The sequence below is a fragment of the Cygnus atratus genome, chromosome 8, assembly GCF_013377495.2.
Source record: "Cygnus atratus isolate AKBS03 ecotype Queensland, Australia chromosome 8, CAtr_DNAZoo_HiC_assembly, whole genome shotgun sequence".
NCBI lineage: Eukaryota > Metazoa > Chordata > Aves > Anseriformes > Anatidae > Cygnus > Cygnus atratus.
Window position 1 is genome coordinate 15826006 of NC_066369.1, and position 110478 is coordinate 15936483.

Sequence of the window (110478 nt, forward strand, 5' to 3'; positions counted from 1 at the left end):
TACTAAGAACTTGTGTATTCAGTTATAAAAAAGTATAACCTACTCAGAATATGTTTACAGGTTTTTGTTTGCATTTCTTGTGAACTGGGAACCCAGACAGTGTAGGGCCTTTACAGATACAGAAAAGCACATACCTTCTCTTGAGTGTACACAGTTAGCAGGCTGCTACTCTCCTAATTTTGGAGAAGCAATTCTTAAGCAGCATGCTTATGTTCTGCTTACCTAGTGTCTTTAAGGCCCAGGTATTTAAGTCCTCAGGAATTTCAGGTATCAAAAAGCAGAAAGGTCCTAGCCATCATTTACAATGTAGCATTCATGACCCTATTTTACTCTTCAATGACTAAGAAGAATGAGTTTTTTTCACCCAAGTGTTCTACCTTTCCTCTAAAAGTACATATTTCTGAGGAATAAGATGTGTGCTGTTTGGATACTAAGGCTGGAAATTTTAGATTTGTAGCAATGCAAACGTCTAGTTGAGCCTCACTAGGTGAGCTAGGTGTATATATTTAGTAATAGTGAGAGGAGAACCACTGAACTCTGACATGTCACCATTAATGCATTATAAAAACATTTCATTGCTGAAAAAAAGATTTAAAATCTCATGGATTGTGAATCAGATTCAATTGTGTGGACTAAACTGACATATATGACATTTATAATTTGGTATTTTATGAGCACTGGTAGTCAGTGAGTATTCAAATGAATGTTCTTTACATGTTGAATGGCAAGAAAACAGAACTGGGAAGAAAATAAGAGGTAAGGAAGCAAGGTAACAAAGCCTACTCCTGCATTATGTTATGCACTCATTGGCCTGATCACATTTCATCCTGCATTGCTTTTTACACTACGTTCTTTCACAGAACTACCGAAAGACAGACATACCCTTAAAAATAATATAATTTCACTACCGAGATAACTTCTGCGTTTGAAATATACCTTTGCCTTGCTTTTCTTCCTTGATGAGTCATTCATACTGCCATCCATACCTTCTGAAGTAACAAAAATAGGGGGGTTTGTCTGTTTTCTTTCCTTGAATAATGACCGTACACACCATTTTTCTCTCTTCCCTAGAATCATAGAATATCCTACTTCTCGTCCTTTTGGCTAAGATCATATGTAATATCTGTTCTTATCAGTTTACATCCTCAATGATTCTATGATACTGTTTAAAAGCTTTCAAGAAACTTTGCGTGTTAAGATAAGAGAATGACTGAAAAACAACAACCATACAGCATGAACCTTGTATGAACGTAGTCTTCTTTTATAATACAGCTACTCAGACAACATAAATATAATGTACACGTTAACACACCCTTCCAGAGCTTTTATTCCTATGAAACAAATAGAAATAGAATATAGTAGCACTTCATATGCTGTCTCCACGTCACACCTTTCCCTTAAGAGTCAATCAAAATCTGTTCTTCTTCTGTCTGTGGGCTTTCAGCGTTTCTTGCCAGTCTCTCAGAATTAGAGTAATAGCTAAAGCACGTCCAACTCTTACCTTTTTAAAGGTTATTTTATCAAAATACTATTTTTTGGATCCCCAACCAACTGTAATTCTGTTAGAGTATCTTCCCCAGCTAGATTTTAAAATCTTCTAGCCCATTGAAAATAGCTTATAAGAGTAACATTTTTCTGTTACTTATATGGAAGGGATTCAGAATATATTTCACCCAACAGTCTGACCTGAGAAAAGGGCTCCTTTTATTTTTTGATGTGTCTTCCTAGTATTTATTATATGCAGCCTGGTTTAGACTTGCAGACAGTAATGATTAACAATTTCCTCTAGCAATACATAATTATTGCATATCCTTGATGATTTTATTATTGCTGCTGTCTTTGTCAAGAGCACATTGTTATCTTGCTTACAGAAGTCAGCATTCTTAAATGGCTACTTTCTCTTGGAGAAATCTTACAAGGTAGTTTTGGATAATTACTTCTCTCTCCCAAAGGAAGTCATATGCATTTCACTTAAATGGTTCTGATAAGGTACTGTGCTTTTGAGGCAACCAAAAAGTTGTGGGAGAGTACACACAGGATGAACCCTGCAGCTCCCTCTTAAGCAAAGGCTGCAGTCAAGTGCTATTTTGCACCATGTCAAAGCAACTGGTTCCTTGCACGCCTTACAATTAGAAAAGAGTTGGTACGCAGGGGAAGTAACCAGAAATGTGGCACAGATTTTATCGGTTTCTCTGATGAGCCATCTGCAGTTAAACAGCCTTGTGGTCATGGTAAGGACTGCGTGACTAAAAACCACTCAAAGTATGGTGTAACTACCCGTGTTGCGATGGATCTTGTTGTCATGTTTATGTCTTAGTCACATCAGGGTTACATTACAGGTCCCTCTACAGGGAGATAATAAAGAAGTGAGAGAATGAGCACAGAGACAACGTCCTTCTGCTTCCTCTCTCAAAATAAAGCTGGAGGCTGATACAAAATAAGGCAACCTAGTAACTATGCAGTGCACTTTTTTGAGTATGAGTGCTCCCAGTATGTTCACTGGCTGCCTCATGGGTCCAGACCACGTAGTGAAGCTTGGACTCTGGTAATACAAGAAACCGCCTCTCTCCTGATGTCATGCTGCCACAAGTGAAGTCACAACAGCCACCAGAGAGGGATCTTCACTCCTTTGTTTGGGAGGAGATGCCAGCAGGGTATTCTTCACCTGGTTCCCTCGTTCACTTTCTCTGTAAAATGGAAGAGCTCTACCACGTTGCCCTTTAGGATATAATACAAAACAGCTATTTAGAGAAGTAACTATATAGGAGATAAGTGAAGCTGATTTTTTCCCCCTCAAAGATCAGGATTTCACAGGGAAAAAAAAAATCAGGGAAAATGCTTGCTTTGTTTTTGCTGGTGGTATTTTTGTTTTGGTATTGTCACTTTATCATTGACAGTTGCTGTATGGTTGTGCCACATCAGATTAAAATCTAACAGGGCCAACTTCTCATCTTAGAGAAAGATGGGTTTGTTATTAAACAGTAGAGAAGTAGGATCTGTTATCTGGATATCTGTTCCAGACCTTGCTCACATTTCTCATGGTATTTTTTAAGATGTTTAAGGTACAAACTTTGATATTAAAGCACAGCATTTCCTTATCTTAAAAGGAAAATTATGGTCTTTAATTAGCTAGCATTTGTGAAATGCTTGGGGATCAGGTACTACCAAAGTGTAAAATGTAATTAAAAAAAACTGTTCAGTTTTAATTTTGTTTTTACCTTCATTGTAATTAGACAGGGAGGTTTCCCATTCTGTACGCATGCTGACATTTGTTCTTGAGTATTAAGCTTTTGGGATTTGGCGTATTTTCATCTGCTGAATGGCGAGACAGAACAATCCACTTTAAGGCTCATGAATTTTCCATAGGTTCCCTCTCCACTCATGGAGATGGCTTGCATCTTTCATGTGACTGTACATTATGAAAGGCTTCTCAAATACATTTGATAAAAGATATGCCACACCCACTGGAGGCCAAATTCTCCTCTGAGTTAAAGCCTTTAAAACGTGCAACAGCACACAGCATGTTTCCTCTGTCATCTACTCACACAGCTCAAAGATGCACAATGAGCAAACCACAGCAGCCCCCTTTCTGCTTCAAGCAGAGCGTAACAATGAAATACATTGATGAAAGACTCCGGTTTACATCACACCTCTAGAAGCGCGGTTCTTTTAGTAGTAGGCTCAATTCTCAGCTGAGATATTTATAGACTCGGGAAACACTGTTTTAGTGATGCTCTGGATGAAGCCGGTCTCCTTGGGGGAGTTAAGCAATCGCTCCGTCACACTGCCGTACAATTCGCATGTGCCTAGAGGGAACATCGAATAGTGAGAACTTACACTGAAGTTGCTTTCCACCAGCTTTAAGGAAGCCGCTGTTTAGCAGAACACTGAACTTGATGTCACATAAAGGCTTCCACACTGTCTTCAGTATTTTAAATCCGACTGAGTTCAGTGTTTGTTTAAAAACTGTAAGCTTTGATCTGAAAGTTTTTAATCATCCTGTGATCAACCAACTGGTAAATTTTTGAATGTACTTAATGCACAATCAGCTTAAGCAAAACTTATGTTAAAAAAATTTTGCAGGAGATGACAGATGTGGGCAAGTAGAATTAAAAGTATTTAAGTGTAAAATACAGAACTTCCAGTCACTACAAATCTGAGAAAGTCACATATGGTAAAAAGCCGCACTGAAATTATTGTTCAGGGGCAAGGAAATCCAGCTAGCCGATCTGCAGTGCCTTACACTGTGCACCACAGCTGCCTGTCTTTTGGAGACCTCCAGGGATGGCGACTCAACCGCTTCCCTGGGCAGCCTGTGCCAATGCCTCACCACCCTCTCAGCGAAGAAATTTTTCCTAGCATCCCACCCGAACCTGCCCTGGCACAACTTGAGGCCACTTCCTCTTGTCTTAGCACTTAGCGCTTTCGAGAAGAGACCGATCCCCTCCACGCTACAGCCTCCTTTGGGGTAGTTGCGGTGAGCGACGAGGCCTCCCCTGAGCCTCCTCTTCTCCTGAGTAACTGCTACATAACGGCTCCTCACAGGACTTGCTCCCCAGGCCCTCCACCAGCTCCGTCGCCTGCTCAGACCCCGCTCCAGCACCCCCCCAAACCCACCGCCCCGCTCGAGGCTCGCCCGCCCCCCGGTGCTGCCGGCCCCCCCGCGGGCAGGCAGCGCTCCCAGGCGGCCCCGAGGGGGGCTGGGGGCGGCTCCGGCCGCCGGGGCCCGGCCTCCCGCTGCCGGCGGCGGGCGGAGGCGGCGCCTGCGGGCGCGGCGCGGGGCGGGCGGCGGCGGAGCTCCGAGGCCGCGCTGCCCGGCAGCCCCCAGCCGCTCAGCGCTCCGCCGCCAGCATGGGCGGCTCTGCCTCCAGCCCGCTGGACGACAGCAAGTGCGCCTACATCCGAGGTAGGGCCCCGGAGGCTTTAAACCCCCGGCGGCCGGCCCCCGACGGCAGCGCGGGGCCGGGGGAGCGGTGCCCGGAGCTCCCCGCGGGGCCGCGGCCGGGGCCGGGGCTGGGGCTGAGGTTTGGCCGGGGTCGGGGTGAGGTCTGGCCGGGGTCGGTGGGACTGGTCCTTTTCTTTTGCAAAGCCCACTGAAGGCGGTGGAAGAACGGCGAGGGTGGCATTTGGGTGGGCAACTGAGACTGTCAGAACAGTGTTTTGTCCCACCGAGGGTTTCGGAGAGACGAAGTGAAAACCAGGCTTGCTTTAACTGTGTGCGTGTTGCTGTTAAACTTGGAAAGGAAAGAGCACAGCGCTCCGTTTGGGGGTGTGCGCGCGTTACTTGAGCACCAGCAACTGAAAGACGAAATAAAATGCATTTTGCTCCCACCTGGCTACCTACGCTCCTCACCACCGCAGCAGCAGGTAGGACACTGAAAAAAAAAAAAGCATTTTAAGGCTGGAGAGTTGCAAGCAAAGTAAAAACTTTGCACGCGCTGGGGCAGCCCTGTTCCAGTGCGGTACGTGCGGTGTGGGGATCCCAGCCGTGGCCACTTCTCTTGATATCACAGCAGATCTTTCAAGAGATTCCCAGAGCAGGGAGGACTTCCAAACGTTAGATGGCTCTGACCCAAAAAACAATTGGCAAAGCTGCGGGCCTCACATGCAGAGGTTTTGCTGCGGTGTCCACTCAGTACTGTCATTTTTTCCTGCCCCGTTGAGGGTTGTCTCGGGTTCATCTGAGCCGAGCCACGAGGGAGTAATCTCCGTGGACTCCGTTTTTGTTGGCACTCACTCCCATGTTGCAGCCAAAACAGCACTTAGACGCTGGAGTCTTTCAAGTTTTCTGCTCTGTGTCTGAATGAAGGCAGTTGGGAGTGCCTGAAAAGCCTGAAGTGGAATTACTGAAAAAAAAAAAAAAAAGAAAGAAAAAAGGAAAAAAAAAAGATTCAGGGAGCTTATTAGCTTTTCACAGTTGTACAAGAGGAAATCATGCTGATCCTTGGCCTGGGCATCGCCACACTTAGAATGGAGAACTCGTGTCAGAGGCTGGGGAGCTCTTGTCTAAAAGTTGGGTGTGAGGCTGGGCTGGATGTGAATATCTCATGGCAAGGGTGCCACTGCTGTGCCGAGAGCACGTCGCACACAGCTGCAGCTTGCCTAGCACATCTCTGCAGAGCCAAATGATAAAGCAAAATCATCATGAAAACCACACTTAAAGTGTTGGCTCAAGCCTGCCGTCCTTGCTGGAAGTGAGAATGCCCCGCTCACAGCTCTTGCTTTGAAAAATAATGAGGCGCTTTGTGCAGAGGCAGCCCATAAATTATTACTTCCAGAAGGAAAAGCAATCAGGAAGAGCATCTTAAATCGAAACGTGTCTCGAGAGCGCAGCTCGCCAAGCCTACCGCTCATGTCAGGGCTGGTGTCGGTGTGATGCAGACCCCGCTTATCATCCCGCCGTGTTCTGGGCTGATGGATGGCAGGAGCTGGCGCCGCAGTGAGCTGTCCTCCATCAGGGAGGAAGCTCACCAAGTTGCTGGTGCTGTAGGTTGAGAAGAAAAAACAACACATTTTTAGCTTTTTAAAGGTTAGGTGGGTTTCACCGGGGGGCTGGGAGTTTGGGGTTTTGTTTTATTTTTCCACTCCAAATATGATGCTGGGGGGTCTTTAATAAAAAGGGAAGGAAGATGCCTGCTCTTTGTCAGTAAAACGGCTGGTCCGTGGCAAGGACAGCTCTGGTGAGGGAGGCTGTGAGACGTCAGGCTCAGGGAAACACCAGCCTCATCAGACCAGTTGGAGACGTGAGTCCGGAGAACATGATGGGAGCATCCGACGCTGAGTTGTGCTTACTGCCTGCAGAGGCTGCGACTTCCCCTTAAGCCTGCTCCAGCTTCTCTCTTCCTAAGGAAGAAGTGGTGGCATTGAACCAGCCTGACTGCGAGTCACAGAGCGCTGCCCGTGTTTGAACAGGGGGCTTACGGGGTTTGCTGCTGGGTATGAGGTAGAGGGGATTTGGGGGAGAGTGGGGTGCTCTGTAGTGCCAGCAAGGGGGCAGGCAGGCAGGCCACACACGCTGCAGGGTAACCCGTGCCGAAACCTCAGCTGCTTCAAAGATGTCCTCTGTTCTGTGCAGCCTGCTTTTCTAACCATACCTATGGTATTTTTTTCCACTTATTTAGGATCCTGAAGATATTTTAATGTACGCATGTTATAAGCAGTAAGATGTCTGATTTTTGTCTCTCTGAAATTAAAATAGATTCTTTGTAGGATTTTGGTGGGACTACATTAGAATTATTCAGGGTGGAAAGATGCAAGTGAAATAGAGATTAAAAAATGACAGTAATAATTCACAGACTGGCAGTTGGTCATGTGAAAGGATTTTATTAAAAAAATTCATTCTCCCAGTTTGATGAGGCATGGGCTAAACCTGTGATGGGAGGTGTTTGTTGCGTGATTTGTCTAATGATGTTTAATGAGTGTTACGCCCAACAGGGAGCAGTACGGGCTGGTAGCGGGGAGTTATGGACTCAGGGTGCAATTATGCAACTGGGGAAAAAGATGAAAGTGCCAGGAGAAACAGCTCTCAGTATGCCCTGAGAGACCGTGCTGGAGATTTCAAAGGGAGCTGGTAGAAATGTTTTGGTTTGGGTCTCTGCTGTTAGACGAGGCACAGCCGAGGGGGACAGTCACACAGCGGGGAGGAGGAGGGACAGCGCTGGGGGCTTCGTGGTTTTCCATCTCTGTAATCTCAGTGGGGCAGTGGTAGGCCCAGCTCTGCTCTGTCACATGTGGTCTGTTGTGACCAAACTTTTTAAATTTGGAGAGGCAGAGAGATTTCACGGACTCAGTGTCAGCAGGTACATCCTCAAAAAAGCGTAGCATACGAAAATTGAGCTTCTCCAAAGGTTGTTTTTTTATGCTTGACCATATCTGATCTATCCATTGCTGTAAAAGTAAAGCTGTCTGGAGGACAAGGCTTTGTAGTCAGCCACTTTTGATTTGTTTGTGTGTTTAAAAGCAGTTTTTCTTCCTTCCTTTCCTTCTTTTCCGTCGTTTCTTTTCTCGTCCAGGCAGATGGGGCAGCTCTGGCCAAGGGGCTCAGTGATGGTGCTGCGACTCCTGAGGGTTTCCTCATTGTTCAGGACTTTTTTCCTTGCAGACCTTCCAGCCATTCATCTTTTCATCCGACAGTGAGAGCTATTAGTTAATGTCTGCAACAGATTTCTTTCTGGTCATTTGCTTTGCCTATGAGTTTCAGCGTGGTACTAATTAAGATGGGAATTTTTTTGCCCAAGGATAAAACACTTTTGGTGTGTTCCTGCAAGATGCAGCGTAGCTAGAAAATGTGGACGGACTCCTCCTGTTCTGTCGAGTTTTAGAGGCTGAAGAGGAGCCTGGTGTACCCTTCACTTAGAAAGCAAGATAAGGAAATTGGCTGCTTTAGAGGAAGCCATGTGCACAAATACCATCAGCGTTACGGAGAAAAGTCCTGCCGACTCGGAGAGAGATAACCTAAGGGCCTGACACAGCTCTGGAAGCAAATCCTTGCCAGCAGCCAGCCGGTGTGCACATAGTCATAGGCAGGGGTGCTGGAGGATGGGAGAATAACTTGGAATTAATTGTGGAAAAGTTGGCCTTTTTTGGACAGGCACTCAGCCTGTATATTTGATTTTCTGCTTTAAACTGTCGCGTAGTCCTTCTGGTTTTAATTTGGTGGACGGCTGCAAGTACAACAGAATTTTGAGAAAATCTAGCTGTATTTACTGCCTTTTTTCTCAGCCTGTTACAAGTTATGTTTCGCTGTTTTTTGGAAATCCTCTCTCTCGTTTTCTGCAGGTTAGCATAACTGTAAGAGCATGCACAGTAGGTGTAAATAGTCACGCGGAATGAGGAAAAGGAAGGGAAATGGGTAGGAAATTCAAATTGCAATATGAGTATGAGTTTCTATTCTTCATTATGTTCACCTTGCTAAGCCTACCAACTTCTTGCAGATCTTAAGAAATGAGATTTTGAAGAAAAATCCTTTTGCCTTTACTTGACTTCTGAGAAGTTTTAGTCCTCAGAGAGGGTATTGCCGCTGGAGCCAGTGGCAGATTGTCATCCCATAGTTTTAAAAACTGGAGCCTGCCTGTATTGGAAAGGAGAGCTGGCTTCTCTTTGGTCCTTACACCCTTTAATTCTTGGGGATGGACACTTTATCTTAGCTTTTGACTGAATGCAAGCAAAGGCAGTCAAGGGGCATGAATGATGGGAGAGGTATTTGCCACCCAACTTGAAAAGAATTTACTGAACTGGGTAACTTCCTGATTTCAGCTTTGGGAGAATAAGGCAGGAGACACCTTTTCTATTCAGTTTCCATTGCTCGCATAGTCCCATTTACTAACTTCTTTGAAAAGTACTGCTAGCAGTTTTGGAAGTCTGCAGTCAGGTTGTTTTGCAACCAGCATGGTACAAATGAGAATTTCCCTCATCAAAGCAGGAGCTAAAATTTTGTTCTTCAATTTGTCAATAAAAAGGTTGTCTGTGCTCACACCCCGTTCCCCTTCTGCAGGTGGCCAGAGGTTTTCACAAAGCCAGAAATGTCAGGTATCCATTTTCATGGCGTGGATCCCGCTTCTGCCATGGCAGGTGGAGAGACGGCTTTGGTGCCAGCCCTGGCTGGCCTGCTTGGCCCAAGTTCTCTTCCACCAAAGCAATCCGTGTTGCTCACAGAAGAATGAACCCTGTGCTATGTAACACTTGCTGCGGAAGCTGGCTTCACAAACTGGAGGGTGGCTTCTTGCTGGGAAATAAAGTCTCGTTGTGGTACTGTAGGTGAAGGTAAAGCTCAGTGTGGAGAGGAAGGCACATACATTTCTGCTCTCTGTGTAGAAGCTGTGTGTGATGTTGAATTAAGCACTGGGCACTAATGGAAAGAGCTTCTTAATAGGGAAGGTGAGAAAAGTGCTCACATTGGCCCTAAAACTGTAACTGAAAGTCGCACTATAACCGTGGTGTCTGCTGCTCTTTTGTGCTTGATGTTCTCCAAAATCTTGAAGATTTGAGGATCTTTAATTAGCGCAGCTTGGCCAGAAATTATAAGACAGTCTTTGCATTTGATAGAAATTTTACAGATATTGAGAGGAGAAAAAGAAAACTACAAGATAGTCTTTCAGATGATTAAAGCAGCTTTGTTGTTGATGCCTTTAGGCAGTAACAGCTGAAAAACCAGTGTCTGGATTGAGAACGATGATATTCATAAGCAATGTGGTCATGGCTGCTTGTAAAGTACAGCAGCATTTCTTTTTCCAGCTTTTTCCCTTGCATATAATAAACATGCTGTTCTCTCCTCACTTAATGAACAATAAAAAGTAGCTTCAAGCTTTTGAACATGCATGCAAGCATTTTAGTTGCTTTTGCACTTGAAGGACAGTGATGAAACACGAGACTGACTCTTACATAAAAGCAAGATTAAAGCTTGTTGAAATGGCTGAGACTTGTGTGAAGAAAGGATTAGCATATTTGGGTTTTCTAAAGATTTATTGTGTACTTTTTGATTAGTTTTACACAGTAGAAAACCATGGTGATGATTCTATGCTAGTGCTTAACTTGATATGCCTAACCTAAGATATTGATGAATTAATTTCTCCAGGTATTTAACTTAATTTTAATTTTTGAAATCCTGAGCATTAGTTGAAACAATGCTCCTGAGATATTAGTTACAACATTAGGCACTATCAGTTGCTCTCTATTTCAGATAGCAGTAAGCCTTAAGCTTACAGAGTAGGCCAGTGTAGTGCTACCAATCCTACTATTCCGTTATTGCACCATTTTTTTTAACTAGGTAAATGTCTGATATCAGGAATTAGAAAGCAAATGCAAGGCTGCCTCTAGTTTTTTTTTCTCATTAGTTGGTTAAAAAGTTAAAACACATTTAAGTTTTAAAAATCCATAGGTTACTTTTGTATGGTTCAGTTCTTCCAAGACACAAGAGAAATAAGAAACAAGCTAGTCCAACTTATTTTCAGAATACATTTACCAATCCAAAACCAATTGTTAGAAACAACTCTCTGAACCTTCCGATGTTTGCGGTTGTCTTAATCCTAATCCTGTTCTTCTGTCTTGCCCTGAGCATCGTGTTTCCCAGGGAGGACGCAGGTGCCATGGAGGCTGTCGTGGATGCTGTTGGGTGTTAATGTGGTCCCTGCTCACCTCCAGAGCAGCCCCGCGGTGTCCGTCAGGTAGCTGGACACTGAACAGGGGAGGCATTGCCTTGTGTGTCAGAGCCTGGCCACGGTGGCCGGTAGATGTTGGCTGCTGGCTGTTGCAAGCGCCCAGGCATGCTCCGGGGTCTGTGGGGGTGCCCATGTGCCAGCCCGTGGGGCTGCAGCAGCTTTGCTGCCAGCCCGTGCCACACGACGCACCGGGATGGCCGCAGCAGCGGGGTGCAGCATCGCTGTGATGCCTGGGTGAGCAGCAGCAGCAGAGGTTTCTGGCTCGCTACCCAATTTACGCATCTTCCCAGGTGCGAACTGCGTGCTGTCCTTCGGGGTAAACTCTGCTTTTGAAATTAATGTGGTCGATATGTTTAGCTGAGCTTCAGGCTATGCGGTTTTACTCTATGCTCTCTGCTGACACCACCAGTGGCAGTGATACCTTTCCAAATGATAGCAGACTCGTAAGGATACCATTGGCAATGGTGTAAGGCAATCAATTCCTATTCTCCCTGAAAATGCCTGTTTTTGGAGGTTCATTCTGTGTCATGATTCTGAGGTCATCACTCAGGTTGAATGCAGATCCCGTGCATTAGAATCACAGAACCATTAAGGCTGACAAAGACCTTCAACATCATCTGGTCCAACCACCACCCTACCACCAATATCACCCACTAAACCATGTCCCTGAGCACCACGTCCAACCTTTCCTTAAACACCTCTAGGGACGGTGACTGCACCACCTCCCTGGGCAACCCGTTCCAATGCCTGACCACTCCTTCTGAGAAGAAATGTCTCCTAATTTCCAACCTGAACCTCCCCTGGCACAACTTGAGGCCATTCCCTCTAGTCCTATCACTAGTTACCTGTGAGAAGAAGCCGACCCCCAGCTCCCCACACCTTCCTTTCAGGGAGTTGCATAGAGCAATGAGGTCTCCCCCGAGCCTCCTCTTCCCCAGACTAAGCAACCCCAGTGCCCTCAGCCACTCCTCACAGGACTTGTGTTCCAGGCCCTTCTCTAGACACACTCCAGGGCCTCGATGTCCTTCTTATAGTGAGGGGCCCAAAGCTGAACACAGTACTCGAGGTGCGGCCTCACCAGAGCTGAGTACAGGGGAACGATCACCTCCCTGGTCCTGCTGGCTGCACTATTCCTGATACAAGCCAGGATGCTGTTGGCCTTCTTGGCCACCTGGGCAGGCGAGCATCAACCAGCACCCCCAGATCCTTTTTGCTCTGCACAGCTTTCCAGCCACTCTCCCCCAAGCCTGTCGCATTGCTGCATGGGGTTGTTGTGGCCAAAGTGCAGGACCCAGCCCTTGGCCATGTTGAACCTCATCCCATTGGCCTCTGCCCATCGACCCATCCTGTCCAGGTCCCTCTGCAGGGCCTTCCTACCCTCCAGCAGATCCGTGCCCAAATTTCATGTTCGCTGTTGTATGTGGGGTGCCTTGATCCTCACAAAGAGCATTCATGGTACAAACCATGTAAGACGATCCTTGTTCCTGGTTGCTTATTGCTTACACAGGCAAAATATGCAAGGCAGAAATGAAGGCGTGAGAGCAGGGAGTGCCAGAACAAGGAGGAACCTGGTGCAGGGTCAGGCCCCTGCAGGGTTACGTCTGCAACATGAGGCAGGGATCAGCTGGACTGTCAGGCACTAGTGATCACTAAGTACTTCCACAGCCAGCCATAGGAAGAACTGGCAGTGACTTCTTTTTGTTATAAAAACATCTGGGGTTTCCCACTGAGGTTTGTTTTCCCCACGTCAATGAAGTGGCAGGTTTTGCGGAGCTCTGTCTGCGCCTGCTGTTTCTGAACACCCCCTGCTCACTGTTGGGGCCGGCTCCTTTGCAGGACCCGTGCCTGCCTGGAGCTGCTGCTGGTTTGAGTTTTGTGCACTTGAGATCCCAGCTGAAAAAGTTGGCCTCCTGTGATGAATCTGGAAACCTGCTGTTGCCAGAGAGCTTTTCCCTACTCTTCAGAGACATTTGGGCATCATTTCTTCGAGTTTACAAAAGGTGCCACCATCAGCCTGGCACTCAGCATGCAGCTACTGAGTAGCACTCATCTTTAGCCCCTTTCATTTGTTATCCAATGCGGTAATCTTTAAAGCTTTATGGGATACTTGCCTTCCTTTGCATGAAACCACAGCTGCTGTTTGTGCTTTGATTCTCCTCTGCAGAGGTTTTTGGTGGTGCCGATGACCCACGACCAGATTCTTGAAGGAGCACTGGGGACATGAAATATATTAGATGAACATTGTCTAAAGACAGACCTGCGTTTGCTGGATGTGATGTAGTGGATCCTTGAGTATTTTCAAGTATTTTCTAGTGGTCACAGTAGAGGGAAAGCAAGCTATTATCATCCCTGGGCAAAAATTTAATGGCGGGGTCTGTGCAAATGAAAAAAACAAAAGGCTTTTTTGCTCTTAGGAGTATTCTATAAAGTAATATGACTGTCCAGCATTTAGTCTGCCAGACACTTTCCACTGTTTTCAATTGCAAATGAGGCTTTGCCAGTCTTCAGCTGTTCAGACTGAAGTTTCCATGCTGAGTGTCTGCCTCCAGTTGCAATTTTGAGAGAACCTCAGCTAAAATGGACGAGCTTTTTTTTTTTTTTCCTTTTAGGATTAAACTAAAGAAAACGTATTTTTCCTCAACTCAGATGCTCTATTGAGCATCTCAGGCGTATCCTGGGCTAGGAGGGAAGGTGTTGGGGCTGCTGACGTGGAAAAGGGACAGCACAGGAAGTATTTCTGAGCGCTGCCAATGTTTACCTGCCCACCTAAACACCATTGTTTCTAAGTTTGCCCTCTGTGCAGTCTAGCAAATAGCTGCAAAACCCACAGCTAACAGCTTGTTCACCCTTGTAGACAAAAGCGAAGCCACAAAGCAAACACAGCTTTCTGCTGTTTAGTGTATTAGGAGAAAAGGTCCACGGATCTGAAGTCCTCACCTCACCACGTATGCCTGAGGGAGACCAGGATTTGAAGGCAGCTGTTTGGTGTTTTTTTTCTATTGGCATTATTCAGTAGAAGGCCCCAGATTTGGTAGTTTTCTTTGATTTTTTTGTTTTTTTCCTTCCGAGGTTCCCTGCAGCACACCTGATGCACCGCAAAGCATGCTGCAGGCACCGGTCCACTGCTCATCCCACTGAGATGCTCTGTTGGCTGGTGGCGTTACGTTTCACGTGGCAGGAGCTGTGGCTGTTCATTTTGGGCAGGCAGCTTGACAAGCCTAGTCCTTCACTTTTCAGGGAATTGTCCATTTTAAAACTCTCCCTGGATTTCCGCAGTGCTCAGCTGTGGCACTTTGGTAAATCAGAACAAGGAGGCAGCAGGGGCCACCTGGGAGCGTCTGCCCTAAGTGACACCCATCTTGTCCAGCTTCACGTCTTGCAGCAGAGGTAGGATCTAGTCCTCAAGGGTGGTATTGCCTTAAATACAAACCAAGTCCCTGCGATTTCCAGCTCTCCACAAACTTAAAGAGCTCCATGATGATAGGGGCAACCGTATTGGGATGATTATATGATGTGATTTTAGATGCAATTGTGAAGAAAAGCAGCTTCAGCCACTGCTGCTTGTGCTCTGTTAGTTACGCCCAGGAAGCAGCATCAAAATGAGTGACATGAGGAGTGTCTGAGGTTGTGGAGATTCATGAGCACACCTGGAAGGACATACCCAGATGTGAGGGTTGCGTTTGATGTGTCCCCAGGGATCAACCCCCAAATCATCCAGGTTGTCAGCTGATCCAAGCTTATGGTGGGTTTCACGGGTGCTTTAGGTGAGGAAAAGATGCCCGGTTGCAGTCAGTATTTTATGGTACGGCTGACCTGATTTTTGCTCACAAACCTGATTTATTCCCAAAGCACCTTTCATCCTTTGCACTTAGGGAGGCAGCACTATAATTAAAAAAAAAAAAAAAAAGAGAGAGAGAGAGAAAGAGAGAAATATTTAACGATGCATTTGAAAATGTTTCAAATGCACATAGAAAAGGGGACTGACTGAATTAAGGGCACAGAGGAGACACAAGTTCTTGATTTTCATGTGTCCTTTAAAATACAGTCATGAGCCAGAAGTGGAGATCATTTATTATAGTCAACAGGTTGAAGATATTTCTCTGTGGCACCGTGGCCCACAGAGGTGTGGAGACCCTCATTTGCAGAAGACAAAACAACCAAGTTATGAAGTAGTGCCAAGTGCAGGTCTGTTACGCTGCCCCACTTTTAACAGAGCGGGGAAGGCTTAGACAGAGACTATACCATCTATACCATCTCCTACAGAGTGATGTTGAAAAAGTCATTCCAAAACCAAAACTGAAAGCAGCAAATGTCAGCCAGCCTGGGGAAGGCGCATCCACCTCCTGTGCTGGTTGGGGTTAGCAGACCAGTTGTGTGTGGAGAAAGGGATGATGTGCTGTTGAAAACAAAGCTGTAAATCCCTGGAAAAGCCTACATGCAAAAGTAACACAGCTGCTGGATTGCTCACGAGGATTTGTGTTTTATACAACCCGCAAAAGAAAGCTATCTTTGGCATTTCATGGAGCAGACCTTCAAGACATTGTGCTGAAGCATACCAAAATGAGCGGCAGGTGGGTGCACACCTGGTGTATCTTCCTATGCCCTCTACGGGAGCCTTGCGAGAATGGAGCCAGGGGTTGTTCAAGCATGTTTTGGTTTAAAAAAAAGTAAACGGTCAGAGATTCCATGAAGTGACCTTATACGTGCTGCACAGAGGATTAGGTCCAGGAGAATTGATCAGATTAAGCCAAGTGTGCATTCTGTGAAGGATGGACATGTCTGTTTGAATATCAGATGTAAGGAATGTTCTGTTTATCTCAAATACAAAAAAATACTCTATCTAAGCAGGCTGGCAAGCTAGGATAGCCTCCTTGTCCATTCACTCAGCTTGTGGTATAAATCAAACATCACAATTTGGAGAGGGCACTGGAGTCTACTGGTGGAAGGCCACAGGATAGGCATCGCTCCCGGTATCCATGAGTTTTCTTGCATTTGACCTATATGTGGAAGGTATTTGATGTTTGTATCTCAGCCATCACAGTGTATTTAATAGAAGAAATTGATCTCTAAAAAGTTCAAAAACATTTTGAGCCATAGAAGCAAATCATGTGCTAAGTAGAAAGTGGTGTTAATGGCTGCTTCTGTCAGCCTGTTGGTCAAAAACAGGCCGAAGGAATGTGGAAGGACATGGGGGTCAGTGTGGACTGGCATGGGATTTGATGCAGTTTGGCATCCAAAATCAAGGCATCATGAAAACTTGAATTCTAATTTCACTTTACTTCAAGATATATAATGCTTTTTAGAAATTGAGGTCATTAGGATACCTCAGGTCAAAATCCCCATCAGTCCCAACTATTAAAATTGTTGGAACTTAATAAATTATTTCAGTTTAAAAAGGCATTTATTTTAGGGAATTACATCCTTTTTGATATAATAGTAATGGATACAAGAAATGATTTAAGTTGTAAGTGCCTACAAATAGAGTAGGGAAGGAAATACAGAGCCATTTCAGATGTCTCAGTTCCTGTTGTGCATTCAGCATAAACACTCCCAGCGCTTTGCAGTCTGTTACATTGGTCACACTGCATTTTTTTGGCCACTGTTAGGATTTGGCTCTCGTTTCTATCATTCCTTTTGAGATAAGTATTTTAATTATGTGGTGTATGTTTTCCTTATGGAATGGCTGCAGCATGCATGCGTGGTTTCATGGTAACGTAGCTGCTGAGCAGCCTGAGCAATGACCATGGTATTTCGTTAGGACAGCAGTTGCTTTTGCAAATTCACTTGTCCTTATTACCGGCTTTCTTAGAAGCTGTAGAAGAAATCCGTCCTTGCTGTCAGGTGTAGTTCATCATTCTCTACCACTGTCCCGGTTCCTTCCTGCTGGCGTTGGGGTGGGGCTGCTGAGAGCCTGGTGTCCAGCTGGGTACTGCCACGTCCCACCGAACCCAGGGGGAGCGCCCCAAACCCGCAGCTGAGGCTGCATTGCAGTGAAACACACCCAAGATCTGCGACGAAAGAAGAAGGAAGGCCCCGATGTGAGTTTGTCACTGGCTTCCTGTGCGCGTGGAAAACATGAAAGTTGCCTAGCACGTCTTGTACCAGAGTGGGGACATCTAAAGCTGACGATGCTCAGAGATGCAGGGGAGTTACCAACGTAAGCAAGCATACAAAGTGAGTGCGCTGGTAAGGGTGTAAGATACTGTGTGGTAATGAGCAAGAGCTTGTGGTTTGTTAGTTATTAATCTTGCTACATGGCTTTTCCTTAGGGTGCCTTAAATATTTAGGCAGCAGGAAGTGTGGTCAACTGAAAAGCTGCTGAGCTGCTGTGCTTGTTCCCTAGCGCTTGGCATTAGCAGGTGCTGGTTTCATGAACACAAACCGAAATCAGACTTGCCTGGGAGGCTGCTCTTGCATATCGGGTGGTATAGCTGAACACTGTCGGGGGTTTCATGGTTGCTAGCTGCAAAGAGCATTTTTAAAATAAAATCTAGCCCGTCTGATCGCTGATGTGTTTGGAGTTCTGCTGTTGGAAGAGACACACAATTTTCTGAGAGACCAAACCAAATGTAAATCAAATGCTGAATTTGAAGATGCTATACAAAATGTCAGGGTGACTTTCTGTGATCATTGCATGCAATAGCATAGACTGAATTGATGCCAGAGATGTTAGCGTGCACAGTCTTGGAAGGATGTGAAATCCATATTTCAGATGGGGCCCATCTCTCTATTCATAGTTTAAACTTCTTTTGGATGATGAGAATGGAGACATCTGTAAAAAGTAATGTCCCCTTTCCTTCCAGAGTAAGACTATGAGTTTTCCAGCTGTTGGCTAAGACAGGTTTTCCTGTTGAAATAGCTTTTGTCTGATGTAAGGCTAAAACAATATGGTTATGGTAACTGAAAATATTTCTTTGTCGGTTCTGTCCCATCTTAGTTTTAGTTGTAAATCCAAGTATTTTTGTTCATTGTTGCTTCTCATAGCAACTGTTTGATTTTTAAAATCTTATATAGTCTTCCAGTAAAGTGCATGCTGCTGATAAAATGGGAGTATTGCTTATATTCTCTTGTATAGTATTTTCTTTGCCATATAGTGTGGCTAATTTTCTTTTATCTTTAGAGTGGATTCTCATGATCTCAGAACATGCTCTTACTTTCCTTCAGAAATCCTGTCATTGTGAATAATGCAAAAACCAGGCCATAACATTGATTCATGTGGTTGCTGGTTGCAACCACAGTAATATGGACTGTGCCATATATTTGTCAGCTGACGCTATTCTATATTCACATAACATGCCTAGAGATCTTTTTTTAGATGTGTAGAGTTTAAAGATTAGCTTATTAGGCATCTCTCAGATGTGTAATTATTCTGGGCTGAATAATACGTTAACCAGAAGATATGTAATTTATATGCAGTAGACAAGCAAAGTAGAGTGTATGTTTAAAAAATGAGCTTTCCAGAGCAGTTTTGCAAAAATGATAGTTCTAATGCATTTAAAAGACTTTTATTTTTATTTAAATAACTTAAGAAAAAAAAAACACAGTGAAGTGCAGGCTAGTGAAACAGTTTTACTTTTTTGTATCTTATGTGTTTCTTTACGTCCTATAATTCTATGTTTTTCTTTGTTTGTTTGATTGATTTCAAGATACAGCATTCTACAAATAAGAGGAACCCTAGGAAATGAAGAATGGAAAAGGCATGTTAGCTATTTGTTCAATCTTAATGCCAGGGCTGGATTATCTCCTCCAACTTTCTTCCCATTGCTCTGTACTGGTTGTTCTTGAATGAGACAAGATTTGATTTATGCACTTTTTCTCACAGAAGGTTCTTCTGAAATACACTAAGCAGATATTTTTAATAGATCCGTGCAAAATTAAAAATTTTAGAACTTCCTTTGGCATTTAAACACTTGGTGTGGTTCTGGAGGTGCTGAGCACATGCCTCTCCGGAGGTCGCTGGTATCCAGCAGTTCTGAAAACATGAGGAGTTGCTTCACACCAGTGGCACCAAAAGTAATTTTCCAGAAATACCTTTGAATCTTCAATCACATATAGTAGTATCCTGTTAGTGACAGAGGTAATTCTAAAAATGAAATAATTATAAGGACCTGAACTTGTTACTGATTCAAAGGAACTTGTAAGAAGACTTGCATCTCCTAGACTGTAGTTAGTGGTTGTTAGCTGGCGCACACGTTTTGTGAGGGACATCCTGCGTGCAAAAGCGGAAACGCTTATGTTAAATCTGAGGCTTGTGTTGTCCTGACTTCTGAATTTCTGAAACAGGAAAGAAAAAGTCGTTGACCCACTGTAAAAGCAAATTTCTGAAGCCAGAAGATTCAGCCTGACTTTGCTTATCAAGCTCCATTTAAAGCAGAGACCATAACATGCACTTTTTCAACACTGTCTTTTCCTAACGGCCATGTTTTCGCATTGGAAATTATGAAGAATTCATGAGTCATATTGGTGTTTTTTTTTTTTTTGTGAAAAAGCTTTCCAAAATTCTTGGCCTGTTATTCTTATTCAGTATTCCTTTTCACTGTTCTGCTTTTTAGTTAACCGAGAGCTGGCTCATTTGCATGAAGCTGCTGGCTTTATGTAAAACCTGTGGTGAAACTGTTGGTGGAATAATCACTCAGCAGGGCTTGAAAGGGTAAAGAGTGAAGAAGTAATGTCCCGGTGTACAAAGATTTGCTACTACATGACTGATCAGAAGAGAGGATTGCACTGTCTAGTAGAGAAATGAAGAGATCTTTAGGAGTAATGGTAAGGAGTAGGAGAGTCTCCAAGAGGTGTTGAACATTCAAAAACTCTTGGGGGTGTTTTGAAGTTGCACTGGATGCTGTTAGACACTGCAGAAATTCCTTGCTCATCCTGTGATGAGCAGCGTCATCAGGCTGGTGAATGCCATCAGCCCAAATGAAGACAGAAAATGGATTTATGCAGCTTTCCCTGCATTTGTTTCTTGGGAGAATGCAGCCTGACTTTAAGCCACTTTGCAAAGAATGCAAACCTGGCTTGAAATCTGGTTGTAGTTGGTAAATGCAGGCAGCCATTGGAGGAATTCAGGTTTGGATGAGAATCAAAATTAGTTTTACTCTGTTGGAAGCTGTTTGTGGATATTGGGCACTGCTGTGGGCTCATGGCCAGTTTTTGCAGAGTAGCCCTGCAGCATCAGGGAAAAGCTAGACCTTCCCATAGTCTCTCCTTTGTGTTCTGCGGTCACTTCACCGAAGAGTTTGGGGAAAGGGACAGCAAAAAATGTATAATTTTGAAATTTCAAAGCAAATCCACATAACCATAGTTGTTTATTATTACTCTGAATCCACTCCTTGTTTTGAAGATGTGCATTAACATAAACATTTTGTGACCCCTTGTGCCTTCAGCATCTTTCTGTCCTGCTATGTGTCTGTAAATGACACTGCTGCCTGACTGCCTCCCTGGTGAAATGAGCTGTGTTAGTGTGCTTAAAATGCAATTCAGCAGATAGGAGCTAAAGCTGTTTCATGTAGCATTACTAATGATTACTTCTGCATTCAGATAATTAAAATCTAATCTGATGTACTTAAATTTGCCAGATAAAACTCTTATCACACAAAAAGATATTTTCTTTATCCTTAGCAACTCTTGCACGTCGCATTTTTTGGGCTGTTTTTTTTTTCCTTAGTCCCCTAAGTAAAACACTTTACAAAGTACAGAAAGATTGATGTGGACAAACAAAACAGAGGACCATGTTCCTCTCCAAGAGAAGTATCCCTGTTGATAGTAGCTCAGATAGGGTCGATGGGGGAGAACTTTACAGAGACATGTTGGGAGAACTGCGACTTACAAAGCCAGAGCTGTAAAATTGATCATACAAAGGCAAGAACACCAAAGGTAGACTGCTAGTGCACTAATTGAGGTATCACCACCAAAGACACACCTGTAGGTATAAAAGCAGGCCATTTTAACATGTTCTAGTTTTGCTGCCTGGCCTGAAAATGTTGAACATTTAGATATATGTGTTGCTCCAGGCTGTGGCACGTAGGCAAGTACTTTGGTATGTCTGTGCACAGAGGTCCCGCTGAAGATCTCAAGGGGTGCAGGGTTACTATGAACCTGCAGGAGAGCTCTCACCTGCCAAACCATTTCCAAATATATCCTTGGGAGTGAATTTCCTCTTCCTAATAATAATCTGACCAGCTGTTTTTCTAAGCCTAGAAGCTCACGTGGTCCTACTGTACAAACACAGTGCTGGAAGAAGGTGGTTTTGGTTTGTTTTTTTCCTTTCAAGTTGTGTTGAGTTGTCACAAGCACTTCTGAATGTAAAAGATAAATGGAGAGGAAATGAGGGACCTTTTTTTTTTTAAAAAAAAAAAAAAAAAAAGGAAGGAGCATTGAAACTTTGAGGTGAAAGAACTGAGCAGCCAAGGAGACTTAAACACATGTTAAGTGAGATACAATAGCTGACTGTCGCTTCTTCCCAGGAAGTCTTCTTAGAAATGGAATAAGAAACCAAACAAACACCAGCACTAACCCCATTGTCTTCCCAGTGATCCTTTCATGAACACACTTGAGAAACTGAAGCGTGTCCAGGCGGAAGAAAATAATGTATACCACTTGGCAGAATGTCAAGTGGCTGGGCTGTAACCCCTCCAAGCTTGCTTCCACGTATGCAAGTGGGGATTTTGTGAAATCAGCTGCACGGAGGAGAAGAGATGACTCGGGGACTCTACCTGTGGATCTGCATGCCACCGCCATCCCTTCACAGCCAGAAACAGCAGAGCGATGTCCTCCTGCGAGTCGCAGTCACACGCTCTGTGGGGTTCTGGTGTTTCTCTGAATCACAGCTAAAAAAAGAAGTCTGAGAAAGAAAATACTCTTCAACAGTTTGCCGGGGCAAGGAGTAATTAGACCTTAAAGCCCAGCATTTGCACAAGAGTGACTCTAAGATAAAGGTGTGGCTTTGTATTTTTCCTCTGTTATTTTTCCATCAAAATCTTTCTGAACACAGTCCTTCTCCTTTTTTGTTACATTCCTTAATGTATGGCCTTGTAACCTGGGAGCATTTCTTCTACCCATGATGGTCTAGATTGCTGGCAGTGGCTGGTTATAGAAAGAAGAGATCTGGTGAACATGAAGGCAATCTTTTATCTTTGATACTTCTGCAACTATGGAAAGTTATGGGTTGCTTTCGTTTTTACTTGAATCCTTCTTCTGGAATTAATTCTGAATTTGACAGCAGAAGGTGTATGTTTATTAATCGGATCCCAAATTTAATCCAGAAGAATCAGAGGCATAAACTCTGCCAATTAAGGAACAACAAATTAAATTTAATGAGTCCTTTTAGCTTTGGGGAAAAAAAAAAAAAGAAAACAAAACCCACCAAATATTTCGATCATTTTGATTCCTTCTCTTACAGTGCTTTGGAAATACTGGGATCTTGCTCAACTTTGTGTGGGAGAAAAAAGGCAAAAGGAGGCCACTGGCAGGTCTCCCATGTTCAGAAGCCCCAGACAGCCAGAGGGCCATCTCCTGTCTTCTCTTTGCTTGTACTCTGTTATTTTCTTTTCAAATCCTTTTGTCTTATTTTGTCTGCTTCTGCCAATGGATTGTCCCTGGACTTTATTTAGCAGGGGCTTTTAGAGCAGCTGTATTGGTTTTGTAGGGGAAGGGAAAACTTGCTTGGCTCCATTGCAGCCAATTCTGTTGCTTTTGCACCCATTTCACAGATGGACCTAACCCAAACTGAGACCGGAGCAGGGCTAGCAGTGAGCAGCTGCTGCAGCTGAGCACAGCCTGTTGAGTAAAACGTGGGCAAAAGAGAAAAACAGAAATACTCATTCACACAGAGGTTGTTTTGAAGTGTAAGAGGAGACTTGTTCATGGTATCCATTTTTAGCTGAGCATCAGCACAAGCTCACATCTAACCAGACATTTCCTTAGCTCTGAAGAACCCTGAATCTGGGCGGTTAATGCTCTGGTACCACAGTAATAAATAGTATTCGTGGTGTTTCTAAACTAGCTTGAACTGTAAAGCTTGTTTGGAAGCCTTTTTGCATTGCAGAGCTGTAATTTCCCTCTCGTGTCTGTAATATGCAGAGAAAAAGAGGCTGTTGTACATGGGGTTTGGTGAGCAGGTTTGTGTAATAATTGCACATCTTTTTCCTAGACTCTTAACCTGAACTGATGCTATCTTACAGGAGTGGGAAGGAGCCTCCTTCCCTCTGAGCACCAGATGAGGCTCCAACACTTCCTCCTGTCTCTTTTGCAGAAATAAAAATGCAGTGAATCTTGCGGTTGACCTGACTGGACAATATTATCTTCTGCAGAGAAGTAGAGAAGGGTTTGTTTGTAAAAGCGGAGGCTTTTAGTCACATGAAAGGTGCTTGCTATAATACTTGAAAGTTTTTCTTTCAGAGTGAATGCGATATTTTTCATGGCATCACTTTTTTATCCATTTATTTCTCAGGATTTAGCAAATGTGTTTAAGGACATTGTTTTTCTAAACATGACAACAGACTATCAGCAAGGAGAATTTGTTTAGTTTGGGTTAGATGAGGCACAGAAAGATTAATCAGATATTGGGAAAAAGCACTTAAAAATGCCAGAACTAAGAAACATTTCTCTGCTGATTCATTTCTCCAGCTGAAAACCACTAGTCCACACTGGTCACTATTCTGCAGTGCTGAGTGTGCATATGTATGTATGATATGATGAAAATACCTTTCTCAATACATTTAATGCAGATACAAAACAGGTTACTCAAAGTCAGAGTAAGTAATTCCGGCAAGCACACAGAATATCTTCTGGGATCATGTAACTGCACCTTACAGCATAGTGCTGTGAATCATTTGGTTTTTTGTAGGTTGTGCCAGCCATGGACAATTCTTGCTGTAGCATCTTTATTGCCAGCACAATCAGTGTGGTGTCATGATTGATTTTATATATATATATCTATATATATATATATATTAGTTTGTCCATTTTAAGAAAGGGAGCAGAGCACTAAGTTGATTCTTGCTTTTCACAGGAGGTTGCCTTTTTGTCCATATAACAGCCTATGTTGTCAGCTAGTAGGGATGAATACTTCTATCTCCCTTGCTGTTTGAAATACACATCTGTTATTTTTCCCCTCTCTGGTTAATAAAGTCTGCAGCACAACTATCACTGTGGTTTCAACTTAGAAGAACTTCCTGGAGAGCTCTAGCAGAGATCCAATTTTAAAAATACGTGTTTACTGAGAAAGCGATGTGTTGAAAGACCACAAGAGGAGGATGCTTGAGAGGTTGCAACAGGAGGATTTCTGCAAGCCTCTACGCTGGAAGTGGGAAAGAGGCAGTCTGTGGCACCCACTCTGCACCACAAAGGTGCTTTTTCCAGTTGCACATCCTCATGTTTTGCTGACCATCCTGTGCGTTGCGGGGCTGCCGGCTGTGGGGGACATCCTCTGGGCAGGTTTCAGTAATGGGGCATCCTTCTGGTTCACGCCTGAAGCTTGAGCCATCGCCATTTCACATCCCATCTTCTCTCTGAGCAGAAAGGCCCACTGGCAAGCTGTTGGCAGAAGCTAAGGACACCACACAAAGCTGGAAACGGGTCCCAGCTGGCGCACCACTGACCTAAAATGTATGTGGCTTGGACTGTAGGTCAGCAGCTTCAGGAATCTGTGTGTTGAACCCGTTGGTCTTTTGGGGTTCGGAATGGCAAGGAGCTGCTCTACGGCTGCGGTTATTTCCTGTGGTAAAATTAAGAGGCTAGGCTGTGATATTTCAAAAGCCGTCAAAAAATAAATGCCTGTACTTTGAGGCCTACGTGTAATTTAGTTCAGAGGTGAATCCTGAAATATTTTTACTTTTTTTTTTTTTGCACATAGGCCATCTGAGATATTGTTCTTTGCAATCCATGACATTTATTCATTTTCAGTGTACATGGAAGCAAAAGAGAACAAAAGGCCTTGCAATTCAGTGAGAAAAACTGCAAGGAGAGGGGAACCGCTGGTACCATGATTCTCCTCTCGAAATCCACATGTAATGGAATAAAATATTAATTTGGGATAATGGCCTTTCACTACAGCACTTAAAAAGCAATGCATGAATGGAAGACCCAGTATCCTGAGAAGGCCGTTTGGGTTGACTCAGACTGGACTAGTGGTGAGCAGAGCTACAGTGAATAGAGGGAATAAAGGGAACTTTAAGAGTCACATAAGGTAATCTCAGCATAAACAAGAAGCTGCATGGTAAGACTTGTTTGTGCACTCAGAATGTCCTATAGGCCTTTGAATAATTTTGAATAGAGCTGGCTGCTATGGCACAATTTTGGCAAAATCATTAAGACATGAGCGCTAGCATGTCCTTGATCTGTATGAGCATGTTGCATTGCACAGGATTAACCTTGTGCAGGCCTGTGTGTCTACGTCAATGTCCATATATTTGGAAAACTCTTCAATTAGTATTTTGTGAAGATGGTTACTTCTGTTATCTGTGTCTCTGACATGAGCAAGTTTTTCATTATTTTATCTTGTGGATGGCTGGGCAGTGAAGTAAGTGGCTGCAACGCCTGTCACCCGCAGGGGAGGGAAGAGGGAATACAGCGTCCTGCTTTAAAGGGTGATGTGGCACTGGCTTATGTTTTCGGAAAGCTGTTTAAACGTTCCCAAAAAACATTCTTGTTCAACTGCTGTAACATGTAATGTGATGCTGAGATCCAGGCTGAAGAAAGCCATTCAAGATGCCTTTGGTGTCCATTTAGTGGTTCAGCCTGTGGCTCATGGACATTAAAAACACACACACAAACAAACAAACAAACAAAACAAAGCTTTAAAACCATTGACCTTCACCACATTAGCTTAATACACGGCATATTTTAGCTTCTTGTGGCTCCCAGGAACTAGATTAGGTTCATTTGTTTTGTTAAATCCCTAGTTTTTCTGGTGCTGTGAAATAAGGCTCTAAATAAAGGATTGTCAGACCTTACTCCTGTTGAATTTGACCATGCGTAACTGTTTCTAGACATAGCTTTGCTGCTTCTAACCCCATTACCAATAAAGGATAAATTTCAGCAACTTTAATGATAAGCTCCTCTGACACGGTGTTAATCAAACTTTGGTTCACGTTGAGCTCATTTCTGCCTGATTAACCACAAGCCTTGGCCTTTATGTAATTTATGCCTATTGTGTTTTTTTCCTCAATCTGACAAATGCAAGGGCAGCTCATGAACTGTCGTTTATCCCCTAAATGATGATTTGATGGTAGGGGTGATGCAGAGCTCCCAGACCACCCCACCACTTGCTGTTCAGCAGTTCTGGAGAAGCTGATGTCCATGTCTTGTACGCCTCACGGAAACAGCCTGTTGCTCTGCCATTGCAGATTGATGCTAAAATCTATTTCTCTGGGCTTTTCCATCTTACAGCAGCTGGCCTCAAAGAAAATACACTTGCAGCATGTGAAGGAGGGACTTGCGTGCTTCTTGAGAAAGGCATAATGTGGAAACAATGTGATTGCAATGGAAATACCTTCAAGAGAATTTCAGGTTTTAGCAGACGCTTGTGAAGGCGTGGAAGACGGGCTGTTAATGATGGGTAGCAGCAGATCAAAGGTGTGATAGTCCTGTCTGTGAATTTCCCGAGAAGAATTTTCTTGATCCGGGTCTGGGAGGGAAACGTGTCTGTAGGAATCAACCTTTCAGTGTGACTTGGTAGATGAAACACCTTTAAGCAGGATTAGTGCTCTGTATTTTTTTCTGTATTTTTAACAATGAGCAGACAGTATTCAGAAATAGGAGAATCCATAATTAAATCACAAGCTGCTCCTGCTATTGGGAAAATGAGCCTTTTTGTAGCGTCTGTGGGGTCTGACTCACTCAGCTCTGTCTCTCTGGAATACAAGATGCTCATGCAGTTGCATAAGAAGAACATTACAGGTATATAAACCTATTGAAATCTGTCATCATTATGCAACTCAGTATAAAATCCAGCCTTGCTTTACAGAGCGCTCAGTAAAGAGCTATGTACTCGAGCTGTAGAAAGGGAGATCAGCGAGGCTGGAACAGAGCCTGTTATGTTTGGCTCCTCCTTTGCCGTGGATCATGAACTTACAAATGTGTTTGTTTAGCTTGCCCAGAGAGAGGAGCTTAACTTTTGGTGGAGCACAAATTCCACACCCACAGCCTAAACAGGCAGAGCTGCAAAGAAATCTGTTTTTCTTTTTTTTTTTCAAAAGACCACATCGGCTTTCACACCTTTGCATAGAGAACATGGGTTAAGCACCCAAAGAGTGCTTATATGCTGAGATTTAGGAAGAGGATGATCTGAGGTATTATTCCATCCTATGGCTTTAGTTTTGGGTGACTAGGTGGAATTTTACCATTGCAATTCAGCATCTGCATTCCAGATGGATAGTTCGGGGATCTTTGTGCACACTGGTGTGGTTGCAGCATTATACATTTTTTATGAGAGTAGTCTCCATAAATACAAAACAAGGCTGACCATAAATAATGGGTTTCAATATTTTATCAGGTGCAAACGGCACTTTACAGTGTGTCTGCATCGGGGAGGGGGTGGCTCCACTAGGGAGCTTCTTGGTTTGGCTGCACGGGCACAAACAAACCTGCAGAGATGTGATTCACCCGAAGCAGAACATGGTATTTGTGTCTGTCATCTCTTTTTTCATAACAGGTATTAAATGACTCACGACTAATCGGAATACTATTTCTATAAATAAAGATCAAACTGAGGAATGCTTTCAGCAACAAAGAGAATATCTTGCGTTGCCTCCCTTTACATGTAGGACGAAGCCTAGGAGCATTTGGAGTTAGTCAGATGTAACTTCTAGGTGGTGCCATAAGTACTGCATGAGAAAGACCATAGAAAAGAGGGAACCCATGGTAATTTCCACTGCACTATTACAAGTCCCAGAGCACTGGAAGCTGGTAGGCGCTGTTAAAGAAGATATCCTGATCACTTTCATGGGTTTTCTGGTTCCCAGATATATTTAACAGGTGATGGTAAGTATGGTATTGCAGGGGCAGGAGAAGCCGAGGCTGTTTCTCCCGCTTCACAGCGAGCATCTGACATGTTTCAGAGCTGCCAATACTGAAATCCAGCTTTGCCAAGTCACAGAGCTCAAGTAAAGCATCACAAATTTTAGACATTATCTCAGTCAAAGGTTGTGTTTATCTTGGATGTAGGATGGAATTGTCCCTTGAGGTGAAATCAGAAATTATTTTCTAAACTCATTTCACGGCTACCGTGATGGGCTAGGAAAAGATTTTCTATTTTCTTATGTAGGTTTGTATATGTATGTATAGCAGTAATTTTTAAGCTCACTACTGAACTCACTGAGTATCATTAAGGTACGTGGTAGGAAGAGCCAGCACATCCCTGGCTGTGGTTTGCAGTCCTGGATGGTGAATGTGGGTATGGTCAACTCATCCTTTCAGGTTTCCTTCTGGCAGCTCTGCTTGCAAGCTTGTGGAAGAAGCACAAGGAGAGCGTCGGTCATTCCCAATCTGTCTCAGCACCTCACAGTAGTTTGAAGTGCTGGGCACTCGCCAAGTACAGTAGTTATTCTTTTATGTTTTATTTTGTCTAGGGTTTGCTTTTATACAGCAAATAAGCTAAGGATTTTTACAGTCCCCGTCCCGTGGGGCACAAAGTATATTTTCCAGAGGACTTAAATGGTTTAAGAAGATAAATCTCCCCACCCTCCAGAGGGACTCGTATCACTGATAGTGGTATTTTTTGAAAGCCCCGCTCAGAAGCAGTCATGCTGCAAAGAAGGGTTCTGGCAGCACCCTGGTGCCGGACGCCAGCGCTGAGGGGCAGTGGCAGCCCTGGCGGCCAGCCCTTGTCTCTGCCCCTTCCTGGCTCCCAAATGGCCACAGCCCTGTGGCTGGGAGCGACTCCTCTGAGCCGGCATGGAGGATACCGCTTCCAGGGGGGCAACCAGCAGTGCTTCTTGCTTCCGAGTGCAACAACATCTGTTTCTGTGCTTCGAAGACGCAACGGAATTTGGGCTAAATTGCTGGGATTGAGTGCAGGCACGGTGCTGTAAAGCAGGAGGTGCAGCGTGAAGCGATAGGAGGGTTTGTTCTGTAGCAAGATCTAAACCCTCAGCAGAGGGTGAGCATCTGCGAGTACAGCCCTTTGACAGAAATCCTTCATTCCCCATCGCTGTTGTCTTCTCCTGCTCGTAGTTCTGGTTGCATGCAGGCTTCTACTGGAGGTGGTCTAATTTCGTGTTCTCTGAGGATAAATGCCCATTTTGCTGCTGGATACAGAACGCGTTTACACGGGCTGGAGCTGTGCCGTTGCCAGCCCAGCCAACTGGGAAAGTTGGCCTTGCTTCATATAAACAGCTCAGACTAAGAAAGCCACACTAAATTTGGAAAAGAATTAGGGGAACTCATTTTTCAGCTGTCCTGGAGTATTTTATCTTGAGTTGCCCCATGTTATCATCTCATGGGAAGAGATTCTATTACTCATTGCTGTTTCCATCATGTTTATTTTCAGATAGCATATTTTTATCTTCTGTAAACCAAAACATTTAAAGATCCACTGGCAAACAATGGATCAAGGGTCTGCTGCTCTTCCCGCCTGCAGCTTGTGTTGCAGCTCCTGTGGATCCGAACACTGTAGGGTCAGGTCCTGAACAATTCAAGTGACATTCACAATCTCATCGAAAAAACTTTCCTTGTAGTCTCAAGAGCATTTTTAATACTGCGATCCTTTGCAAATAGTGGTGCCAGGACTAGAAGAAACAGCATCAAACATTTGCTCCTTGAGTCATTATTTTGATTGATAATATTCTGCACAGAAAAATTGCATTAATGTCATACTTCTTAGTATATATATTGTGAATTGCTTAGTTCCTTTCTTTTGGGCCATGATACTTTAAGCTAATCTAAGACATATTTATGCTGAGGAATCACCCTTCTGCATCGATTTAGCCATAATTGAAAGACTTTGCCAAAATTACAGGTATTTCCTGTGATTGTTGGGTGTTATTCTAACACCAGAATTTTGTCCTTGTCTCATTTCCTCTAAAAATTTTTACTGCAGGATGCAGGCAGTAGGCACTTACAGAGTCAAGTGATGTCCAGCGTCCCAGAGCCCCCTGTAACAGATTAAGAGGCCACTAAAAGCTGGAGGAGAAAAAGCCAGGGTGGAAAACAGGGGCAAACCCTGCCAGTGGCCTGAGCAGGAAACTCCACTGGGGCTGGGGCCAACAACATCCTACAACATCCTACTGCTGGCAGGGACCGGCCACTTTGTGAATCAAAAAAAATGCTGTAAAGAAGGTTTTGGGAAGCCTTGTCCTTATTTGGAGAATAAGTTTATGCCTCTGCCCAAAGCAGGCTGGTTTTAAAAGGCTGTCAGATGGGCAGGGATTTTGTGCTTCAGCAGCACTGATATCCTGCTATTATACGTGAGCACATCCTATAATTACTGATCTCAACAAATCTGGTCGCTTAAAGCTGGAGGGTTGGAGTCTAGATTCTGATTTAGGTCTGTCCCACAGCTGAATTTGTGAGAAACTCACATACTTGACAATTTAGCACATCCCCGCAGAGGCCTCCTCACGTCCCCCCTGCTTTGTGTAAGGATCCTGCAAAGGCTGCAGGCAAGAGGGCTGTGGGGCTCGGAGATAACCTGGAGATTTTACAACACGGATGCAATTGCAACTGTCTGGAAGTTACAGAATGGGCAGACTTTATAAGAGATTCACTTACTGGATTATACTTCCGTAATTCTTTTGTTATTGCCTGTCTCTGTGAACTCCTTAGCAAACTAGCTATTTTTCCTTGGCAGTCTCAGCCACACAGGTTTGATTTGTAAATGGAAGTAATGAAGCCAGAATTGTTAGATCTTGGACCATAACATCCCGTGCACCGGAACATTCCATGCACTTATGGTCATCCACAGCTTTCCTCTTTCTTTAACTGTATTTGTTTTGATCTTTAAAATTATTTGAGATGACAAAATGCATGGACATCCTGGGAACTGTGACGGTATATAAACTCCCTTTATGTGTATGTGTTTGTGTGTGTGGGAAATGGCAATAGAATCCATGGTAATACTGGAAATTTTTCATGATTACTTTAGAAGAACTGTGGTTATATGCTTGAAACAGCGAATATGACAAGACCTTTCTATGAGTTCATCATAGCTGCTCCATACTTACAGCCTGTTGTATAAAATACAGGAACATCGTGAACCCCCCAGCAAGGAATTCTTTTAGGTGGCCGCCTGGTGGGTGGCTGGGAGCGTTTGTCTGTCTGGGTACATCACCGTAGGGGGCAGGTGGTCCAGACCCTGAGCACTGCATTGCTTCTTGCTGGTTCCCGTTTCACCCTTCAGGAGTGCTGAATGTCGGTCCTGGTTTGGAAACCCATGCATATGAAAGGCTTCGAAAAAATCACAGTTTGGGAACTACCTATTTTTGTCTTACATATTTTTTTTTTCCCCCAAGTGGGATAAAATGTAATTTTGAAAGCGTCAAAATCGTTTGAGGTGTGAAATTATATTTCTGTGTCCTGTGCTCAGAAGAAACCTTTGTCACAGGGCTCCTTAAAACAAAGAAAAATGGGCTGTCTCCAGTACCCAGCATGCTCTTCCAGAAGTCTAGATCGTAGTCCAGGTTTGGGATTTTGCATTGCTTCAGAGTCACATAAGTATACTTGACTTTAACTTTTAGCTTCACTTCCCTGTAAAGCATTATTATTTCTTTGGTAGGGTTAATGAGTTAATCACTTGTAAATTGCTGTAAGATTTCCAGGAATTAGACCCTCAATGTGTTTACTGCTGCTACTGCTGCTGCTGAGATCTCGATCTTAGCAAGACAATACAAGATTAATGTTTCATGCGATGTGACTGAGTATCTGTTTACATTATAACAAAGAAGGGGCTGTAGTGCCCAAGCCTAGAAACCATACTTTGTCAGAGCTGTGAGTTGGCTTTAAAACCTGATTATGTGATAAACTTGGGTAACATGTCTAAACACTATCCAGTACCAATTGTGTGTGTTTCTTTGGAAACCTTATCAGCTATCAAACATATGACTCAACTCCATGGCAGTATGTTCCTGGGAGAGACAGAGAGCATCTTTACTTAAAGTAATGGATTTGGGGTATGTTTTGCCCACTTCTGTCAGTCCTAGAATGAAAAAGAATATCAAAAAAATCTGTGCTTGTGTTATCACAACAGCTGAATGCATCCATCAGGGTTTCCTGACCTGCTGTGCAGCAAGTGGCCATTGGTGCAGTTGGGCAATATTTTAGGTTGGTGGTGATAACTGCTTTGGTTCTGCATTACAGTTCCTGAGCTAATGTATATTAAATGTAATTAATCTTTATTTCTGCTTCAGGAAAAACAGAAGCTGTCATAAAAAACTTCAGCCCACACTACAAACGCCAGTACACCGTGGCTTTCTGCAAGCACGTGCAGGATGAGCTGGAGCAGCACCGTGACTCCCAGTCGCAGTTCCTGAAAACCAAGGTAGGAGGACATGTGGGCCTGGCCCCATCCTGAAGCTGCCATACAGCTCTGCTCTCTTGCATGAAATAATTAATGCATTAACTATTTAAATAACCCATTTAGTAGTTGTAATGTATGGAAAACATGATCTGGAAGTATATTAGCTGCCAACTGAGCTCGGTTTTCTTGTTTTCCCAGTGTTTAATGCCCTCAAGTAATGTTAATAGGCGGTACAGATACTCAGAGCTTCTAAAAATCAAGTCCAAAATTCTTGCAAAGTTATTTAGATGTTTCTATATGTAAAAACACAGACTTTAAATACCTAATAAATGGGTATCTAGGACATTTTATATGTGTACTTTCTTATATATCACCCAAGTTTACGCAATAAATTTGCAAGTGTGGATGCTGGATTTGGTTTGGTTCAGTTTTAGGTGGAAAAGATGTATTTGGGTGTGGGTTTAAAGTTTACTTCTGAAAATTTTTCTTAGTTTTGGCTGTTTTACAGTCTACATCTTCTGGGAGGGCATCATAGGAGAAGAACCTTAACGTGTTTCTGGTACAAAGTATGCATTTCATCAATGTAGAGTTGTACAATTGGGCAAAACCAGTTGTTTCCTAATGATTGCAAGGTTTTGCAAAGATGTTGGGAGAGAGATTTTATGTTTAGGGCAGAAATTTAGGTAGGAAACTCAATTAATCCCTTCAGCCATGGTTAAAGGATTCCTTAAAGAAGATGATAATAATCCCCTCTCTGAAATAAGCTACAGAGAGGTGATTTTTTGTTAGAGCACAAGAGAAAAAGAGAGACAAAATTCTCCTTATTAGAGGAAAATGTGGAGAACCAACCTTTAATATAAAGAAGGTATAAATCTAATTTTTTTGGCTGTGTTCAAAATCATGGATTTCTGATGCTCTAGAAATGAGTAGGGAAAAGATGTGATGTAGAGGGTGTGGTGATAGAAAAGCAGCATCTTTCAAAAATGTGTGTGCCAATTAGAAGAACACAGGTGCAAAAGTATTACAAAGAAATGTGAAATAATTGACTATTTTGTAATAAAACTTTGCTGCATCAAAGAAATATTTCAGTGCATATTGGAAAGTAGGCAATAGTGACCTATGTCATCTTACATTCAGCATATCAACTGAAAGGTACATAAGAACATCTCTGCCTCAGAAATCTGAAAGTGGTGTTGCAAGGCAGAGCTTCTCTGCTGCCTCATCACCACAAACTACAATAATTTGATTGTGTGTGTAGGATCTGCCTGGTTCAAACTGATGTGCATTACTCCAGATTTCATCTGAAGGTTGAAAAGCCCTCGTAGCAGTCTTACAGAAATAAAAGCTTCAAAATGGCCAGTAGTACAGAGTCATTTCAAATCTAGAAAATTGTCTTTGCAGCCAAAGGCAGAAGCTGGGACAGTCTTATATGAAACAGAGTTGCTGCATTTTGTTGAGGACCTGAAGAAGTGGAAGGACAGATATGTCGTTATCAAAAATGACTATACTGTGGATTGCTTTGAGACCAAAGAGGTAAACGCTTCTTCCTGTTACGTTCTTCTACGCTTCCAAAGAGACCAAGATCTGATGAATTTGTTGCTGCTACTGTCTTTGTTTTAAGCAGTAATAGATGAGATGCTGTCTCCAGAAAGGCTGCTCCAGCCTTGTGGAGTTGGCTGGAACTTGATAGGGATGCCTGAGGGTGCAACGAAGTACCTTTCATTGGCCACAGACATTTGCATAAATTCGCAAATTGCTTACACAGCACTTTGAACCTTCCTTCGAATATCACAGAACACTTTTTTGTATGTCATTATAACATGTCACCACGTTGGGTTTTAAGTAGAAATTTTTGGGTTGCTTCAAGCCTGAGTATAGTGAGACTTTTTGTTTTGTGTCTGCTGTAGTCAAACTAGCCATGGCTGACAAATCAAACAAATATGGCTTAGCAGAAAATCCCATCCTTTTCCCCTCCTTTCAGTCCCTGACTCTTCACCATGGCTGATAAGCATTGAGAGAATATTTTTAAATATGTTTTTTACTTAAAGATGTTTTAGATTTGACATGTGCAATGAATATATCTGAAATTCAGTCTGACAAAACCTTTTTCATTTGGGGAATGCATGCATTAGCTTTGTAAATGGTATGATTATTTTATGTTTTCCCTCTCCTTAAATCTCAGTTTTGACGCCCTCTGTCTTGATTTTCCAGGCCTACCTGAAGGGACTCAGCCCTAAATATCATATTGTTCCTGCAGGGGGCAAAGTGCTGACTTCAGAAGAAGATTACAATTTACTGTCTGATAAACATTTTCCAGATCCTGTTGGTAAGCCCTGGTAAAAGTTTAACTGCCAAACCTCAGGCTCTTTTTCTTACACAAGCCACTTCTGGGCAGACATTGAGGCTAGACTTTAAAGTAGATTAACAAAAGATGCACAGAGTCAAATCCTAATTTCAAAGTGGACATGCACAGAAGATGCCACAAACTAAAGTTCAAAGAAATGCTGGCTGTGTTTTTTTTCCAGTATCCCTACACAAACCCTTTGGAAGCTGTGCAGAAGCGGAGCAGGAACCACACTACCATTGTTCCCAGGCTTTGTTCATATTCCTGGTTTATTTGTTTCCATTTTTAGATGCCAGCTGCCTGTGTTGATTCACAGTTGATAATATGTCCCACAGAGACGGCAGGAAGGTTGCTGTTGCTGAATTTGTTGTTTCTGCGACAGGAACTGCTGGGATTCTGCCTGCCCCCACTCCAGCCCTTGAAGATGAAGAAAGTTCAGTGTTTGAGGGACCAAGTCTCTCCATGTTGTAGAGTCAAATTTGGAAAGGGATAGGGGCAACAAGTAGATAAGTTGTTGGGGTTTTTTTTGATGTCCTGTCGCATACTACTTGACTTATGAGTTCTGGGAGGTGTCCCCAGTACACCCTTTCCCAAGATGGTACCACTGGCATAGGATGGTCAGAGGCTGACATGGGGCAGCAGAGCCTGGAGGTGTCCTCAGTGTGTCACCACAGCTCCAGAGGAGTCAGGGATGAGCAACGTGGAGCAGCCCAAAGCCACACCACTTTGGCCTTCCCATGACTCTCCCTCTGCAAAATGTGGCTCAGTTACTCTTTTACAGCCTCTCTGCCCTTTTGTGCGATGCTGAGATGAACGTCTTTTGGCTCTCGATGCACAGCACTGAGACAAGATTAGTTATATTTGTTCATCTCTAAATGGTGTTGTACAGTATCCCCTGCACGCAATGACTCAGGTCAGGCTGCAACTGCAGGTACTTTATGCTTTCTTTGCTTCACCACCAAGGGCTTGAAGTGACAGTCCGTCAGGCCATGTTGCAGCTCTGAAAATCTTGGACACAGGGAAACTGCTGATGTTCCTTCACAATTTAATGCAGTTTGTTTCTACATGGAAGACTGTATGCTCCTTTACGGTCTCTGTGTGGAAGACACCAGAGTTGCCCAGTATCTTACTTGTTTGCCTTGAAAACCTTTTCCCTAACAGTTACAGTCCAATGACATAGTTTCCTTGAAATTTTACCAAAAATATGTAGTTTATGTCTACCTTGAATATAAAACAAGAGGGCATCAAGCTGCTACAGTATAACAGGGAGGTATGTGGCTGGTGCCAGCTGAGTTTGCTGGTCCTAGCTGTGTCCCACTGAAAACCCCCAAACCACTTGGATCACGACAGGACCTCTAATTCTAAATTTTGATTTTGACATGTCACATTCATTGCTCAATTCTAGCAAAGGTCTCTTGTTTTAACAGTTCTGTCTGTGCTGTCATAGAAGAGAAAAAGAGCCAACCCCCAAGACACCAGAAAATTCTAAGTTGAGATGTGTTTTGTGTAGGGTCAAGCGAGAAGGAGGTTGCTCAAGCCTTCGTTCAGCTGCCTAGAGAGTTCCCAGTGTACCTGTGGCAGCCATTCGCCCGACACAGCTACTATTGCTTCCAGGAGCCAGAGGCTCAGAGACAGTTCAGTGCTGTGCTGAATGACTGCGTGAGACATTCAAATCATGGTGAGTGCAAAAAGGATTTCTGCCTGTACATCATTTACACCGGTGAAAATTTAAGTAGCTTATAATAGTAAAAAAAAGAAAAAAAGGTATGAAAATGAAAGTCACTTATGAAAGCTGTTCATTTTTCAGTGCTTGAGAGAATGCATTAACATACCCCTTTTTCTTGCTTTGCTGAGAGCTGTTAAATTGGATTTGAGCTGCAATGTAGTAAGCATGGAATAGAAGACATGGGAATGACTTTGAAAGTGGCACTCTCCTTTCTGTCAGTTCATGTGAAGCCAGTATCTTGATACAAAATCATATGAGTTATTTACTGGACAATGCATGTCAAACTCTCACCTGTGTTTGCAAGCTTAGCAAATGCAGCATAAATCTAGTAGACCATGTGTGTACAGTGTTGAGGGAATGCAGTCCTCCAGTACGCATTTGAAGTCTTGTACATACATCTCCAATGGTCAAACATTTTCTCTTTTTGTTGGGTGTTGAGATGGCAGCTCAAGTCCTCAGCCAGGGTAGAGCCTTGTGGGTGGAACTTGAAACATGTGTCAGACAGGGTATTGATTGTTCGCACAAGGGCGCATTTTATATGTCACTTTCTGACTACATTAGACTATCAAATTTGCAAAAACACACAAACTTGTGACTTGCTAGGAATATAAAAATAACCTTGCACCCATGAAAGTAGAAGAGCATTTATGAGTTGGATCCTTCAGAAAAAGAAGTGCTTTTCACTTTTTCAGATGAGTGAGTTGATGTGATTTTTCTCTTTTTTCATCAAGCTGACCTGATTCCCCCATTGATGTCCAGGCTCTTCCATGCCTTTAGTGTTGCTTTCAGGTCCCATTTACTCCTGCCGCCCTCCATGGGAGGTGGAAACAGAGAAACTTCTCCAACAATTTCATCTACTTGGGCCTGAAGCCCATGCTTGTAGATAGATGAATTGAGAGCGCAATGTGTAGATGGTCTGTTTTGCTTACAGCAGTTGCTGCCAATGTTTTTTTAGCTGTTGCTTTTGTCTGCTGGTCGTCAGTTTCACCCTATTACCCTCAGACAGTTGTCTCACGCTGTCCTCCCCAGATTCTTCTCAATTGCTACCTCTTCTCTCTTGTCTCCACTGCCAAAGTTATTCCTGGTCCCCTTTAAGACTCCATTCCCTGATGACAACACACATAATTCTATTTCTAGGCAGTCCCCTAAGATGCACAGTTATGTGCCTAGGGCTGGGTGGTGGCTGGTGGCAGGCACCTTCTTTGCAGGACATGCAGGACTCCCAGTCCCGATGCTAACCAGGTCATGTACACTCCCCCAGCATGCTGGGGTCCCCCTTGCCAGCTCGTTTCCAAGCTCGTGCTGAAGGTGGAGAGACACAGCATGCCGTTCTAGCACTACCAGTGTCCTACAAACCAGACAAAGCATCTCTGATACAAATCTGTGTAGGCGTGGGGAGGCTGAGGGCTAAAACACTGTGGTAAGCAAATACCCAGTCATGGGGACCATAAAGACTGTTTCATTACTAGATTAGCATATGCTAGAGGCAACAGTCTAGTGGGAACACACCTTCACTTGGCACTTCCAAATAGTTCAAGTCTATAGTCTCAATAAATATTCCTTTTACAGCTGGCAGAGGAACCCACATTCCCATAGTGTGCCTGAAGGCAAAGCCTGCCTCTGTGATTTACGGTTCTGATTAGCCTGCTTTTAGCTGTGGTCATCCAGTATGAAAATGCTCCAGACTTTGGAAAGCTACCCCTTTTTTCCTCACCAGGGTTTGGTAAGGAGATGGGGATACAATCAAGTTTTCCTGGCACTGTGAGTCCTCCATGACTTGAAGCCTGTTCATTAGGTTTGGGTTTTTTGTTTCCCTATTCTGGAGCAAGTGTAATAGGCTTGAAAAGATTTTGGCAGCCTTTTTTTTTTTTTTTTTTCCCTTAAAGTTCAGCACATCACTCTAGGGCACAATTCTGAATTGGCAAAAGCTGGGACTAGATGACCTAACAGGTCTTTTCCATCTTCAGTGCCTGCAAGTCTGTGTTTTATTATATTTCATATGGCTCAGCTGTTGCTCATTTATGTATCTGTTCCAGGATTTATTCCTCTCAGCTTTTTCTGTGGTCAAGTTATTATCCAACAGAAGATTTTTAGTGACACCAGAGTACCTTTATCAAGGCTCATCCTTTCTGTCACATTATTTCTGCTTGACAGACCGGGAGATAAAGACAGTCTGGATTAAGACCTACTGTTACAATGGTAAACACGAACAGGTTTTTATAGCTAAGTAAATGGGACCCAGTATTTTCTTGATTTCTTGCAGTTTTACCATCTCCTAGAAACCAAAGTGTCATCAGTGGAAAAATTATCACTGACCTGCACCTCAGTAACCTTAGCTCTGCCCTTGGAGTGAACTTCTTCAGTGTTCTTTTTTTAAAGGACTTCATATCATATTGATTTATATTAGTTCCTGTGTGACTGAAAGATTACTTTATTAATAGTTTTTTTAAGCTTTTTTTGCAACCAGTTCCATCCACAAAAAACAGGCATCTGAACAACTTGACAATGTTACATATACATGCAGCAATGCTACAGATTAATAAAGCTCATGATACAAAAATAAGCTGTGTTCTTATATTAAAGAAAAAGTGAAAAGTGAGAAGAAATGTGAAAAATCCTTTAAGTTTGATTAGGGAATAGAATTTAGTGGGATGAGGAGCACTGGCCAAGGCAGCACTCTCCCCATCTCTTCATTGCCAGGGCAGATTTGGCAAGGGCAGGAGAAAAACAGATGTAATGTCTGATCAGAGGCTGCCTTTCTGTCTTTTCTATAAAATAACACTAGGAGTTCTGGAAAGGAATGTATCCTACTGAGTTTCAGCCAAAAATTCAGAGGAGTTTTTAGTTAAAATCAGTTTTCTCCCAGGAAGCAGAATTAAATACTGTCTCTCACTGAACACAAACCTTGAGTGAATCAGCGTGTGGTTTTGACATGGGAGCTACTCTGGGATTCAGCTATTTACTCTCTTTAGAGTCTCTCATCTTAAATAACTGGTCCGTCCTGTGTTTCTGGGTTTTCATGTCAGAACTTATGGTCAGAAGAATAATTACAAACACGTTTGGATTTAGGGATTACTGCTTGCAGGTATGATTCAGGTGTATGGACTGTGGGGTTTTCCTTCCCCCTCAAATTTTCTATTGTGTTCAACTTTCCTTTATAGTAATTGATGAGGGTTTGTAGTTCAAAGGAGCAATATTTTACACCCTTCTTGAGTACAATTCAGATAAAACATATTAAAAACCTTTAAAATGTGCCTAAACCAACCAGGACCAGATTGGCCATGGTACCATAAATATTCTAGCTGAACAGGATGTGTACACCGAGATTCTGTGAATTAGCCTGATTTTGAAAGTTGAGTGATGGATTAATCTAAGTACAGAAATCATCCAAGTTCAGTGATTCATCTGGGCAGCTCCCCTTCTGCTTTTTGCAAGTTGGCTTTTGTGATGCCTCAGGATTTGGAGAGGAGATCCAAATACTTTGGGGGTTTGCAGCTGTGAGGATGTGTGATTAAGGGCTCATTGCTGAAAACACAAATACCCAGGGAGCAGCAGAGGAACCCTGACAGAGAATAACAGAGGAAAAAGGAGATAAAAGGGGCCAATTAGGTGTAAACAGGAGGGTGGTGAGTCCAGTCAAGCCCCACACTGTTATTTGCTGGTGAGTGAAGCCTATGTACGTGTATACCAGGTGGAATTAAGGATTTCAGTGGGCTGCATTAACGAACATTGCATGCAGCTCTGAAGTGCCATGATTTGTGGGATGTTACCTGGTGTGCACGTACATAGGCTTCACTCGCCAGCAAAAATCAACCCAGAGTATTTGGCAAGTAGGAGAGGAGATCTGGGGGGCAGCGACCGGACAGACCACAGGACTGGGAGCGGGGCTGGAGGGACCATAGGTCTAAGCCAGCTAGTGAAGTGAAGTAGGGGCCTGAGAGTTACTGCCGTGGGACCAAAGCATGGACCGGCTATCTGTGGGGCAGGTAGGGAAGGATGTCACGAGAGCTGCAGCTACTGGGCTGCCAGATTTGGCAACCCTAACATAAGCTATGTTTGCGTTTGATACTCTTTCTGGCAGAGTTCAAGTCAAATAAATTTCAAAACTTGTTTTCACCATTCAGTGTGTGGCCCTTCTCCTGTTAAAATTAATAGTTATGAAACTTTGCTTCTAGGGAAAAAAAAAAGCTAACTGTAAATTTGCACACTCAGTAAGAGGTGCTGCTATCTAATCTTGGCTGTTATCTCAAAACTGCTTTACAAAAGCTCCATCAAAAAGCTTCCTTCCCTCCACATTGTCCAGTTCTTTACCAACACCTTTGTAATTAAGGATTTCAGTGGCTGCTTTAAAGAACATTGCATGCAGCTCTGCAATGCCATGATTCATTTCTCTTTGAATTTATCCTAAGGCATAGGATATAAAACATTATAATGGGCATATTTTCTGCTTTCAAAACTTTTTGTCTATTATGAATGAAAGGGTGAGCTAAATTAGTTAAATGACTTGAATGTGCATATAGAAAGATAATTTTCAGGGGAGGTCTCTAAATAGAGAACATGGGTGAGCCAAAAAAAATGTTCATGGCAGAAGAGGCTTTTTCTAAGCCAGCAAATACAGAGGAGTCAATCATAAAATGTGGTGAAGAGTAATAGGATTTAGTGATGACTCTTCCTAGAGATAATTCCACATGCAAAGAAGAAAGCACAGTTCTCTGGGCACAGTGCTACACAATTAAGCTTTCAACATTTGTTTGTCTGTCCTTGTGCTGTACAAGACTTGCAGTATTTTCCCAGGGTGATCATAAAGCCTTCAGTGTTTCAGCAAAACTGAAAAATAAATGTTTAAAATGGCAAATGTGTCAAGACAAAAGAGAGCTGTCAGAAGAAGATGCAGGTTCAAGGGCTACTGGAAAACATGATGTGATCTTAGTTGGGACACATTCACAATGTAGCAAGTGTGGGGTTATTGATTTTAGTAAATAATTAGCATTGTTGACCACAGTAGAATTTTTTATATTTAAAGATCCTTTACTGCATCATTGTGTCAAATATTTTGCTGTATTTGTTTCAGTTTTCATGATTCATAGGTAATTCAGGAGAATAACAGCATGTGACTAAAATATATATATCCTAATACTGTTTTCATATCAACTTCCCAATAGAAGGGACAGCACGAAGGGGAGTTTTCTGCCCATAATACTGTTTTTTAACTTTCTCTCGCCAAGTTTTTCTTGACTTATTTTTAGGTTGACAGGGAGGAGCTGCTGACCTTTCACTGTTACTTCCAGAATGCCTGTTTTCAGGTTTCTGTGGAGTTCAGACCTTCAACAGTGTAAGATTTCATATAATACTTACGTAAAAGTAAGTATTAAAATACTTCTTAGTATTTTTTAAAAAGTAGTTTTAAAAACTTGTTAAAAACTTTAAAAAGAAGCTATGCTTGAGTCGAAGTGGATTGTGGAAGGAAGTGGCTTCAGCTTTTCTTCTCTTCTCCTGACCTGCTATTCCCCAGTTGAGATGTGGGCTACAGCACGTGATTCATTTCTTTTCCTTTATCTCTTTCCACTTTCACCTGCAGTTTGAACTAACTCTGGTTCCGTCCCCATCCCTATTTCCTTTGTGGAAAATAGAGAAGTGGTGAGAACTGCACACCTCACATTTTGGGGGCAGTTTGCTGCTGAAATGGCCACCTAACCCCCAGTGGTGAAGCACAGTAATGAGGGAAATAATCAAAATATTCACAGTGCTCTAATATTTAGCATCCTCCATTTTTTAATCCTTTACATTTGCATGCCCTTTAAATCAGACAGAATTTTCGTTTGAACATTTCTTCCTTCCTTTCTTTTCCTTCCTTCCTTCCTTCCTTCCTTCCGTCCATCCATCCATCCATCCATCCATCCATCATTTTAGGCAGGCTTCTCCTTTCCTATACAAGATTACCAGCTATTGTGTTTCACTTGGTATTTGCTGTTAAAAGGGAAGGCCAACCAGTTGGTGCTGGGATGTAGGGAAGTCTGCGTAATGGGAAGGAAAATATAACTAGCTAATTCTGGGAGATGCAGAGTTTCACTTCTTGTTTTTATATTCTTTCATCTGGTTTGATTTCACATCTGTATCTTGATAAACACCCTCATGACACAGGAAGCTAGGGGACTTTCAAAACCATATCCTGCCATCTCCAATTTCACCATAACTAAAAAAGTAGAGAAAAAATATATTAAAGAAGTACAACATGGAAATGTGTTAGGCAAGGGAGAAATACAAGATGTCATTTTAACCTTATGCAGGACATTCTGGCACAGCTTGGCTGCGATAGGAGAACTGAGACAGCATCAGATTTACTATCTCGGTATGTAATGTTTTGGATTGCCACTAGCTCTGTCCATATTTCCTATTTCAACTCTAAGCTTAGCTGGCAGTTGTTTTTCTCATAATTATTTGTAGCTTTCCTACATGTACATGTGTATAGTACATACAGGACTTACCAACTCTTGGACTATAATTCAAAATAATTATTGAAGTTTTGGTAAAGGTTGGGAAAAGGACATTTCATATTCAAGCTGAAGGAAGGGTTGGCTGTATCAGGAGAAATACTGTCTTTGATAGACACTTCCTTCTCCTTGTCATCCTCTTTACTAGCTACGTGCAACTCCCTGCCTCTGAACCTGGTTCTGTACTGCTTGTCTTTATCCCTGTACAGAGCAAGGCACATGTCATGAGTCCAAACAAGACTTTGGAAAGATTTTTGAGTCTTCATTTTACGGACAGGTTGGCTTTTCTTCTCTGGAGAGGGCAGCTGAAGGAACGAATTTTCTTGTTCAGATATCTTATTCAGGATTATCTTTTTCAGAAACTGTGCGGAATGACCAATTAAAGTAGAAAGGAGTAGTAGCTTTGATACCCTACAGTATTTTTTTTTTATGTTAAAGGAAGATAGCTTTTCTCTGGGATGAAAGCAAGACCTTTCTGAAGGTTTGCATGATATTTTGGGTCTCGGCAAAGGTATAACATAAGCAGTATTCAGCCTTCCACCTGTATGACCCAAACCTGGACTTGCATCTTGACTTCTCTCACTGCAGCTGCTGCACTTTAATTAATTAAATCACTTTATGATTAACAAGATCAGATCTCCTGTACTCCACATGAGTGGCTGAGGTGATGGCTGGTCTGCGCTATGTCTCTCACCTTATCTGCAAGTCTAAATATGCATTCAAAAGAGGTGTGTAAACTGCCATAGAAGTATTAACACTGTCTTAACATTCAAAACCATTTTCCTGTAAATATGTTTGACATGGCCTGTGGGGTGCTACAAAACCCATGAAATGTTTTAGGACGCAATATAGAATTTTATGTATAATTTGCTTAAAGTGAGACTATTTTTCCTACTTGTGGGATGCTTTTACTCTGCAACATTATTTCCTTTGTTGAGTGATTGACTTTTCCAGTAAGCCCCTCTAGCTTGTACTGTAGTTGGGATTTTCAGTCTGTGGGAGGTGTATTCATTCTGAAATGACAAGATGATTAATGTGTGTAAAATCCTAATTGCGATTGTGTTCTTCCTACCTCTGTCACCTCCACACCCTGGTTTATCTTTCTTCTCTTGTATGTTACAAAGCAGGGGGTGGTGCAGAGGAGACGCTGCCTTGCGCCTACCACCTGAGCTTGTTTTAGTAGCTGTGAAGATACCCATTTGTGCAGGTGTAAGGCTGTATTTGGGCTGCAGCTTCAAAGGTCAGTGGCAAAAGAATTCTCATCTTTACCAGGAATACAGGAGATGGTTTGTAAAGCACTCGGAGATTATCAGAGATGAATGAATCTGTGGTTTAGACTATAAAACACCAGCCTGATGTTCCCGGCAGAGGGAGGTGCCATGTAATCTGTCTTGTGCTGCTTTGAACAGCTTTAATACAGGCATTGCATGCTGCAAAGCAATCATCTGAAATGCTGGTTTAATGTTTAGGAGGGAACTTGCACTGCAAAACTTTATTTGCTATAAATACAGTGTATTATTGCAGGGTTGTATCCTGCTTGGAAATGACCTCATTTAGCTTCTGTTAGTGGTTAGCAGTTTTATACCACATGGTCTATGAATCATACGGTACTACATTGCTCTCAGGAAAACATCAGAGCTGTGAGTTTGATGCTTCTTAGACCCAGGACATTATACTTCACTTCGATCTCAATTTGGGGTAATAATATGACAGGACTCCATTTTGTAAAGTTAAACGATATGTCCTTTTATTCATATGATTATTTCTGGAGGGGCTGTAGCTGCATTACAAGCCCTGGGCAAGCTGTTTTTTCCTGACGTCCAGTGCCTTAGCTCTTCTCATCTCCCCTTGTTCAGACAGATGGATTCACTTTGATTTTCTCTTTGGGTTGGGACCATATGTTTGTTTCTTGGGAGACAGAGTTTTTCATAACTTCAGCCTTTTGGAGATGATGGCCACTACCTTTCTTACCAATTTTTTGTAATATCTTACAAGCAACAACTTTTGAAATGTGCTAAGAACTTGGATGGTTGCTTTTTGCCATCTGATAACAGGATGATAGGTTGGTCTTGCTTACTTGTGCATAACAGACTCTGGGTCTGGGCTCTCTCTTTGGCAGTTCTCTGTGTCTTGTCCGTCATTGTCTGTGTGATGGTATCGCTCACACACCTCCTAGTAGAAAACTGCTCATCATTAACAGAAACTGTATGAGCAACAGACATTAACCACTGCAATCCCTACCCACAGCAAATAAACCCCAGGCAGGTATTACCAGAAATACTTGAAAAAATGCTATTATAGGAAACCTGGGCTAAATAGATCGCTCTTAGAAAGGGAAACTGTTCTTTGTCATGTTCATTTACTTTCTTTTGATGGGCATCCCCTAATTGTGGTGGTGGGAAGTTGGCAGAATGATTCTTTAACTGCAGGAACATCTCATTCCCTAATGTTCTCCAGATGCCTTCACCCAAATCTGTTGGTGTTTGGCACTGTGCAATAGCTTTTCTTCAAGTACCAGTACAAGAGATAGAAATGTCCTGTGTAGTGAGATGGCTAAGAGATGTTTTTTTTTCAGCAGCTTCCCTCTGGTTTTGGGCTGTGTGTTTTCTTTTTTACCAGCCTTTGTTTAAAAAGAGCTGAATTTTAAAAGAAATTCAATTAGATTTTTTATTTTTTTTAATTAAAGAGCATGTTTAATGCAAAGCAGAGGAAACACAGCAATCTAAATATATTTGAAAGAAACAGATGCCAGGGGAGGGGGGGATGACTCGGAAGGGTAAGAGAACTGAGAAAAGTTTAGTATGCATTTCTTAGCATAAAATCTGTCCTGTTGAGGGTAATGTCCAGTGGAAATAGTAAGTGGTGGAAGCACCATCTTTTGAGACTGCTAAAACCAAAGGTAGAACACTGAAAATCCCAAATATTTTTGAGCTTTATCCACCTCCTACTATTCTGTTCATAGCATCACAAGAAGCACAGCCCTTCGCCATTACTGTACAACCAGAGATATTTCTTGTCCCAGGAAAATGCTGCATAAGGGGATCAGCAAGAAACGCCTACAAAATAGATGTTTTGGCACTACCTTCATCTAAGCCAGACTTTGACCAAATAGATGAGGAAGCAAGAATATGTTTCTGTAAGGTCATATAAAATTAAACACAATTTCTACTAATTTCTCATATCCCCAAAATGATAGTAAGTGCCAAATACTCTCCCAGTCAGTGAAAATCCACCAAACTCGACTCCTCTGCCATCTTTACAACCTTCCAGTGAGCACCCTCCTGCCTTGACTTCCCCACTCCTTAGCTGAGGTCAGTCTGTCACTTTGAAGATTTGAGGTATTCATGGGTCCTGTAGTGTTATGGGAGGGAAATAAGAAGTATAACAGGTTGTTAGCACTTCCCATATGTGAGGAAGAGACATCTGACCAAAGCTGCAGTTACTGAGGATGGTAGGGAGGAGCCAGGCAAGGCAACCTTCCTACCTGTGGGCCTATATGTGATCATCGCGTATAAATACTGCCATTGCTGGATGCCAGATTGCTCCTATTATCAGAGTTACCTGCAGGCAGAATTCAGGAACCATATGGAAAGAAATGCTCTCTGAATGCAGAATCTCACACCAAACTGTACACAGTTCTCCAGCTCAGGAATATACACATCGATGTCAGTGCTGCAGGAAGCAGAGGAAGCCAGGGTGAATTTCTTCTGAGTTTTGGTAGTCAGATGATAGGCATTATGTCAGAATCAGCTTTTCTTTAATTAAAACCTGTGCTCTGTGAGCTGAGGCTTCTGGATTCTGTTTTAGCATTGGCTCATCTATGTCTTCTTTGGGCCTCAGCTTTTTGCAAAATGTCAGCTGTAAAGCTTAGATTACTCTCAGTGGTTCAGCTAGATTTGGTGAAGCACTTTGTCCACAGTCAATATCCCCCTTCATTATTATTAACAATAAAAGTAATAAATTTACTGTAAGAGAAACCCATAAGGGAGAAGGGCATTTGCAGGATTGCTATATGGGCACTGCATTTGTTTTGAAGAATGACATACTCAGTTTTTACACATCGTAAAATATCCTGACTGCAGCTCCTTGGCTCTCTGAACAGCTTCATGCTGTAATGCTGCTGCTGTGTCCAAAAATGAGCGAGTCCCAGTTTGCAGTATTAGTCAGGATGCAGAAGGGAACTGTGAACTCTTGGTGTCCCAGCAGAGCAAACCACCCCATAAATTGTGGGAGGTGGAAAATTCTTGCTGTCTGGTTATCACATCTGACTGCAGTCCCACCAGGATCTGCAGAAACATTGCCTGAGCTTCCCAAACATGGCCTTTTCCATGCGGTTGTATGAGAGGTACAGAAATGAGCTGTGCTGCTGCTTATCGGAAGACTTTATTTGTTGACTTCATGTTTGTTAAGTGAGTAGATGATATGCCAAGTGTCTACAGACACTTATTCCCATTCTGGTTGTTGCATGACCATTTTAGTCTCCTTTTTCATGCTGCAGTAATGAGTTTGAATAGTTTTACTAGTAAGTATTACTTTTCAGATAAAAATGGGTATTGAAGCACTTTTTAACAGCTAGCATGGCAGGTTAGGATATGTAATGTTAAAGAGGCACCTCCCCTCAAGCATAACTAAGAAAATGAGCATCTGAGTGATTAATCATCAGCGAGAGACCTGATGCAGCAGCCTGTAATACATACAGGTAACAAATTTGAACAGGAATGGTCAAACACAGATTTCCTATTGTCCAGATCTGCTGAAAATCCACAATTTTATCTAGAGTCAGGGAGGTCTAAGGTACTCATCTCTGATAACAAAGTCTATTTCTAGAAATTTTTGCACACAGTCAGTGTTTTGACCGGTGGTACAAGACTGATCGATCTATGGCTGTCGGCGAGACTGTGTCCACCAGGGCAATTAATTCTCACTGCTGCCTTTAGACACACGAGAAGTGTTTGTAAGCCAGAAAAATTGTTCCAGTAGCCCATCCTCTGTCCCAAAGGGCTTGTAAATGATGTGCCAGCAAGACGTCTATCCTCAAACAGAGGCGCAGGTGGCCTGTCATGGGATGGGACAGCACGTAGGAACTTGAGACTGAAGATTTCCTCTGTTACTTGCCCATACAATCAGACATCTGCCAAATGATGAGCAGGACCTGAAGTGTATAGCCCGGAGATCCTCACTAAGAGACAGCAAATCTGACAGTGGCAGAAACATCAGATGTAGCTGAAATTGGGCACGGGGCCTTCTAAGTTAAGGGTTCGGCACCAAGAATTCATCAGTGCCCACTGCACTCTTTAGTGGGTGTTGAGGAGTCTGGTCTTTTGTGTATTGTTTTGATGAATTAAAGTTTGAGATTTTTTTTGGTGGGGGGGAAGGTTTTAATCTACTTATACACTGCAGGGAAGCTCATGTCTACAGGACACCTTAGACACCTTTATGCAGTACTGAACAAACTCAGCTGTGTCTTCATGAGACATGCAAATGTGGGGAGATTTATGAAGCCAGTGTGTTTCCAGTTGTCCTTCCATCTTTTAAATAGGAGCTTTACAGCAGTTACTCTATGAATGAACTGCTTTTATTCTATGTTTATAAAAGGAATGTATTGTTAGTGGTATCTTATCTGTGTTTGTTATTTAAATTAGACTCCACACTTGGGTATTAAAACACAGTCTCTATGTGTCTTTTCTTGTTTTAAAATCAAATAGACCAAAGAGAATTTTGTTTTGCTCTCCACAAATATGCAGATGTTATATCCATTAGCAGCTGGAGAAGCTGTTTGGGTAACTTTCCAAGTGCAGACGAGCCTGGATTAAGCACGTAGCATGAGTCTGGTACCCGTAAAGCCTCTCCAGCCTTGTGCTGGCGGACATTCAGTAAACTTTATGGCTTGCAGTGTTGTTGTGGAAGATTTGCTTGCTAACTGCTTCTTGTCCAATGACAATTAAATGTTTCTGTCCCTGGCTTTTCCTTTCATAATGAGATGTAACAGGAAGGTGGAGCAAGAAGGCTATACATGTGCACTTCAGAAATGAGACTAAGCGTATTCAGTCTTGCCCAGGCTACCCAAAAGAAAAGTACATTTTTCCATTTTGAGGGAGGCAGCAGCTGGCCTGAGCAGAGGAGAATAAGGTACATCATGCATGCAGAGCAGATGTTTCCAGCTTTTACTGGTTTTGAAAGCTGTATAGATGGCACAAGGAAGAAAGTGGATTGTGATAGTCCAGTACTGCTCCATGGAAAGAATAGTGATGTGTGTTAACGTATGCCTTTACCTGTGAAATACATAACGCGGTGCTGTATCTCAGATTAGCTTCTAAGGAGCCTGGAACTGGTGGAAATAAAACACTACGCCACCAGATGACTCCCATGCATTTTGTGGGAGTCGGACAGGGATGACCCACAACCGCCTTTGCACCCAGCTCCCCTGGCACACTCCAGTTTCTGCAAGCAGCAGGGGCAGACCCATCACTGGCAATAGATGCCAGCCAGATCACTTGAACGGGAAGCCTCACAGTGAAGCACACGTTCTCCTTTCTGCTGATGAACAATCGTTCCTGATACCACAAGGGTTTACCACCTGCCCTGTTCGCAGCTGCAGTTTCTGGTTCCGTCTCCCAAGCACCGTCCTCTCTCTTGCACGTAAGCAAGGCTACCCCAACAGCTTCTTCATTGTTTTCCTTACTTTGCCGTTGTATAATGGAGCTGGCTGCCAATCTGTCTTCAGTCCTCTAGCCTTGTCATAAACTGCTAGATCTGATTTACAGAAGCCCTGGTTCTTCCCTGCTGAAATCCCCGAGGATGTGCTCTGCGGCTCCTTTCAGCTTGGGTACAATTCCCCTTTCTCAAGCCATATCCCATGAATGCGCCTCTGTCTTGTCTCCATCGCCAACAGCTTCTGCATGGGCCAACGCTGGATGGATCTAGTCGTTCAGTGTCTTATCTCTGATGCAATCCTTTCCTCCTATGGAAAGTGAGAAAAAAATGCTTAAAACAATTACAGTAGGCCTTGAAGGATAAAGCCGCCTTTCTACTTTGAGCTGTTTTTGCAGTAAGACTACCATAATTGTGTTGTTCTCCTGTGTTTACTGGTATAGGAAAGAATGTATGATTTGGGATTCTATGCAATTTACAGCTTGATATTGTTCCCAAGAACTATTCAAATGAATTGCTCTTGTTCTTTTAGCATCTTCCTCCCACTTTTCTATGGGTCAGGGACAGTCATAATAGAGAAAATACTCCCTTGAGTACAGAGTTCGAAACTTGATGATCTTAGAGGGGAGACTTGTCAGCCTTGGCAAATCGGCACCTCAGCAGGTCCAAGATCCAGCCCTTTGGATGGTCTGTTGTCCCTTTTGGTTAGGAGGGAGCACAGCTGCGAAGAAGGAAAACATGTGAGTCACAATGGGAGGGCTGCAGGAGCTGCAATCTCGCTTTCTCCAGCCAAGCCTGGCTCTCTTCTGGTCAAAATATTCAGAGTTTGGTTTTGGGAGGACAAAAGTTTTTAGATGCAACACGTTTTTTTCAGGTGGAGTGCTGTTCTTTCATCAAAGCTGCTGTCAGAGGACATTCTTCTCTTGGCAGTGAACAGGCTGATTCTACAACTCCTAAACTGGTATTTTAACATCCTGGTTTGTGACTTGCTATTAAAAATGCTACAAATCATGGAGGTAGCAGTGAATAAATGGTTGGGATTTTACGTGCCTGCTGTTCTTGATTGATCAACGTGTGGGGGTGAAGAAATTGATCTCATACAAATATCTGCTAAACAGGAATGGTATCTACAAAGTGGCAGCGTGAGAATGTTCACTGTGCCTTAGTATGTATAGCATACTTTTCTGTAGCAGTTACTGCTTTCAGGGGAAACTCTGAAAGAGCAAATTCTGACAGAGATCTTAAACCTCATTGCCCACCATGCAGATGTAACTGATACAAAGCTGTTTTCAAGTAATGAAGCATTGGTAAAATAGCTGTACGTTTCTCCTGCTTTCCTTTCTGTGTAGAATGCATGGAGGAGGCATTTTGGGAATTCCTGTAGTATTAATCTTCTGTATTCCCCATAATTTGTGTAATCCCTGTATTGCCCTTGGTGTGCATACAAGCCTTCTATAAAGCTTTTGTCATTAGAAGGTTTCACAAACAAGTCAAAGATATGTCTTGCTTGACAGGTAAGGCTTGAGAATTTACTCTCTGACTTCACATAACAATTGCTTATACATATCAGTATCTTGAAAAGCAGTATACTTACCTTTGATAGAATTAACATTCCCCTTCCCTGCTAACATGCACACAATAGGACTTCAGCTGATCAAGGCTGCAAGTAGTTAACCTTGAAGAGGTGACAATAAAGTCCCATCAGTTTGTTTTTCCCTTAAGATAATAATCCTCACAGTAGTCCCGAAACTCTGACTCAGCAAAGGCAGCACTTAAATTCCTGAAGTATTTCAGCTGTGGTTTCTCAGCCTGAAATTCTTACTCAGGTTAGCCAAATTGCCTCATGACTCTAAGGAGCTTTTCCACATTTTGAGACAGAGGGACGATTTCTCCCCAGATTATGACAAACTAGTTCTAATGTGTGACTGCTATTGCAGCCTTCATTAGATGTGGTTTTGTGTGCTTTAATGTGAAGGAGACTGTTGACTGCAACTATCTCAAAAGTCTTGCGGATTGGAAAGAAGAAATTGCCTGAGATATAATTTCTGCTGCATGGCTGGTTATCTGGTATTTATAAGAGCAAACTAGTTTAGCCACTTGTTTTCATTTTTTTTTCCATGGTGTAGTCCCATTTGTACAGCATAGTGCCCCCAGTCTATCTTCATGTTCTTGGGACAAGCTGCCATCTAGCCGTAGTAGCTGTGGATGGTAACCAGGCACTCGATCTGTGGTTAAACATGCCTGAAATATCGGGGAAAAGCAACGCAATTTTGTCAGAAATGTTGTTCTTAATTGGTATGAGCACAGAGCTTACTTTGTCCAGGTCTGTGTTATTATATGCCCATGAAAAAATCATGCTGATCATCAATTCCATAATAAAACAATGAAATAGAAGATTACTGGGAAGCAGTAAGTCAGGGTTTAGCAGTTTCTCAAGGGCATGCAACATGCTGTAATGTGCTGCCACTCAGATGATTATCAGTATCTTAAATTCATAAAATTTTATTTTAAATTTAAGAAGCGGAAACTCCCAACTCTTGGCATTAGGACCTGCTGTCAAAGTCTGCCCATGTACCATCATACATAGCTCATAGGTATGAAAGTAAGGGATGAGCTTTCATGTGTTAATGACTGCCTTGTCAAAGTCTCCCACATACAAAGCTTGCTGTAAAACTGTTATCTTTTACTGTGTGGCCCATGTTAATACCTGCTGATGTTGGTTTTACTTATCAGTTTAGATGGGCTGGCTTGTGATAGTTTATATGTGGCAACATTAAGCTTCTGAATCTTAATGAAACCCCAAAGGTCTTCAGACACTCAGGCTTAGAAAATGATTGGAAAATATTTCTGCTGGACGCACATGGAATAAGAAAATGGATTAAAAAAGGATGTTTATTTTAAAGGTTATATATGGGTAAGTCCTTTGTACTACCTTTTTTTTTTTTTCCCTTCAGATTTTCTCAAGCAGACCACATATGAAGTTGAGGCATTCTTAGAAGCCGTTCAGTTCTTCCGGCAGGAGAAAGGCCACTATGGGACGTGGGAAATGATAACTGGCAATGAAAAAGAGGTAAAAGAATATCATCCTAATTTGGGGAGGCTTTGGCTATAGCAACTCTGAGGATAGTGAAGGTTGTAAAGACTCTTGGGAAAAAAATTCTATTTTAAAAAAAATCTAGTAGGTAGAAGTTCCCAAGATTTCAAGACACTTCTTAGTGATAAGTAAGAAACATTTATATCTAAATAAACTGTTCTGTATTTTTTTAAACTAAAAAGTGAAAGAAAGTGTGCAGTGAACTAAAGTTGTGGTGCTCATGCTGGAATATCGGGATGGCCACATTTCCACAAAAGGCTCATGCATCTACTTTATTTGTATGAGCTGCAGTTACCACATGGTCAGTGGGTGAATAAATGCTGTCTCTAAAACAAGGTACTTTCTAACATCTCCCTCCCACATTTGGTATGTTGATAGTTCTGGTAAATCAGCGAGACCAAAAGTACTATACGCCAAGCTCAGAACACACGGTTTGTGCAGCAAATACTTGCTGTCTGCTGCATTGGACTGTGCTATGTTTTTCTACCTTCTGAGATCTTCTGTGGATAAGAAACGTATTTTCTTCTGTTGCTATTACCTTTGATACTAAACACAGCAGTTTCCAGTAACTTGTGGTCGAATGCCTCCAGATGCCATTGTAGGAGATGAGGCTTAATGAAGAACAGAAAGGCACCAATGCACATGTTTTGAAGAATCTCATCATTTAGTTTTTCCCCGTTCTTTGAGAGTGAAGCTTTTAGATCTGAGCAGATAAACTGGTAGACCTAATTCTTGTGCCAGCCTTCTGAAATGGAGTCTTGCGTAGTAACAATTACACTGGGAACACCAAAAATTTGTGTGTTTCAGTACTTCAGAAATGAGATGCAAAGCTTAGGGTCGAGATCCATACTGAGTGATCCATACCTGAGTGAGCAGCTTTGGAGCACTGATGGCAGATGAAGTAACTCTGCCAGTCCTTCTGGCATCACTCCAGGTGTATTTTAGTGCAATTAAGACATTATTTGTGCCCTGACTTATACATACATTTTTTTCCAAAGCACTGAGCGCCCAGTAGTAAATATTACTTTAGTACCAGCTGCTGGGTGTTTTCCTTGATGAAGTCTGACATCCCTTTGGGAAGATGGAGAAAAGTCTGATAGTGTTGATGATAGAGGGTTTTGTTTTGAGAAACCAGATTATTTATTTAGGAAAAGTATACTTTGGAAATACTGAAAAATATGGGAACTGGAAAAGAATTTATAAGCAGTGTCTTTCCTGGTGCTGTCATGTCAGGGACCAAAGTTCCCTGCTAACATCTGATAATAAATACCACAAAATAAGGAGTTTCATCATTCCAGTGGAGGGACAGGGTTTTTCTCTTTTCCCCTCCTCCAAAAAGTTATGGAGCTATTATAGTGCTAATTTCATTTTGTGCTTTATTTTGCCTGTTTCTTGCCAACTCCTTATTCATAACCCATACACCTCAAGAGAACTGTAATCAGAAGACATCCAGAGTAGTTATGCCACTATCTTCTTAACAATAATTCATTCTTTACGTAGAGTATGTTGTCATGCCTATTTCGATGCAGTATAATAATTGTTTTAGGCAAATATCCAAGCTAAGTGAATGGTTTGGAACAAGCAGGCTACAATTTGTTGCTGTAAAAATTTCTGCAGAATGCCAATAAATATATCTACTGACATTTATTTATAATGGCAGACTCTCCACAGTATTTTCTGAAGCAGTCATATCATTAGCTCATGCAGTTCTGCCGTGGTACTGCAACATGAAGGTAGCAAAGCAAGGATACAGTAACTCACCTGAAGACCTACTAAGTTTTTTGGGGGTTGTAAACGTTTCTTTCCCTTGTTTTGTTTTTGTTCTTTTTCATTTTTAATATTTTATTACTAACAAAGGATATATTGAATTGCAGGTGCTGTTTCTGTAGGTAAGTGCTGAAAGAGAGGGTTAAAACTAGGGAATTTCTGAGAACACTTGTTACAAGCCACAGAACAGCCACACAGTGAGAGCACTACAATGCCACTATTTTATTCTAGCGTAACTCCATTGATCAGTACTACACCAATGTAGAATAACTTAAAATCCAATCCAATCAAATCAAAATCAAAATCCAATCAAATGTAAATCAAATACAGATGGATAAGGCATTAAAAAACCTAAAACCCCTATGGTGCACCTTTCAGTAGAGGAATATAAACTCAGTCCAGCACTTCTTAAAAATGTTGCCAGGGAGCTCAGATTCTTCAGAATGTGTTTGATCAGTTGTCACATTTATTATTTGGTCTGTGCTGCTCCGGTTTGGGTTATACATGAGATTATCTTTTTTAAGTGACTCAGTAGTTTAGGACCTGAATTAGTCCATTGGTTTTCATAGGTATATTTGAGTCAGTGTAGCTGAATCCAAATGGTGCTGTAGCATAATCTGTAAGTACTTAAGTACAATAGGATATTGCATATTACAGATATAGGTATATTAATAAGTAGGCCATTGTGTTAAATTTCTGTAAGGGTTGCTTTATGCTAATGAAATACTTTGTGTTATGCTATGTGGCATCCAGTCGGAGCCCCTTCTTACTTACTCTTGCTGTCTACATTTCTACCATTTCCCTATCGTGTCCTTGGTGCATCATTGGACTCTTGATAGCAGTAAAGGAGGAGCACGTCACCACAAAGGGAGTCTTTCTTCCATCCATAGAGCCCTTTGGTATAACAGCTGGAGGAAGCAGTGTTGCTCACTGACTTCAGTATCAACTATATCTAAAACCTGCTCAAGCAGATGTAATATGTGAGGTTGCATGTCAAGAAACACTGCCACTCTATACATAATGAAAATAAAAAATTGCATAGTGTTTTGCACTCTGTGTGGGCTCAGCCAGTGGCTGGGTGCATCAGGGCAGGGATCCTTGAATGAGGGCTGAGCTGGGCCACAGCTGAAGCATGACAAGATGGATTTAAATACACATTCGCTTAACAAAAACCCTGTTCAAGTCCCACTGGAGGTGAAGGAGGACTACATACTTTGTCTGAGAGACTTTATTGAAACTGTTGAGCAAACAAGTAATCCTCCACTCAGATTAAATGAGAAATGTGCAGAACCTTAAGATGTATTTTTCTGCTTTTTTTTGTAGGGTTACTATGTCTCTTTGATTTACAAGATTTCCACTGCACTTCAAAGCATTCAGGGTGCTGTGAACAACCTTACACGTGCTGTACAGTCAGGACAAATGAAAAACCTTGATTAAAGGTTTATGTACTATTCAGTATAGCACATGCACAATAGTACTGCCTCAGTCATCATAAATGAGCAGGTGTGCCTCCATAACTAAAAGACAGTACAAATATACCTGGGCAACATCTATGAACAGGAAATGAACATGTCCAGAAAAAACAAGATGCCCCTCCTCTGAATCATGAGTACAAGTAATGACTGAACCAAACATGGGACTGCGGTCTTGAGGTCAAAATTAAGACACCTTGCTTAGAGAAATTTAAGAATCCAGCATATCCCCAGCACCAGTAGATGCCTTTTGGGAAAATCTTTTTAATAACTAATAGGTTGGAAATTAGGAGACATTACCTTTAGGTTGGACATTAGGAGACATTTCTCCTCAAAAAGAGTAGTCAGGCATTGGAACAGGTTACCAGGGAGATGGTGCAGTCACCATCCCTGGGGGTGTTCAAGGAAAGGTTGGACGTGGTGCTTAGGGACATTGTTTAGTGGGTGACATTGGTGGTAGGTGTATGGTTGGACCAGATGACGTTGAAGGTCTTTTCCAACCTCAATGATTCTATGATTCTAATTAAAATTTCCCTTGTTTCTGCTTGTGGCCGTCATCTTCATCCTTTCCCTGTGCACGTCCCAGCAGAGTCTGGGTCTGTCTGCACGGTGTCTCCCCATATGTGCTGTGGACAGCAGTAAGGCCTCCCCTGAGCCTTCCATTCTTAAGTCTGGGCAACTCCACCTCTACCCACATGTCATGTGCTCCGTCCCCTGACTGTCTTGGTGGCCTCTGCTGGACTCATTCCTGTATCATGTCTTGTAATGGGAGCCCAACACTGGACACTGCTCCACATGTGGTGTGACAAGTGCTGAACAGAGGGCAACATTCTCCTCCATTGGCCTGCTGTTGCCCTTTGCTGCAAGAGCACCGTGCAGACAGATGCTGAATTTGCTGTCTACAAGGATGCTCAAATCCTTTTCTGCAAAGCTGCTTTCCAGCCAGTTGTTGCCAGCCTGTACTGGCGCCTGGGATTGTTCCATCTCAAATGTTGGACTGTGCATTTGCTTTTCCTGACCTTTATGAGGTTTTTGTCCACCCCTTTCTTCAGCCTGTCTAGGTCTCTCTGAATAGCAGCCTTGCCCGCCAGCATATTGACTGCTCCCCCAAATTGTGAGCATCTGTGTTCCCAGTCTGATGTCTTTTATTTCTGATTGGAACCAGCTGCAAGCCTGAGTTGCCACTTAGTAGCTGGGTTCAGAAAGGGTGATGCATCCCTTCTACAGCTGAACCCTGCTGCAAACTGAGAAAGTTACTGAAAGGGAAAAAAGTACTCAGTGTCAATTTAGAAAAATACAGCAATGAAAAACAGACAATATACTTAAATAATAAAAAGTGGGGCAATGATAACTTTTCCTTAGTTTTTCTACATGCCAGCACAAATGCTTGAATGGAGATTTTAATGTATATAAATTCTACAATGTGAAAATTTTACTGTATTTGTACCAGTTTTACTGACAGAAGTAATTGTTTGAAAAGTTTTTCACAAACTCCATCAGCTATTCATTTTATCCCTTTTGCCTCAGGATAGCCTTGGAGCTAATGAATCTTTTGGATTGTGCTATGCTTCTTGAAAAAAAAAAATCAGAGTAGAATTATTTGATCTACAGATTACCCCAATTTCTGGATTCCCTTTCTGTCCCATATCCAGGTTTTACTGGGACCTCCCGTCCTTGTGTGAATTGTGAAATTGGTGTTCACAAGAAATACTCCTAAAGATCCACATCAGTATCATTCTATCTTGCTTTTTTGGGTCAAGAGTCATAGAATCATAGAATGGATTGGAAGGGTTGGAATTGGGTTGGAAGGGACCCTAAAGATCATTTTGTTCCAACCCTCCCATGCCACCCACTACATCAAGTTGCCCAGGGCCTCATCCAACCTGGTCTTGAATACCTCCAGAGATGGGGCATCTACAGCCTCTCTGGTCAACCTGTTCCAGCGCCTCACCACCCTCTGAGTGAAGAATTTCCTCCTAACACCTCATCTAAATCTCCCCTCTTTCAGTTTAAAACCATTCCCCCTTGTCCTATTGTCATCTGCCCAAGCAAAAAGTTGCTCTCCATCTAAAAAATAAGCCTCCTTTAAGTATTGAAAAGATGCAGTGAGGTCTCCCCAGAGTCTTCTCCAAGCCAAACAGCCCCAGCTCTCTCAGCCTTTCTTCCTAAGAGAGGTGCTCCAGCCTCTGAGCATCCTTGTGGCCTTCTCTGGACCCACTTTAACAGCCCCACATCCTTCTTGTGCTGGGGGTCCCAGACCTGGATGCAGGACTCCAGGTGGGGCCTCACAAGGGCAGAGCAGAGGGGGACAGTCACCTCCCTCGACCTGCTGGTCACACCTCTGTTGGTGCAGCCCAGGATGCAGTTGCCCTTCTGGGCTGCAGGCACACATTGCTGGCTCATGTTGAGCTTTTCACCCATCAGAACCCGCAAGTCCTTCTCTGCAGGGCTGCTCTCAGTGAGTTCTTCCCACAGCCTGTGCTCATGTCTGGGATTGCCCTGACCCAGGTGCAGCACCTTGCACTTGGACTTGTTGAACCTCATTAGGTTCACATGGGCCCACTTCTCAGGCTTGTCCAGGTCCTTTTGAATGGCATCTCTTCTTTCTTTGGTATCAACCCTACCACTCAGCTTGGTGTCATCAGCAAACTTACTGAGGTTGCACTCAATCCCATCATCTATGTCATTGATGAAGATACTGAAAAGCACCAGTCCCAAGACAGACCCCTGAGGGACACTGCTCGTCACCGGCCTCCACCTGTGCATAGAACCATTGACCACCACTCTCTGGGTGCGGACGTTGAGCCCATTCCTTATCCACTGGGTGGTCCACCCTTCATATCTTTCCAATTTAGAGATTAGGTTGTCATGTGGGACCATGTCAAAGGCCTTGCAGAAGTCCAGGTAGATGACATTGGTCGGTCTTCCCTTGTCCACCAGATTGGTCAGGCATGATTTGCTCTTGGTGAAGCCATGCTGACTGCCTTGGATCACCTCCTGCATGTGCCCTGACATTGCTTCCAGGAGAATCTGTTCCATGATTTTTCCAACCACAGAGGTGAGACTCACCGATCTGTAGTTCGGTGAGTCTTCCTTTCTACCCTTCTTAAAAACAGGAAAAGTCACTGTTTTGCCCCAGCAATTGCTTAGAGGTTCAGGGAACAGCTGCAGAACTTACTCGCACCAGCTGGGAATTGAACATGGGTCACAAGAATGGGAATTTTTCATGATACCACTACACCACTGTTGCTGCAAGGTATTTTCCTATTAGAAGTGTCCTTTGGCTGATGAGTCTTCAGAACAACTTCTCCTCAATGATGCCTCTGGGAGGGCATCAGTGTCTCAGAACAAGGTCAGCTTCGAGAAGCAACAGTCATTATAACAGCTTTTCAAATGTTTTTGGTAGTTGTTTAGCTGACATCAGTCATTTTAGCTCCATTGTTTTTCACATGGCAATCTTTCTAACAGCATACAGTAAATTTTAATAGACATCTTTGTCATCTTGGTTCATCTTCTGTTAGTTGATGGTCTTTCAAAGCCTTTCAGAGAAAGATTCTTCAGATGGAATTCATAGAGATTCTCTCAAACATACCTGATATTTTAAAAACAGTCCTCCTGGCAACCTGGGACAGCTAAGCTGTTGTGTGTTTGGGGTTGCCTATATTTACATGTCATTCTGTGGTGCAAGTGCTCAGTTTTTAGATGGCAAACAATGTATGAACAGGTCATTTTAATCTCTTAACCATATAGATCTTGAGCAACCTTGTGATGGAGGAACTCCTTCCTAACCTTCAGACGATGATCCTGCCTAAAATGAAAGGAAAGAGGAATGACAGGAAGCGGGCCTGGTTTGGTGTAAGTATGAATATTTCCAGAGTAGTTGTTTCTCATGCTAATTGTCTGAATGTGCTGATTCTAATCTTTGCTTTTTAATTTAATTTGAATTTAGTTTGTAGAAGAAACATATGGCTTAGTCCAGCAGCAGGTTTCAGAAGGACTGAGTACCTTGAAAGAAGAGTGCAGAGATTTTGCAAAATCTCTTGAAGGAACCATTCGCTCAGACATGGATCAGATTCTGAACTCCAAGAACTTCTTAGCTGGAAAAATCAAAGGTTAGTAGGAAAACAAATGTGTTTTGGAGCAATCCTTAATGTTTCCCATTGTGCTGCTCAAATTACCAGATGTCATTGTTTTGAAATCCTTATGTGTTTTGAAACTCCATCCGGAGATGCTCATTTTCAGAAAACAAATGCTTTGAGCCCCTGCTGCCTTTGACGGGAACTGACACCTGGGGCAGCTGCATCTGTGAAAATACAAAGTCTTCTCAAGTTGGAGCTAGAGCTGGCAGGTTATGAGTATCCTGATTAGAGTTTCGTATTCTGCTTTGATTTTTGCTTGGGCAGCTTTGTGAAATGAAGGTATAGATTACATGAGCATAATTAAAAGTGTGGTGGTTTTGACCTTATGTCAAGAAATGCTCCACAAAAATAGGTTCTGGTTAGTTCATAGGATACCAAAGCATGATTAAACCAAAGAGCTTTTTAAATGATGTCAAACTAATATGAAAAATTATATATTTGCTATGAATGTAAAAATGAGTGTTAAAAGTAGGCAAACATCAATTGATGTTGCTTAAGTTAGCAAATAAATAAATAGCTGATCACTTAGGAGCTCTTTTGATAAAACTCAGGATGTTACATTGATATTCTCAGATAACAGCCTAGGATGCTTTCAGTGAACTGTGGAGTACCAAGGTCAGATAAATCTTATACAAGCACCATGACCAAGCTTTGTGCAAACTCCCCAGTATTTACCAATACTTACAGCTTCCCTTTCCTCTCCTCTCACAGTGCTACCATGCTGCTAGTTTGCTTAGGGGGGGCATAGGAAAAGATGTTTCATTGCTACTCAAAAAACTATAAACTCTCCTTTCATCACCCTTGTCATCTCTGAGGAGGTGTGACTCCAGAAAAAAATACGGGGGCATTTAATCCATTGTAAAGTATATCTGTTCAGATTACATTTTTCACTGTATATTTTAGTAGCCTAAAATGCATCCATTGTATTGTCTTATGCTCCAGCCACTGTTTCTGAGCCTGCTCAGAAATGCTGCACAGAAAATATCCAGCCATTTCTCACATCCATATTGGAGGAGCTCATGGGTCCCGTGAGTTCTGGATTCACTGAAGTTCGCTCACTTTTTGATAAAGAAGTTAATGAAATCATCCAGAACTTCCAGAAGACAAATGATATCACAAAGCTAAAGGAGGTAAGACAAAAATATAACTGGAGCCTTTTACATTAGCACTTTTCTACCTAGAACTTGAGTGACAGCAGTACTTGCTTCCCAAAGTGGTACTATATTATTGCTTTGTTTGTGGTCTAGAAAGTCTTGTGGCAGTTGTGCAACCAGAGTGTAGATACCAGAATTTGTTTTAGGGACACTCTTATATTCTCTACTTAAAATTGGTTTCCAGCTGCTTTTTCTCAAAGCCTGTTTTTCCTCCACTGGAATGCAGAACGTGGATCAGCTGATGAACCTACCATTCAGTTCTGTGAAGATGGAGCCTTGCTATCTGAAAGTAAACCTCCTCCAGGAGCTCCTTCAAGACCTCAAGAGTCGCTTCAAGGTCTACCACATTGACTTTGTGGTTCAGAGGACACAGAACTTCATGCAAGAGGTACTGTAAAATCCAGTTTTTCCTCTTCAGAGAACAGGTTAGGTTTGTTCTTCTAAGCTGCTTCAAAGTAATCTTGATGAAGAGCTGATTCTTGATGAAGGCAAGAGGCCCCAAATATATACCAAGCAAAATGCAGATTAAAAAAAATAAGAAAAATGCAGCTAGAAACTCATTTTCACATTTATATTTGTGACATTGCATGCGTGAGAGTCTTTCAGTGAGTTACAAGAATTTTGGATGGATCAACTCTTCCCATGAACCTTGACATTCTGAATTCTTGGTGTCTTAGCACCCAGGAAGGTTGTGCTTATGCCAACAAGGTAGCTAAAATCCACCTGATTTTCATTCTCAAGTGTTTATTTTTCAGGAAGAGTCCTGAATAATTTTAACAAAATAGAGTGTCTCCTTCTCCTTCTTGATAGTTTATTTTCTCATGAATATAAAACAAGGCAATTAATGTTAAAAATTGCCAATTTCTTTGACATAAATGATGTCTCAGGATGAAGCTATTTTAACCAACTTCACTTCTCATGGGGATGGTTGAAGTGAAATCATTTCATCATTTGAGATGAAAAAGGAATGTTGCCTCTTTTCCCCCTCCAGTGTGTATTGGTATAAGCTGTAATGTTGCTTTGCTTTTATTTCTTCTGGATCCCTGGCCAGAAATCTATTAAGACCTGGCCAGTAGACTTCTTTCCGTTGCCAGAATGCAGGGCAGATTTGGCCTTATAACAATATGTTGAACCCTGTGATTATAATCCTTAGTTGAGAAATTAAGTAATCTAGTTGGTCATCTTGTGAAATGGAAGTGGTTCCCTCCCGTGAAGTGGGAGTTATGAACATGGAAAATAAGTTTCTAGCACAGTGTTTGGATAGGGTTTTCCTAAAAGCAGTTTTTCTAATTACAGCAATGATCAGCAGCCAAAGAATTAATCAGAAATAAAATTCTGATTTCATGTCTCAGTCTTTCAAGGAAACCATTCCAAAATGCTGCTCAAATAAAATGTCGTTCAGTAAGTGAAGACCGTGAACCAAGACGAAGAACTAGACAGAAAATATATCCTGTACAAACCAAGTTTTTTTTTTTTTTAATGTAAGGAAACAAAATTCACACTAAATAAGTTAAATGAGTGTAAAAGTTATTCTGAAAATGCTGTTATTGTTTATCTCTCTTTAAAAGGCTATTATTTTTCTCATAAAAATAGTAAGTAGCTTCACTTTGTGTCCATGGACATTTATTTTATCAACAAGTAAGGTCAGATGTGTCTGTGCTCATGCATTTTTAATATAAAAGAATAATTCGGCTTAAGTCTAACTTGGCTGGAATATTCCTTCTTTCAGTGCACAGTTACAGGCTTGGGAGCTTGGCATCCTCTAGTGGTCAAGTTTAGGGAATTTAGGAGAGAAACACTCAACTAGTGTAAATAAACCAGCTCCAGTATCTTCAGCAAATCCACGCCAGTTTATGATTTGCTCCAAATAATAACACAAATAAAAAGTGAGTCATTCATCTTGGAATTAGTCTCAAACTTAACTATACATTGTTCCTGTCTTTGTATTGTGTGGGAGGTCTTGCAATGCCTTTAATGTATGGCCTCCTGATACATGCACAGATTGAGTAGACCTCTATCTTCTCCATTTTTATCTAAAATATAGTCTATATAGTCTAATTTCAAGTTTTCTGCAAAGTCAGTTACAAAGATCACCCTTTCAAAGTTTTTCACTGCTTATTTTCATTAATGAAAATGTTACTAGTCTAGAAGGAATTGAAAGTGTGTCTTATCCATAAGTATCTACATACTCATTTACAAACTACCTCTTTACTACAAAGTCCTCTTTACTATATGATGAAAATCAACTGGTACATTCCCATGAGATGTGAAGGAAGACCCAGCAGTAATGATGGCTTCCCTGTGGACGTCCCCATCCCCCTCCAATAAGAGTAAATTAAAAATTGAATGGAAACACTACTTAAAAGAGGCAAAGCCTCTTTAAGTAGAAATAATTACCACTTGCAGAACATTTTTTTTTCTGAAATATCTTTTTGTAGTAAGGGTTTTAATATTTTTAATGAATCTTTGGATAACTTGAAAAGATGGCAAGTACCAGCCTAACATAATGCTTGAGAAAATACTGCTCTATCTGAGATTTTTGCTGATAACTATTTGTATTATAAGAAAAGCTACTAATTAATGGCTTTTTTAAAAAAGTCTCATCTACAGTATTACTTACTAAGACCAATAGGATCTGATAGCAGCCAATGATAGTCTTCTTATTAGGGATGAATTTTGTCTGTGGCCTGTATATATAGCCACTTAATTCTACTTCTTGTATTTGTCACCACCTTTTTGGATAGTGACAAGAGATTAAATCCGTACAGCAAAGCTATTATATTAGATTAAAGATACTAAGGCTTAATTTCCTTTATTTACTGCAACATTTCTATGCATGTTAGCCTTTAGAGTACTAAAATAGATAGTAATAAGAGAAACACAATTTTGGGACAATATGAATCTACTCTGAATAAGTTTGCGAATACAACTGTTTCACAGACCTTCTGGTGACCCTCCTTTATGCTCAAGGTAGAAGTTGAGGTAGTTTCATTTTCCTGTGCTCTTGCATTAATGTAAGAGATTATTCTTTTTGTTTTCCAATTACAAAGCTGAGTGTTGAAATCTAAACTGGGCAAGGCTTTTCTTCCCCTTCCACAATCATTTGAAGCACTTGAAAATATGTATTGATTTTTTGATTATTCTTTCTCTGTTTCACCTCTCAGAAACACAATTTAAGTTAATGGTTACATTTATCAGGTTTCTTTATGTATGCAGACATTTTGTGTTACGGGTCTTTAAAATATATTTCTTCTTCTTATTCTTAGCTGATGGAAAATGCAGTTTATACTTTTGAGCAGTTGTTCTCTCCCAGTCGCCAGGCAGACTCAGCGAAAGTTGCAACAACCATTGAAAAAGTCAAACTGAGAGTACTGAAGGTAAATGCTACAGCTTTTGTGCAGTAAGATCTCGTGTTCTGCCTTTTAAGAAACCTAAAGAGAGCATCTCTTACGTGAATTTACCTTAGTATTTGAAAGAAGATACCTCTTACCGTCTGGTGGGAAATGCTGATTTGGTGGCACTTAGCAAAGCTGCTCATTTTGGGGGTAAAACCTAGTTCTGGGCAGACAATTATAAGAGTATTTACGTGTGCAGTCCTTTTAGTTACAATTAAATCAACTGGAAATGATGCTGTGGATCTGAGTAAATAATTTTATATTAGTTTATAATCAGCCTGCCCCTAGAATTCATTACCCTCAGTGCTAAAATACCTGGAGAGAGCAAGCATGAGGCTGTTTCTAGCTCAGACCAAAAAAAAAAATGAAGGGAAAGAGATACCAGAATCTCCCTGATCTCAGAGTATTTTTCCAAAAGCTGGAATAACCTGCATGGGAATTGAAACCCCTGCGTGTACCAATGATACAGCATCCTTTGGTAGTTCCCTGTCACCAGTTACAGGTTAACAAGAGGCAGTTCCTCCTGTGAATGATTAATAACACCAAACATGTGTGGACTTGCTTCTCTTCTTGTCTGTCTTTAACAGCAATATGATTATGACAGCAGCACTATCCGGAAGAAGATATTTCAAGAAGCACTAGTACAGATTACTTTGCCCACAATGCAGAAGACACTGGCTTCAACATGCAAACCAGTAGGTTACATTACTGCTCTGTGAGTAAAAAAAAAACAACAAAACAACAGTAGTAAAAGGCAGGAAAGGATTAACACCTTGACTATAAATCCTAAACTTTGTAAAGCTGTTTTCTCTCATGCCTATTTGGACAAAATATGTTTATATTTGCCAGTTTGTGGATTGATGTAGCAGCACGGTACAAGATGTGGAATGGAGTGAAGATTTTGGGATACAAGGAAGCTGCATATGCAGCTTGCTTCCTCAGAGATAGCTGCAGACCATTGCCCATCCCCATTTCGCTTCTTCCCTAGAGATCTGAAGACTCCTCAAACTGAACTCCTCTCTCTATCTGACAATTGCAAGTTTAGGTTATGAGCTTGTCCCTGTGTTCGGCATCCCTGCTGCAAGCTGAAATTTGGTCATTCGGAGAGCGCAGCACCCAGAGGCACCACTGTGACCATACACAGCCTCTGCTCACAACCTCCTTCAAAACCAAGCGCTTGCTTGGGCAGCAGGAGCAGCAAGCAAACAGGCCATGGGCTGGTATTCAGTGATTTTAAATTGAAGTAATTGTGTCAGCAGTCAGGAAACAAACATACAGGGACTGTCTCTGTTGTCCTTAATCATGCTGATAGGGTAGTACTCTGCAAACACCATCTGCCAGAGTTTCATGCAGATGTTATCAGTGTGGCTGCATGAGGGGCCAGCTGGAATGCTGTTCACCTTGGCTCAAATGAAATAGGCTTTCCCTTTCTTGCAGACCACGCACATTCACTTGCATTCTCATTGTAGCTGCTGGAAGATGACTGCCATAACCCATCCCTGCCCTTTTGTTTCCCTGATGTTCATCAGTTTCCTGAGGCTCTTGCTGAGCCTCTAGCTTGTTTTGGTTTAAAAAACAAGTCTAAAACGAAGTGTTTATTCAAGTTATGCTTGTAAATCTTTGAGTACAGATCATTCAAACTCAGGACTTCAAAAAATGTATTTAAAATCACTCTCCTCTCTATGTCATTCTACATACTATCATATCTCAGAGTAACAGTTGTAGTAACTCTTTGCTGAGTGTCAGCAGTGCCTTCAAGACATGGTGTTCATGCACAGGGGTGAGCAACGAAACAAAACTATTTCACCCCCTTAAATATAGAGCGTGGAGTCCTATCTAGTGCCTCTGGGCCAGAGGAAGCAGTGGTGGTGCAAACATCCCAGAAACCTTTTGAGTTTGTGCCTCTGCAGAAGTGAGCAGCTGGCTCTGGAAGCAGATGTGTGTAGCACAGCTGACAGGCCCAGTCAAGTCTTGACCTTCTAATAGAGCCTTAAAGATCATCTAAGGCCACCCCACCTGCCATGGGCAAGGACACCTTCCACTGGACCAGGTTTCTTAACGCCCCATCCAACCTGGCCTTAAACACTTGACTTTAAAGACTTAAATCCACCAGATGTTAGTCTGTAGGTATCCCTTTTAGAAACGGGCAGCAGTCACTTCATTTTCTTTTTATGGACCACCAAGCTGCTTCCTAGTGATCATGACTCACTTATTGCATAGATACAGCCTATTACATATAATTCAGTAAGCTGAATATGTTACACACCTATTAAAAAAAACAAAACCAAACCCTGGATCTCCCATGCTCACTGTGGATTTGCCTCCTTGGACAAACAGTGAGTGAGGCATTTCCTCACCAACTCTTTATTTCAGAATTGTTTATTACAGTGCAGATGACAATGCTCTATAGTTCTTCTAAATGTAATTGTAGTGTAAGAACGGTGTTTGGTAAGTGCATAATGAATGGTGAAAATATATACTTTGTTTACTCATAGTTCAAAAGAAGCATTGCAAGACCTGGTAGATGCAGGTGCTCCACTGAAGTAGGATGTTCAAAATCTCTGAAATTGCTGTGGTTTTATGCATCTGTTCCTTTCTTCTGTGTCTGCACAGGAGCTGCAGAAATACGAGCAGTTCATTTTTGCTGATTACACTAGCGTGATCCAAGTAGAGAATGTGTATGAAGAGATTTTATATCAGACTCTGCTTGAAGAAACCCTGAAAGGTGAGGATACTCTAGAGGTGATAGTAATAGCATTTTGGCCATTGGCCAGTGGTGAGCTATTGCTCCTGGCTGTCTCTGAGCCAGGTCCCAGCTTTCCCAAAGACCAGGGATTACAGTGCTACTATTTGGATTCAGCTCACTGAAGATGTGTGGCGAGCCCTGAAATTTAAATTCATGTAGTGACATTACTAAGCTTGGGAAAGTCAAAATTACAGTGTGGCATCAGCGTATTTCTGACAAAACGTAACCTTCATTTTATCTTGATTTCCTGGGCCCAGGAGTGAAATTATGCTCTTATTTGTAAAGGCCTGGTGACATCTAATGGCAGTGAAAATGAATTTCCCCAAATGAAATGTACTGCCAGGTGCAGTTTCCCATACATCATTGATGCCAGTGCAGTACACCAGGCAGATGTCTCTGCTTGTGTGCCAGAAAATGAAACCATGCCAGGTGGTATATAAAGATACATAAAATATTTGTATCTCTCTGGATCTGTCTGCCTATCTATATGCTAGATAAAGACAAGCTTCTGTGTTGCCCAACGGCCTTTTGTGGCACAACTGTTCCAAAATATTGGTATAATAATTAATGTAATAAGCACACTTTTGTTCATGTATTCAGTGTAATCACTTCCGCATTTAAACATTACCTTTGTGCACTGCAGGCCCTCTGGTACTTTTGTATTACTGCAATTACAAGTTTAGGTCAATATTGGAGTTCCATTAATGAAAACAGATAAACTCCCCAATAAAGATAAACTGAAAACAAGTTGAAAATGAAAATTACTATTGTTTGTAATATCAATATATATGACATTAGAAACTCAGGGAAATAGTGTACCTTCTTTGGTGTACCTCTGTCAGTCTTTCCAAACCGTTTTCTGTTTTATTTAGTGATAAAAGAAGCTGCAATTCTGAAGAAGCACAACCTCTTTGAAGATAACTTGAACTTGCCCTGTGAAAGTGTGTCCAGTTTAACTGACCTGAAGACCCCTTCAGGATCAGCACAAACCACTCCCGCTAAGAAGCCTTCCACTGCCGGAGTAGAGATGTCAGATACTGAAACTCAAAGTGAGGAGACACTCATTGTGACCGAAAAGATTTCTTGGGAGAAGGATCATGATGATAGCAAGCCATCAGACAAAGAGGCAGTCATTTCTGTTAATACGGCTGGTAATCAGGCAAGCAAAAATGAAGAAGTGATCATTACAGACATCAGTGAGAAACAGGAGTCCCTTGCAGCTACCCTTACGGAACAAAAAGTTCCAGAGGAAAATACTGCTTTGGAGAATGAAGACATGGTGAAAAGAGACTTTGTAGGTGACACTGAGACAGAGCTTACTACAAAACAAGAAGTCGTGGAGGAAAAAGTAGCTTTGGGGACTGAAAACGCATTCAGAGATTTTGGAGTCAGCCCTGAAAAAGAACTTAAGGTACATGAAGAAGCAGTAGAGGAGAAGGTAACTTCTGAGAACAAAACAGCAACGGATGCAGCGTTTGACGGTGGCACTGAAAAAGAAAGCAAAGTACAGGAAGAAGTTGTTGAGATCAAGCTGACTTCCCCACATGATAATGTAGTAGAAGCAGAGATTTTAGGAAATGATGAAATGAAAATCAAGGTGGAAAAAGGGATTATAGAACAATTATCACAGAGTGAAAATGCAGTAGGAACAGGGCTTGAAGAGGAAAGTAAAAAAGAAACTAAAGGCCAAGGAGTGAGTATTGACATGAGGGTTACTTGTCAGGATGAAAACACAGGGAAAGGAGGTTTTGGGGAGAATTCTGAGAAAGAAAGCAAGTCAGAAGAAAAGAGTTGTAAATCCCCTGATGATGTGAATGAGATAAGGAATTTGCTGATGGTAGCAGTTGAATTACCAGCAGATACTCCACCTGAGAATATAAAAGAGATCTGTGAAGGTGAGATTTTAAAGTTGCAAGAGCATGAAGGGAACCAGATAAGCAAAATAGCTGCAGCAGAAATTGAAGTAAGACAGACAATGATGAATAAAGATGCAGCGGAAACCACGGAGTTCAAGGAGGACCGGCCATCTTCGTCTAGTTTGGGGACAGGTGGTAAGAATTTAGTGAGTGTGTCCAAGGCGGGCTGCAATATGGCTCAAGCAGAATGGCTGGTGGAAGTCTCAGATACACCTCAAGTGGTAAAATCAGAAGTCGAGACGAAGCAAAGTGTTTGGTACACGGGTGCGGAAAGCTGTGACAGGGACAGATTGCAGCCAGAACACACTGAAAACGCATCTGAAGACAAAAGATTAGATGGGGAGGGAGGAGGAGCAGGGGATAGTCATGCTGTCCCAGTGGAGGTGGGGACTGAGAGCTTTTCTCATAACCCTGCTGAAAATCCAGACACAGCACAAGTGCCTATTTTGAATACAGAAAAACCAAGAACGGGACTGATAGATGTGCCGGTTTCTTTGGCAGTGGATCAGGGAGAGGTTAGTTCCACACAGGTCACAGGAGGTGCTGAGCCTGGCGAGGGCAAAGGGAAGCCAGAAGATGAATCATCTTCACATACGGAAATAACAAGCTCAGAAGTACAAGATATTTTCACAGAAGAAAACAGGGAAGGTAGTTATGTACAGCAAACCCCTGAAGAGTAAGAAGTGTTTTTCAGCCCAGCCCTTTAGGATTTATTTGCTTCAGTAATCTCTGTTTAATCGTGAATACTTACTTGAATTGGAGCTAGAGGAAACAGGCTGTACTGTGGTATTACCAGCTTGCAGTTTTGTCACAGATCTCTTCCTGAGTGATAGGTGATAGGTTTCATTTCATTTAAAGCCCTCACTGCTTAAAATCGGATCGCTGTCAGGAAACCTCATCTTTCACTTAAAATTTGCTGCCTATTATGGTTATAGAAAAGTTTGAAAATGTCACCACGGAATGCTTCAAAAGCAATTCACCCCTGTCTATAGAGTTATTTTAACAGCTTAAGACTTAACTTCTTAGGTGTTTTAACTGGGGAGTGGCTCATGATTTTAAAATGCATGGATTTGACAGTACTGTTATGATTCTTAGATGGTTGGTACATACGTTGCTATTCACGGATGCTTTTGGTATTTGCATGCAGTATATGGGAAATAAATAAAACCGTTAGTAGTGAAACAGAACACGATAGTTAATTTAGTAGGCTGCTCAAAAGCCACATTTTATGCAAATTCTGCAAACTGATAACATAATTATTATGAAGTTTTGACAGGTATTAAAGACAAGCAACTTTTCTGATTTTTTTCTTATTGCTATATTTAAAAAGGGGGGAAAATGGGAGCAGGTTTCTCAGTCCCACTCTGCACTTCTGGGTTATTTAGCCTTCCAGAGCACTTTACAGTTATTTTATTTTATTTTATAGACGGGAAAGATGAGAATGTTTACAATAACTATAACCATAAGGCAGCATCCTTATGTTTTACTTCCCACCATAAAACATATTCACTTACAGCTATCTAATACCGAATATTAAGAGTCCTGCCATTCCCATTCTTACTGACTTGAGTTACTCACTTTTGTAGGGCTTTCTAGATGCATAAATTACATCATAAATTGCAATAATTGTGAAATATTATGATGATTGCATATAATTTCTACTAGAAAAGTTAAGTGAAGCAAAAATCAGCTAAGGGCTATTCACTTGTGCTTAGATTTTGGAGGGCAGAATCAAGTTTCAAAAGCAGTAATTAAAATGAGACTTGTTGCTTTCATAGCCGGCATACTATCATCCACGGCAAATTGTGATCTATGCACAAAGTGGCTTATAAGCATTATTTGCACACACAATATAAAGACTGTGCACAGAAAAGCTTGGAAATGAAAAACAGCATTTTAACAAATTGGGCTTTGGAGATAAAGACTGCACTTCAGAGGTCACTTTAGGGCACCTTAAAAATTTGATCTGGGGTTTCTGACTCTTTCTGAATAAATGTAAGACTGTACAGGACAGCAAGATTAATAATAATCACAGTAAGTAAAGGACTGAGGCATCTGCATTCATAAAGACATGGGAAGAAATAACAAACTCCAGAGAGCATAATATTTGTTGGCATTTAACAACCTGTGTAAAGTCTGTTATTTAATGCTATCAAAATCTGCTATAATACTAACAGAGAATGGATACTAGAGGAATAGGCAAATATTACTGCCTAAGTATGGAACATGTTGAGTAACTTGACAGAGTGGAGTGTCACTGTTGTAAAATAAATGCAACTCCTATTTATTCCAGAAGCTGTAGTGCGGTGTACAAACATTAATGTCACATATGTTTTCCTCGCAAAAGTACTTTTGAATAGTTTCCTCCTTCATGCAAAATTGCTTAGTTATTTCACTGTCAGCTTTTTCTTTCCTTTTTTTTTTTTAACAAATCATTAGCTATTTCTAATTGGTACTAAACATTAAGTGACTTCAAATTTATAACGTGCTTTAGAGTTGGGCAGTGGCAGTCTCTTTTAGCAATGTCATGGAATAGGGGACATGAAGTTTTTCTACGAAGATGCGTACAAAAGAGGATGGCAAGATGGCGACGGTTACTCTGCAAAAATGGCTGTGTTCTACAAAAGCTGTTTATGACTAACATGAATTAGAGACATCTGTACATACACAGTACAAAAAATATATTTGGCATTAACACTCCCATCAAAGCCATTTTTGAGTTATTCCTATGGCAGGCTTAGATCAGGGTCATGTTTTCCTGTAGGTATTTGAGCACGGTGGTGTTGAATGCAGGCGCTCAGCGCGCTTGTTCTTCACAAGTAGGATGGGAAACGGCAGCAAAGACTTGTCCCCAACATCTCCCTGTCGGCAGATTTGTACTGAAATTCAGCACTTCACGGGCGTCTTTTGTCTTTGCGTATGTTTTCTGACACGCCGTGGTGCTTGCAGAGGGACGGAGAGCGGCGTTCTTCAGAGCAGCGTTCTTCACGTCTCTAACGAGGCCTCGGGCTAACAACGGGGTGTGGGGATCGGGTCGCGGTGCCAGGAACGCCGAGGCCCGCGACCCGCACGGTTTCACCGGGCCGCTGCGGGCACAAGAAGCCACCGGTCGGTACTTTTGGCCCGTGTCTGCAGGAGCTCCTGCCCGTGCCGGGCCCGGTGCGGCGGCTGTGGGGAGCCCTGCAGGGCCCTGCACGGCGGCAGCGGGCAGGCCGCCTTGCGCGACGCCGGTGACGGGAACAAATCCCGCTCCGCCCTTCCGCGGCCAGCGGGGCCGGTTCTGGGCCGGGTCAGCGCGGGGCGCTGCCGGGTCAAACACGCGGGCTCCGGGCGGCTCCGCGGGCCGAGGGCTGCGCTGCGGGCCCGCCCCGCGCCTTTACGCCCGGCGTCCGAGGGGCAGCAGCCGGCGGGACCCCACGGGCGCCGCCAGACTCGAACGCGAAGCGAGCGAAGGAGCGGCGGCAGCGGGCGCAACGCCGGCTCCGCGCGACGGCGCCGAACTACACCTCCCGGCGAGCGCGCGGCAGCCGCCCGCTGCGGAGCGGCGGCAGAGCGCGCGCGAGGCACGCCGGGAGCTGTAGTCCGGCCGCGCCGCGCCGCGCCCCCGCCTCCCCCCATCCTTTTGTCCACGTCGCCTCTCGCGCCTGCCGCGGTCACGTGGCCCCCGGCGCCCTCGCGCCGCCGCGGCCCGCTCCCATTGGCGCGCCGGGGCGGGGCCGAACCCGGAAGCGGCGGCGCGAGGCCGTTCCCTTGGCTACGCCGCGGGAGGGCCGGGCCGGGCCGGGCCCCGCCGCCGGGAGCCGCGGCCGCCGCGCCGCCAGGGGCGGGATGGGCCGGGGCCGGGCCTGGGCCTAGCGGCAGCGGGCGCGCGGCCGCGGCCATGAGCGGAGCTGCGGGCTGCCAGGGCGGCGGCGGCGGCGGCGAGCGGGGGCCTCGCTGGAGGAGGCCGTGGAGGCTGCTGGCGCTCGGCCTCCTCTCCGCCTCCTCCGTGCTGGCGGCCGCGCCGGGAGCCGGGGCCATGAGCAAGGAGGAGAAGCGGCGGCTGGGGTGAGCCGGGTCGGGGCGGGGAGGGGGCGGCGGGGACGGGGCCGCGGCCCCTGGCGGGTCCTGCCGGCGGTCCCTGGCCGGCTCCGGCCCTCCGCCGGGCCCTGGAGCCGCAGCCTCGGGGGTTGCGGCCGCCGCTCGGGTGCCTGCGGGTACGAGCGGGCGGAGGTGAGCGTCCCTCCGCGTGCCGGCCGGCTGGGCGCCTTGCGGCCGCACCTGGGGAACCGGCTGGGGGGGGGAGTAATAAAAAGGAGCCCCCGACGCGTGTTTCTGCCCGCTTCCGTTGCTGAAGGCAAGTTGCAGCGGTCCCTGTTCCCTAGCGTAGCCCAGGTTAGAAAGGACCCCCGAGGGGGGTCGTCGAGCCCAACTCCTGGCCCCACACGGGGCTCCTCACAAACAGACCCTGTGTCTGAGAGCGGTGCCCAAACGCTTCCTGAGCTCCTGCGGGCTCGGGGGCTGTGACCCCTGCTCTGGGCAGCCTGTGCCAGCGCCCAGCCCGCCCTAGTCTGTGCTGCAAAGCAGCCTTAATAAAAATCTGTGCAAGAGGCCCAGAACGTGTCTCAATCAAAGCGCAGATAACAAAACCAAAGGAAATCACAACTGGAAGCTTGTCTTCACGTTTATATTTGTGTGAGTCCTTTAGTAAGGCACAGTAAGTTGAGATGGGTCATCTCTTCCCGTGAACCTTGACATTCTACAGTAGAATCGTAGATTCCTTTTGTATACGTGTAAGAAGCTGATTTGCTTTTAATATGGCTTTTATTTGCATGATAAAAACTACAATATAGGTGGCAATGTATTGCACTGCATGAAGTAGTTGGTTTTTTTAGACAGACCTTTAATCAAGCTCAGCATGATCTTATTGCCAGGGCAGCTTTATCGTCATCGTGTTCACATCAGCTGGTCACTTGCAGAGAATAATGATGCAAAATGTGCGGGGAAAGCACTGTGGAGACTTTCAGTTATTAATCACTGGGCGTAAGCTGATATTTAACTTCAGTAATGCTTACAGTTAGTTGGGCTTTGCGTCTTGGGTTGTCAGGGTACATACGTTGTGTGCTTTCCTCGTGTCACCACTTAATGGGTTTAAACTTCCCCCTTTGGTTTAAATTTTTTGTGTTCATAAATTCAACTCCGTGCACCTGCTGCCCTTGGTGTGTGCAAGCGGTCTTGCCACCGTTTGTGTCTGGGGGCTCTCAGCTGGGTTGTTCACTGCAGGTAAGCCATGCCTCTGTTCCAGGACAAGGTCGTGTCAGTCACAGAAGTCCTTTCAGAAAGTGTCCTGTTAAAGCAAGTTGCGTGTAGAGAACTAAAGGCAGTGAGAAGCTTTGTGTGTGCTAAATCACAGGTCAGCATGGTGTGCTTGGTGCAGCTGGAGCTGGTGCTCAAGTGCCGCCGCAGGTACGGGCACTGCAGGCTGGATGAAGCCTCCAAAGTACCAGGAAAAAGCATCCTGTCCTTCTTTTTGACGGCTTGGTACACCGGATGAGTGAAAACTACTGCTTAGTTTCAAGTCATTGAACTAAATCAGTTATTTGGAGTATAATTGTGCTGTTCCTGTCTCCTGGGTTTGGTTTTATCATCGGAGACTGTGAGTTATATAGCTGTTAGCTTAGAAATTAGCATGCTCTGTTGTAAGCGTGGCTAGGTACTCAGTAAAACAGTTAGGTACAAATGGAAGCAGTGCGCTCTCAGGAAGACAGCACTGTTTTATGTGGCAGTGCTTCTCACCTTGACTGCTTCTCAAACACGTACAATAAATATATCTTTGAGGATTTTCTTTACTGTGTGCTTGCCAAGACTCCTAATGCAAGGAAGATGGGTATCTCATCACTTATCTGAATCACAGATCGGAATTTAACGCTGTGTCAGTTGGTTTTAGTGGGGGTGATTACAAGACGAACATAACTCTGTATGCTGGTTTTTGCTGAGCAAGGAACGTGTCCTGTCTCTGGCTTTAACGTGTTAGTGACATCTACAGCTATCAAAGAGGAAGCACAGGAGGGTGAAAGAGAGTCCCCACATGCCAAATACTTAATTTTGTGTTAGGCAAAGGAAAAGCCAAATAGAAGCCAGATTAGGGAAAATTGTTTTGCCTTACTTCATTTACTTGAGTAGAGTACGCTAGTAGAGGAGCTGTTCCTGAGACTGAGATTATGGTAGCACATCTTGCTGTTCTAAGATAGCATGGTAAAGGATGTTGTGATGCAGACCACCAATGCTGTTCTTTTTAATTTTTGTTTTTGTTTTTTAGAAACCAAGTGCTGGAAATGTTTGATCATGCGTACAGCAATTATATGGTAAGGAAAATACCTGTTTGTTGAACTGTTATTGCTGACCTGGAAGAGAAAGCAGGGTACAGTACTTGACATTCTAGAGAAATAGCAGGAAGGTATTGGGGGAAGATAAAGCTAAAATAAATAAGAGCGTCTGTATACCCTTTAAAAGGAATTGAACAAATCTTACTTTCAGGAGGAGCAGTGTCAGGAGAGTTACAATGGATTTCAGAACAGTAGCTAGGAATTGCTAGCTGTAACTCTGTCAATCTCTGCCTGATGCTTCCTCAGACTGGTTTCTCTTCCATCAGGTTATGAGCAGTTTTCATCTTCATTAAACTCTTGGGTCTGTAATTCCAGGCTCTTAAAAACAGTGAAAACAGGAAGCTTGAGAAAACCTGTTATCATCTGATTCTGGAGAATACAAAATGATCCTATTTATTTTGTGGGTAAAATTAAGTAAACTATTTTTCTTGCAGGAAGACATGCTAGATACAGTTTGGTAGGTTTTGTTTTTTACAAACAAGTACGTTTTGTAGAACATAGCAGAACAAAAAGAGGATTAGGTGTCTTGTTTGTGCATTGTACCCTCTTCTGGGTATGTGACTGTCATACGGCAGCGAGCCACACTTACCGTGGTTTCTTCTAATATGGCTTGTAATTTTTCTGTTTAGGTGTCCTCATGTTCTGGGTATGTGAAGCCATTTTGCAATCTAATCAACTTTGAAGTAGGTTAGCTTAGGCTAGATGTGTTGCAGAATAAAGAATTACTCAGTGGACTGACTCCTCAAGTGATAGTTACTTTCAAATATACTCTTAATTCTGAGGAGAAGCTGCAAATGTGAGTAATATAAAATATGTATTCTTGCATAGTTTTACGAAACAATCTTTTTGTATGTTCTTTGTGGCTGTTACAGAAACCTCTCTCTTAAGTTGCACCAGTTCCTGCAGGACAAACTCGACAGTTTTTTGACAGTATCTTGCCACGTGTCCCAACTTCTATATCATGATTTTGCCATTTAAAACAAAGAGGGGGGGAAGCTTGTGAGTTTATTATTTATACAATTTATACAAAAAAAAATATAAATTAAAAAATTAAATTAAATTTAATTAAAATTAATTTAAAATTAAATTTAATTAAAAATTTTAAAAAATATACAAATTTATACACTGCATGAGTGGTACAGAATTAACGAACGCCAAGAGTATTTTCAAAACGGGTACAGTTTCCTTCTGAACTTCTGAGCTCCTGCTTTTGACACCTTAGCAGTTAAACATCTGGCATTTTGGTGTTGATTTGTAACTAGTTACTTGAGACCTGGTTCTGTTAAAATCACTTGGCTTGGTTTTCTCATGACATTCAGAAGTAAAAACTGTTAAGGATTTGGCAAAATTGGATAAAAAGTTGGCTGTAGAAAGGATCTGTGCTCCTATTGTTCGTTGTGATCGACTAGAAACAGGTAGGTGTCTTGCTGCATCTGATGCAAGAAAATTCTGGATTCAGGAGAAGAATGACTTTGGCTATCCTGGAAACTTTGAAGCCAGAAAGATATTTATTTGCCACGTATGCTGGAACACTGAACAAACAGAGATGTGGCTTGTTTGTTCAATGCTGAAGAAAAGATTAGGGTATCAGGCTTGATTCTGACAGCAAGAAAATAAAGTGGTTTTGCAGCTGCTTTTGAAACAGCCAGGTGAAAAGTTCTGATTTTCTGTTTCTATTAATACTTATTTTAGAATTGAGTAGCTAAAAGACTGAAAATTTATGCTTGCGTGCAAAGGGGAAACCCCCTTGCCCAGTTGGTTGTTTTTTTTTTCAGATATGAACAGGAGCTTTGAATAAAAAGCTGCTGTTATTTTCAGTCCTTCAACAATATTTATAATAATTGGGAAGTTTTCTTCTTGACTGTCAGAAAGAAAATGTGAAAATGTCAGTCGCTTCAAGTGTGGAGGTATTTCTTGCTTTGCAGCACTCGTAGCAGTGCGTCTTTTTGCTTTGTTCAAGTACCATGCTGCACTGAATTTACGGTCCAGATATTGAGAAATCTGATCAGTGCTTCTATCAGAATGTGTAGAAATTCCAGAGTATCCCTCAAGCTACATTCATATAATATTTTTCTGAGGCATGTTTATGGTATGTAACATGTGCCATATTTTATATTAAATATGTCTTTCTGTTTCCTTTGAGGTTACCTGAAGGGGAGAAGTTAAAAGTTGGGAAACCACTTGTTGTATTAGCTTTTCCTGCTCTAGATAGAGACTACACAAGCTTTTATTTTTTCAAAGCTGTTCTAGTTCGTTATGATACTGTAAGATAAAAAGTCTGTTTTCTTCTTTTACTGCCACCTTTTCTCTCCGTAATTTAAGCCAGAGATCTTAGTTTCGACATGGCTCTTGCCATGTACTTCTTTAATCTGTTTTTCTGAATACTTTGCACAGATATTCAGAAACATCTGAGCTGTATTAAAATGATCCAGATTCTGGCTTTTGCAGTTGAACTTGAGGAGAACAAAGTCATGCAAAGACTGAAATACCCGGGTGGTAGATGGGGAAACAAACCATCAGTTTCAAAAGAAGTTGCTGTAAGAGCTGTTTATTTATAGAAGAATGTTCCTTCTTTGCCTATTTTGTGTTTGAATATAGATTATTTTTTGTACTGTATATTTGGAAAGACTCGCAATGTGTTTACTTGCAGTTTCAGCTGCAGTAATTGAACTTTTTTAACCTGCCACATGTTAATTAGCCATGCTGAAAGTAAAATAGCAGAGCACGGTACCCCAGCCAGCTTCCTGGTGGAATCAAGAGGGAGAAGCTCTGTACCGATTCGCTTGTGTCGGGCTTCTAATGGAGAAGCATTTCCATGCATATTTTTGGATTTGGATATATTTAAGTTTCATCTTTCTGAATGTCATTGTCCACTTTTGTGATTTTTCAGTAAACATCTATGGCACAATGATGAGTTACATATTTGTGTGTATTTCAGCTGATACCCCATTTTGGTGGCAGTTTAAACCTACGAAACTTGCACTGACTTGACCGAAAGTAGAAATGGGTTTTATTCAGTGGGCTTGACTTTGGCAACAGTGCCGCTGCTGCTATTTCTGCCTTAGAGACAAGAAATCAGGTTACAATACAGCTTGCTTGTGCTTTTCTAGAAGCATGAGGGTAACCATTGCTTTTCCCAAAAATCTAGCAATGCCTCACTCTTAAACTTCGTTGAATTTGTAAATGGGTTAGTTTTGGTAAACTTTTTTGTGAATGTTATCTCTCGTTCTGGTTTGTGTAGTGATTTACCAAATTACTGTTTTACCTTCCAAGTGAGTTCTCATATCAGGTACTGATTATGACCCTGAATCACTGGTGTTCACTTGGCAAAGTTTCCAAAGTGACTTTAAGGTCTAATTCCCCTGATTTTTCCATGAAATATCAGTCACTCAATAACATCTGCATTAGTACTCGTTCTTCAGCTCATCCCTGAGGTGACTTCCACCTAAGAAACATTATAGGAAGCGTCATATGAACCTTGTTTTAGAAAGTAGAACTACTTTTCAAGGTAATTGGTGGGGCTATGGCTTTTGGGGTTGTTTTTTTTTTTATGTGCCATTATTTGTTCCAGACTTCTATGGGAGGTTGTAGAGAGGTCCTATTGCACTGTTCAGTTTAATCATTTTTGGCTAGTCATGCAGGTTTTACTGAAGCACAGCAGCATTGGGCTTCCTTTTAACAAGCTCTGAAAATTTCCAGGAATGGCTGTAACAGTTATAACTTAATTCGTTTGTTTTGTTTCCCTACAGGAGCATGCATATCCAGCTGATGAACTCATGCCTTTAACTTGTCGTGGACGAGTACGGGGTCAGGAACCAAGTCGAGGGGACGTGGATGATGCCTTGGGAAAGTCAGTATTTGAAACACTTACTGTCGTATATAAACAGCTAGGAATCTACGTACAATTTGCAGGTTGTAAAACTTGTCTCTTCAGTCGACACATCCAGAAGCTTAGTATTATTGAAAACAATTCTGTCGGTGCACATAAATCAGTAATTTGTCTCAAAAGTTCTGCTTTGAAGGGGAGGAAAAAAAACTATTAGAAAACTGTAATTGTTTACCTTTCTTCCCAGTTAGGCAGAAATAATTACATTTTTTTATTTCCTCCTATGATGTTAACTGATGTGAAACGTTACCTTAGTCAGGAAGAGAGCATTGACAGGTGAATAAGATACAAAGATAACTTTTTAAATTCATTCTGCAAGTATTTTCTGTAGTAGAGCCTTCTAAAGTGAGCTCCCATCTATGGTGTTAGTGAATTTGACCCCTAAATAGGGTTTATAAGGTTTAATTATCAGCTGCACAGAGCAGTAGAATGTTATCCACTATGCTGGCCTTATAAGTGATATATAAAATGCTTTTTTTAAGTAGAAAGCTCTCTGAAAACTTAATTAGTCAAATGATCATCACATGCATGGTAGCCTGAGGCCCTGGCCCGAGTATAAACCATTATTTCAGACCTAGAAATTCTTCACAATTTTTCTCGTAAGATAACTTGCAATATAAATTACTAATCCTTTATCAAACAACATGTAGATTTAAGGTACAGTTTTTCTCCAATTTAAATTGAGCAAAGCCAAAATTGAATTACTCTGAATGTATTTTTTTCTACAAATGTCTGTATGTGTGCACTTTATGTTCCTAGAGCAAATAATTAAAAAAAATAGCAGACACTGATTTTATTGATGTCACTGCTTAGTGTCCCTGAGCAGAATAGCATTAATCAAAGGTGAAGTGCTTGTCTTAAGTACCTCATCTAATACATTATATGATATTGAGCATGTCATTTTGGTTGTTTTTGGTAATATAGAAAACTTCATTAATCTAGAGATTCCTATATAATCTCGCCATCTGTTTAAAATTGCACAGATTGACCTTGGAGGTATTGAGAGAGATGACTGATGGGAAAGAAATGTCAAGAAATTGTATTTTTAATCTGGTCATCCATTTTTTTAATGACCTTTATTTATATAATAACATACTATTGTTTGAGTGAAAATACCTTTCAGCCTCATTGGTGCGTTGAATAGTTTGGGTACTTATTTTTCTGTATGCATGTTTTTTATGGTCCTAATAATCAGCAGTGTTTGTATTTCAGATTTGATATATAACACTTTTTCTTGCCAGCTGGCTCATCAGTCATGTTCTACACCATTCTTTGCAATCAGAATGTAGTTTAAAAAAATAAATCACAGGATGAGACAGCTAGGTCAGTTGTACTTTGCTGTAGGGCTGGGAAGTATACTTGTACAGCAGCCTTCTCTACAGCTGTGTAATACACAACTTTTCCCTTTTTTTTTTGTGGAAAAGGTTCCATATTTGTTACTCTGCATAGCCACTAGTCATTCTCTTTCTCTTGTAGAATGACACCCATGAAACACCATTATATCTTCGTGGATTAAACTAAAAAAAGTGACAGTATATGACCACTTAACTGCAATGCTAATTATCCTCATGCACAGTCATGTGTTGCCTACAGTGCCCAAAATTTGAGGCACTGTGCTTAAATTCTTTACATGTGTTCTTCAATAGGCAGGTGTGATTGTATCCCAAGTTTTCAATTTTAGTGCTGCTTACTCTGCGTATTCTTTTCCACGCATGTTACGAATTAGTTAACATAAGAGCGATTTTATTGGGTTAGGCCAAGTGCTCATCCATCTTAGTATGCACTAAAATAGTCATAGAGAAGAATACGTGATTGGGACAAACCTTACTGCAATACTGCTGTTCAAACTGTATGCATCCAACTGTAGCTGGGCACCAGGTGTTGTCTCTTAATGACGTGTAGGTATTTATCCCACGGATTTTGTCTAATCACTTTTTGGATCTGTGGAAGTATTTGGCTTTCCTGAAGCTACCTTTGGCAACAAGTTCAGTGACTTGATGCTTGCTTTTTCTCACTTTCATACCATTTGCAATTTTGAAATCTTTGTATAATGGCGCTTCTGCAGGCTGAAAAGTGGGAATCTGTTCCCTTGTTTGTGGTACAGAAGTTGCTATTTACTTTCAGCCCTCGCTGCTCCATTTTGTACCTTTTCCTGTTCCGTTACATCCCATGCAGAAGTTTCATAACAAAATAACAGCACTTTCTTTATTCTTTCATCAGTAAGTTGTAACACTGATTGCAATAAATTGCAGCTTTTCCTGAAATAGATATTTGGAACAATTTCTGATAGGAGAAATTTAGCTTGGACTGGCTTTTTGATTTTCCTAAATAAACAAATGCTATTATTGCATTTAATAAGTCAACATTCTTCATTTAAAAAAGGGGGGGATGGGGAGTTGAAAGAGACTCGAATGTTCTGTTGGGTCTCTTCTCAGTAGATTTGATTGGAGACTAGAAATAAAAACTTAATTTGCTTACAATGCCTTTGAAAGTTTTGCAGTAAATAAAGGAATCTTTATAATCATCGTTTTTTTTCAGTCATTCTGGTCACTGAAAAGGGAAGAAACTTAGTATCAGCAGGATATTAATTTTGATGTTAAACATGCACAGTTTTTTAGTAGCTGGTGACAATTCAGTTTCTTCCATGGTCTTAGTTACTATTAAATGTGATTATATGATTTAATTTTGAAACATACAGGTCTATAATGAATCTGTTTTAAATTTTATTTTATAGGTTTTCACTGACCTTAATTGATACCTTGGACACTCTTGTGGTAGGTTTAATTTATTGGTAAACTTTTATAAAACAAAAAATGATCTTCAGCTGTTCAGACTTACATTTTTTAAGCAAAAAAGGAATCTAAAAATGTATATCATTCATCACCTTTAATCTTTAGCCATCTGTTGGAATTGGCTATTGCTTCTAAGAACTTCCAAGTGCTGTGACGATGGTGTTCAGAATTCATTGCAAGAAGAATGCTGGAACACTTCTTCTGCATTTCACTGATGCTTTGTCTTTTCTTGTGCTCTAATTTAACAAAAATGTATGTGAGATTTTTTCAATTATAATCTATGGCAACATGCTGACACATAAGTGAACACCTCTTAGTATCTACTGAATTATTTATTTTTAAATTGCATGTGCTTGTTTCATGGATGAATCTGCAGGTATTTAAATGTATATTTAAGAAATTCAGCCCTTAACGTATTTGCCAGGAAATGTTGCCAGAATCTCTTAAGAGATGCCGGTTGTTAATAAACTACTTTCCATTAGTTTTCAATCCCTTTTTGGAATATATTGTCATGATAAAATAAATTTTGGAAATTAGAAATTCAGCCATTCATATCTCCTGGTAAACAGCACTAAAGCTTTGAAAATCTTAACTGCACTTCTTTGTTGTGTGAATCGTATAATGTTCTTCCTCTGACAGCTGTTCTCTTTTTACGATGTGCTGTGAGATGACCCTTGACTGGTTTTGAATCACAAATGTTAAAAATGTGGAATCTGTTACTCCCAGTCTCTACATGAACACCCAGATGGATTGTTAGGGTTTATTTATTTTTTTCCTTTCTTAGGGCAGGATTAATACATGTGGGATTTAAAGGTACTTACGGTAACAAATTGGAAAAGGTACATAAGTTCTGGAAGATTGATTAAAAGAAAGTCAGTGTGAAAGAAAATCTGTAGGAAATGCTGGGACTGTTCTTCAAGCAAAAGAAGAAAACTGCTGGGAGGAGGAAGGCTGCTGGGGCTGTTCACTGAGCTCAGGACATGGCTCCTTACACCATGGATAGGAGACTTCTGTGAAATCAGAGGCACCGCAGCAGTCCGGCCACCACTTACCCTGCTAGTGCAGATCCAGCCTGCTGAGTCTGTTGCACTGAAGTTGTGGGGTGGGAGTAGGGGAAGGAACAAACAAATCCCTGGCTATTTGTTGAGGTGTACTGTTGGTGACTTTTTCTTTACATAGAGCTTTGATTCTCTTCCATGTGTCTCACGAGAAAAACAATACTAATGTCTGTTCACAGTGTATCAGAGTATGTCTCTGCAGGACCAGAATATCAGTCTAAGACACTGGAAATTTTTTTTTAAACTGTTGCTCTTGTTCCTCCACACCTGAGTGTGACTGTATTAGCTGTGGTGGAACCTAAATGTTTGGTTACATTTGTATTCCAGGTGTTAAATAAAACCAAAGAGTTTGAAGAGGCTGTAAAAAAAGTAATAAAGGATGTTAACTTAGATAACGACATAGTTGTATCTGTCTTTGAAACCAACATAAGAGTCCTTGGGTGAGTAACTTTCATGTCTTCAAAATTCTTTAAAACCCCATTTTAGCCAAATGTCCTGAAGGCATACCTTTATGTGCTATTTCACCTCATTTAAAACAGTTGGTCCTCTGTCAGTTAGCATAATTCAACACTTGCCCTAAAAAAGGTTTTAAAATGCTAGGCAGGTATTGATGCAGTGGTGCTGAATCAAGTCGACTCCATCTGACTTCTGCAGATGCAGCTTTTGTAATTAAAAAAAGCCTGGGTGCGCTGAGGTAGCAGTGTTTTTTAATGGAAATAGTCTTAAAGGTTGCACTGCTCAGTACTTGATTTAAGAGAGAGAATATTTCAACACTTAAGAGTAGTAAATTATTTCAGGTTGGAAGGGACCTCTGGAGGTCTCCAGTCCAACTTCCTGCTCATAGCAGCATCAGAGCAGGTTAATTTTAAGCTATTATATGCAGTTTTAGAAGTGCTATTTGTTTCTTTTACCAAATTTTGTTGGTCAAGAAAAGCTGTTTTTCTTTATGAATCCATGATTTGTCTGTAACGTGGGGCTGAGTCCTAAGCAATAAGAATTGCTTCCAAATTACCAACACCTCATCTTGATTGTGGTTGGAGTTGCATCTGCTAAGCATTTCTGAAAACTACAGCCATGTGAACATAGCACAGTTATTTACGTATGGTCATTTACATGATAGAAATTTTTGCATTGCTGGTGAGATGGATATACCTGTTGAGCTGTGGATATTTTCTCTTGTGTTTAGAGGTCTCCTAGGTGGGCATTCGGTGGCAATTATGCTGAAAGAAAAAGGTGAACATATGCAGTGGTACAATGGTGAACTTCTGCACATGGCGAAGGAACTAGGCTACAAGCTTCTACCTGCTTTTAACACCACTAGTGGTCTCCCTTATCCAAGAGTAAGTTCTGTGGTTTCTGCAATTGAGAAGTATTTCCATAAGGAAAATTTTTGTTGTTGCATTTTAATCTCAGTTTCTGACTTCAAGTGTATATTTAAGCAAACTGAAAATCAGAAACTTGTAAATTGCGTGTTTCCAGTACATGCTACCTACTGTTTTTAAAATACAGCTTTTAATGCTCTGAATCCCTGCATTTCCAGCTCTGCCAATTCTTATACACGTTGTCATGGGTAAATAATAACAGCAGAAATCTTGGCTAATCACTGTCTGCTGATCTCTTGCTCCTACAGGCACTATCAGGTATCTGAGAGTAATTTTTGTTTTGGTACATATCTCTCAGTCAGTGAAAGATCAACTTGCAAGCACATGCAATGTAGCACAGAACTGATTGATCTTCATGGTCTACATCTGATTTTTTTTTTTTTAAAGAGGGCAAATGTAACTGGAAAGCTGTAATCTAAAAATATTCATTTAATATAAAATCTGTCACCGTATTCAAACAAAGTGTGGTACATATTCTCTGAATGACAGAAAAATATTCTGTGTATATCATTCATTCAGTATGTAGCTTTGACGCCACATACTCCTGCTACATACTGTGGGATGTAGCTTTGATTGGAAACTTTCCTGTGAGTAACGACTCAGGCTCCACTGAAAATGTCTAATTCAAAATGTTCAGTGTTTCTCAGTCTTCTGGTGAGATGGCCCTCTCTAGAGTGCAGACAGCTATGTTGTGCCTGGTACAAAAGCAGGTCCATCTGCCTGGTATATTCCCTGGAGCCAGGAATATTGAGATGTCTACAAAGCTTAATTTCCACGAGCACTTCCGATGTTGTTGAGTTTCTGGTTTGAAGGTTAATAAGATGCTAGAATTTTATTCTTGGGGTGGTATTCTTTTTATTCAAATGTCTAGTGAACCAAGCAACAGGTTTTGGGGCCAGTCCCAGTTTTGCCTTAGATAATTCTGGAAATTTTATATGCATGTTTGAGGTGACAGTATATGGTGAAGCAGAGCAAAACCGAATTGGTTGAGGAGGAGAGGGAGTGATCTTTCTGTCTTGGAAAAAGCATAGATGATCTAGTTACTGTACAGATGGGAGTATGAATTTTCTCTACATGGGAGTATAAATTCTTACAGCTAGTAAAAATAAAGGTAATAACCTCTACTTTTCTCTAGGTTAACTTAAAATTTGGTGTAAGACATCCAGAAGCACGAACAGGAACAGAAACTGACACCTGTACGGCTTGTGCAGGTACCTTGATCCTTGAGTTTGCTGCATTAAGCCGATTCACAGGAACATCTATATTTGAGGTTTGTTTTTTATCATCTTTTTTCATATTAGGTATTCATTAGTTTTCTGTAATTTTGAAAAAATAATTTTGAATGGATGCATATCTGGACTGCTTTGCACAAGAAGTTTGCATGTGTTCAGATTTGTTTGTGCGCTTTTTCTAAAAGCATTCCTTTTTTTTTTTGAACATACAGGAACCGATTTTATTTGAAAGCAATTTCAGTAATACAGAAGTAAACAAATATATTGAAGACTCTAGCTAAAGCATATCATTTGCATAGTTTTTGGGTAGAGGGGTCAGGACTAGAAAAAAGAAAAGTGGTCCTTTTCCTTGAGGTCCAAGAGATATTTGTACCTCAATATGCAACTTAAGGAAGAAAAATAAATCATGCTTGTAATTATTTTGCCATGTCTATCTGCTAGTAATAAATATTCTACTGACACTCTTAAAACTATCTCCTAGTGCCTGTATAGATGGTGTGCTCACTGATTTTAATTTTTTTCCACTTTTTTGAGACTTACTGTCTACTGCTTAGCATCTCTTGCTCAGTTCAGTTTGTAGTCTCTTTAGAAATTCAGTTAGTTGAAGAATACTAAGCAATGACAATATATGGCAGTTGCTATTAGATAATACCGAAGTTTTTAATATGGTAAGAAAATTCTACTTTGGATTTTTAGGGTAAACCTGATCTTCATGACATTTTTTCCATTTTCTTTGTCACAAAGCAGGAAAGATTAAAATAGTAAAACAGTTATAACTCCCTTTTATAAAGAAAGAAAATCATAAAACTATCAGTACCATGGCGTTCTGCTGTACATTAAAGAGTATATTTTCAAAAGTGCCTCAATTAGTGTAGCTCCACTGAAGTTGTACAACACCTATCCAGGGGTATAAGGACAACAGAAAGATAAATGAAAATGTTTGTGTGTGTGTGTGTGTATATGTGTGTGTGTATATATATATATTTTAAGATACTAAATAAAGCAAGCTCTTTCAGGTTAAAAATTTTTTGTGATCTTTCAATATGGCATTTGATTTCATGAAAGCAAAGCTGAGCCTCTGTTTAGTGTTTTGGTCATACTTCCCCCCTGCCCCCTCCCCCCCCCCCCCCCAAAATCCAGTGTATGGGGTTGGTGATCTAGAGCCATTTCTGTAGGGTGTGTTGTTATCTTCAAGTTACTTCGCATGTATGTAAAGAATGCGTATAATTTGTGTACTAATGCGTATAATTTGTGTCTGAAAAGACATAACAATTTTGATTAGAAGGCCGTTATGTTTCTTGAAATATTTTTGAATGAGGTTACGCTGTCCTGACTGTAGGCAGCATTTCACAGTAGTAAATGTGTAGAAGATTGTTTGTGACTTGCCTAAGAACATACTGGCAAATAGTTGCGTACACAAGCACTGCTCTTTCTAATCAGCAGTAGAATAATTATTTATGTGAAGTGTGGGCTAAACATTCTTCTACTTAAGTGTGTGTAATCTAATACAGAGTTTTACAGTTTTGTTAGACATGAAACTACTTCATAGCATCTTAATTTTAATAGACAAAAGAATAGACAGTCTTTATAGTCTCCTTTAATGAGTTACAATTTCCTTTAATGAGTTTTTTTTGTTTTTACAGGAGTATGCACGGAAAGCACTTGACTTCATTTGGGAAAAGAGGCAGCGCAGCAGTAATTTAGTGGGCGTTACTATTAATATTCACACTGGAGACTGGGTTCGCAAAGGTGTGTGATATTCTTACTCAAGAATCAGTGATTACAGGTGGTTTGGGGCAAGGAAAAAATCTTAATGTTTCTTTTCCCTCTCTGCCTTTATGTAGACTATTTTAAAATGTTAATAGGATAGGCAAGTGGTATTACGTACTTGAGAGCTGGAGAAACAAATGAAGCCTGGCTTTCCTCTAAAAGAGTATTTTTGTTGAGAAACTATTTTTTTTCAGTGTAAAGAAAGCATTCGCTGATTCACTTTAATACCGAGAGTGGAATGCCTTGGGATAAATTCCGAGAGATTCTACTATAAATACAAAGTGAAAATATAAATAAGACTCTTTGTATATGGCTGTCAGTAGGAATATTTTCATAGGAGAAAAGTGCAGCTGGCTTAAATGCATGTTTGTTTATATTATTATGTGCATTGATATTGCAAAACCTTTAGTATAGATGAACAGTATTGTGTATCTGCATCCATCTGTGCTTTAATTCTAGTTAGAGCCCATTTTTCCTTTTACTGAAAGAGCCTTTAAAATCAAAATGAAGTTATGTGAAAACAACTATGTAGTTACTTAAACAAAAAAACACCTTTTCATTTTCTGTTGTTTCTAGATAGTGGAGTTGGAGCAGGAATAGATTCATATTATGAATATTTATTAAAAGCCTATGTCTTGCTGGGAGATGACAGTTTCCTGGAAAGATTTAACACAGTAAGTTAACACCTTGCTTGGATTTGTTCCTCCTGTAAGACTAATGTAGGACTAATTGTATTGTCAGTCAGCTGTTAGCCTGTGAAGCCTAGGAAGAGATCTTTAGCAGAATCTGAGATTTTGGATGTCTGCAATGCGAGTTCTTTCTGATGCGAGTTTTTGCTAAACTTGGGTGAACTATCACCTCAGCAGTTATTTTAACCCCATCCAGTGAAGGTTGGAATCTTCTCCTGGACCTTTTACCGTGTTTCTAGTAGAGGAGAGCTGTATTTCAAGATCACCTTGAGAGTGTAGTGCTGCAAAGATTTCTGAAAAACAACAAAAGAGCTTCTTGTTAAGAACTGTCCTGAAGCAATGGAGATCTGAAAATCAAGATCAATCTTGCATTGCATTTGCAGATCCCAAGGCCTAGTATACATTTATGTATACTTATAAACTGAAGATTAGATTACATTATTATGTAAGATTACTAAGTAATTTTGTCAGCATTGTTATTCTTTCATAAAAGATTATTCTTTCTTTTGAAAATAGCAATGTCCAATAAAAACATTTTATATCATAAAATGATTTATACAGCATGACTTTTATATCATACACAGTACTTAAATTGGATAAAATCAGTAGCTAAAGGCCTGTTGCAAAACTTGAAGTGTAATGCTTATTTTATATATACTCACCTTTTAAAGCCGCCATTATTATATTTATCTTCAATTATATCTGTTAACTGTGCTTCCTATTGTTTCGGCTCATGCTCATGATTTACCCTCTGTGCTTCTGAAAACAAGTAAGACAGCTATCTTGAAAAGAATAGGATTGGAAATCAGAAAGCTGTCAAGTGAGCTAGGTGTTTTTTAAATTGTTTTCAGCAATTAAGTCCAGTTGCTTTGGTTTTGGTTTTTTTAAGCCTACTTTTCCCCTTCTCCTCCTGAGTTGTACTTGCCTTTGAATTCTCTTTTATTCAGAGAAAGCAATTTCAGCTTTGTTTAGCGTGCACTTAAGGTGCTGTTGTTTAGACTGAATCTTTAACTGTGATAGTTGCTTGTTGAGTATACTCATGGCTTTTGAGTATACCTTTTTATGTGTGTTACTTGGAAAATGTGACTTGTATAGCATGTACAGTACTGTGGAGCATTGCAATAGCTGGTACCCTTTTGGTTTGCCAAGCTAGAAACTACTCTGTATTGCCAAATGCAATAATGATTGAGTGTGTGGTACTGGTCCATTCATTGAAATAGAGTGCCATAGGCTCGTGATCTAAATCTGTCTTGTAAAACACATTGATAACAGAAAAATAACAAATTTATTTTATTTGTCAGCACTACGATGCCATAATGAGATACATTAGCCAACCACCTCTCCTTCTCGATGTTCATATTCATAAACCAATGCTAAATGCTAGGACCTGGATGGATTCTCTGCTAGCTTTCTTTCCAGGATTGCAGGTAAGGTTTAAAACCCATGTGCAGATTAATTTTTATAAGTAATAAGCCGTTAAATAGACTGGATATGTAATCGACAAGTCAAGCTTAGTAACTTGGTTTTCAAAAAAATTCATTTGGAATTTCTGTACTCACTCCTTTTATTTATATGCTATGATGCAGGTTGACTTGCATCCAGAAAAGTATGTTCATATGATTCACTTCCTTCACTCCTAGTCATGAAAACACTTGAATTAAGCTGACTTTTCAATAATCTAGAGACAGGTTTTCTAGCTTGTGTGCAAGTTACACCTTTAAGATGAACTAAATCACGTTTCCACCACGCTTATCTGTAAATGGTAGTGATTGTTTCTCTACACAGGCAGTAGTCTTAATGACCTCACTGATTTTGCTTAAAAAGCTCTTATGAAATATCTGTGACGTACTCTGAAATAAGGTAATACAATGTGTATCTGCTGGGAATGTAGAAATTCGTGTGTGGCTTTACACAGCAAGTGTGCCTAACTTTGAATATTATTTGTATGCGTGGTAAGTTTGTGTTAATTTTATTATTGAATTTTAGGTGTTGAAGGGCGATATTCGACCTGCTATTGAAACTCATGAGATGCTGTATCAGGTTATAAAAAAGCATAACTTTCTTCCTGAGGTAAGGTAGTTTTTTTTATCATGTAAATTGATTCTTACCTTACATTGAGCAGTATCAGACATACATTTGAAAAAAATAGTAGGTTATGTGTCACTAAAACCAAAGGCATGCTTCCACAGCATTCTTACACAGTTTACAGTTCTACATGTATGACAATAGGGGTACGAAATATTTTTCCTTCAGTTAGGCTGTAATTAGTACAGTAATAATAACTAACAGTTGCTTAGACTTTATATTTCAGCCTTTCAAAATTGATTTTGACTCATTTCAATATGCAAAGTTTATATAAACACATGTGGTTGTAGCTGCTTAGTAACATAATAGCATTAATGCTAAAAATCAGTCATCTTCATTAACCCAAGGAAGGAAATTGAAGGCTGAATTGTTCAGAGAATGTTCTGAAATCTCATATAACGTTCCTGAAAGTAGGAACAAGAACTTGGCTGTAGCTACTGCATGTGCAGTCTTTGAGTGAGTTAATTCTGCACAAAAAATCTTGCTTACCTGTTGAAGTATGTCATTCTGTGATGACCCAGAACCTATGAGAGAGCTTCTGACTCTTGGTAATTTTGACTTTCATCTGGTGCTAGTTTGTTTCTTTGAGAGGATATTTTAGTTAACGTTACTGTGGAAACAGAGACCAGAAAATGCTCTCCAGTCACCGGAATGATTTTTTTGAGTACTTTTGTAATGACATGATTTTCTTCCTTAGGTTTTTGTGGTTCTTTTTTTTTTTTTTTAGTGCTTTGTATTCACAAAGGAGATTTTGAAAGATCTGTTAGTGGTATTTAAGCCGATATTGTATCCCCTTCAGCAAAGACTTGGTTTAAACCCTATTAGAGACTAGTAGTGTGTGTAAGTCATCACAGAAGCGACTTCTGCCAGTGCATGTTGAGAGTGAATACGCAGACTAGGAAATTTTTAGATAACTGACTTCTGGTCTCTGGTATTTCTTATGTCAAACAGCTGTTTACAATCTGTCAGTCTGAAATGACAATTTAATGCACTGGAAGTGTCAGGTGGTATGTATGTTTGCAGAAATGGTATTTCTTGAAGCTCTGGTTGGTCTCTCTATGGCAACCCTGCACCAGGCGACTGTGGTTGGCTTGTAGCAGCGTGCTGGTGCAGGTGGGAGCAATGGGTGGCTGTGTGTTCCCTCCTGGGGCTGGAGCACAAATTCTCATCTGGCACCTTTTGCCTCCTGAAAGCCCTGCGGGACTCCACTTGCTGGACATTTCTAAGAGGCTGGATGATGTCAGAACTCCTGTGCTGACACAGCTTAAATCTGTCTTGTACTAAATGTGCTACAGCACTGTTTTAGGTTTTGGTCTCAAGTGAACTAACTAAAACGAGGTTCTTGTGGCCTCCTGAAATTGATGTTGGGCATCAGTCCTCCACTGGTATACTTCAGCTGTTGTAATATGGTTAACAGAGAATTCAAAGTAAACCTATGTTTGTTTTTATCTTGCATTGTTTTTTCTTCTTCCTCAGGCTTTCACAACAGACTTCAGAGTTCATTGGGCTCAGCATCCTTTAAGGCCTGAATTTGCCGAAAGCACTTATTTCTTGTATAAGGTAAGATCAGTTTCATTTCTCTTTTGGTTGCTTTTTCTTGCATCTAGAATTTTGTTGGCATTGTAGTTCAGTTACGGAATGAGTAGCCTATCTCCAGCTTATTTTATCTACCAGAACCAGTTCTGTATATAGACAGGACAGAAGTATTATTGGTATCGAAAATTGTTCTAGGAATTTTATATGCCTAGAATTTAAAAAAAAAAAAAAAAAAAAAAGTCATTAAGTGACAAAAGCCCATATTTTCAAAGATATTTAGGATTTGCTGATCTCTTAGATCGTGTAGAGACTTAAGAACAAAAGCTACTTGTACCTTGCAGAGTAACGCCTAATGTCTTGGGTTTCTGTAAATACTTTCATGTGCTTATCTGTGTTTCTGCAAAAGGTGACCGTGTTGTACCTCAGAGGTCCTATTTGTGACTGTTTAGCTCCTATTGATAAATTAGACCTTACTGGCATCTAAGAAGCTATGAAAACAATATATTACAACATGAAAATGAAAGCAGCTAATTGTGAAGTCCGAGTATGCCTAAAGGTTGTTTGTTGTTGTTGTTTTAATAGGCTACTGGAGACCCTTACTATCTAGAAGTAGGAAAAACACTCATTGAAAACTTAAACAAGTATGCAAGAGTACCCTGTGGGTTTGCAGCAATGAAGGACGTTCGTACAGGAAGCCACGAAGACAGGTGAAAGCTTTTGCAGTATTTTTTTCTATGAAATTGTATGGGGAAAAAAAGTCTATTTACCCTGTTGATAAAATTGAGTTAATTGACTTTTGAGTAGCTGTCCATCTTCAGGTTGATAACCAGGTCTGAAATTATCCATATTTGTCATAGCCTGTAAACTATTTCCATAGTTTTACAGATTCTTTTACATAAGAATGTTTTTAGTTTAATAACCTTTAATTTTATAGCACACTTTCATTAGATTCAGAGCAATAGATTAATTACTTTCAAACAAAATATACTTCAAATCTAGAAGTTTCTAAAAAAAAAAAAAATATTTGCTTTTGTGTAATGCTGTTTTGTATTGAATATGCTGAATCATTTCATTCCAAATGTAGTTTTCTTCTAATGGAGTAAAGTTCAATAATAATAGTCATGAAGACTTCAGAGATGGAGCAATATGAGTGTTTCTTTTACTGACATTTTAGAACAATGTGTATCTTAAAGGGCATCTGTTTTTTTTTTGTTTGTTTTTTCCATAGAATGGACTCTTTCTTTCTGGCTGAAATGTTTAAATATCTTTACCTGCTGTTTGCTGATAAGGAAGACATGATTTTTGACATAGAAGATTATATATTCACTACAGAAGCTCATCTATTACCACTTTGGCTTTCCACTACAAACCAAACCATCTCTAAAAAAAATACAGTAAGTAACGTCAGGTTTAATGGTGCTGTAGATCGGTTCCTTTTTTGAGAGGAAATGGAAGAAAAATCATAGTTTGTAGTATGCTAGTTTTGACAGTCTGTTTTGTCTGAACTGTTTCATCATATTAACACTGACAGTCACATGCATCTGAATAATGTTTCCATAATCAGATTCTGCACCGCTCAGTCTTGAGAAAAAGGTTGCGGATTATTAGCGATATTTAAAAAGGATCACTCTTTGTCTTGGGTTGTATAAATTTTAAAATCACATGCTTTGATATTTTTATCTTCACATATATTTTCTTTTATTTTTCTAAAACATTTGCAACAATATTCCGAAGTCTTTTTGTTGCTTATTTTACTACACAGGCCCTTTGCAGATTTTCAAAGATTTTTGAGACTTCTGCAAGGTTAATTTGACAAGATAGTTATAGCTTTTGAGATGTTTAATTGTTCTAGTTTGTGTGATATGCATCTGTTATGTAAATTTAAGACTATAAATGTGTTTATAAATTATCTTCACCTTCCAAAATACCTTATGTTACTACAGCTGTGTCTTGAAGCATAGAAACGCTTCTCTTATTTTTATGTTCAATAACGTGGTATAGTTTATTTATAAATGAGTGTCATGAGGTTGATTTTTTTTGTTTGTTTCCTGATGGTGGATATCCTGCACTCTTTGAAGTGTTCTTTTCTTGAACATCATCTTTTGTCTTTGAGTTTTGGAAACAGGGATTGTGAAGGAATTGCAAATGGATTTAAAATGGACAGCATGTATTACCGAACTTTTTCAATGCCTCTAATGTAACTGGTTTTTTTGCTGCTTTTTTGTTGGTGGTGTGATCAACGTTTTTCAAATTATGCACAAAGTTCTTCAAAGGTTTTTAAAGATCATTTTATATAATTTTCATTCCCAATATGAGAAGGTGATTACTTCTGAGATGCTCAGGATTCTCACAGCTGATGCTTTTATGAAGTGCTGACCTAATGTATGTGGTCTTCTTGACAATGTTCAGTAAAAAGCCAAAGAAGAGGATAGAGTAATTTATTTGAATGTAATTATCTTAAGCGTTGTTAAGTCTGAATTACAAATGTGCTTAACACAAATCTAAGAAAGTTTCCATTTAGTATGTTGTTGACAACATGCATGAAATGTACCCTTGGTGGAAGAGGATCAGGTCAGGGAATTCTTAAGCAAACTGAACGTTCATAAAGTTCACGGGCCCTGATGGGATGCACCCGTGAGCGCTGAGGGAGCTGGTAGATGTGATTGCGAGGCCACTCTGTATAAATCTTTGATTGATCCTGGCAACTGGGAGAACTGCACAAAGTTTGGAGGAAAGCAATTGTCACTCTTGCCTTCCAGAAGGGCAGGAAGGAGGACCCAGGGAACTATAGGCTGGTCAGCCTTACCTCGAACCCTGAGGAGGTGATAGAACAGCTCATCCTGGAAACTATTTCCAGGCACATGAAGGAAAAGAAAATCCTTGGGAGCCAGCATGTTTTCACCAAGACGAAGTCATGCTTGACCAACCTGATAAGCTTTTATAATGAAATCATCAACCTGATGAGGGTCAGGCTGAAATCACCAGCCTGAGGAGAGATCAGTGGGTATTGTTTTCTTGGACTTCAGTAAGGCCTTTGACACTGTCCCCCATAAGATCCTCATAGAGAAGCTGTTGAAGTATGGGCTAGATGAGCAGACCAGGATCAAAAATTGTCTAAATGGCTGGACCTGGAGGGTGGTGCAGTCTAGTTGGAGGTCAGTGCAAGCAGAGTACACCATGGGTCCAGTCCTGTTTAACATTTTCATTAACAATCTGGATGATGGTTGGGGTGCATCTGCAGCAAATCTGCAGATGATGCAAAACTGGGGAGAGTGGCTGACTCGCCAAGGGCCGTGCTGCCATCCAGAGGGACCATAACAGGCTGGAAAGGTGGGCTGACAAGAACCTCCTGAAGTTCAGCAAGGAGAATTGCAGTGTCCTGCACTTGGGGAGGAACAGCCCCAGGTACCAGGACATGCTGCGGCCGCCGAGCTGGAAGGTAGTGCTGCAGAAATGGACCTAGGGGTCCCGGCTGTGACACCAGGTTGAACGACTCAGCAGTGTGCCCTTGCTGCCAAGCAAGCTAACGGTATTCTTGGCTGTATTAGGCAGAGTATTGCCAGCAGGTTAAGAGAGGTGATCTGCTCTGCATGGCACTGGTGAGGCTGCACCTGGAGTACCCTGCCCAGTTCTGTGCAAGAGAGACCTGGACACTCTGGGAAGAGTCAAATGTAGGGCCACCAAGATGATGAAGACTGTCCAGTGAGGAGAGGCTGAGGGAGCTGGGATTGCCCAGCCTGGAGAAGTGGAGGCTCAGGGGGAGCTCATCCATAGAATCATAAAACATCCCAAGTTGGAAGGGACCCATAAGGATCATTGAGTCCAACTCCAGGCACCACACAGGCCTACCCAAAAATTCAGACCATATGACTGAGAGAACAGTCCAAACACTTCTTAAACTCTGACAGGCTTGGTGCTGTGACTGCGTCCCTGGGGAGCCTGTTTCAGTGCGCGACCACCCTCTCAGTGAAGAACCTCTTCCTGATGTCCATCTCTCTAACTACCTGCAGGGAGCTGTGGAGAGGATGGAGCCAGGCTGCTGCCAGCGGTGCGCAGAGGCAGGGCCCAGCCTGGAGCCCCTCAGGCAGCATATCAGGGCTGGGTGGGTGCTGAAGTCCTGTCACAGGCTGCCCACAGGGGCTGTGGGGACTCCTCCTTGGGGGGCTTCCAGAGCCACCTGGATGTGGGGCTGGGCACCAGCTGGGGGGGGCCCTGCTGGCCTCAGCAACTCCATGAAGGGGCTAAAAGGCTGTGAAGCTGTGTTACTTTTTAATGGAATTCAGCTAACGTGGAAAAAAATGGATAGGAAAAATAGAATGTGTAAACATATTTTTAATGTAAACACAGTGAGCTGAAACGTCTATGAGATAGTTGGTAGTAGCAAGCCAACATCCTGTTTGTATTTATTCTTGTAAACAGGAAGGGTCGTACCGTACTATGCTGGAACATGCAATGTACTGTAAACCTTTCTGAAGTGACGTGACTACCGTTGGTCACACCAAGAGCAGAGATACTTGAAAGTGTTGATTCCAGTAAGCTAATAGCCTTTTAGATCTTTTTTATTTTTATTTTAGGAAGCCTTTAAATAGATGTTTTTAATTAGCTAATACATTGTAAACAGTGTTGTTTTTTGTAAGTAAATAAATACTACCTTAATTTTTATAGGTGGGAAAATTAACTTGCCAGTTATCCAATGTGTTATTTGCAAACAGTGCAAAGAAACAAAGTGGAGACTAAATATGGCTCCTGTTTTTCCACTGTACACACGCTCTACATGATTTCATGTAACAAAACAGTGATTTGTGCAAACGTTAACTGTCATCTTTTCTGAAAATATAGAATGCTAGAATTATATATAGATACATCCTTGCCCCTTCACAAGCTTACAAGTCTATATAATTCCTGATGAGGAGAATCTTTTGTTCATAAAAAAGTTTTCAAGAAGCCCCTGGTTTTCCTTTTGTAATATTCTTTATAAACATGCGTTTAACTTTACGATGCATGGCTATTGTGGTATTTTATGAACGAAGTTGATCTCCTACAATATTTTGTAGATTTTTTTTTTTACCCAAAGGAAAGATGTGACATTGTTAGTAATCTCAAATAAGAATTGCTTAAAGCCTGCAGCTGCTTCAGATGGCATCAAGGCAATAACAAAGAAATTGTAATTACTTCCTCAAGTTGTCAAGCTTGTGAAGGTACGGGGACACTAGATATGTCATGAGCAGGCTTGAGAAATACTGTGTGCTGGTAGACAAGTAACTGTGCAAAACAGTTCTAGAAACTGAATGCAAGATTGGCAGATTACAAATTGGAAACAATGCCTTTATGCCTAAAAAGGGCTTGTGGTGCACTGATTACTTTTTATCATTGCATGGTGAGGCACAGAAGAACTATGCGTGTCTTATTTCTGGAAACTGTGTGGTTGTAGGACATTTATTGCATTCAACTGCTGTGTGTCCTGAGCACACTGATGACTTAAGGGTAGGCCTGTTTGTTGATTTTCTTCTTATAAAAATGTAACCTGCGTTTTTAATAGGTGATCTGTATCTTTCATTTTAGACTACAGAATACACAGAGCTGGATGACAGTAATTTTGACTGGACCTGTCCGAACACCCAGATCCTTTTCCCAAATGACCCAATGTTTGCTCAGAGTATTCGTGAACCTTTGAAAAATGTGGTGGATAAGAGCTGTCCTAGGGGTATTTCCAGAGCGTAAGATGAATATCTTCTGTCTTTTGTTACTGTAGGAATGACAGGAATAATGTCTGTTATGCGTGGGAGGAGAAATAGGAGGTCTACTGGAGCTTGCTGACCTTGAGCTTATAGTCTTTTTGGAATGGAGAGGCTAGCTTTGGGAAAAACTAGTTTTGTCTGGCCTCATCGGCAATGCTTTGTTCATTTCCATCAGGAATTAGTGGATGTTTCAGAGCAAAAGGAGTTTAATGAGCCATATACTCCAAATGGAAATTGTAGCCCACGTATTACAGGAAATACATCTTCTGAATTTATAAAATTAATTCCTGTGGTTTCTTGAACAGTCCTGAAACTCTTTTCTGTAGTAAGAAAATAATGTTGCTGTACATAATTTCAGATATTTTGAAGAGTTTAGGTCAGTCTGAAATTGAAGTTGTTTATCCTTCTGACCATCTCTGTGATATTTGTGCTTCATGAGTAAAAAACTGAGTAGCAATTGTTAGCAAAAATGTTTTTAATCGGTCTTACAATTACAAAGACTACTTAGAAATGAGAGGCAGCATGTGATAGGTTCGTGTTATCAACATCTTGTGTTCTTTGTCGCAGTACAAAATCATCAAGAATATAGGCAGCTTCTAAAAAAGTCTGAGAAGTTCTCTGTTGAAATGTGTGCTCAACTTTATTCCAAAAAATTGTAATCTTGTGGTGGTAGGAATAACCTGTGGAAGTTGTATGAGAGTTATGTTTCAAGAATAATCTTTTTTCTTTTTATAAAGCTTTGATTTCTGATATCTTTTGTCAGAGAGGAGAGTTTGGGAAGTGGACCAAAACCACCATTGAGAGCCAGAGATTTCATGGCCAGTAATCCTGAGCATTTGGAGATACTGAAGAAGATGGGAGTCAGCTTGATTCATCTCAAAGATGGAAGAGTACAATTAGTACAGCATGCAGTGCAAGTAAGGCCCAACAGTACCTCTTTTGAAAACTTCTAGTAAAATCGTACTAGCTATGATATTTAACATTTTGAGGTTCAGGAGGGACAGACTGACTGGAAAGGGGAGGGAGCGCATGAGGTGGATGTGCAGCTGTATTTAGCAGGTTTATATGCTGTTAATATTTTGTCAGTAACACTTTTAACTAATCTTCCATTAAATTAGATGGAGGCTTTTCATGCCCAAGTAATGTAGTTAATAGGGTCTTATCTGAAAATACAAAGTTTTCAATGTTAGGTATTTCTATTCATTTAGGAGTTCTAATTATTCACAGATTTTTAGTCTGCAGTGTGGTGAAATTGCTAAAAAGTTAAATTCCAGTTTTGAAATGGTGAATAAGTGCCAAGAGCATCCACTCTGTATCTTAAAATCTTTGTAGCATTGAATGTTTGCCAACAGTGCTGTTTTGTGAGGAAACTGATATAAAAACAGAGCATTATTCTGAACCATTAAAGTACTAACATATGCGATGTAAATGGTGGCCCAAGCAAAGCTAACTTTCATTTTTTTTTCTCCAAGTTTGTCAGACATTTAGGATGAAACTTTATTATTTCGAAACTTTATTATATCTTTACTCTTTAGGCAGCAAGCTCACTTGATGCTGAAGATGGCTTACGGTTCATGCAGGAAATGATTGAACTCTCCAGTCAGCAACAGAAAGAGCAACAGCTACCTCCTCGTGCTGTTCAGATTGTTTCCCATCCATTCTTTGGCAGGGTGGTCTTGACTGCGGGACCAGCACAATTTGGGATGGATTTATCCAAACACAAATCAGGGGTGTGTAAGATGTATCTGGGATCTGTTTTACAGTGCTTTCTGTTACTTTCCATATTGCTGAAGCCTAAATTTTACAATATTGATACTGTTTCAGGGTAGCTAGGTAGAGTGTGATTAATTAATTACAGGGGTTAAAATGACAAGGGTGCAGCAAGACAACGCATTTTTTTTAGATGAGTGGCTTATCGGTCTGTAGCCTGTGTTCTGCTCTTGAGCCATCAGTCATGATTGAGGACTTAATATACATGCATAGTATGACTTTGAAACAAATTCATATAATTCGCAGTGCATTTCTCAAGAGGTGCTCAGTTATAAGGGATGGTTTTCCTAATATGTCAGCCGTGATTTCACAGAAGCCCTTTTAGAGTAGGCTATTGTTTTCATAAGCTTTCATAAAGGCCTGTATCTAGATGGAAGAGGAAAATACCAGAGTCAGTGGTTCGTATTAGAAGCAGCAGGAAAACCGCATGACTTTGTTGGGCAAGATACAGCCCAACAGATGAGTCCCAGACTGCCAGTTCACAGAAGAAAATTTTCCAGAGACGATAGTTCACGGGTACAGACAAAATATGAATATAAGAATTAGGTTTTCACGTGGCAGTTCTTTGCTGCTTATTTCAAGGTCCAGGGTGTGAAGATTACCTGTGCTGACAGAAGATACTAAATGCATTATATTAACTGGAAGAAAAAAAACTAAAAAGCTCAGGAATCTTTTGCAAGCTTGAGCGTACTGCTCTAATTCTCTCTTGCTTCGTTTTTGGTTTTGTTTTTCCACACAGACAAGAGGATTTGTTGTGACCATTAAGCCATATAATGGTTGTTCAGAGATCACTAATCCTGAGGCAGTGAAAGAAAAAATTGCCTTGATGCAAAGAGGCCAGTGTATGTTTGCTGAAAAGGCACGAAACATTCAAAAAGCTGGAGCAATAGGAGGCATTGTTATTGGTAAATAAGATTTTAATTCATTTGTATAAATGTAACCTGTATTTTACAGATTTGATTATATTGGAAAGCTGACAAGAAGCTGCTAAACTCGCTGAAATGATGGTATTCCAACACAAACTGTGCTTTCAGAAGACAAAGAAATGTTTTGCTTATGTCTGTTTGTGCATGAAGTGTAACCAAACCAAGCATGATGGGTGATTGTCTCTGGTTTTACAGAGTAAAGTTGTTATTTTAAAGATCACTGAGTGTTGGAATAATGCTATCTAGTAACTATTGAGGCAGACTTAAGGTACGAAGTAAATGAAAAAATGGTAAGGAGTACAAGTACACAAGTTGTTGGGTTTTTTTGCTTTTTGCACCTGATTTACTATTATCTGCGAGGAGTCCTTAACTGACTGGGCAGTAGGAAGCTGTAGGAAGCTGCTCAAAAAGTCTGCTGAACTTTGAAGTTGTAGTCTGTTTATCTACCAGAAGGGTTTGCTAGCTTTTTCTTCTGTGTGTCTGGCTAGATGACAATGAAGGAAGCAGCAGTGACACAGCTCCTCTCTTCCAAATGGCTGGTGATGGAAAGAATACAGATGATATCACAATCCCCATGCTCTTCCTCTTCAACAAGGAAGGAAATATTATACTGGATGCAATCCGGGAATACGAGGCAGTGGAGGTGCTCCTTTCTGACAAAGCAAAAGACAGAGGTAAATTCAAAGGTGTTTTTATACAGAAGTAACTTCTAGCTGTGTCATTGAATGATGTGAAATGTCTGAGAGTGATTTCTATTGCTACCCAGAGGTGCAATATTAAAGGTGCAAAGGTTATTTGGTAATGTTAGTTTTCTGTTCGATCTTAGTATTAGTTTTGTTATATGAAAGCCATTATCTGAGGGCCTCCCTCCCTGCACCCCCAAGTTAACATCCAGAAATGCTGTTCATAAGTTAAATGTCAGTTTAACTAATGAGACAATACAGTCCTTTGGGTTCCTTTTGAACCCTTTTTGTCATGATCTGCTTTGAAGTAGTATCAGAAATAGCACAAGTGTTTTCAGTGCCCTACATTGTAAGCGTAGCTCCCCAGTGACATTCTTGGAACCCAAAAGGAAAGAGACAGCTATTATAACTGCTTTGCCTGTCAAAGCAAAAGTGGTTATCATGCGAAATAAGGTTGCTGACCTCAGGTGCTTTTCAGTTTTTGCATTTATAATACAAGAAAATTGCAAGCTAGTACATATCAAATTATAACATTTGTGTACGGCAGAAATTTCTGTGTTTTCCTTTTGCAAGCTTTCCTGGTAGTATTGCTTTATCTGAGCAGAGTATGTGAAGAGCTAGTGTCTCTAGTAAACTAGTGACAGCATTTATTTTCTGCCCATTTGCAAAGGTGATATTCTGAAAGCTCCAATACTATTTTTTTCATAGCTGCTTACAAATTCTTCTTGTCTGTAACTATGGTTAAGCTGGTCTAACAAACTACTAAACACAGAAGATAGTTCTGCATTTGAGAATTTGTAATGCATATTTGTTTCTTCCCTCCTCCTTGTGCTTTCGTTTGGAATCCCAGCAACAATCTTTAAAGGTAAAACGATTCCAAACTACATTATTGATAGCAGTAAGTATCCTGTATTAAAAATGGCATATACAGTTAAACTCCCTAGAGGTCTTGAAATAATAGCATCTTGTACACTAGTTACAAGAAATTTGTGTGGTTAAATTCAGACAGCTGCTGGAAATTTATAAGCTAAATCAGTGCTAGACACATCAGTGTTGTTTTGAGTGGAACTATGAGGAGGGAGGCTTTCACTCTCTTTAGTTCGTAGGTTAGTAAGCTGGTATAACTCTGCATCTCCCACTTCCTCACATGTGGCATCGTGGTGGATCTGGGAGTGCTTTCAAACCCATCATTAAAGTTCAGCGCACACAGTGGATGCTAAAGTATTTGCTGAAGTCTGGAAGGGAACTACGAAGTGCTAGTCTAGGCAACTAGCACTGGCCCAGAAATCACGATTCAGGTTTTGGAAACCAAAACTGATCTCACTAGACTGCTTGCCCTTTCTAATGATTAAATGTTTTCCCTCCCTTACCTCTGTAAAATACATTCCTTAGTAGCATTAAGTTTTCATATCAACGGAAAGTTTGCGCTTCCTTAAGTAATAAGGTCAAAGGAAGTGATCTTGCTTTTGAATTTTATAATAAAATGCTACCTTTCTATTTTTTTCAAAATACCTTTTCTTTCTCTTCCCCTCTCAAAGACTTGGAAATGGAGAATATGGACCAGAAATTATCTGAAAATGATTCACATAAACAAAATTCTGAAGAAGCTTCTTCAGCATCTCAGGATGTTGTTGCGGTCAGTGAGGAACCGGAAGGAGAAAGCTCCGATGTCACTGACCCTGATTCTTTGTCTCCTGCTCATGCAGACAGTGACAGCGTTTCCATTTCAGATCAGGACTCCTACACCCCTGGAACTGATGAGGCTAGTACTCCAGAGCCAGCATGTATGCAAGGGGATAACCAGCCTCAGGAACAAAAGACCGAGACAGAGTCAAACTCCAAAGTTAACTGGGATAATAAAGTCCAACCTATGGAATCCATATTAGCAGACTGGAATGAAGATATAGAAGCATTTGAAATGATGGAAAAGGATGAACTATGACTTGTAATAATGACTTGTTAGTAAACAAATGGAGAACTCTTTGGGTAGAAGTGAGGCCCTGATGTCTGAGAACTAGAAAACATTCAGTATTGTGATGAGCAACCAGGTGTCACCTGGAAATTATTATATAAATCCAGCACACACTCTTTTGTTTTGATTTTTTCCTGTTTAAAAATGGGAACGTGCAATTGAAGCATTCGTATGGCTCCACTGCGTGGTGCTATTACCCCAGGAGGCTCGTCAGGGAACGAGCCCATCTTCTGCCTTCCAGGTGCCAAGGGATCACACGCTTTGGCCTCTGGAAAGCAAAAGTTAAACGCAGTGGGGCTAACATACCACATCAACGGTTTGGGCGGGAGCACTTGCTGTAGGCCAGCCACTGTTCGGTTGGAGTGAAGGTGCAGTTTCACTGATCTCTACTCAGTTGAAAGCCTTCATTGCTAGCAGCAGGTGAAATCATTTCCGGTTGTTGTCTTTAAGACACTGGTAGAAGCAGTTTGATTTTGTTCTGACATATCATACTGAGACACAGTAGTGTTGCTCATCGCTCCTTCCATCTGTTACCATGAAGAATGACCAAGATGACTTGTGAGTTTTTCCTTCTGCTTTACTTTCAACTAGTGAAACTATATAAACTGAAGGCAGCGTGTGCTTTGTGAGCAGGTTCCATCAGGGAAACGAAGACAGCCCTGCTCATTTGGGATCTAACAGGTAAAGGTTCGAAGTGTGCTATGAAAGCTGTGTTTGAGATGGAGGTAAGGTGGATGGGGCAGATGTTGAGTACAGGCATTTCCTTTGGCCTTCCAGGTTGAAAAACCCAATCTACCCTGAGACGGTTTAAACTGGCAATAGTCTCTGAAAGGATACTAAACAGAATTAGATCAGCTATAACAAAACTTCCTTTTTCTACAATTTTTATTCTAACAGCTTGACTTCATTGTCATTTTTATATGCAACTTCGATATGTGTGATACTTAAGGCAATGAGGCCAGTACCAGTGGTGAAGTGCGACAGTTCTGGCTGTTGGGTCCATAGTTCAAAGTATAGTGGTGTGAATTGTGAGAATGACTGGTATGTTACTCTGGGCTTTGGGAGTTTGTTACAGATAAGTGTGGGTCCTAATTTGTTATCCCTATTATGAAAAGCATTATTTAAATAAAAATGGGGCTGCTTAAACAGCTGAGATGTTTTGACTGTGTCCAAAGAAACTGCCAAAAGCTAATTAAGTTGATTTAGATAAACTGCTTGTTAGAAAATCATGGCTCAAAGAATTGTTTTATATCAAAGAATAAACTAACACTGCCTGTATGCTGCACCAGGCTAGAAATGAAGTTTATATTAATCTTTACAATGGATTTTTTAAAAACTGCCCAAATCTGAAGTGCGCCTTTCATTTAGCTGGTGAAATTATGCGTGCTGAATATGCAACTGTTAATTAGTACAGCCATACTGTATTTATTTATGTATACTAATGTACAGTATGAATGGAGAAATCCCAGGCAAATGTTGTATACATGTATACTTGACACTTGCTTTCAACAGGTTCAAGATGCACAGGCACCTTTTGAGAGCATGACAGTCAGTTGGAATACTATCTGTAAATTGAACAATAACTTTAAATCATTAGAGTAGGAGGTAATTTGGAGGAGGAAATGAAGCAGTAGCGGAGTAGTGAATAAGTGTCCTTTTAAAATAAATTAGCTTTCAAATGTAGTTATTCCTTTGCACAGCTAACTATGGAGGCTTGAACTGAGTGAGTAGGGTTTGCAGCAGCTGAGGTTTTTCAGTTGAGGTTTTTTTTTTTTTTTATGTGGGTTTCTTCATGTAGGGAGTTTGACCATGGGAGCCTGTTAAGTGTCCTTTGTTACTCAGAGCCCCGCTCTGCGCCAGACGCAGCGCTCCCCTGGCAGCGCCAGGGCTCGAAACCACACGGCCCGGGGCAGGCAGCTATGGCACTGAGAGCGCCTGGTGCCGGTCACGGGCCTTTGCCTGGCTGTGACTCCTTTGGTCTGCCAGTGCTTGGTGCCACAAAGGAGCACTTGCGTTCTTGTGCTCTTCGGTGTGGACTACGTCCTCATTAGTTCTTTTGGTGAAAATAAAATTATTTTTTATAGGCATAGAGGTCCTCCAGTCATTATGTTAAGACTGTCAATATTGCAACTTAAGCTTATCTTTTTTTTTTTAACCTGCAGAAAATTTAGGTGTAGTTGTAAAATTTTACTAAAAGATTAACTTCTCCTTGCCACCACAAGCTCGTGGTTAATCACAGGTGTGGATGAAGCGGTTAAGGAAGGAAACCTCTCTCGTTTCAAGGGATTCTGCGTAATCCCGGAGCTCAGTATAGGTTTGAAGCATGGGTTTGGTGGTGGCCTACCTCAGATAACTGTTGCCCCCTTCCTTCTGGATTGATTTTTGTCGTTGTTGTTGTTTAAGTTTGTTTTACTTTCACTTGGAAATGATCATGAGAGCCATAGCCACGTTTCACAGGTGGGGTTCATGCTTGGTTTACAGAACTGAACTGGGTAAAGTTGGCCTTTTGGGAAAGAAGAGTAAATTGGGGGGGGGGGGGAAGAGGGGACAGTTTTGTTCAGGTTATTTTTACTTTGTGTTTCCTTATGAGGAAATAAGCTGTATTTAACCTTTTCATATCATGCTGAAAGTAGTTCAATTTCCTGTCACTGTCATCTTAAAAAGCAAAAAGAATGTATTAATCTTTTTTTAATCTTTTGGAGTTGGGGAGTAAGCGTTCTTTCCAAATTTTTAAGACTGCTCCATGTGGAATATTGCTCGTGCATCACTAATGGATTATTTGTCTGGTATTGTACATTAATTTGTATAGTATTGAACACTGAAGAATTCAGGAATCTGAGATGGAACTAGCACTTGCTCCATGCCATGTAATTCAGATTAGCCAATTAATTTCTCATTCGATATTAGAGGAATATTCTCAATTGTTTACATTTATTGTTTGTTAATGAAGTTCTAAAACAAGCCCAGCTTTGTTTCTTCTCCTCGTGCCAGTATACCTGAAGGTATTAACATCAGTCATGAGTATGTTGAGAAGTTGAAAACGGGCCATCTTATGCAAAAGGCATCACTCAGAACATAGGAAGAAAAAAAAAAACATTCTGTGAATGAAATATTGTATGTTCAGATTTTATAAGATTTTTTTTTTTTAGCCAGCCCAATTTACAGCCGTATATTTTCTTATGAAAGATGTCTAATAACAGGTGCTGTAACACTATTGTTGGGTTTTACTGTCTGGTGGTAAATGTATACAATATTTCTAAGGGCAACTATGTACTGTGATGTAAAAGTCTGGGCTAAAGTGTATATAATCTGTGTACATAATTGTGTACTTATTATAATTGCTGATTGTAAAGATTTAATAAAATGTAAATATTCTGGTCAAGCTGTTCTAAACTGACACTAGCTTCTGAATGGCCTGGCCAGCTGTGTTTACCTTGATTTTTTAATTATCCTTTTTAGCAAGGCCTGTGGTAGGGACACCAATACTGCTTGGGTTCTTCATTAATGATGCCCCTTATTGAGGGGCTGGTGCTGACTCTTGCCATGGACAGGGCTGGAAGGGGCACAGGGAGGCAGGGATGGAGGAAGCAGCAGGCACCTCACCCTGCCAGGAACTTGGAAAGGGGGTGGTGTTTCATGAGGGTGGTCAAGCACAGGGACAGGTACATGGCACTGTTATGTATAAATGATACATCAAATTTTATACTTCAAATTTGTTGTTTAGAGGGTCTGGTCTGGTAAGTCTCAAAGGAGAGATTTTTCCGTTACTGTGTTACTAGCTGTTCTGTGACACCTCAGTGTCCCGAGGAGGGCTATGAAGATGGTGAAGGGCCTATAGAGGGGAAGACATATGAGGAGCAGCTGAGGTCACTGGGCCTGTTCAGCCTGGACAAGAGGAGGCTGAGGGGAGACCTCATCGCGGCCTACAGCTTCCTCACAAGGGGGAGTGGAGGGGCAGGCGCTGGTCTTTAGTGACCAGTGACAGGACCCGAGGGAATGGAGTCAAGCTGCGACAGGGGAGGTTCAGGCTGGATATCAGGAAAAGGTTCTTCACCGAGAGGGTGGTTGCATACTGGAACAGGTTCCCCAGGGACACAGTCGCAGCACCGAGCCTGTCGGAGTTTAAGAAGCGTTTGGACTGTGCTCTCAGTCATATGGTCTGAATTCTTGGTCTAGACATGTGTGGTGCCAGGAGTGGGTCCTGGGTTCTTGTGGGGCCAACTCAGGATATTTTATGATTCTATGACCTCTGCTCCTGTGAGGCTTTGCATCGGGACTTCAGGCCTCAGAGTGTTTCAGAGCAAGGTACCTTCTGCCTTCCTCATCCCTCGAAGGCTCCTTAGAGCAGGATGTTCAAAAAGCATTTTGGTCTAATTCCCTTTGGCCTGCGGTTATCCTCCTTGGGGGCACATGTTGGAGGGCTGCAGGGAGAAGGAGGTGGGGAAAAGCCTGCACTGGAAGAAGATAGGTGTAGAAGGAGAAAGGGTCTGAAAACCGAGGAATGAGAGAAGTTATTTGGTGCTGGGCTTGTAAAGTGAGGAATTGCCTTTTCCAGGGCTGGTGGTGGGTGCACAGGAGATGCTGTGATGGGGACAGCACAGGGGCATTGGGGTCAGCACACCAAGGGCACAGGTGTGCAGAGGCAGAGAAAGCCATGAGGAAGGCTTTTCACAATCCCATCCTTTGAAGCAACTTTTAATTGCCTACTTAATGAAATGATGTGACCAGTGCTAGTTTCTCTTCTGATGTGTGCTAAGTAAGAGAAAATGCAGCAGGGGTGAGGCTACAGCTGTGAAGTGATGCTGCTATCCCTCTTGCACACCCCATAGTAAAACTAGCTTTAATAATTACTTTATGGCAGTGGTTGTAGTGATGGGATGTAATGTGCAGGTCTGTAATTGGCTTCTCATGGGAATTTCTCAAGTGTGAGAGATTCAGTGTTGCCAACTCAATTTTTGCATTTCAGCTTTTTGCATCACCCAGCCCCGGGGGAATTTGGTGGCTCCGCCAAAAAATTCATACTCAGCTGCTGCTCATCCTAAAAACCATCATTCACGGTGGCCAGAAGGTGCCTGGGTCAGGAGTACTGCTTTCTTTCTAAGTGATCCATAAAAAGGTAGTGTTGATCAACATTTCTAGCAGGCATGGTACCTATAAGATACCATTTGCCTGGGACTTTAAAACACCAGCGCAAAGTGAGTCCATCTTTAGCAATCCATGGGTGCAGGGGAGGAGGGACGGATGCTGAGCACCAGCCCCTGCAGCTGGGCAGCACCAGGACCATCCCGAGCCCCTTCAGAGCCCCACTGGCTGCGAAACCCGGACAGACCTGAGGGCAGCAGTGCAAGTCCGAGAATGAAAGAAAATGCAGAAAAACAGTGTCACTGTTCCTTAAAAACCCTACCCGGCTATCTCTCTGCCTTCAGGACCTTTACTGGGTTCAGCCATTGTCTTTGCTTTGCTCCAGGCTATGAGTGCTGGGGTTGGTGCTCCAGCAGAGATGAAACACTGAGAAATTCGGAGATGGACATGCTGAACTTGATGTGTTTTAGGATTTCCTCTATGGACATCTTATGTGGCAATGACAGAGTAAATGTTGATGGTTTAGGTATGTGCATCATCCCTGCTTACATGGCAAAAGCCACTTTCTCTGCTCCTCACATTCCAGTTCAAGAAAATTTGTGAACAAGTCTTAGCAAGGCATAAAGGAAAAAAAGGAACAGGATCTGCAGGAAATGTGAAAAAGGCATTTCCCACAAGTGATGGCTTCCACGGCTCTTTTATGTAACAAGGCACGTGGCTCTCATGTTTATTTTAGGGCTCGACACAGGCGAGCTGATTGCCAGCCAGAGAGCATCTCTGTTAAATGATGTCAATCTTCACTGCACCGGCATTACAGCATCATAAAAAATTACATAGCTGCTATTTTGGGTAGCAGCTCTCTCCGACTCAGTGAATAAATACGTCTCCATATGACTCACTCTGGGGGTTTATTAATAGACACAAAGTCAGAATGCCAAAACCTGAGAATATCTCTCTGTTCCCACACCTATCTTTCTAGTTCCTTGCAGCACTTGAGAACTTTTTGTCTCAGGATTATTATTATTATTATTTAGAGAGAGAAGGAACACATTTCCTGACTTCTGAAGGCTGGGGGTAGCATGCGGTGACGCAGGGAGCTTGGTGCCTCAGCCCAGTGCCCGCAGGGCAGCGCGCACACCACCCACACTGCACGCCAAGCTAATACCTCTCAGGAAAAGCCACCTTTCCAGGGGCCCGCTAACGTGAGGCTGCTGCTCTCTTCAGATCTTTAAATGAAAGCTTGAATCTCCTCTTTGCCTGATTTAAGCAGAAAGCATTCAGGATTGCAGAGCAGCGCTTTGCCCTGTAGCAGTCCGCAAGCAGCAGCCGCCTGATACAGGCTTAGCTTTGGAGCTTGCAGCCTTGGGGGGGGCTCGGTCATTCAAATGGCTTTTCAGTAATTGGGGTGAAGCTCATCAGTGAGGGTCTCCCACACAACAGGATGCATCGTCCCAGCCCCACCATGTTGAATGGCCATGCTCCAAGGGCGTTGTCTTTGACAGCACTGGCAACCCTTTAAAAAAAAAAAAAAAAGAAAAGAAAAGGCAGGTTTTTAGCCCCTAAAAGATTCTGTCAGCATTCACAACCCTGCTAGGGGGTGCATCCATGCAGGTATCTTGTGCTGGCCTTTACAAAGCAGGTGACAGGTTCCCAGTTCCATGCTTGTTTCTGATGATGCTGAAGATGAGGAAGATGCTGATGATGACTGTGCCAATATCAAGCTCAAAGAGAGCATGTTCCTGTTTGGTGGGTAGAGGTATGCACCCCCTTTTAATAAACAAATAAATAAATAAATACAAAAGAAAAATGTGATTTTTAAAAAAATTCTACCATGGAATCACAGAATGGCCAAGGCTGGAAGGGACCTCTGCAGATCACCTAGCCCACCCCCCCCACCCCCCCCCGCAGAGCAGAATCACCTAGAGCACATTGCGCAGGATGGCAACCATATGAGTTTTGAATATCTCTGGAGGAGACTGCACAACCCTCCAGTGCTCTGTCACCCTCACA

General features: G+C 41.5%; 2 protein-coding genes and 1 long non-coding RNA gene across 4 annotated transcripts; 2 read left to right on the plus strand and 1 right to left on the minus strand.

Annotated features, from left to right (window-relative positions):
- Positions 1 to 1791: 1791 nt before the first annotated feature.
- On the minus strand, positions 1792 to 3764 carry LOC118243388 (uncharacterized). Its single transcript, XR_004777264.1, has 3 exons — positions 3651 to 3764; positions 3219 to 3315; positions 1792 to 2718 (listed from the first exon to the last, which is right to left on the minus strand). It is a non-coding gene; the product is annotated as an uncharacterized LOC118243388 (long non-coding RNA).
- A 987-nt stretch (positions 3765 to 4751) lies between these two features.
- On the plus strand, positions 4752 to 71797 carry NIBAN1 (niban apoptosis regulator 1). 2 transcript variants are annotated; one of them, XM_035537398.2, is made up of 15 exons: positions 21545 to 22090; positions 32338 to 32411; positions 32498 to 32628; positions 34009 to 34140; positions 34819 to 34933; positions 36462 to 36629; positions 52774 to 52889; positions 59903 to 60007; positions 60102 to 60264; positions 61234 to 61421; positions 61672 to 61833; positions 64712 to 64822; positions 65428 to 65535; positions 67454 to 67565; positions 68459 to 71797. In XM_035537398.2, exons 2-15 carry the CDS (start codon positions 32342 to 32344, stop codon positions 70180 to 70182), a joined length of 3405 nt encoding a protein of 1134 aa, XP_035393291.1. In that variant the 5' UTR covers positions 21545 to 22090; positions 32338 to 32341; the 3' UTR covers positions 70183 to 71797. The 2 variants fall into 2 exon arrangements, with proteins under 2 accessions (XP_035393292.1, XP_035393291.1); XM_035537399.1 differs by lacking the exons at positions 21545 to 22090; positions 32338 to 32411 and adding an exon at positions 4752 to 4906.
- A 1546-nt stretch (positions 71798 to 73343) lies between these two features.
- Positions 73344 to 104537, plus strand: EDEM3 (ER degradation enhancing alpha-mannosidase like protein 3). Its single transcript, XM_035537400.2, has 20 exons — positions 73344 to 73549; positions 75801 to 75846; positions 79617 to 79717; positions 82488 to 82527; positions 83931 to 84043; positions 84790 to 84943; positions 86121 to 86255; positions 87861 to 87966; positions 88564 to 88661; positions 89978 to 90103; positions 90663 to 90746; positions 92238 to 92321; positions 92880 to 93004; positions 93526 to 93691; positions 97860 to 98014; positions 98799 to 98952; positions 99571 to 99765; positions 100545 to 100710; positions 101220 to 101405; positions 102953 to 104537. The coding sequence occupies exons 1-20, from the start codon at positions 73383 to 73385 to the stop codon at positions 103354 to 103356; spliced, it is 2805 nt and encodes a 934-aa protein (XP_035393293.1). The 5' UTR covers positions 73344 to 73382; the 3' UTR covers positions 103357 to 104537.
- Positions 104538 to 110478: the final 5941 nt, after the last annotated feature.

What these genes read in the sequence shown, in the direction of transcription:
- NIBAN1 (XM_035537398.2), top strand. Translation starts at nt 32,342, where the DNA reads ATGCATCCATCAGGGTTTCCTGACCTGCTGTGCAGCAAGTGGCCATTG. An exon ending in ACATTTTCCAGATCCTGTTG is followed by an intron (nt 34,934 to 36,461) that starts GTAAGCCCTGGT and finishes TGTTTTGTGTAG; the next exon opens with GGTCAAGCGAGAAGGAGGTT. An exon ending in CGTGAGACATTCAAATCATG is followed by an intron (nt 36,630 to 52,773) that starts GTGAGTGCAAAA and finishes TTTTCCCTTCAG; the next exon opens with ATTTTCTCAAGCAGACCACA.
- EDEM3 (XM_035537400.2), top strand. Translation starts at nt 73,383, where the DNA reads ATGAGCGGAGCTGCGGGCTGCCAGGGCGGCGGCGGCGGCGGCGAGCGG. An exon ending in AGCATAACTTTCTTCCTGAG is followed by an intron (nt 90,747 to 92,237) that starts GTAAGGTAGTTT and finishes CTTCTTCCTCAG; the next exon opens with GCTTTCACAACAGACTTCAG. An exon ending in CCTAGGGGTATTTCCAGAGC is followed by an intron (nt 98,015 to 98,798) that starts GTAAGATGAATA and finishes ATCTTTTGTCAG; the next exon opens with AGAGGAGAGTTTGGGAAGTG.